At 42.4% G+C, this 134,624-nt stretch overlaps 1 protein-coding gene across 1 annotated transcript; it reads right to left on the minus strand.

Moving 5' to 3' along the window:
* Positions 1-61,659: 61,659 nt before the first annotated feature.
* On the minus strand, positions 61,660-120,463 carry GASK1B (golgi associated kinase 1B). The gene is made up of 4 exons (XM_077477118.1): positions 119,240-120,463; positions 93,260-93,474; positions 69,727-69,953; positions 61,660-62,115 (listed from the first exon to the last, which is right to left on the minus strand). The coding sequence occupies exons 1-4, from the start codon at positions 120,099-120,101 to the stop codon at positions 61,908-61,910; spliced, it is 1,512 nt and encodes a 503-aa protein (XP_077333244.1). The 5' UTR covers positions 120,102-120,463; the 3' UTR covers positions 61,660-61,907.
* Between the last annotated feature and the right edge of the window lie 14,161 nt (positions 120,464-134,624).

Below are 134,624 nucleotides of genomic sequence, written 5' to 3' on the forward strand. Positions count from 1 at the left end.
GGAAATTTGGAAAAAAAACTATATTTTCTTTTTTCTATTTGAAAAGAAATCCAATAAAATCAAATTTTGTCATAAATTTAAGCCAAAATGTATTCTGCTACATGTTTTTGGTAAAAGAAATTCCGTTAAGTGTATAATAATTGGTTTGTGTGATCACGGACATATGTACGCAAATGATCATGTACATATGTGTGCAGGTGATCACGTACATATGTGTGCAGATAATCATTGGGACATGTGATTTTAGTGGGACATATGTGGGGGACATGTTTTTATTATTAGGGACATGTGTTTTTATTATTTGGGGACATGTATGTTTTGGGGACATGTGTGTTTTGGGGACATATGTGGGGACTGTGTTTGTACTGTGTGGTGTGTTGTGTGTTTACACTACACTGATGATCAGTGAGTAAAAAGCTGTAAAAAGCAGCCCATACTCACTGATCATCAGCCGGCTGCAGCGTTCTGCTCTCCTCTCCTCAGCGGTGACTTCCGTGTGAGGAGAGGAGAGCCGATTGCCTAGCAACCGGCTGTTTGTTTACATCACATGACGGCCGTGATTGGACACGGCCGTCATGTGATCAGGAGGGCCAATCACCGAGCCCTCCTGCCGATCTGAGATGTGCCGTGTCCGGGTGACACGAGCACATCGGGATCGCGCCGCTGCGCGGGCACGCGCGCGCGCGATCCCGCTACTCCTGAATGACGTTCCTGAACGTCCTATCAGGAGTAGACGGCTCCCACCCGGCCGTATATATGCATTGGCCGGGTGGGAAGTGGTTAAGGACCCTGAATTTATGTCCCAATTTATTGACAAGTACAGGGAGCTGAGGAAGCTGTGGGAGGTCAAACACAACAAACAAGTAAGGAAGGCAACGCTGGAGCAACTTCTGGCAGACTTGGACCCCAGAAGCAACCATGAAGTTTTTGGAAATTAAAATTGGGATCTTGAGGAATATGTACAGAAAGGAGCATAATAAGATCCAGGCATACCTTCTAGATGAGGTATTACTATTGATTTGTACAGGGGGAAAATTATATCTCTCTCTCTGGAGTCCGTACCTCTCTTAATACAAGAAAGGACTTTGCTTGCTTTGGAAACCGCAGCTTGGCATTGCATACTATTATTAACCTTATAATCTACCAAAATCCCCAGATCCTTCTCTGCTATGGATTACACCAGTTGTACCCTCCCTAGTATGTATGATGCATGCATATTCTTAGCCCTGAAGTGCATAACTTTACATTTAGCAACATTCAATTTAATTTGCCACATAGTTGCCCAATTAAACAGTGCATTGAGGTCAGCTTGTAAATTGGAGAAATCCTGTAAGGACCTTATTCCACTACATAGCTTGGTGTCATCTACAAAGACTGAAATTGTACTTTTAATCCCAGACCCAATATCATTTATAAAGATATTAAAAGTAAGGGTCCCAACACTGAACCTTGGAGTACACCACTGATAACAGACCATTTGGAGTATAAATCATTAACCACTACTCTCTGAATTCTGTCTTTTAGCCAGTTTTCTATCTATTTACAAATTGATCTTTCCAAGCCTGTAGACTTTACCTTACACATTAGCTGTATGTAGGGAACTGTGTCAAGCGCTTTTGCAAAATCCCAGTATACCACGTTCACAGCCACCCCTCTGTCCAAGGTTTTACTTGCTAACTTCTCATAAAAAGTAATCCGATTTGTTTGACTTCTGTCTTTTATGAATCTATGCTGTCTGTTGCATAAAACGGAAAATGTTATACTTACCTGACGGTAATTTTCCTTTCCTGATGCAAAGCATGACAGCATACACGAATGGGATAGGCTCAGCCTCCCGCCCAATTAGGACTGGTTATACTATATTTAAATAAGTCACCTCCCCCTAGGCAGTATTCTCGTAACTATACTCAAATGCAAAAGGGAGGGACCTGTATGCTGTCATGCTTTGCATCAGGAGAGGAAAATTACCATCAGTTAATTATAAAATTTGCCATTTTCTTGACACAAAGCATGACAGCATACACGAATGGGATGTAGCACACCCACAAAACCTATAAGGGAGGGCCATGCTGCAGTGTTTGAATCAACATATCATCAGATTGTGCTTCCACTGTTGCCTGATTGACTTTGCAATAGGCAAAAAAATAAAAAAAAATAATGGTTTGTAGTATATGAACCTGGTTGGTATCCTATGTAAGTCTTCTTCTGATACTTGCAGGCCGGAAGAGGCCACTGTCTCACGTCTAGAAAAGGACTACTTCCATGTATTTCTTCCACATAAAGTCCCTTACTCCAGCTTGCAGTGACGCTTGACATCTTAGCTTTAACATGTCGGAAGGGTGATGTCTTGACCCAGAAGCAAAGATGCAGACCTTCGTCTGGTGCTGGTGAAGAAGAAATCAGAGCCATTTTGTTTGATCATGGTAGCAATAAGGTAGTTTACTGCTTGATGCTTGGATCTCTGAAAGAGTTCTCAAAGACGTGATATCCTTAAGAAATAATACTTTGGTGTCACTGAACCTAGTCTTGTTCAGAAGAATGACCCTAGTTGCAGTCGGGAGCAAAGGATTCATCCTGAAAATCTGCAAGATTTTCCATGTTCTAGCATAGCTGAAGTTTTCCGACGGTTTCCCCCAGCTTCCACAAGGTTTCAAATGAAGGCGAGCTCACGCAATGAGCCTTTCCAACTTGGTCTCCCAGTTGCTAGATGTGATGATGTAATGTGGCTGAATTTTGGATACACTTGGCTCTGTTGTGCCAAGTCTGAGATCTCAGGAAGACTAAAATAGGAGGAACTTGGGCCAAAGACTGTACTTTGTGGACACCATGGCCTGTAAGACCACTAAATCATTGTCCTTATCCCAGCTGAATGACTACGGATCCTGGTTGAACTAGACGGACTTGTGTCCTTTTTTCAACCTGCCCAACCATGCACTATGATCCTGACGAGGAGCTTAGAGATCACGAGTCTGGCAGCTATACAGGTTAACCTGCTGCCCCAGCTGGATGTTAGTAGCTCATCCAGCTGGATGTTAGTAGTTGAGTTTACTGTCAGGTTGAGATTCATTGAACTGCTTGTTGATATGGGGCAACCATTCTCAACCAGGGTTCCGTGGACCCCTGGAATTCCTCCAGAGGTTGCTAGGGTTTCCTTGAGCTGTGGCTGATGAACTACCTTTTTGATGGTCCCTACAGAGTTCAAGGTTCAGCATCACTTCGCAAAGCCAGCGGCATGACACAAAATATATTTTTAGCTGTCTCTAAGATGGCATTCTGAGCAACCTTTTAAAGGGGAACATTCTTCCTATTGACCACCCTTAACATCCAAGGCTTCGTATTTTACCATATCTGACAGGAAGTTCTGAGACACTAGAATTCAGAGCGATGAGATAAGACAGGTTTTTACCATTGGCAACCTGAATAGGATATACCTCTGGTCATGACAACAGGAGATTACCTATAGCTGTCTGTTTGGAGCATACCTGAGGCCTCCCAGGCTGTGTTGCCCAAACGACTTCCCCACTTAGGAATCACTGTACCCCTGCTGTTAGACACTTCATCCTCCACTGGCCTATGTCATTGACTTGAGCTAGGAGGTCACCAAGGTGAATAGACTTTAATGATTGTTACGTCTGGAAGTTTATTAAAGTTGATATGCTTAACTATCCTTAGCCACCATCGATGGCACTAGTCTCATATGTGAGGGTAATCTTCCCTGGAATAGGAAGCAAATCTTTCATTACCTTAGAAGGCCAGTTTATGATGTTCTTAATCTTCTTGACCATTTGAGACCATGGGATACAAACAGATAGGATAGAGCTAGGACTTGCCCGCACGAATGGTGACAGTATTAGGACTTATGTGGAGGCAATTCTAGAGTATTCTCCTGAATGTCTAAAGTGTCATTATAATTAGATTAATTGGCCTTCCCTCTGAATAAGGGTTTTCCAGGACCTGGAGGATGTTGAGCCACCCGCATCTGTTGCCCACATGAAGAACCTGAATCCCTTGCTTCTGCAAGACAGACACTACTGGAAGCAATGTTCTGGAAAATGTGGAAAGGTCAATGGTTGCTGAACGAGCCCGAAGTGAAATTCTCAGAAGACTGGGCATAGCAAAGTGCACATTTACACATCAGCTATATCTAGAGAACAGTAGCGGTTTTATCCGATAGTTTTGAGTGATCGTTCTCAATGACTCCATATGACGTTGTGGATCTTGATCCTTTGTTACACATCCTGCCTGACTCTGCTTTCTGACTGACAACAATGGACCAATTGTTTCCATTGGACAAGATTTGGTAACATTTGAAGCCTTGATTGCTCTAAGGAACCACAGATATGACATAGGGCTTGACTAACCCCACAGAATAGTAAGAGGAACAGCCTGCTGCCTCCATAGTGGTTACACTGCCCCACTGGTCAGTCTAATGTCACTCATGGACCCAAACACCACCAAGGTGTATTACTGGCCAAGTTTGCCCTAAACTTGTCTGCTGAGAACCAAATAGCCTTGGCTACTGAAGTGCACTCCAACACAGGCCCTACCATAATCCTTAATGGTAGTATAAATCTTAATTTCCATTGCTCCATGTTTTTGCGAAGGCTATCGCATCATCTGCTGGCAGACTGGTACTTCTGGCTGGTCTGATGAAGATTACTTGGCTTGGCCAACTGCCTCTGCCGTAAGAGTTGGGCTTTACAGAGGGGATCTTGCCTCCTCTGCTATCATGAAAACACATCTGTCCAATCTGTTGAATGTTCTTTGTCCTGCTGTCTTTTGAGGCAGGAGGTACCCTTTAAACAGACTCAGCTGTTTGATTAGCTTAGTACCTGAGCCTTTAGCGACTAGACATCCACCCAGTCAGTTTGATTTGAGTGAACACATCTGCCGTTGTGTTTTACTGCCGCCTGATATGCAACTTGGCATAGCATCTTGGCGGGCACGTCAGCTCACCACACTCCCCATTCTGCTTAGGACGGTCCTTATGCTTTCTTTTAGCCTGCCCCTTCTGGTAGCACTTTGAATGTATAGCAGTTTTAGAGCCAAACAGGACCTGTCACTATTGGAAGAACAAGTTGCCACTTTCCTTTGGGGAGTGGTGCTGGTACTTAAGGGCTGGAGAGTTTTACAAACCATGCTGCCCATGCACTCTTTTGGAAGCACAAGTTGCCACTTTCCTTTGGGGAATGGTGCTGGTACTTAAAGGCTGGAGAGTTTTACAATCCATACTGCCCAAGCACTCTTTTTGTATATAAAAGAATACCTACCTGACCCTCACCTTATTGATCCTGGCTAGTCTCTGGGTAAAGGTTATGGCTCAAGATATGAGCTGCAGGTTTGTGGTCATAATAAAATACCTGGCAGCACTGGCTAGGACATAGCCTTAATATAATATCAGTGGCCATCCACACACCCAATTGTAGACATTGAAGCAGCAAAATGGATCTAAATGCTGTGAGCAAGGGTTAAACCCTTTGACAGAAGCAATTACAGATAGTAGTGTATTAAAATAACTACCTAAAGCACTGTTACCTAAGCAGAACATTGATTTTTTTTTTTTTTTTTTTTTTTACGTTTGCTTTTAGACATAACAAATAGGTTAATGCATAGCAATCATTAAACACATTGCACCTAAACGCAGACCCTACAATGCATAGCAGTGACATCCATACTGAAGCATCATTTTGTCATAAGCAGCGCAATGAAGGGTTAATATACCTGGCAGGATCACCTACACTAGGCAACTGCCTTGTAAAGGTTAAAAACAGCAAATCCAAGCATTAGAGCATTGCTACAGTGATCCAAACATCTGCAAAGCCAGGCACTGCTGAGTTAATAGAGAGAGACTCAACTTTGCAGCACATTAAGGCCGCGTACACACGCGCGGACTGTTCGCCCAACCTTGTCCGCTGAACAGTGTTTGGGCGGACAGTCCGCTCGTGTGTGGGGCTTCAGCGGACAGTTTCAGCGGACAGTTGGCCGAACAAGGTCTTACGGAAATTCCGAAAAACTGTCCGCTGAAACCTTGTTTCAGCGGACTGTTCGCTCGTGTGTAGGCTTGTTCGGCCAACTAAGTCTCGCGCATGCTCAGAAAGGATTTCCACGTCGGAAGGTTGCATTGCAGTGTATAGGACGTCGTATTTTTCGTCCCGTCGTACGTGCCGTTCACGTCATCGCGCACGGTTTCAGCAAACTGTTCGTCCGTCGTGTGTGGCCATGTCCGTCCATGCTAAGTTTGAGCGGACTGTTCGCTCAAACTGTTGGACGGACAAAGTTGGGCCAACAGTCCGCGCGTGTGTACGCGGCCTAATAGTTATACAGACAGACAAACAAAACCTCTGAAGCAAATGAAACAGACAGAACTATACACAGCAGTTTAACCTACTTTGGCAGCTTGTATATTAACAGCATAATGATTCAGGCACACCATGACAGCCCATGCAAAGATTACCTGTTCTGTGCAACACCCTTCCTTGACTGGCTCTAAGGGGGGATGGGAGAGGCTCCATACCTGACAGGTGGACACCAATCCAATTCCCAGGCAGCCACCTGGAGCTCCTGGCCACTGCTACAGTGGGCCAGAAGTTACCCCAATATCATCTCACTGCTCCCTGCTGACTGAAAGCCGCATCCAGCCACAGGAAACAGACAAGGAGCCATTTTGGAAGGGGCAGCCCTGACCACAGAAAAAAACTTCCAGCATCTTTTTAAGGGAAACCAACATATCCAAAGCCAAACTAACAACAAAATGTGTGTGTAGGGCCACAACTCACCAGGGAGGAGAGACTGGATCCGTCTCAACTAACCACAAGACAGAACTGTTTTACCTGCATCCAGAGACCAGTATCTGGACCTGGGGGGGGGCTCCCTCATATGGAAGATTTACAACCGAACAGAGGGGCTTCATCACAGGAAAGAGGAAAACATTTGCCCTATGCCAATCCAGTGGTACTATTCCATTCATTAAAGAGTCCCTAAAAATTAGAAACAATGGCTTTGAAATGACAGAGCTCAAGACTTTAAGGATTTGTGGGTGTATGCCATCTAGTCCTGGTGCTCTATCCAACTTTATTCTGTTTAAATATTTCTGGACCATATCACTCTTGAGTCATTGTGGATCATTTGGGGCTGTGTCAATACCATCCTCATTATAGTCTTGAGCTCCTCCATGCTCCTTTGTATATACAGAACTGAAGAATGTATTTAATAAATTTGCCTTCTCCATGTCCCCAGTCACCCACTCTAGATAATTATTTAAAGGGCCTACATGCTCATACCCCATACACACGATCAGAAATTCCGTCAGAAAAAACTTGGATGGTTTTTCTGATGCAATTCCGTTCAAGCTTGCCTTGCATACACACGGTCACACAAACGTTCTCTGAACTTTCAACCCTCAAGAACGCGGTGACGTACAACACTACGACAAGCCGAGAAAATGAAGTTCAATGCTTCCGAGGAATTTTGCACATTGGAATTTGTACAGACGATCGGAATTTCCAAACTGAACTTTTTCCAACCAAAAATTAGAGAACCTGCTCTCAATCTTTTGCTGGCTGGAATTCTGCCAGCAAAAGTCTGATGAAGCATACACGCGGTCGGATTTTCTGACCAAAAGCTCACACCCGACTTTTGCTGGCAGAATTTCTGATCGTGTGTATGGGGCTTCAGACCTGACCTTTTTACTATTAATATATTTGAAGATTTTTTTGGGGCTTGTCCTACTATCTTTTGCACTCTGTTATTCGGTTTGAATCGGCTGTTAAGATGGGTGCAGGTGTGTCATGCATTTCCATGATGCGGGCAGCCAGGCCACACATGTGTGTGCTGCAAGACAGATCTACTGTATAATGATCAGAACAGAAGTGAGGTCACTGCCAAATCTACCACCACCACCCCAAGACAGGTACCAGGACAAACAAAGGTTGATTTGCTAAAGCAAATAGACTGTGCACCAGAGCTTAGTAAATGAGGTTAAGCTTCACTTTGCAAAGAGTACTACTTTTGTTCCAAACTCTGGCAAGGCTAGAAGGGAGGAGGAGTTTTTACAGCCCCCTAACTGCAAGTGCAAAAAAAGCCTTACTGTAAGTAAATAGGAAGTGATACCCCAGACTTATGAACCAGTAAATGACTTTTATGCCTTTTACTGTAAATTAAATATGGAGAAGTTGTGTGTGTGTTGCTAGATAATCATGTAGAAAACAGGAAACAACTGATAAAAGATCGATCTCCATCCAAGGACTCTGATGATTACAGGCTGGTTCTATTTTTTTATCTGGAAATCTCACAGAAGCATTTCTGAAAAAAAATATGCATAAAAACATAAAAAAAAACTACTTTGAATTGAAGCCAATAAACTATGTCAGCTCTTAGTGTGCAGATGTGATTTGCACAGAAGGGAAAAAAAACCATGACAGAGGTCTACTAGTCTTATCCTTTCTCAGAGGTATGTATTACATAGAGATTATATTAACACAAAACAAACGGCTCTTTTATACTGTGTATCTGTGTATCTAAAACTAAAAACAAAAAGTTTTGGTTGGACTTGGGCTGTAAGAGAATTTAAAGGAAGCAGACGTTTCTTCTGAACCTGATAACTCATTTGTGCTAATGATAATAAACTTATGCTTGCTTACTTCCTTTAGGCCAAGTGGACATGGAAATACCTGGGCACACTACATCATGAAGGAAAATGGTTTATTAACAGTGAAATGGTCAAAGTGCACATAACATCCATAGTTCCTAAAAGTATCCAGAACAAAACATGCTGGAGGTCTCAGAACAGCTACATCCAGCTGCAGTAGTAAGACAGACTTTCACGGTCCGTTTCCATGCAGACAGGAATTACTGCAGTTGTTTTCCCACAGATACAGCTGCTATTGTTGGTTGTTCAGCCCAGCTGAGGATATGAAATAGCCAACAACACAAAGAGATTTTCATTACATTGCATTTTTGCTCCTCTGAAGTAAGGCATCCCTTAAAGGGCTATCACAGTTTATGTTATCTTACAGTGGTACAACCAAGGATAGTTTTCCATGGTCAGAAATGCCATGGATATGTGAGCAGTGCCATAGAGTTTTTGTATTTATATGTATACATAAATATAACCTATATTGGCATTTGTTGACTATTACAACTAATACACCAACCCACTGATATTCACCTATCCAGTAATCGCTATACTGCTCCTTCACAGCCAGAACAATATATCAGGTGTTTCCAGGTATAGAGTAGCATGTGACTTCCATGATTCAGTGCTCAGGTCATATGTTGAAGGGGTTGACATCACTACTCCCTCTAGGTTCTTACACTGGGGATTTTAGTGAAGGAAGCAACTGAGGAAATTTTGTTCAAGGGATTGCATGACAGGTAAGTAACAGAGGGTAAGGCTGCACACAGGAATATTTTATTTTAAGGTGTATAGTTGAATGGTTACCCACTTGATAGACTTCAGAGGGGACCTCACCTTGCCATAGTTCTTGGCTTTGCTACTTCTTACTTTGCATTGTTTTTAATTTTCTTGTTGAATTCTCAATAATATGTAAATAAGTCAAAATTCAACAAGGATGACAGCACCACCAAATAATAATAGTTTTAAAGGATAGGTGAAGTCGTACAATGAAACTCAGGACAGGAGACATAACATACAATCTTTAGGATGTATCCATTGTGCTGATGCTTCTTCTATTTGAAGAAATCATCCTCCATCGATGACTTCACCCCCACCCCCATCGCCCTAAACTTTCAGTGCAGCAGGGTTTAGAAGAATGAAGAGCTTGTCACAGGCTGTCATCAAGAGTGCCTGACTATGGCTGCCCTTTCCTTCCCTGATATTTAAATAAACTAGTACCACAGCATCTATGAATGAAACAGGATCTATGAATGGAGGGGGAGAACTGTGAATCATCTGCCCATCCTCCATTCATAGATCCTGTTTCATTCATAGAAGCTGTGATACTGGCTTCTATGAATGGTGTAGCTTGATGCAAAGGGTGGGCATAGTTGGGCACTATTGAGGTCTTGGTTCTATTAACTACTGCAACCCCCCTCCCCCCAGAAGATCAGAGTGGTGCGGGTGAGGATTCATGGACAGAGGATGATTTCTAATAACAGAAGAAGCATCAGTAGAAAAAACACATCCGACTGAGTTTATGTTATGCTTCTTGTGATGATTTTTCTCATTTTGTTTTGGCTGCACATAGGCTTTAACACTTAATATCACGACTATTAGGTGGTCTTCTTGATGGAAACATTAGAAGATGGGGCACAGTGGTGGGGAAATATTATGAGTCCAGTTTTGTAAAGATTTAGTTATATTTTTGGAAGAGGGGGGGCATCCATACTGTTATGTCAACTAGTAAGTCAGTAATGTGAGAGGAGACAGGGTGAGATGAGGAGTACAGAAATAGATTTGAGTGCCATTAGCATGGAGATGGTGTTGAAAGCCACGGTTAGGTTATCAAATGACCAGGGAGGAGATGTATATAGAGATTAGAAGAGGTCCAAGGACAGAACCTATGGGGACCCCTTTGGAAAGAGGAAGTAAAGAGGAGGAGATAGAGTTGTAGTTGACACTGAAGGAATGCTTCAAAAGGTAGCAAGAGAACCAGGAAAGCTCAACATCTTGGAGGCCAAAGGAAAGGAGTTTTTTTGAAGATAAAAGGATGGTCAACTGGCCATTGGTTTTAACAGTTAGTAAATCATTAGAGATTTTTAGCAGGGCAGTCTCTGTGGAGTGCTGTAAACGAAAGCCAGACTGTAAAGGGTCAGTAAGGTTGGTGTCAGTGAGGTAGCAGCTTAGATGGTTAAAGACTAGACATTCTTGTTTTGATGTAAATGGGAGCAAGGAGACGGGTCTTAGGTTGCTCAGGCTGGTGGGGTTTGATACCCTCCTATGTAGTAACAGGGTCGGAAGAAGAAAAGTATTAAATGTGATGGTAGACAAGGTATGTTTAGTGGGTAAATATCTGTACAGTGGAGATACCCCTATGGGGAAATATCTGTACAGTGGAGATACCCCTATAAATTGCTTAGAGTGGCTGTAAACCCTTACACATACCCAGTGAAGTAATTGGCCTCAGGTGATACAAAGAGATGAAAAAAAACATCCTGCATAAGTTGCACCTATCTGCAGCCCTCTCTACTCTACATCTATCCAAAGTAATGAATTTTAAAGCTTGTCTGAGAGCTCAGAAAAAGGGGGAAGAAAACTGAGGTTACACTGTGCAGAGCTCAGTGAGTGGAGCTCTGAGAGCTGATTGAAGATAAGAGACACACCCCCTCCATACAGAACACAGGAACAGAGCTGAGGCTGTCAATCAGCTATAGCTCCCTCCCCTGTCCCCATTTTTCTCTTGGTGTCAGTAAAACTTGTCAGAATGGATACAATACACTTTCTTAAAATTTTGGATGGCCTCTTCATCCTGGAGCACTCTACACTTGTAACTATAGACGTTGAGGCGTTATATAGTTCCATCCCGCATGCTTTGGGTTTGACTGCTATCCAACATATTTTGTCCCAACAGATGATGAATGGCCTTGCAGTGATTTCATCATGCAATCTTTGGACTTTATCCTCCATCATAATATTATTATTTATATTTTAATATTTTAATATTAATATTTTTTCCTTTGATGGCTCTCACTACCTCCAGGTGCAGGGTGTTGCGATGGGGACCTGCTGTGCCCCATCGTACTCCAATCTGTATCTGCGGGAGTGGGAGTGATCTTTGATGGCAGATGAACATATGACGATATACACCGACCACATTTGGATGTGGGCAAGATATATCGATGACGTGTTTTTAATTTGATAGAGATGTTATGAGCCTTTCTTGCAAGGCTGAACAAAAAACAATTCAACTTTACGTTCACAATGTCCCACCACTCTGATGAGGTGACATTTTTGGATGTCACGGTCCTCCGTGGGGAGGGCGGTGCTATCCAGACTCACCTCTTCAGAAAGTCGACAGCTGGAAACTCCATACTTCATGCATTGAGTTTTCATCCACGCCCCCTTATAACTTCAATACCTTTTAGCCAGTACCTACGTACTAGAAGAAATTGCTCCAATGAGAAAACTTTTCAAATCTAAGCAAACAAATTACAGATTTTGTCTGCTGGAGAGAGGCTACTCAAGAACTTCCCTTAAAAAAGCATATAAAAAATCTTTGGAAAAAACACGATATGAACTGTATTCCCAAAAGCAAAAAAGTGAGGGTCAAAATGAAAATGCCACTAGAATAATAATATATTCTAACCAACATAACAAAGTTTGCAATATAGTGCAAAAGTATTGGCACCTTCTGTCCATGGATCCTAACCTGGGCAGAATTGTGCCAACAAAACCACTTATCACTTTTAGACGCGCCACCTCAAGTAGGGATTGTATTGCCCAAAGCATATTCAAAGGTGAGAAGCGAGGCGACCCGTCTACAATTAAAGGCACTTATAAATGCGGGGGCTGCACGTTTTGCCAATACACACAAGTGGGACCTACATGTATGCTTCCAAATAGAAGGCCCTTTAAAGCGGCACATTTTGCGAACTGTAAGACCAAAGGGGTCATATATCTATTATTTTGTGACTGCGATTCATTTTATGTAGGGAAGACAAAAGTTGAATTATGATCTCGAATGTCCAAACACATTTGGAGCATGAAGAAAGCTATTCCAGACCTCCCCCTGGGAAGACATGTTCTATCATTGCACAATGGCATCTTTCCCAAGATCAGATTTTTGGTCCTGGACAGAGTGCATTCAAATACAAGAGGAGGGGACTGGAATAAAGTCATATTACAAAAAACTTAAATGGATCTTTTTCTTACAGGCCACAGTATTTCCAGGCCTAAATGAGGCAGTTAATTACAGACCCTTCCTTGAAGGGTTTGTGTCGGGAGGAATGGTAAAAGTAAATACCGTTATAGGTACACCTCCATATGTCCCTATGTAACTGCAAGATGTGCATGATTATTTATTTATTTTTTTCATTTTATTTGAAGGGTTTAGGTTGCCTGCATGTACCGTATATATATTGGAGCCCCAGATTTTCTCTTTCTCTTTTTTTTTGTTTCCCAGTAATTGTGATCATTTATTCATGAATAACAAAAACATTTTTCTTTCTCCTCTCTGTTTTTCATTATTGTTCTTTCTCATTTTGATTTTTCTAATGGTGGGGTGGTAGACCGGTTGATCCGTCTGTTGTGTGATCCCGGCACACGTGGGCCGTTCGGGACGGACCATTTATGGGTATGATGTTTTAATGCCTATCCATTTTTTCTTCGGCATTCCCCTGTGGCCCCCCATGCATCCGGTGAGCATATATCAACCCCCGCTTCCCAGGGTTGTTGGTATTCCCTTGTTTTCCCTCCATCCTTGCCTCACCGATCCTGGATATGCATGGTGGCACAGCTGTCCACTTCCCGTGCTGGCACTGCGTTGCTATGAGGCGATTGCCTGCTCATCGCACTTTTTTCCCCTCGCCGCTATTTGTTGACTCCCTAGGTGACCATACATGCGTGTCGGTGGGAACATGAAGCGTGACATCGCTCCTCCCTCATCTCCATTTTTGAGATGGGCAGGGGGCAGCACCGTGCGTTGTGCACCCGGGGGACCTAAGTGTCAGCAAGGTATGTGTGTGTGAGTGATTATTATCACTAACACCTGCTGTGAACGGGGAACTGGCTCTGTATGAGCCACTATAAATAGAAAGCTACACCCAGGCCTCAGTAGTGCTGTGTCTTATGGTGGGGCAACACACAGGCGGCACTTTGATCCAGGTAAATAGCATATATATATATTTTATTTGATAAATTGCGGCCGCCAACAGCAGATTTGTTGACCAAATATCCATCTGGTCTCATCTTTAGTAATCTGTTTGATCTGTCTATTACAGACGGGGTGATTTTGGACAATTGTATTCATCAATCGTTTTGGGTTTCTTTATATTTTTTTCCAATTGCTCAATGCGCCTCTGTATTGGAATACAGGTTCATATGTGCATTCATTAGCTGACTTTACCTATGTTAGGTGTTTTTCAAACATCCTACTGACCACCTCTTGTTCCATTCTGTGATGTCCTCATCTGCGCATACACGGCACCATTTTTGAGGTATATACTTTTATAAATACGTATTTATGATTTAAGTATATTATTTCTATTTTAAATAATTTTTAATGTACGCTATCCATTTATTGGCTTGCCTCTCTCTTTTTATGTGAGAACATTTGGAAAATTACTTAGATGTGGTACTTCAATAATGTGAAAACATATATAAGTAAATACATTTATTTCAAATATAATCCTCTCTCTTCATTCCCAGCCACCTGCTGCTGCGGTCCCGGTTCACACTCAGGGGATCTTCGGACCCATCCACTCCATCCAGCAGACAGGTCCTCTTCTTTTAATTTTCTGTATTTTAAGTGCAATCATTTATAACTTTGGTTTATCGGCCGTCTCCATATGACCGTTTTTTGAATCTGGCACTATATGTATTCATGTGAGTATACCACCTTCACATGCAGGCTTCCTATTGAAATTTTCTCTTGTTTCTTCTTTTTTCTGTATGTCCATTTTGCTGATTGAAAATATGTACTTCTTTTTACATTTTAGATTGCCACATCTATAATAACGTGCATAACTAATTATCCCTGAAGAAGGAGTACAGTAAGACTCCGTAATGCGTAGGCTACACCGAATGCACATGATTGAATAAAAAAAATTTCTATATGTTTTGAATGCGTTTGCTGTTTGTCCATGTTCAATGACATTACGCATTCTAAAGCAATTGGTATAAATACATTTCCAAGTACATGATTGCAATAAGTACAATAATATTTATTGTTTTTTTCTGTTTGTGTTTTTTTTTTTTATACATTGTTAAAATAAAAATACTTTATTATCAAATTGTATGTCTCACAGTTCATGTCTTTAAAGTCCTGCCCTTTTGAGGGGAAAATCTTTGATAGTTCCTTCACCCAGCGTGTGCCGTTACTGAGGGCTCCCTCACGCATGTGCGGGAGTGATGTCACGCGGCTCCGGTCGGTCACAGAGCCGGAGTCCGCGGCCCCCAGAAGGAAGAGGGGCGAAGATGGATGCAGCCTGCACAGGGGACAGTAATGGATTAGTTTGTAGGTAAGTGTCACATAATAGGCTAGTATGCATGCATACTAGCCCACTATGCTTTTAATTTGCAGGCTTTGCAGGGAGCAAAAGAGGAAGTAAAGCCCATCAGGGTTTCCTTCTTCTTAACTCTAGGCTGCCTTGCATTCTCTGCAGTATTGCACAGTCAGCCCAGGAGGGAAGTAAGTAGTGCATAGGAAAAAATAAATAAAAAACTGAGTGTTAGAGTATTAGAAAAGTAGATTTTGGCTTTAGTGGTTAGTAAAGGGTCTGATTAGTAAACTTCTTAACAGAACTTTAACTCCGTGTGGTAGGGAAGATCACACATATGTATTTCAATTGTGTATTTAGTTTTCCGTCTACATTTATCCTCAACCAATGAAAACATATATCTAATGGGTTGCTGGGATTTTAGTTGTTGTTTTGCAGCAATGTTTCTTTTGTTTGTCTGCTAATACTGTCTGATATAAAACAGTTCCACATGCATTCACATGCAGTCTTAGTCAACCATGATCAGCAAACCCTTGGAATAAATATATGAAGGAAATTACTTTCATTATATAACACATTCAGTATTGTTAAAATAATAGGCATAATTCTGTCATACTTTTCCACCTCTTATTATAAAATAATATCTATGTACTTTTGCTGCTGAAGTAGCGCACAAAAGTTAATGGATCATAGATCATTAGAAATCCATTATGACATCTTTACTAAATTACATTTTCTTTTTTTGCATTTAAGTTCACTGCCTCAAATAAGCAACAAACCAAAGATGTTATGAATAGAATACTAGAAATAATGCCATTTAGCACACTGCAAAATAGACATTTTGGTAAAACATACCAGTGTTCAATGTCAATTGTCAAGATGACGATTATTAATATCTTTGGGACTGTTCCTGGAAATGTACATTTTTAACAAAGAATGTTCTTTAAAATCATGTCAGTTAGAGGAAACTTGACATTCTGCCAAGTGAAATTTTTGAATATTTACTGGAATGCCAGCTCTGCCAAGACATTTACCTCATCCCTCTCCATTTGCCTCATCCCTCATGCCTTCTCCATGATAACACAATATCCCAAAAGGTCCTTCACTACTGTAGAAACCCTAAAGCTGCCTATATAAGGCCTACCCATGTTTGTACTTTTCATGTATCCATGGCATTGCCAGATTTTGTTGGGTGTTTGATGCATCTTCTGAAAGGCCATGATGTGCAGCTGACAACATAAAGGGTTTATGACAACTGCCTACACACTCTGATGTCAGTGAGTAGAATTAAATTCCACTTTCTGGTTTCTTTTTTAACACTCCCTTCTTGAAGCAGTTGCTTCTTACTAAAGAGTTGGTAGCCCACATATCTGAAAACCTCCAACCATGGCAATAATGGCTTATTTGCCTGGTCTGCCAGGAAGCCTCATTTTCTTTTTCAAAATCGTTGAAGGAAAGTAAACTAAAAGAAAAAAGTAAAGCATTTTCAAATTCAAAAGATGCAAAGCCCATGGATGGGATTGCAGACCAGGTTGGGCAAATTTATAATGGAGTGGACCTTTGATTTTTTGCTCATTTGAACTAGTGATGTATATTTTTGCACTAGAAACAAAGTATTACTAAAAACTGCCAGGGAAGTTTGACCAGGAAGGTGATTCAACTTTGTAGCAATTTCAAAGTTTTACAACTACACCTTGCATAACTACGGTGAGGGAAAAAAGTATTTGATACCCTTCTGATTTTGTGTTTGCTCACTGTCAAAGAAATGATCAGTCTATAATTTTTCTGGTAGGTTTATTTTAACCGTGAGAGACAGAATAAAACAAAAATATCCAGAAAAACGCATTTCAAAAAATCAAAAATGGATTTGCATTTTAATGCGTGAAATAGGTATTTGATCCCCTATCAATCAGCAAGATTTCTGGCTCCCAGGTGTCTTCTATACAGGTACCGAGCTGAGATTAGGAGCACTCTCTTAAAGGAAATGCTCCTAAAAGACACCTGTCCACAGAGTAATCAATCAGATTCCAATCTTTCCACCATGGCCAAGACCAAAGACCTGTCCAAGAATGCCAGGGACAAGATTGTAGACCTACACAAGGCTGGAATGGGCTACAAGACCATCAGCAAGCAGCTTGGTGAGAGGGAGACAACTGTTGGTGCGATTATTTGCAAATGGAAGAAACACAAAATAATGTCAATCTCCCTTGGTCTGGGGCTCCATGCAAGATCTCACCTTGTGGCGTTTCAACAATCATGACAACGGTGACGAATCAGCCCAGAACTACACAGGAAAATCTTGTCAATGATCTCAAGGCAGCTGGGACCTTAGTCACCAAGAAAATAATTGGTAACACACTATGCCGTGAAGGACTGAAATCCTGCAGCGCCCACAAGGTCCCCCTGTTCAAGAAAGCAAATGAACATCTGAATGATTCAGAGGAAAACTGGGTGAAAGTGTTGTGGTCACATGAGACCAAAATCTAGCTCTTTGGCATCAACTCAACTTGCCATGTTTGAAAGAGGATGAATGCTGCCTATGGGGACAGGATAACCTTAGCGCATCAAAGGGACGATAGACAGGGTCATGTACCTTCAAATCTTGGGTGAGAATCTCCTTCCCTCAGCAAGGGCATTGAAAATGGGTCATGGATGAGAATTCCAGTATGACAATGACCCACAACACAAGGCCAGGACAACAAATTAGTCGCTCAAGAAGAAGCACATTAAGGTCCTGGGGTGGCCTAGTCAGTCTCCAGACCTTAATCCAATAGAAAATATGTGGAAGGAGCTGAAGGTTTGAGTTACCAAACATCAGCCTCGAAACCCTAATTGGAGAGGATCTTCAAAGAGGAGTGGGACAAAATCCCTCCAGAGATGTGTGTAAACCTGGTGGCCAATTACAAGAAATGTCTGACCAACAATGATTGCCAATAAGGGTTTTGCCATCAAGTACTAAGTCATGATTTGCGAAGGGTCAAATACTTATTTCACTCATTAAAATGCAAAACCCATTTATAACAATTTAAATGCATTTTTCTGGATATTTTTGTTGTTATTCTGTCTCTCACTGTTAAAATAAACCTACCATTAAAATTATAGACTGATCATTTCTTTGTCAGTGAAAAAAAACGTACAAAATCAGCAGAGAATCAAATACTTTTTTCACTTACTGTATAATAGTGACTGAACCTACTTTTGTATGCTTTTAGGATGCATGGTGAGACCTCAGGCCTTTTAGATGCCATAGAAGGGGGGAAAGCTGGACCCAGATGTGGAACATACACTTTAATGTTCTTAGTAGGAAGGGGAGTTCATTAAATGGACATTTACTGGTATCCCTGCCCTTTACCCAGCAGCATATGCCTTGCCTGTCCAAATTCCACTGATAACAAGCATCCTGTCGATTTGTGGGGGTTGTTTTCTCTGGTTTTTTCTTTTTGTTTTTTTGTTTACAGATTTAGCCCATTTTTTTTTAAAGGGACCCTGTCATATAAGAAATACATGTGCCACAATCCCTAACCTTTTTCTGAAAAAGTAAGTAGTTAACTACATGCCATGAGGTTCCTTTGCCTTCACTATGTAATGAACCACTGACAGAGGTAGGGATGCAGGTTAAGAGTTGTGACTTTACAATCTGTATAGATTTTCCAGGTTAGTGACTCACTCAAGTAGTGAAGCCACTGGATTGGCAAGTCAATAAAATAAGTAGTATTTTCTGACGTCGACTGGGATAGCAGGGTATGCCTCTCCTGTAGACTACCATTGATTAATACTTTACTCAGTGCTCAGTTCCTTTTTATTTCAGTTTTGTATTCTCAGAATATGTAGCTAGCTTCTAACAATAATGTGTTATTCCTCCAATTACATATTGTAGGAATTCTGCTAATATATGGAAGAATATTTACAGGTTTTCAGAACATGCTTGTTTTTCAGCAACCACAAAATAAAAGAACATTTGCAACTTCAACTTCTTTTAATATAGGATAACGTGAATTACATTCCATATTCAGATTGGATTTCAGTGAATCTAATGCTCTGGTACTGGCTCAAAGGAATCCTTCCAAGGAGACATGTTTTGATTCGAGTCCAAGCAGCTGCATTTGCACAAAAATTGTTGTCCTTGGCTAGTCTTTAATTAATGGTTCTCAGTAAATGTTAAGTCCATGTACCATTTACTTGAATGTTGCATGGCTTGGCACCAGTTTTTCAAGTAAGCTGGAGTATGGTGATATTGATTGTTCTATTTGTAGACCCATCTTTTTTCAAACAAACTGATTTATTTAATTATATGTTTACAAAATGAAAAAGGCTAAATGATAAATTGTTATATTTGCAACTATAAATTGCACTTTTCATCAACACAAACAAAAACAAATTGTAGGGGAAAACCTATATTTCAGTTTTCCAAGGACATCAGAGGCTTAAAGCACCCACTTAGTGATCTTTGATTTAAAAGCAACGTATGGGCAAAGCTCTTTTGGCAATACTTCTGTAGGTCACAGGAGTGCAATTAATTCTGCACTCTACTGACCTAGTTTCTGCTGTCGGTGGGCCAAAGCCTACTGTTGGCTAACACTGCAGAGCCGATCTAGTCTCTGCATGGGTCCCAATAATATTGTCAGGATATGCCCAGGCAGCTGGCTCAGCCTCTCAGCATGCCACTGGGAGACTGAGCCAACCGATTCTGCCACCTCCACAGCCTGACACTCTAGTGAGCGCTGCAGAGGCAGACAACAGAGCGGTGACTAACAGTGCACAACAGGAATGCATAATTATACCCCTCCTTTTCCTCAGCTTTTACAAAGGAAAAGGGGTATAAGAAATAAGGCATTATTGTAAATAATGCAACAATGAATGTAACCCTGTGGCTAACAGAAGGCAGTATTCAAAAAGAACCTGAAAAACTTAATGTGAGTAAATCACCAGGACCAGATGGCTCACACCCGTGAATCTTAGCCATGTTATAGCCAGGCTATTATTTCTAATCTTTAAGGTCAACTTACTGGCGGAATGGTACCAGCTGATTGGTAAAAAGTTAATGTGGTACTAGTATTCAAATAGGGGCTGAGATATTTTATATACCTGGAAATTATAGACCAGTCAGCCTAACATCAAGAGTATGTGAATTATTGACGGGAATGATAAAGAACCATATCCAAGAATCTGTCCTGGGACCAATTCTGTTTAACGTGTTCATAAATGTTATTGAGGTTGATATAAATAGTTCAATTTCAGTATTTGCTGAATACAGGTCACAGAATTCAAGGAATCTAAAAATTGTTTCTAAAAAAACATTTCATACCTTATTAGTTCTTTCTTTGGTGCAGGAGTATACACAGGACTCTACAGGCAGCTTGTAACATGGATGTGCACATTTAGGGACACTTTTATGAAATACTGAATTGAAAGTACATTACGCCTTTATACCTTTAACTTTTATTTTTTTAAGTTATGCTATTTAAATTGGTACATGTAACAAAATGTAAGTAGGGTTATCCCAATTTGGCTGCGAAATGGATATACACTTTAAGGATCACATGAAGTGATCATGGTGTTTCTGTCCAGCAACAGTTCAAAAAGAGTAATGTTTAATATGTATATACAGGGCTCGAGTCCTGCGGGAACGCGTGGGAACGGCGTCCCTGCACTATTTTCACAGTGAGAACGCCGTTCCCTATGCAGAACTAGAGCCGCCCGATTGAGATGTATGCAGAGTAGCGCAGGAAGCGTTTGGCTGTAGTAAGTTCTCCCTCACTTCACACAGTGCTGTTCGCTCCCCGGCGGCCCCTCCTCTCTTCTCGTCTATGATCTATCCCAGATGATGTCACAAGCCAATGGGGATAGACGAGAAGAGAGGAGGGGCCATCGAGAAGCAAACAGCGCTGAGTAAAGTGAGGGAGAACTTACTACAGCCAAACGCTTCCTGCACTACTCTGCATACTGGCTAGTAAGATGATGATGTGCCCTATAATGTGCCCCCTGGTGTGCTATGTGCCCCCTGCCCTGATGTCCTATGTGCCCCACTGTGCCCCATTATGTGCCCTATGCCGTAATGTGCCCCCTGCCCTGATGTCCTATGTGCCCCACTGTGCCCCATTATGTGCCCTGTTGTGCCCCATGCAGTAATGTGCCCCCTGCCCTGATGTCCTATGTACCCCACTGTGCCCCATTATGTGCCCTGATGTGCCCCATGCTGTAATGTGCCCCCTGCCCTGATGTCCTATGTGCCCCATTATGTGCCCTGATGTGCCCCATGCTGTAATGTGGCCCCTGCCCTGATTTCCTATGTGCCCCATTATGTGCTCTGATGTGCCCCATGCCGTAATGTGCCCCCTGCCCTGATGTGCTATGTACCCCACTGTGCCCCATAATGTGCCCTGATGTGCCCCATGCCCTGAGCCCTGATGTGCCATGTGGCCTGATGTGCCCTGTGCCCTTATGTGCTATGTGCCCTGATGTGCTATGTGCCCTGATGTGCTATGTGCCCCATAATGTGCCATAATGTGCCCTGATGTGCTATGTGCCCCATAATGTGCCCTGATGTGCCATAATGTGCCCTGATGTGCTATGTGCCCCATAATGTGCCCTGATGTGCCATAATGTGCCCTGATGTGCTATGTGACCCATGATGTGCCATAATGTGCCCCCATGTGCCAACGTTTCTCTGTGCCCTGATGTGCCATGTGGCCTGATGTGCCCCGTGCCCTTATGTGCTATGTGCCCTGATGTGCTATGTGCCCCATAATATGCCCCAATGTGCTATGTGCCCCATAATGTGCCATAATGTTCCCTGATGTGCCCCATGCCCTGATGTGCCCTGTGCCCTGATGTACCATGTGGCCTGATGTGCCCCACACCCTTATGTGCTATGTGCCCTCATGTGCTATGTGCCCCATAATGTGCCATGATGTGCCATAATATGCCCTGATGTGCCATAATGTGCCAACGTTTCCCCCATACCCTGATGTGCCATGTGGCCTTATGTGCCCCATGCCCTGATAGGCCCCATGCCCTTATGTGCTATGTGGCCTGATGTGCTATGTGCCCCATAATGTGCCCTGATGTGCTATGTGCCCCAATGTGCCACATAATGTGCCCCGATGTGCCCTGATGTGCCCCATGCCCTGATGTGCTATGTGCCCCATGCCTTGATGTGCCCAGTGCCCTTATGTGCCCCATAATGTTCCCTGATGTGCCCCATAATGTGCCCTGATGTGCCCCATAATGTGCCCTGATGTATCATAATGTTCCCCGTGCCCTGATATGCCATGTGGCCTGATGTGTCCCATGCCCTGATATGCCCCGTGCCCTGATGTGCCCGTGCCTTGATGTGCCCCGATGTCCTATTTTTTTCATTTTTTTTGTGCGGGAGTGGATCTTGGGTGGGAGTTCCCACACCTTTTTCCCCAGGACTTGACCCCTGTGTATATACCACTAACAAATTCATCAAAAGTCTCTAGTTGTCATGGCTGCAATAGTTTTCTTTTGTTTTCAGGCTGTTTTACCTTTATTTTCACATAGTAATGCTGTGAACAAAACACTCCCTGTCCCTGAGTGACCATGATCACTCCACTGTGTTTATGGAAGCAGACATGGTTACCACCCAGGCTGGACGTCACATCTGTCAGTCTTTGTTCATCTACAACACAGGAGGAATGGGGAGCTTTGTACTTTACAGCTAGAAGTTAACATTGTGTCATGATTCCAGTTTGGCTTACAGGAAATGACAAGGATGCTGCATTTCTGTACTTGCTAATACTTGATAAAAAAGAAAACAAATGCAGACACCACATCTAAGGACTGGGTTGTTTTTGAGAAAACATACTCTGAACAGTAAAATAACTACTTTTTCTATTTAATATTATACTATTTGATTTCTCTTTTGTATTCCATGCTTGTCTTATAGAATGAACATAATACCATTACTAGGTCTGGATAGAGATACTTAACATCATCTGTTAAGAGAAGCTGCAGTGATTATTGTCCATTCTTGGCAACATGTAAGGTATTCAGAAGAGGCCGTCAATAACAGCTGTGTAATTCTGTAATGGCTGTGTGTGGGCATGCTGTGCAATTCCCTGTCTGCATATTAAAGATCTTGTAGCTGAACCATTGTTTGTCTGCTTTTGTAAAAGTGTGTCCTTATAAAGTTTAGGCTTCAAGGCAAATCCATGTCCATATTAGGAGATATGTAGCAGACACTTACATTATCTGGCGGGCACCTCCTGATTTGTGGAAGAGTGTGCCAGACTCCAGAAAGGAAAGGCACTTTATTGACTTAGGTTGCCTGCACCCAAATATTTTCCTACCACTGTTATAGAGCCAAGCAGTAAAAAGGTATAGGAGGCAAGGGGTCAAAGTTGGTGTCCACAGAATCCTATAAATGTTACATTTCTTTTTTGTGGGTACAGGTTCACTAAAAGGCTAAAGTTATGTAGCACCAAAAATGGTCTTCTGAGCTTCCACAAAAGATATCCATAGACGGATCTACATCACCCCTTCCTTGGTGATTGTTACATACCTAGAAAATATTAGAACACACTGAGTTTAACCCCTACAGTTATCAGTTCTGTTCATTGTAACATTTGTTTTGATTAACTATTGTGTTCTCCACATTGTGTCAGGGAAATTCATCTGTACCCTATGCACACAGCATATCTCCTGTGCTCCTAAGCACACATTTCGTCTAATGATATAATGCATCTCACCTATAGCTCTATTTCCCATATATCCCCAAGAAAACAGACATCACCATAGCTTACGTTCTCAGCAACATGCTCTTCTGCCTTCTGCCCAGCATGCCCTTTTTATTCCAAAATCACAAAAGCTATGACAAACAGGAAGTGATGGCTACAATAGCCAATTGCTTCCTCAATACAAAATTACATCACAGGAAATGACAAACAGTAAAGGGGAGGGCACTCACAGGAAGGGAAAGAGGGAGGGAAGTGCATATGCCCCATTTTAATCAGCATGGAGCCCGCTCAATACTGCTCTAAGTAAACAGTATCTAGTAAGATCATTCTACTTGTTCTTACGGCTTCAAACAATCTGAGGGGACATTGCTACTGCTGTTGTCAATATATGGTACGAGTACACCGACAAGGCAGATATCAATTTCCTAAAAACAGATATGTATCCAAAAGGGGATAGCGAAGTCTACAAGAGGGATATAATATGTTTCTCTTGTTATGCGGAGTTTGCTTCTCTAAAGTGCATAGCCAAGAAGCCCACACACAGAGAACACATCTCAAATCCCATGAGAAGGTTTTCATACTTACCGTTTTTACCACCGGTCTCGATTCAACCCTAGAGTGTTCCTCGATTAAATCAGACACAGGGAGACATATGACAATCTATAAAACACACATCCTAGCATAAATCATATATAATAACATTTCCACAACAACTGCATCCCAGTTCCCAGCTTGTCACAGCTCCAGATTCCTTTGGCACACTACAGCATGTCTATCCAAAAATAAGAACTTAGACTTTTTAGATATATATGCTTCAGTTATTAGTGTTTTTAAACTGTAATGTCTAATGGCAACTATACTGATTAAAACATTGGTAGTTGGAGAATGGATATTTACATTTGGCTGAATGCTCTAGGGCAGGGGTCTCAAACTGGTGGCCCTCCAGCTGCTGCCAAACTACAAGTCCCATGAGGCATTGCAAGGCTGACAGTTACAAGCATGAATCTCACAGGCAGAGGCATGATGGGACTTATAGTTTTGTAACAGCTGGAGGGCCGCCAGTTTGACACCTCTGCTCTAGGGCAAGAAAGTTTGTGAAAGATAGTTCCATAAATATGGTTAAAGTGGTTGTAAAGGGTGAAGCTTTTTTTGCCTTCATATATTTGGCTCTCACGGGTCAATCCCTCTTTATTGGCTGAGACACAGCCATTGGCTCCCACTGCTGTCAATCACAGACAATGAGGAGAGAGCAAGGGGCAGGACTGAGCCACGCTCTGTGTGTCCCATAGACATACAGAGGGTGCTTGGGAGTGAGCAGACTTAACTGGCAAAATTAACATGTAATCAGATTAAAGGGGGACTCAGAAGAACAAAAAATTGCTTTGCTAATGACAGACTGCATCATATACAGTATGTAATTATTGATTTTGCCACATTAAATGGAATGAAGCCACAACACATGCCCCTAATCTACATGCAGGGCACCGGATGCATGGATTTTAGTTGGGTTTTAATTTGCTTTTCAATTTGGATTTCAATTTGGCTCTAATTAGATTTAAAAAAGGGTGGGCCTAGGGCGCAAAAGGGGGGGGGGAGCGGTGTTGTGGCATTAGTTTTGTTACTTTGAGCACCAGCCGCTACTGCTTTCAATATTATTATCTGGTCTATACCAATCACAGTTGGCTAAAAACAAGCTCAACCCATGTTACCCATGTCAATAACATTACATGTTTCACTCATGCACAGTAAGCTCCAATGATGCTGCACAATACACCTAAAATTGCATTGAAAATGCCTTCATTGCCAGCTATGCTGGGATGGGAGATGGAGACTGCCCAAGAGATCTCTGCGGAATACTGGCATGACATGGTCTCCAATATGCATAAATGCACATGCTCTATCACTATCAAAGAGACTGTAGTCAAACTACATACCCGCTGATATTACTCTCCTGACAGGTTGCATAGAATTTACCCACTGGTTCCCGGCACATGCTTCAGAGGATGTCGAGACATATGTTCTCCTTCCTATGTTCTGGAGCTGCACAGTTTTGAGATCCTTGTGGCAATGAACATCCACGATGGTACTCCAGATAAAAGGAGTACCTGTGACCCTGACTTATCAGATGTGCATTTTATTTGCTGAACTACCTGAGGTCTCTCCTCCCCATCAAAAGTTAGCACATATGCTGTTTAGTGCCAACCAATGGGCAATTGCCCTAAACTGGCAACATCTTGTGCCATGTCCACAGTCTCTTGTGCCATGTATGCAGTCTCTGACGGTTGGGGCACCAAAATGCACCTTCGCCTAAGTAGAGAAAAATCCTTGTACTGGCCCTGGCGGAGGGAGGGGCAGGACGTCATTACTAGAGAGCCAGGTGTCAACTCTAAAAAAACAGTACTGGGGTGTGGTACAACCACTTGAAGCGAATAAGGAACAGGTAAATGAATCTTATGTATTGATATCAATAAAAGTTTTAGATTTATTATACAGTATTATCCCCAAGTGCTACCGGTAGTGTCAGTTTCAAATTTCTTTGGTATCTTCATTCAAACTGTAACAACTTACATTTAAGAGAACACAGAATAAAAAGTGTCAGTTGGGTATTCTGGTATAATAATCTAAGTACAATAATCTAAGTACCGAAAGGTTAAGTTTAAGTTTGCTATGGGGATGAAAGCAAACTGAAGTGGAAGATTGTGATTCTAGCAGGATGTTTAAACTCTTTTGTACTTTGACCTTTTGTATCTCCATGAATACACCAACCCAACTGTTGTATGAAGTGCCTTATCTGCTTAGTCAGTGCTGATAAAGCCATTTATGTAAACCTTCACATTCTACACTAGCTCACTATGCTGGAATAGAAAAGGGTCTTTACACAATGGGATGCAGTATTCCCTAAATATGAGAAATACCAGGGGAACATTCGCAAAATCTGAAAACTGGAACATTTCTAGGAATTATTAAAAACTCCCATTTTTGCTATATACCTCACAAAATGATTTAATGCATTAAAAGAAAATGTGTAACTGTCACCAGAAAACCCAAAACCAATAAAATGTGCATTTAATTACACACCATGAATAATGGTTAGTTAAACTGTACATGAAAAGCACATAAATTACCCAGTTTTAAATCTCTGTTTTATTCATTTTCTTGGTTAGCTCAATAATGATAATTGTCGCCCACAATAATGCTGGCTCCATACTACATTACATTATCTGATTTTAATTAGCATTGACTCTGGAGATGAACAAATGTTTGTAAAATCTGGAACTTTGACTTGGAGGAGGCAGATTTACAATGAACAGAGATTTGCAAAAAAAAAAAAAGATCTGCTAAAAATATAGCACAATTTTTTAGTCATTGTCAGTGTTTTTGACAGAAAATGAGACTTATGACTGTTTTGCTTAACCCTATGCACACATGTTTAATAAATAATTTTAACCCCTCAAGATTGCAAAAAACTACCAAAGCATTACACTATATATTTCCTGAAAGCAGACACCCTAGCAGTGGCAGCCCATCCATTAGGGGCCGATGCCCCCCCATCTACATGCAGGGTGCCAGACGCATGGATTTGGAGTTTTTTTTTAAGCACATGATTAGAGCAAGAGGCTCTAATAGGCTTCAAAAAAAGGTGGGCTAGGGGCACAGAGCACTGCGCCTGAAGCCCACCCAGTTGTGTGACAATAGCCAATGAATATTGGCTATTGTAACACTGATTCTACTCCCTAATAATCAGAAAGCGGGTCGTGAGACCTGTCACCAATTGGCTAAAAGGTATCTGATCGGATTGGCCGCTAGGAGGAGGAGGAGGGAGGAGACACAGCGAGGAAGCAGCTGGAGAGGACAGACCGGAGAGAAGCCAAGATGGGGTAAGTGTGGGCCTTGACTATTGACTGACTGACTGACCAGGGGGGTGCCAACGACAGGGGGGTCAGTGTTGGTTGCTGTCCAAGACCCGACCGACCAGTGTAGTGGGTGGATTGTTTGCCTCCATCCCCCGCAAAAAAAATACACCAGCCGCCACTTCACCCTTGTTGTGGAAATTGTATGAAGATGTATTTGAATATGTATTGTCACAGTGTCTCCCAGTGTTAGTTCTCCCACAACTCGCTCTAAAGTGCTGACTGGGGCCGAATGACGCTGGTTGAGATCCGTTAGGTAGTGGAAAACTTCCTGTTATTTGGAGAGAGTTGTTTGCAGAGTGGGGATATGCCCACCAGTGAACGGCCCACAGAACGATCATCTGGGGGAATGTGTTCGCTCTACAAACACATTATCAGTTTAGCGGATGGGTGCTTATGTCACCCCTGTATGCCTGATCAACATATTTGAGGTGCCATGACATGCACCTGCAGATAAGCTCCCATCAGCAGGAACAGTAGTCATTGTTTTGTATTGGTTGTTGTATAAATACATTTTTCATGTGTTGACATTCACATCCTGTGATACATCCTTATTTGGTCATATCCTGTGAGGTCACATCCTGTGTTGTCATGTCCTTATTTGGTCATATCCTGTGAGGTGACATCCTGTGTAGGAGGCGATTGGCTGTTGGAGGCAGGCCTTCCAGTTTGTGGGTTCCTATTTATGTGTGAATAAAAGAAGCAGCGAACTGCTCGGTGGCAGTGATGCTGAGATAAGGACGTAAGAATGTAGTAATGTCTGTTTACTGGGGAAAGGGGGAGACATGGCTTATTAGCGCAAGAGTATAGTGGGTTTATCCACGACAACCCTAGATAAAAAGATCTAGTAGTTATACGTTTTTAATGTTGCACAAAATTTCACTTAAAATAAACTTAAGTTAATTTTAGGGAACACAAATGCAATAAATTACCCTATTGTTAGGTAAAATATAAAATATGAGATTGTGCCGACTAAATAGATATCCAACATGTCAAGATTTGAAATTGCATTTGCCCTGAATAAAAGTAAAAAAAAAAATGTGTTCGCCCGTGAAATCCTGCAGATCCTCAGTTTAATGTTATGCAGGAGCTCTGATGCTAGAATTAGTGTACTCACTCCTGTGTGCACAGCGATATGTACCATTTGTATTGCAATTAACATTTTCCTGCATAGGCGTCCTCAACGCGTGCATTTACATTCGCACATGCATGTATGTGTAGGTGGGGGACCTAAAAAAAAATTTAGCGGAGGATTTTGTGTGCTTAGGGTTAAAATTTTTATTCTATAATATTTTTTTCCTTCACACAAAAAAGTCCCCTATGTGATGATTTTTTGGTGACAGATTCTCTTTTAATGATATATCTCAGCTATCCAGTGAATCTAATGCAGTAGAGATAGCACTGCATTGAATTCTTCCACAGCCATACAAATTGGGAAATTGAAACGGGACCCAGAAGTGACATTTTACACGTTACTTCCAGGTCAGCAAGAAGAAGGGGGTGGAGAGCAGGTGCCGGTTACATGGGGGGGGATTGGTCCTTACCGGGACGGGGGAGTGGTTTGCATAGCTGCCCGATTGCTTCCATCGGAGAGTTGGCATTCGGCTTGTCAGCTAAAAAAGGGTTAAAAGAGTGAAAGGTTTAAAGCCCAGCTCCGGGCATTTTTTTCAATATAGGCCCTTAGTAAGGGCCGGTTCACACTGCAGGCGATGCGAGGCGACACCGACTTGCCTCGCCGCGACCTGCCGCGACCTGCCGCGACCTCAGCGGCAACTTGCAGATGACTTCTGTATAGAAGTCAATGCAAGTCGCCCCGAGGTCGCCCGAAAGTAGTACAGGAACCTTTTTTCTGAGTCGGAGCGACTCGAGTCGCTCCTCTCAGAACGGTTCCATTGTACAGAACGGGGGCGACTTGTCAGATCGAGGCGAGGCAAGTCGTGTCGCCTCGCATCGCCCGCAGTGTGAACCGGCTCTTAGGGTAAAGAATTTTGTATGAGGAAGCCAATACATTCTGACAGGAAGACTCAACAAACTGCCATAGCGCTTACAGTGCCATGGCTGTTTATTGAAAACTACTAGCCCACAATCGCCAAGGCTGCCAGACCTTGTAGTTTGACAAAGAAAGGAAAGTGGTCAGCGGGACGTTAAATGAGGTCAATTACTATATAAAGTAAACATGTAGGATATAGAACAGTGTTGCTTTTATGGGTTCCAACAAAGAGACACCCCTGGCCATTCAGTGGTCTGGTGCACCAATTGTTGCCACTTGGCATATGAAGGGGAACCAGGGGTACAATTTTATATGCGTAGGGACAGCACTATTCCCTCCCTTCACTAATTCCCTGTTTATCATTTTTATTTTTTTTGTTCCCATTTAGGGGTGGAATCGCATGGGTGCCAAATTCTAAACTGTTATTAATATATTTTTATAGGGATGTAACCATTCAGCAGTCTGCAAAGCATGTTCCAATTGCATGTTTGCAATCCATGTAGACCCAATCGTGGCTTTATTATACTTTATATTTTCTCAACTTTCATGACTTACTCATACATATATATATATATTTGATACTTTATTTCAATCCACCATATCTGCGATGCGATTTTTGGCGCCCCTCCCTCTTCCATCTGTTCCCTTCCTCCCCGTTTGTGGTGAATGGAGGTGGTGGTTTGGGCGGGTGCTCCCTATCGCATCGGCGCCATGTCACCGCTCTGTGTGTGCGACACCGCAAGAGAAGGTTTTTCTTTCCAGCTAGGTTGACACTGGGGAGGTACATGAGCCTGTATGGGCAAATTTTTTCGCTCTGGCACGGATGCCTCCCTTCCTTTGCCACACCCACGCAACGCTGGGCAGGACACATTGTATCAGCTGGGAGCATTTAAATTCGCCTCACTTGGTGTTTGTCTTTCTGGCAACACCTCATATGCAAGCATTCACCTGTTGATTCTGGTTCCCCATTTCCTTGTGAACCAACAAGCTAAATCACCTATACTTTCAGCACTTTGTTCTTTCTTTTTGGTTCCTTCACTATTTCACTTTTCCACATCTTCCTTTCCTTTTTTTCTCTTTCCCATTTGGTGGTTTTTGAGTATATGTTTTTTCATCTATGCTTAGTTCTTCCCTTCATCTGACCTGGTGTGTGGGCTTTTCACACTCTATCAATACAATACTATACATTCAATATATATATTTCTGATCTCAATTCACAGAAGTTTTGGCTCACCATTACCCACAATAGCACATTTACCCTGGTGAATCTACAGTGCTCCCTGCTTGTCCACGTGTCTCTACCTCAGCTCCCATGCCAGACCTGTTTAACAGCTCTGATCATCTGTTCACATCTATGCAGCTGATGTGAGTACCTATAGAGATGTCCATCCTGCCCCTTACACATTATTTATTCCTATTACTCAGTTACAATATTATACCATATGGTTATTTCTTTATAGATCACCATTGCATCCACCCTTGAAGAGTTGGTATACCCCAATGAAACGCGTCGGGCTTACATAGATGCATGATGTCCATACAGATGATTTTATGTCTCTTATTTTGTTTTACGCTAGACTTTTTGACATCATTCAGCCCTTCCAGTGGCCCACGTTGTGCAGAACTTGTTTTTACTTTGTTATGCCTATTACCATGGTGTCAATATTTATGTGCAGTTTTCAAAATACCCTGCGTGTATGCGATTCTGTAAATGCATTTTTGTGGTATTCAATATGTTATACATGATTTCACATGGTATAATAAAATGTTCTTTGTCAAGACTGCTTCTTGGTATACATCTCTCACTCAAATTCCCCCTTTTTTTGTTGGAACCCATAAAAGCAACACTGTTCTATATCCTACATGTTTACTTTATATAGTAATTGTCATTTAAAGTCCTGCTGACCACCTTCCTTTCTTTGTCTAAAATTTGGGATGGAGGTCAATTACCTTTGGTGCCTTGGACCACATCCTTCTTTATCGACCTTGTAGTTTGAGGGACACGGCCAGGTGGGCGGATCCCTGCACTTATTTGAATTGTGGCAGCAGACACGGGAAGATTCATTACATGTTACACCCTGAATATGGATATAGCATGTAACATGTTATGAAATGTGAACTTATCCTTTAAACCCATTATATCGCAGCTTACCAAGTCTTATGCCGCGTACACACGAGCGGATTGTATGGCGTACTTAGTCCGTCATACAATCCGACAGACAGTCCGTCGTACTTTCCACTGAACGGACTTGACCACACACGGATGCACAAACAGTCCGTCGAAAGCTTGCGCGATGACGTGTACAGCACGTACGACGGGACTAGAAATAGGAAGTCCAAGACACAGCAAAGCACCCTTCCGCCGTGTAAATCCTTTCTGGGCATGCGCCATTCTTAGTCCGTCGAACTAGCATACTGACGACCGTACTGTCCGCTGAAACCAAAGTACGGCGGACAGAATTTCGAAAAAAACTAAATTCTTAGTACTCCGGACTGCACGCTGAAAAAGTCCACTGAAGCCCACACACGAGCGGATTGTCCGCTGAAATGTGTTTCGACGGACTAAGTACGCCATACAATCCGCTCGTGTGTAAGCGGCATTAGATGTGATGGCTGCATTTGTTTTCTTTTTTATGATTTTTTTCTTCTATTTTCATTTGGTGATCTGTTGTTTTTCAAAAGAACAAGCGATCTTGCAGATGTATCAGTTACAGTGCTGAAACAAACCATTTAACACTGGCGGGGTGATTACAATGATCAGTTTTATTTATTTATGTAACTGTTCGCTGAAGCTGCTTAAATGTTTTAGTTGGAGTTTGACTTCCATTTGTTTAATGGATTTAAATCTGCTAAGCCTTCTAACTATCTAACTAACAATCTAACTAACTGACTACGTTTTATACTACTTTAAATACAGAGCCGTTCCCTGCAGAATTTTTTCACAAGATTGTACATTTTATGAGCAGGGCCCTCCTATTACTTCTGTATTGAACTAAATTAGGCCATTTAAACTGTAAAGCGCTGCGTAAACTGTTGCCACTATATAAATCCTGTATAATAATAATAATACCCTCAGTCTTCTTTGAATGACACCCAACAAAAATTATCCCAGAGGACCAAGGTCATGCTAATAATGCAGGTAATGATGGCCCGATCCCCTAAGAGGGTATCACCATGGTGCACTTCATTCATAGTGTATTGAAACAAAGAGGATCTGAATCACCAGAGGACTTCCCTGAGCCAGAGAAGAGGCAAATAAAAGGAAGACTCAGCTTTGTATACTGTAGCCTGAGAGCAGAGTAATTACAGAAAGCTTTACTAACAAGTTCAGGTGTCCATAAACATGAACTGAAACTAAGTTGTACAGCAGGGGTGCTCAACCTTTTGAAGAGTGAGGGCCACTTGAGCAACTTGGTAACTGGTCGCTGGCCACAATGAGCAGGTGGATGAAAGGTCACAGCTACTCTATAGGCCAGTAATGGCTAACCTTGGCACCCAGATGTTTCCCATGATACCTCATGCATGCTGCAGTGTATTTGAGCATCATGGGAAATGTAGTTCCAAAACATCTGGGGTGCCAAGATTTGCCATCACTGCTATAGGCCCTCAGATCTGATATGCCCAGATGGAAGGGGACGAATCCCATTCTGTTTTTTCTTTTTTTTAGACAATCGGATTGGAGGTAGGCGGGCATAAACGGACAAAAGTCTGTTTAATCTGCTGCTCGGTAGAGGTAAATGGAGGGTCCGATTGGTTCGGGCCGATCATAGGAAAAAGGCCTAAAACTGATTTCACACTGATGCGTTGCGGTTTACCCACACCACGGGTGTAGGGCAGTGCACCTGTGGCTTTCTTGTGGGTTAGCTGCACTTTGCCATAATCTCTGCCTGTGGCAAGAGCCGGCGCTGTACAGGAAACATTGCCTAATGGGGATCTGCTCCGCAGCCATTTGCTTCCTCTACCAAGGGCTTCATTTACAACACTAATGCTGTGGAATGACGGTTCGGCGACCCGCGATCTGGGCGTGCCAACCCACCATCCCAGAGCAGAAGGTCACGGGCCACATCAGAGGGCTCCGCGGTCTACACGTGGCCGAGCCACTGGTTGGGCACCTCTGTTGTACAGATTATAGAATGCATTTCATATGTACAACTGTAAATCATGACATCTAGAGGTAAAAGTTATAATTAGGTCATATTCCTCTCATAGTAGAAAATAATAATTATTAAAAAAAAAAATGGGAAAACAGCAATGTAAATAATTTCATTACATCACATAATCCTTGGTCCATACAGGACATCTTCTAATTCTTGAATATGTCTAGGTGGTTCAGGTTGCTGGTCTCTAGTTTGGTTGTTATCAGTCGGAATAAAAAAATGTCCTTTGTCAAATAGAATTGTGAAAAGTCTTGCTTAACACGCACAAGACAACTGACATTCTATATGTGTTCTTCAGACAGTTCATAGGTTCATGTTGACTTGTCACTCTAATGCCATGTACACACGACTGGACTTTTTGACAGCAAAGGTCCGACGGAACGAATCCGTCAGACTTTGGTGTGCTTGTGTGTGGCCAAGTCCGTTCGTTCAGAAAGTCCATCGGAATTCCACCGAAAGTCCGTCGGGAAGACTGTTGGACCTAGTCCGTCAAAGTCCAGTCGTGTACTCGGCATAAGCCAGTAGTTCACTACCTTAGCAAGACCAGGACCTGGTAAAAGCTATTATACAAATCTGATGTGATCTGAGTTCTCAAACACATACGTAAGGTCCAGCTCTGTGTCTCTATTTTATATATGTTTAATTGGGGATGATACCAATGCGAACCTGAATAACATTTGCAAATGGCATTCCACCCCAGATTTCCAAAACAGTGAATATGCTGCCATAGCTTTGTTAAATTAAGTCAACAACACAATATACATACCTCTTAATTTTAATTGTAATAAAGAGGGATACATGAGTAAAAAAATAGATGAAAAGGGGGAGGGGAATACTGCACTGATACCCAAACTAAAAATGGAAAAGCAGCCAGCACAGCAAGAGACAAAATTGTGTTGAAATAATGAGAAAAGGTATGTGCAGCGCTAATTTGATTGGAAAGTACCTGTAATGCTACAAGATAAACTTCGGTGTCAACCAATCAATATAGATAAATATACAGTATATAATACAATAATATGATAAACATATTAAAAGTGTTATGAATAGTAAATAACCACAAAGAACCATACATTTATACATTTGCAAACATGTGATCTTGAGGGTTAATTGACCACACTCAAGAAATGAAAAAAGTGCAATAACAAAAGAAAAAAAAGTCCACTGGTCCGAACAAAGTGAAAAAACAAATGGTCGAATAAGTGAAATCCTAAAGGGGGGAAGATGAGTCCCAATGCCAACAGTAAGAATTACCACTGCAGAAGATTCAACCACCACCAACTGAGAGGAGGCTTACCAGAGCATCTGGACCCAGTTAGGCTTATGCCCAATGAGTCAACATAAGCAGGAGGTGTAAATACACGAAAAGGATGGAGCTTCCACACCACTTCATCCTGGCCACTAAAGGGATGATCCCTCTGTCCATTCCATGGCTCAATCATGAGACAACTGCATAGGACAGGTAACCACAAACCAAAGGATGGGCGGTGTCTTCTGTAAACAACTCAAACGGCATATCACTTTTTTTCAGCCCCCATTCATACCTCTGAATTTTATTGTGGACTTTCCTACATGCAACAATGCTCAGTTTCAAGAATGCTGCTGTTTTAAATTATGCTTGTTCACATCTGAACACTTAGTTGCTTGTAGCTTGATGTTTATCACGCTAACCTAATGTGTTGTGTACTCATGTCCTGATCGGTCTTCTGCATCTTCTGCAGTGGTAATTCTTACTGTTGACATTGGGACTTATGTCCCTCCTTTTGGTTCACTTATTAGAAAATTTGTTTTTTCACTTTGTTCAGACCTTAAGTGGACTATTTTTTTTTCTTTTGGTATTGCACTTTTTTAATTTCTTGAGCGTGGTCAATTAACCCTAAGATTACATGTTTGCAAATGCATGCATTTGTGGTTATTTACTATTCATAACACTGTGTATATGTTTATCATATTATTGTTTTATATATATTTATCTATATTGATTGGTTTACACTTTGTAGAATTACAGGTACTTCCCATTCAAATTAGCGCTGCACATAAAAATAAAATGCACAGTACACTGTTGCAAGAAGCGGGCATAGGCATATTGTTGAACATCTTCAAGCAGTATGTATACATTGCACATCCCAGGGTTGAGAACCACTGATCTAGAGGCTTTTACCTTTCGTAGGGTGGTAGTCCTAGGTTCAGCCATGGGCTACATTGTGACCTCTCAGCAGAGGGCTTTGGTCTTTCTTGATGTCACTTCCCCAGCTCCTCATGGTACATAGTAACAATTTAGCTGTGGCTTTTGGCTTCTGTAAGGTACAGTAGTGCCCTGCACTAACAGCAAGGAACAAAGAAAGGCATGGCCTGGCAGAAGGGATTTTATGGTCCAACACTGGGCCGCAACTCAAAGGTTGAGAACCACTGCCCAAGGCAGATTGGATAGTTTAGTTTGTCCCTGCTTCAATATATCAAGTTTCTTAGGCCTAACTAGAAATTCAGGATGGAAGTGTACTACTTTCACACCACATTTTCTATCAGTGTATGCCTGACTATCAGCTTCTTGATTTTTAACAGTTTTAGCAAGTGATGATTTCAGAGGCACAGCCTTCTGTGGGAGTTGGATGTCTGCAACATGTAGTTTAGTGTGCCTTTGTTTATACCATGCTTTGTCTATACCATGCTACCATGCTGATATTTGGTAGTTGCATGTCCGGTCGCTTTGAAGACATGGAAAAACGGCAAAAGTGTCAGGTAGTGTCTAATTGTCATTGTAATATCCCCAATATATATTGACCTAAATTTTTGAGGAAAAGCGATTTTTTAAATTTGATTGTATATGTTTTATAGAAAATTGCAGGTCTTTTTTTGTTTATAGCGCAAAAAATAAAAAAAAACACAGTGGTGATCAAACATCACCAAAAGAATTCTGTTTGTGGGAAAAAAAATACATACATTTTATTTGGGTACAGTGCTGCATGACCACCCAACTGTCAGTTAAAGTAACGCAGTGCCGTATTGCAAAAAATTACCTGGTCATGAAGAGGGGTGAATCTTTCGGAGGTCAAGTGGTTAATGTTCTAGCTAATCGACAGTCCAGAGTTCTGTCTCTGAAAGGACCAACAATATCAATAGCAAGCTTCTCCCAAGCACAATCAAAAATGGGGATGAGCCAAATATACTTGAGATCGGTTTGAAGTGGGTTAGTAGAACATGGGCATTTTCTAGACCAATAGGGGCTGGACATTGCCCAGGGGGACGTGAACCAAAACAAAAAAAAAATTCAGTGTGGTGAGAAGCAGCAATTTTAATAATGCTTTATGGCCAACATTAAAAATGCAAAAATTCCTTTATATAACATGACTGGAAGATGCCCTTAACTTGCCTGTGAAGTGGTGCATCTGTAAAATGTATACAACCTACTATAACAAAACTGGCATTTACAAAAAAAAATAAAGTGCTATTTAAATTGGCACCAAAAGCAGCTTTGCCTGCTTTACTTCTGTTTATATGCAAATGTCCAAAGATTTCATCTATACCATAACTTTATTTTAGATGAGGGCCTCATATAGTTGCTAAAGGGGGATTCCCACAAAAAAAAAAATGGTATATGGGTCTAAATTTTAGGAGAAAAAAAAAATCCATACCAGACCCACATACGAGCATGCAGCATGCAGTCTGGCTGGCCAGGAAAGGAGGGGGGGTGAGCATTTGCCCCCCGAATCATGCCAACCCATTTGCCTCAATATGGGAGGTACCTTTTCCTCTAGCTAAGCTAGTCAACCTGTTTGGACCAAACCTTGAGTGCATCTCTAATCATAAAATGGCACTAACTGGAATGGTGGAACATGTGTCACTGCAGATTTTTCATGACACTAACAAGTAACGCATAATTGAATGTCAGTTAGTACTTGGGCATCCATGCCTGGTCACAGTATTATTTACATAGTCTTTGCGTTGCTCTTACTATTCCTTGATGACTGTCCTGTGCAAGTTGTATAGGGCACGCAAGGTCTCTGGGTGTAGTAAACAATAAGATCCACTGACAATAAAGCTGCATACTAAGGATAGGTAATCAGGTAACTGTGACTAATGAGCATAGAAGATTATCTCATTCCAGTGTGCCAGTTTTTGCACATAGGTATGCCCAATGCATGCATTTACATGTGTATATGGAGGTGGGGGGACTTCGATTTTTTTTGGGGTGAGATCCAAGTGTTTGGGTGTAACTTACATTTTTTACACTTCTTTGAAACTATTTTTTTTACACTTTTTCCTGCACGGTTTAGGAGATATCCCTGTATTTGCATGTGCTGATGTCATCGGCACATGCACACTAAAGCAAACTGAAGCAATGGCATGTACATGCCGTTTCTTCAGTTTTACTGTGCCGTTACCAGCGGTTCCCGCATGCATGCACGGCCAATCACATCGCTAGAGCCGCGATACCCGGAAGTAACCCCAGGGAGAGATGTCGGCCCCTGGAGCAGTGAATGAGGGCCTCTGCGGGGGTTTCGATCTAAGGTAAGTAATTCATAATAAGCTAGTATGCTATGCAGACTAGCTCACTAGGTCTTTGTTTTTTTTAGGATTTTTTTTTAAGGGTTTACAACAACTTTAAAAAAGGGTGGGGAACTTCTTTCCCCATGTTTCTCAAAAGTAGGACAGCCTATTGAAATGAGGGAGCTGCCCTACTCATGATGTGCATACGCAAACATGCATGCACAGGTCTGAATGGAGCCTTAGACCAAGTGACATCATCACTCAGTTCCTGTGTGTCTTTATGCAATGCAGACTGATCATGGGAGAAGTTGTATAAATTTTAAAATGTCTTAATGGGTGGATGTGACATCATGTGAGTGTGGAGCAATGTGCATTCCTAGGCAGGCTGTATTTGCATGCAGACCACCCAAGATAGTGATGCTAAGCATCCATGATTAAGGCTGGGTTCACACTGCAGCATGCTCTGGCTCACAGCAGGAGTCCTGTGCATCCCCCATTCCCTGTTTCAGGTCCGATTTTAGCCCGAATTTTTGGCTTAATTCAGACCTGAAATGGACCAAAAGACACACAAGGCTCCTGTGCAATTTGCACCGGATCCACTGCAGAGATGTGTGAATCGTCTCCATAGAGAACCGGTCACAATCTCCTGCTATGTAAATTGGATGCGAAGAAAAATGCATCCAATTCGCAACAGTGTGAACCCAGCCTTAATGAAGTTAAATTCAATAAATGAACGGGCCATTTAAGGAAAAAACGAAAATGCTAACAGGACATGAAAAGATTGTGAAACAAAAGTACATGTGAAGAATTTCAGTGTATTTCTGTTTTAAACAGGAAATCCATTGCTTCCCAGCTTCTAACATTCCCAGGGGCACATTTTGAGACTTTATTCACGTCAACAGAGACAGAAAGCAGCTGTGGGTAGTGAATATTACCAATCTGTTTTAATACCTACTAATGATCTCTAACCACTATCTCCTTTAAACATATTAACTTTTAGGACCTTTTTAGTCAACACAATGATCTGTTTGACTATTTCACTAATAGCCTAAACGATGAAGGCGGCCACAAATGTTTCCATTTTAATTGGATACAGATTGTAAACCCTAGGAACATATTGTTCTTTTTACCATTTAATCCTGCAGTGAAAGAAAATATTACACATCTTTATTTATTTATTTTTAAATACATTTAAATATATTATATTTTGTATAATGGACTAGCAGAAAATGAGTGAGCCTATTTATATATGCACATATATATATTGTACGATGTCAAAAGAGGCTAGAATATTTAGCTCCTTGTCAGGCACGTGCTCTCATTATCTGCAGTAGTGTATCTGTGGTTTATTGTGCCATTCACATCTGTTGTCACTTTTTACGGAAAGCATGAGATGTTACTGTGCTACAAAATTCTACTGGCCTGAAAATAACAACTTTTGTTGAAAAAAAGGCAGATTCTATATACTATGGCAAGGATATGCAATTAGCGGACCTCCAGCTGTTGCAAAACTACAAGCCCCATCATGCTTCAGCCTCAGAGTCTTGCTATGCCTCATGAGACTTGTAGTTCTGCAACAGCTGGAGGTCCGCTAATTGCATATCCCTGTACTATGGGTTGTGACATCAGCTGAGCTGTACTGAATTGTGCTGGAAAAAAATCCCATTAATGTAGCTAGCCAGCTTGGAAATAAATATATATATATACAATTTATATTGAATCTGGGATCTGAGGATGAGGATTAGTGATGATAAAATTGTATATTGCCTGTTTGTAATATTTAAGAACTTTAATAGAGTGATTGGATAGTTAGTTACAGCATATTACAGAATATGTTACTTAAACCAAGACAAGAATTGCCAAATTGACAAATGTACTTGCCATTATGCCATTTAGTACCCACGCTTTATTTTTGGTGATGGGTTGCATTGATTTAAGTGTCTGGTGGCTGAGAATTTAAAAAAAAAAATTTTATTAGCTGTGCCAATAGAAAAGAAAAATCAATAGAAGCTAATTTTACATGCTTTTCATGATAGACGGTGAAATAAAAAGATGGCAACAGCGTCCATGCACCGATACTGTTAGATGTAATAGGAAAAAGAGAAGGACGTTTCTAAAAGGCCCAGTTAGTACGATCACAAAATGTAATTCTCCATTGTCTTGCAGATATTGTCATCTGGCACTTATGATTGTGTTAAATAATATGTCCCCTGCTGGGTGCTATGGTTCCTCCAACTAGCCACTACGTCACTACAGGGGCACAGCAGTGACGGTGAAGTCAGCAGGATGTACCATATCATCCAGCAGAGGACACATTATCCAACACACCAACAAGTGTCATATAGCAGTGGTATCTCTGCAAAACAAGGGGAAATAGATTCACTGCCCGCTGGAAAGGTAAGGATTTCATTTTTTTTTTTTTTTTTTTTGAGGGGCCATATTTTGTGATCCTATTGCAGTTGTGGAGGATATGTTATCACTGAAAACTGGTGGCGATTAAAACCCCAGCATATTATTTAATTCACAACTTCTTTTTATTTTTGGTTACATTTTAGAATTACAGCGGTTAAGAATTATGAAAAGGTTTATGCTGTATACTGTTTACCAGAATAAAAAAAAAGACTGCATATTTATTTATTCATCAAATCTGAAAATCTACAAAACAATTACCAACATGGTAAAAAAGCCGATTTTACATTGTTACCATATGTAACACCTGGGTTTACAGTGTGATTCAGGAACACAATCTCTTACAGGTAAGGATTAAACACAATGTTACTTGGTATTAACCTTTGATAGGTCACTTCTTTAGCATTGACAAAACTTCAAGTGCTATGCAGATATAACATTTTTTATATTTAAAAAAACTATATTTAAATATACGTTCTGTGCATTTTTTTCTTTTAGTTCCATTGTAAACATATTAAATGATCCACAATAATAATTTAAAAGGCAATTATGTTGCAAAGACCATCAGAGGAAAAAAAATAAAAATTTAAATGCAGTGCTGAATTAGTAGAGAACACTTATCATTAATAATGCTGTTGATGCATTCAATTTTTCTGACCATACATAATTAGGAATACATGAGAATAAACTAAAGAGAAAATGGACAAGAAAGAGGATCAAATGCTGAAAAAATTAGGAAAAAGACCAAATATCAAATACATAGTAACAGGATCTCCATGGTCATACCAGTGACTGGGGTTCAAGAAAACAAGGGGCCAAACCATGACCCCTTGCTAATAGTTTCTTGGTGCTTTCCTGTCCACTATTCATGATTTGATAATCAACTCTATGAATGTGTTTGAACAGAGAAAACTGGAAGATTTGTATTTATTTTTGTTATTTAAATGTTAAAATAAATGTCTTACTGATTGCTTAAAATAATTCACATCTGTGCCACTAAATAACACCCATTTTTTTGTACATATTTTCTGATAAAACAGTAAAAGGCCACACGCCTATTGTATAATCAAAGCTGAGATCCAGGCAGATATTAAAAAAAAATAACGCAGTTAGGTTTTCATTTAAAAAAATAAATAAATGTATGTTTTACTAGCACCTAAATATGTCTAAATATTATATAAACAAAAAATGTAGCGCTTTTAGCGCCACATTTTTTGTTTGTATAGGATTTAGGACTTTGTTGGTTTGTATGTTGGCAGCTCCGTGTTTGCACCATTTTAAAGTCTTTTTTTCTTTTTGATGTCTAAATATTAGCTTTCTGTAATGCTCTGTACTGTAGTGCTCAAGCTTGAAAAACAAGAACCAGAACTAGGAGCTCAGTTGTGACAGTATTCACGCTGGCAAGATTGAGAATTGTTATAATTCATTACTGTACTGGTGAGCTTTCATTGTCTAATTATTGATCAATAGTGATGGACGAACTTCCGACGGGACGTTTCGCGAACGCGAAACGCGAACGGACACAAACGTTCGCGAAAACGACCGTTCGCCGCGGGCTCCATTGACTTCAATGGGAGGCGAATTTCGCAAACCTTTAGGTCGAATTTGCGGCCACGGGGTAATTATTAGGGGGTAGCACGTAGTCCCACCACCTGGACAATAGCATAATACATGTATGAGGTGAATTTGGGATCGATAACTACAAGCATTTTTTTTTTATTTGGGAAATTGTTCTGACAATTCAGGACTATGGAGCTAATGAAGGCAATGGAGGAGAGGGAAGGTCAGGGACCAGGGTAGGCAAACAAGAGGGTGCAGGAGATACAGAGCACTGACAGCAGCACCGTAATACAGAGCACTGACATCAGCACCGTGACATACAGCGCTGACAGCAGCTCCGTGACATACAGCGCTGACAGCAGCTCCGTGACATACAGCGCTGACAGCAGCTCCGTGACATACAGCGCTGACAGCAGCTCCGTGACATACAGCGCTGACAGCAGCTCCGTGACATACAGCGCTGACAGCAGCACCGTGACATACAGCGCTGACAGCAGCTCCGTGACATACAGCGCTGACAGCAGCTCCGTGACATACAGCGCTGACAGCAGCTCCGTGACATACAGCACTGACAGCAGCTCCGTGACATACAGCGCTGACAGCAGCTCCGTGACATACAGCGCTGACAGCAGCACCGTGACATACAGCGCTGACAGCAGCTCCGTGACATACAGCGCTGACAGCAGCTCCGTGACATACAGCGCTGACAGCAGCTCCGTGACATACAGCGCTGACAGCAGCTCCGTGACATACAGCGCTGACAGCAGCTCCGTGACATACAGCGCTGACAGCAGCACCGTGACATACAGCGCTGACAGCAGCTCCGTGACATACAGCGCTGACAGCAGCTCCGTGACATACAGCGCTGACAGCAGCTCCGTGACATACAGCACTGACAGCAGCTCCGTGACATACAGCGCTGACAGCAGCTCCGTGACATACAGCGCTGACAGCAGCACCGTGACATACAGCGCTGACAGCAGCTCCGTGACATACAGCGCTGACAGCAGCTCCGTGACATACAGCGCTGACAGCAGCTCCGTGACATACAGCGCTGACAGCAGCTCCGTGACATACAGCGCTGACAGCAGCTCCGTGACATACAGCGCTGACAGCAGCTCCGTGACATACAGCGCTGACAGCAGCTCCGTGACATACAGCGCTGACAGCAGCACCGTGACATACAGCGCTGACAGCAGCTCCGTGACATACAGCGCTGACAGCAGCTCCGTGACATACAGCGCTGACAGCAGCACCGTGACATACAGCGCTGACAGCAGCTCCGTGACATACAGCGCTGACAGCAGCTCCGTGACATACAGCGCTGACAGCAGCTCCGTGACATACAGCGCTGACAGCAGCTCCGTGACATACAGCGCTGACAGCAGCTCCGTGACATACAGCGCTGACAGCAGCTCCGTGACATACAGCGCTGACAGCAGCTCCGTGACATACAGCGCTGACAGCAGCTCCGTGACATACAGCGCTGACAGCAGCTCCGTGACATACAGCGCTGACAGCAGCTCCGTGACATACAGCGCTGACAGCAGCTCCGTGACATACAGCGCTGACAGCAGCTCCGTGACATACAGCGCTGACAGCAGCTCCGTGACATACAGCGCTGACAGCAGCTCCGTGACATACAGCGCTGACAGCAGCACCGTAAGCAGCCCCAGGAGGAAGTCAGCACAGCACAGGGATGGTGTGATCCCCTCATAATAAGAACCCCCAGGAGGAAGTCAGCACAGCACAGGGATGGTGGGAGCCCCTCATAATAAGAACACCCAGGAGGAAGTCAGCACAGCACAGGGATGGTGGGAACCCCTCATAATAAGCAGCCCCAGTAGAAATATGACACCGCTCAACCTCTTCAAAGAGGAGGGTAGGGGCATATAGTACGGTGTGCTTTTTTGGGTCAGGGAAGTGAGCCAAATGAATTAAGAAGGTCTGTGTGCTTGATTCCAAAAATTGTTTATAGACATATACATGGTCTACTGATCACATGTGTTGAATTCCTCCGAGATCCATGCCTCATTCATTTTTAGAAATGTGAGGTAGTTAACACTGTGGTGAGCTAGGCGAGTACGCTTATCGGTCACAATCCCCCCTGCTGCGCTGAACGTCCTTTCGGACAGGACACTGGATGAGGGGCAAGCCAACAGTTCGATTGCAAATTGGGCAAGCTCTGGCCAGAGGTCAAGCCTGCCCACCCAGTAGTCTAGGGGTTCATCACTCCTCAGAGCGTCCACATCGGCCGTTAACCCAATGTAGTCGGACACCTGACGGTCTAGGCGTTCCCTGATGCTGGATCCGGATGACACCTGTCGATGGGTCGGCTGAAAGAATGACCTCATATCCGAAGTCACCAACACATCTTCAAACCGGCCTCTTCTTGCAGGCGCTGTTGGATTGGTACCCGCAAATCCTTCTCTGGGAGTGGGAATTGCTCCTCTGCCAGCGCACGCAAAAGCAGAATGCAGCATTTCTCGAAGCAAGGCCTGGAAGTGCTGCATTCTGACAGCCCTCTGCGACGGCGGTAACATTTCCGCCATTTTGTGTTTGTACCGGGGGTCTAAGTACGTTGCCACCCAGTACTGGTCCTTGACCCTCATGCTTTTTATACGGGGGTCCCTATTAAAACACTGGAGCATGAAGGCCCCCATTTGCACTAAAGTGGAAGCGGTGTGGTGGCCTGGCTCCTGCTCATCATCCAGGATAATGTCGTCCTCTTCATTCTCCTCTCCCCATCCTCGCACAACAGGGATCCCAGAAAGGTTTAAAGCATGCTCTTCTTGCTCCTGCTCATCCGCCCCGGCACCATCCTCCTCTGACTCCTCATCAGACTCCTGTTGTTGACTTGTCTCAGATAGAGTAGCCCCCCCTGGGAATTCATCCAGCATTGCGACTTCCTCATCTTCCCGCTCCTGCTCCTCCACAGCCTGATCAATGACACGACGCAATGCACGCTCCAGAAAGAAGGCATAAGGTACCATGTCACTGATGGCGCCATGGCTGCGACTGACCAGTTTGGTGATCTCCTCAAATGGCCGCAGAAGTCTGCATGTGTCGCGCATGAGCAGCCACTGGCGCGGTGAAAAAAAACCCAGCTCCCCAGAACCGTTTCTTTCGCAGAGTTCATACAGGTAGACGTTAACTGCACGTTTCTGCTGGAGCAGCCTATCAAGCATATAGAAGGTTGAGTTCCATCGCGTCGGGCAATCGCAAATAAGACGTCTGACCGGCAGATGGTGTCGCCGCTGAATGTCAGCAAGGCGAGCCATGGCCGTGTAAGATCTTCTGAAATGGGCCGAGATTTTCCTTGCCTGCCGCAAGATGTCCTGGACCCCAGGGTATTTGACAAGGAATCGCTGCACGACCAAGTTTAAGACGTGTGCCATGCACGGCACGTGCGTGATTTTGCCCTGTTTCAATGCGCTAAGCAGATTGGCACCGTTGTCACACACCACTTTACCAACTGTCAAATTGAGCGGTGTTAGCCACTCATCTGCCTGTGAACGCAAAGCTGAAAGGAGTGCCGGGCCAGTGTGGCTCTTTGCTTCCAGGCACAACAGACGCAGCACGGCATGGCAACGTCTCACCTGGCATGTGGAATAGGTTCTGGGGAGCTTGGGCGGTGCAGTGGAAGAGACGCTAGCAGCGGAAAAGGAGGAGGCAGCTGAGGAGGAGAGGGAGGAGGATGGAGTAGGAGGAGGAGAAGAAGAGTCAGGCCTGCATGCAATCCGTGGCGGTAAAACCAAATCTACACGGGTGCCACGGGTTACATGCTTGACGGCCGTCAGAAGGTTCACCCAGTGGGCAGTAAAACTGATATACCTTCCCTGCCCGTGTTTGCTAGACCACGTGTCTGTGGTCAGATGTATCTTGGCACCGACACTGTGTGCCAGAGATACATTCACTTGCCGCTGAACATGGCCATATAGCTCTGGGATGCCCTTCTCTGAGAAATACTTCCTTCCTGGGACCTTCCATTGTGGTGTTCCAATGGCCACAAATTTGCGAAAGGCCTCCGAGTCCACCAGTTTATATGGCAGTAGTTGGCGGGCTATGAGTTCTGACAAGCCAGCCGCCAACCGTTGGGCAAGAGGGTTATCCGGCGTCATCATTTTTTTACGCTCAAACATTAGGCCCACGGAAGCCTGCCTTTTTGCAGAAAAATGTGAGCTTGGCGTGATGGAAGGTGGAGTGGAGGACAATTGTGAGGAGAGAGGAGAAGGAGAAGTAGAAGACGAGGCTGGACGGTGAGAGCCTGCAGTGTGGCTTTGTGTGTTCCGTTGCTCCCACTGGGCTCGGTGATGGCTGCTCATGTGCCTTCTTAAGGCGGTCGTCCCTAGGTGAGTATTGGGCTTACCGCGACTAACGCGTTGACTGCAAAGATTGCAGATGGCAACGCTATTGTCAGCAGCGGACACGTTAAAAAAAGCCCACACTGCGGAGCCATGTGCCGGTGTCCTGGGAGCGCCAGATGTGACCGTACATGGTCGATGACTCGCTCCTGATACATTTGCAGTCTGCTTTGTCCCTGCTGTGCAATGTAAGTCATTGCTGCTTCTCCTCCCTATCTGCTGGTCCATATCTCCCTCTGAACTCCCCTCCTCTTCCTCTCTTGTGGGCACCCACGTGACATCACTAGACACGTCATCATCAACGTCACCTTCCCCACCGCTATAAGTAGAGTAGGCAGCAACACCGGGGACCAACCTCCTCCTTGGGCTGATCTGGGTACTGGCGTCAGACTGCTGAGTAGCGCTTGTTGCTACCTCCTCTTCCTGATCCAATACCAAGAGTGGCTGCGCATCAGAAATGTCCTCTTGATATGGATCGGAAAATAATTCCAGTGACTCAAGCGGAAGGTATGTGGTGGTGGTGGTGGTGGTCGTGTTGTTGGTGGTAGTGTCTTTGGGGGTGCACATAGCAGAGAGTGAAGAAGAGGGTGCAGATCGAGAGGATGAGGAGGGTGCAGAAGAGTAAGGCTGAGCGAGCCACTCAACCAAGTCTGGTGCATCCTTTAAAGTAATTGAACGCACCTTCTGCAACTTCCCACTTTGGCTCAAGCCTGTTGCTCCTGCCCTACCCCTACCACCCCTGCGGAAGGGCCTGCCTCTTCCTCTGCATGTCATTTTTTAAATGACCCTGTGACAAAACTCTTAGTCCCTATACCGCTGAAGGACTGCTGCAGTATAGGTGAGCGGTCAGCAGTGGTGCACGTCAACCCTATCTATTGTGGACCTATAGCGGTCCTTACAGAACAGCAGACTGTACCGCACTCAAGCCTATGTACCGTAGCACCCTATACCAAGTTACCAGTCCTTATAAGAACTTTTGTGGACCAAGCAGGTTGTGTATTAGTGTTTAGCAGACTGTACGTCAGTCCCTATACCGCTGAAGGACTGCTGCAGTATAGGGCAGCGGTCAGCAGTGGTGCACGTCAACCCTATCTATTGTGGACCGATAGCGGTCCTTACAGAACAGCAGACTGTACCGCACTCAAGCCTATGTACCGTAGCACCCTATACCAAGTTACCAGTCCTTATAAGAACTTTTGTGGACCAAGCAGGTTGTGTATTAGTGTTTAGCAGACTGTACGTCAGTCCCTATACCGCTGAAGGACTGCTGCAGTATAGGGCAGCGGTCAGCAGTGGTGCACGTCAACCCTATCTATTGTGGACCGATAGCGGTCCTTACAGAACAGCAGACTGTACCGCACTCAAGCCTATGTACCGTAGCACCCTATACCAAGTTACCAGTCCTTATAAGAACTTTTGTGGAACAAGCAGGTTGTGTGTTAGTGATTAGCAGACTGTACGTCAGTCCCTATACCAATGAAGGACTGCTGCAGTATAGGGCAGCGGTCAGCAGTAGTGCACGGCAACCCTATGTATTGTGGACCGATAGCGGTCCTTACAGAACAGCAGACTGTACCGCACTCAAGCCTATGTACCGTAGCACCCTATACCAAGTTACCAGTCCTTATAAGAACTTTTGTGGACCAAGCAGGTTGTGTATTAGTGTTTAGCAGACTGTACGTCAGTCCCTATACCGCTGAAGGACTGCTGCAGTATAGGGCAGCGGTCAGCAGTGGTGCACGTCAACCCTATGTATTGTGGACCGATAGCGGTCCTTACAGAACAGCAGACTGTAACGCACTCAGGCCTATGTACCGTAGCACCCTATACCAAGTTACCAGTCCTTATAAGAACTTTTGTGGACCAAGCAGGTTGTGTGTTAGTGATTAGCAGACTGTACGTCAGTCCCTATACCAATGAAGGACTGCTGCAGTATAGGGCAGCGGTCAGCAGTAGTGCACGGCAACCCTATGTATTGTGGACCGATAGCGGTCCTTACAGAACAGCAGACTGTAACGCACTCAGGCCTATGTACCGTAGCACCCTATACCAAGTTACCAGTCCTTATAAAAACTTTTGTGGACCAAGCAGGTTGTGTGTTAGTGTTTAGCAGACTGTGCGTCAGTCCCTATACCGCTGAAGGACTGCTGCAGTATAGGGCAGCGGTCAGCAGTGGTGCACGTCAACCCTATCTATTGTGGACCGATAGCGGTCCTTACAGAACAGCAGACTGTACCGCACTCAAGCCTATGTACCGTAGCACCCTATACCAAGTTACCAGTCCTTATAAGAACTTTTGTGGACCAAGCAGGTTGTGTATTAGTGTTTAGCAGACTGTACGTCAGTCCCTATACCGCTGAAGGACTGCTGCAGTATAGGGCAGCGGTCAGCAGTGGTGCACGTCAACCCTATGTATTGTGGACCGATAGCGGTCCTTACAGAACAGCAGACTGTAACGCACTCAGGCCTATGTACCGTAGCACCCTATACCAAGTTACCAGTCCTTATAAGAACTTTTGTGGACCAAGCAGGTTGTGTGTTAGTGATTAGCAGACTGTACGTCAGTCCCTATACCAATGAAGGACTGCTGCAGTATAGGGCAGCGGTCAGCAGTAGTGCACGGCAACCCTATGTATTGTGGACCGATAGCGGTCCTTACAGAACAGCAGACTGTAACGCACTCAGGCCTATGTACCGTAGCACCCTATACCAAGTTACCAGTCCTTATAAAAACTTTTGTGGACCAAGCAGGTTGTGTGTTAGTGTTTAGCAGACTGTGCGTCAGTCCCTATACCGCTGAAGGACTGCTGCAGTATAGGGCAGCGGTCAGCAGTGGTGCACGTCAACCCTATCTATTGTGGACCGATAGCGGTCCTTACAGAACAGCAGACTGTACCGCACTCAAGCCTATGTACCGTAGCACCCTATACCAAGTTACCAGTCCTTATAAGAACTTTTGTGGACCAAGCAGGTTGTGTATTAGTGTTTAGCAGACTGTACGTCAGTCCCTATACCGCTGAAGGACTGCTGCAGTATAGGGCAGCGGTCAGCAGTGGTGCACGTCAACCCTATGTATTGTGGACCGATAGCGGTCCTTACAGAACAGCAGACTGTAACGCACTCAGGCCTATGTACCGTAGCACCCTATACCAAGTTACCAGTCCTTATAAGAACTTTTGTGGACCAAGCAGGTTGTGTGTTAGTGATTAGCAGACTGTACGTCAGTCCCTATACCAATGAAGGACTGCTGCAGTATAGGGCAGCGGTCAGCAGTAGTGCACGGCAACCCTATGTATTGTGGACCGATAGCGGTCCTTACAGAACAGCAGACTGTAACGCACTCAGGCCTATGTACCGTAGCACCCTATACCAAGTTACCAGTCCTTATAAAAACTTTTGTGGACCAAGCAGGTTGTGTGTTAGTGTTTAGCAGACTGTGCGTCAGTCCCTATACCGCTGAAGGACTGCTGCAGTATAGGGCAGCGGTCAGCAGTGGTGCACGTCAACCCTATCTATTGTGGACCGATAGCGGTCCTTACAGAACAGCAGACTGTACCGCACTCAAGCCTATGTACCGTAGCACCCTATACCAAGTTACCAGTCCTTATAAGAACTTTTGTGGACCAAGCAGGTTGTGTATTAGTGTTTAGCAGACTGTACGTCAGTCCCTATACCGCTGAAGGACTGCTGCAGTATAGGGCAGCGGTCAGCAGTGGTGCACGTCAACCCTATCTATTGTGGACCGATAGCGGTCCTTACAGAACAGCAGACTGTACCGCACTCAAGCCTATGTACCGTAGCACCCTATACCAAGTTACCAGTCCTTATAAGAACTTTTGTGGAACAAGCAGGTTGTGTGTTAGTGATTAGCAGACTGTACGTCAGTCCCTATACCAATGAAGGACTGCTGCAGTATAGGGCAGCGGTCAGCAGTAGTGCACGGCAACCCTATGTATTGTGGACCGATAGCGGTCCTTACAGAACAGCAGACTGTACCGCACTCAAGCCTATGTACCGTAGCACCCTATACCAAGTTACCAGTCCTTATAAGAACTTTTGTGGACCAAGCAGGTTGTGTATTAGTGTTTAGCAGACTGTACGTCAGTCCCTATACCGCTGAAGGACTGCTGCAGTATAGGGCAGCGGTCAGCAGTGGTGCACGTCAACCCTATGTATTGTGGACCGATAGCGGTCCTTACAGAACAGCAGACTGTAACGCACTCAGGCCTATGTACCGTAGCACCCTATACCAAGTTACCAGTCCTTATAAGAACTTTTGTGGACCAAGCAGGTTGTGTGTTAGTGATTAGCAGACTGTACGTCAGTCCCTATACCAATGAAGGACTGCTGCAGTATAGGGCAGCGGTCAGCAGTAGTGCACGGCAACCCTATGTATTGTGGACCGATAGCGGTCCTTACAGAACAGCAGACTGTAACGCACTCAGGCCTATGTACCGTAGCACCCTATACCAAGTTACCAGTCCTTATAAAAACTTTTGTGGACCAAGCAGGTTGTGTGTTAGTGTTTAGCAGACTGTGCGTCAGTCCCTATACCGCTGAAGGACTGCTGCAGTATAGGGCAGCGGTCAGCAGTGGTGCACGTCAACCCTATCTATTGTGGACCGATAGCGGTCCTTACAGAACAGCAGACTGTACCGCACTCAAGCCTATGTACCGTAGCACCCTATACCAAGTTACCAGTCCTTATAAGAACTTTTGTGGACCAAGCAGGTTGTGTATTAGTGTTTAGCAGACTGTACGTCAGTCCCTATACCGCTGAAGGACTGCTGCAGTATAGGGCAGCGGTCAGCAGTGGTGCACGTCAACCCTATCTATTGTGGACCGATAGCGGTCCTTACAGAACAGCAGACTGTACCGCACTCAAGCCTATGTACCGTAGCACCCTATACCAAGTTACCAGTCCTTATAAGAACTTTTGTGGAACAAGCAGGTTGTGTGTTAGTGATTAGCAGACTGTACGTCAGTCCCTATACCAATGAAGGACTGCTGCAGTATAGGGCAGCGGTCAGCAGTAGTGCACGGCAACCCTATGTATTGTGGACCGATAGCGGTCCTTACAGAACAGCAGACTGTACCGCACTCAAGCCTATGTACCGTAGCACCCTATACCAAGTTACCAGTCCTTATAAGAACTTTTGTGGACCAAGCAGGTTGTGTATTAGTGTTTAGCAGACTGTACGTCAGTCCCTATACCGCTGAAGGACTGCTGCAGTATAGGGCAGCGGTCAGCAGTGGTGCACGTCAACCCTATGTATTGTGGACCGATAGCGGTCCTTACAGAACAGCAGACTGTAACGCACTCAGGCCTATGTACCGTAGCACCCTATACCAAGTTACCAGTCCTTATAAGAACTTTTGTGGACCAAGCAGGTTGTGTGTTAGTGATTAGCAGACTGTACGTCAGTCCCTATACCAATGAAGGACTGCTGCAGTATAGGGCAGCGGTCAGCAGTAGTGCACGGCAACCCTATGTATTGTGGACCGATAGCGGTCCTTACAGAACAGCAGACTGTAACGCACTCAGGCCTATGTACCGTAGCACCCTATACCAAGTTACCAGTCCTTATAAAAACTTTTGTGGACCAAGCAGGTTGTGTGTTAGTGTTTAGCAGACTGTGCGTCAGTCCCTATACCGCTGAAGGACTGCTGCAGTATAGGGCAGCGGTCAGCAGTGGTGCACGTCAACCCTATCTATTGTGGACCGATAGCGGTCCTTACAGAACAGCAGACTGTACCGCACTCAAGCCTATGTACCGTAGCACCCTATACCAAGTTACCAGTCCTTATAAGAACTTTTGTGGACCAAGCAGGTTGTGTATTAGTGTTTAGCAGACTGTACGTCAGTCCCTATACCGCTGAAGGACTGCTGCAGTATAGGGCAGCGGTCAGCAGTGGTGCACGTCAACCCTATGTATTGTGGACCGATAGCGGTCCTTACAGAACAGCAGACTGTAACGCACTCAGGCCTATGTACCGTAGCACCCTATACCAAGTTACCAGTCCTTATAAGAACTTTTGTGGACCAAGCAGGTTGTGTGTTAGTGATTAGCAGACTGTACGTCAGTCCCTATACCAATGAAGGACTGCTGCAGTATAGGGCAGCGGTCAGCAGTAGTGCACGGCAACCCTATGTATTGTGGACCGATAGCGGTCCTTACAGAACAGCAGACTGTAACGCACTCAGGCCTATGTACCGTAGCACCCTATACCAAGTTACCAGTCCTTATAAAAACTTTTGTGGACCAAGCAGGTTGTGTGTTAGTGTTTAGCAGACTGTGCGTCAGTCCCTATACCGCTGAAGGACTGCTGCAGTATAGGGCAGCGGTCAGCAGTGGTGCACGTCAACCCTATCTATTGTGGACCGATAGCGGTCCTTACAGAACAGCAGACTGTACCGCACTCAAGCCTATGTACCGTAGCACCCTATACCAAGTTACCAGTCCTTATAAGAACTTTTGTGGACCAAGCAGGTTGTGTATTAGTGTTTAGCAGACTGTACGTCAGTCCCTATACCGCTGAAGGACTGCTGCAGTATAGGGCAGCGGTCAGCAGTGGTGCACGTCAACCCTATGTATTGTGGACCGATAGCGGTCCTTACAGAACAGCAGACTGTAACGCACTCAGGCCTATGTACCGTAGCACCCTATACCAAGTTACCAGTCCTTATAAGAACTTTTGTGGACCAAGCAGGTTGTGTGTTAGTGATTAGCAGACTGTACGTCAGTCCCTATACCAATGAAGGACTGCTGCAGTATAGGGCAGCGGTCAGCAGTAGTGCACGGCAACCCTATGTATTGTGGACCGATAGCGGTCCTTACAGAACAGCAGACTGTAACGCACTCAGGCCTATGTACCGTAGCACCCTATACCAAGTTACCAGTCCTTATAAAAACTTTTGTGGACCAAGCAGGTTGTGTGTTAGTGTTTAGCAGACTGTGCGTCAGTCCCTATACCGCTGAAGGACTGCTGCAGTATAGGGCAGCGGTCAGCAGTGGTGCACGTCAACCCTATCTATTGTGGACCGATAGCGGTCCTTACAGAACAGCAGACTGTACCGCACTCAAGCCTATGTACCGTAGCACCCTATACCAAGTTACCAGTCCTTATAAGAACTTTTGTGGACCAAGCAGGTTGTGTATTAGTGTTTAGCAGACTGTACGTCAGTCCCTATACCGCTGAAGGACTGCTGCAGTATAGGGCAGCGGTCAGCAGTGGTGCACGTCAACCCTATCTATTGTGGACCGATAGCGGTCCTTACAGAACAGCAGACTGTACCGCACTCAAGCCTATGTACCGTAGCACCCTATACCAAGTTACCAGTCCTTATAAGAACTTTTGTGGAACAAGCAGGTTGTGTGTTAGTGATTAGCAGACTGTACGTCAGTCCCTATACCAATGAAGGACTGCTGCAGTATAGGGCAGCGGTCAGCAGTAGTGCACGGCAACCCTATGTATTGTGGACCGATAGCGGTCCTTACAGAACAGCAGACTGTACCGCACTCAAGCCTATGTACCGTAGCACCCTATACCAAGTTACCAGTCCTTATAAGAACTTTTGTGGACCAAGCAGGTTGTGTATTAGTGTTTAGCAGACTGTACGTCAGTCCCTATACCGCTGAAGGACTGCTGCAGTATAGGGCAGCGGTCAGCAGTGGTGCACGTCAACCCTATGTATTGTGGACCGATAGCGGTCCTTACAGAACAGCAGACTGTAACGCACTCAGGCCTATGTACCGTAGCACCCTATACCAAGTTACCAGTCCTTATAAGAACTTTTGTGGACCAAGCAGGTTGTGTGTTAGTGATTAGCAGACTGTACGTCAGTCCCTATACCAATGAAGGACTGCTGCAGTATAGGGCAGCGGTCAGCAGTAGTGCACGGCAACCCTATGTATTGTGGACCGATAGCGGTCCTTACAGAACAGCAGACTGTAACGCACTCAGGCCTATGTACCGTAGCACCCTATACCAAGTTACCAGTCCTTATAAAAACTTTTGTGGACCAAGCAGGTTGTGTGTTAGTGTTTAGCAGACTGTGCGTCAGTCCCTATACCGCTGAAGGACTGCTGCAGTATAGGGCAGCGGTCAGCAGTGGTGCACGTCAACCCTATCTATTGTGGACCGATAGCGGTCCTTACAGAACAGCAGACTGTACCGCACTCAAGCCTATGTACCGTAGCACCCTATACCAAGTTACCAGTCCTTATAAGAACTTTTGTGGACCAAGCAGGTTGTGTATTAGTGTTTAGCAGACTGTACGTCAGTCCCTATACCGCTGAAGGACTGCTGCAGTATAGGGCAGCGGTCAGCAGTGGTGCACGTCAACCCTATCTATTGTGGACCGATAGCGGTCCTTACAGAACAGCAGACTGTACCGCACTCAAGCCTATGTACCGTAGCACCCTATACCAAGTTACCAGTCCTTATAAGAACTTTTGTGGAACAAGCAGGTTGTGTGTTAGTGATTAGCAGACTGTACGTCAGTCCCTATACCAATGAAGGACTGCTGCAGTATAGGGCAGCGGTCAGCAGTAGTGCACGGCAACCCTATGTATTGTGGACCGATAGCGGTCCTTACAGAACAGCAGACTGTACCGCACTCAAGCCTATGTACCGTAGCACCCTATACCAAGTTACCAGTCCTTATAAGAACTTTTGTGGACCAAGCAGGTTGTGTATTAGTGTTTAGCAGACTGTACGTCAGTCCCTATACCGCTGAAGGACTGCTGCAGTATAGGGCAGCGGTCAGCAGTGGTGCACGTCAACCCTATGTATTGTGGACCGATAGCGGTCCTTACAGAACAGCAGACTGTAACGCACTCAGGCCTATGTACCGTAGCACCCTATACCAAGTTACCAGTCCTTATAAGAACTTTTGTGGACCAAGCAGGTTGTGTGTTAGTGATTAGCAGACTGTACGTCAGTCCCTATACCAATGAAGGACTGCTGCAGTATAGGGCAGCGGTCAGCAGTAGTGCACGGCAACCCTATGTATTGTGGACCGATAGCGGTCCTTACAGAACAGCAGACTGTAACGCACTCAGGCCTATGTACCGTAGCACCCTATACCAAGTTACCAGTCCTTATAAAAACTTTTGTGGACCAAGCAGGTTGTGTGTTAGTGTTTAGCAGACTGTGCGTCAGTCCCTATACCGCTGAAGGACTGCTGCAGTATAGGGCAGCGGTCAGCAGTGGTGCACGTCAACCCTATCTATTGTGGACCGATAGCGGTCCTTACAGAACAGCAGACTGTACCGCACTCAAGCCTATGTACCGTAGCACCCTATACCAAGTTACCAGTCCTTATAAGAACTTTTGTGGACCAAGCAGGTTGTGTATTAGTGTTTAGCAGACTGTACGTCAGTCCCTATACCGCTGAAGGACTGCTGCAGTATAGGGCAGCGGTCAGCAGTGGTGCACGTCAACCCTATGTATTGTGGACCGATAGCGGTCCTTACAGAACAGCAGACTGTAACGCACTCAGGCCTATGTACCGTAGCACCCTATACCAAGTTACCAGTCCTTATAAGAACTTTTGTGGACCAAGCAGGTTGTGTGTTAGTGATTAGCAGACTGTACGTCAGTCCCTATACCAATGAAGGACTGCTGCAGTATAGGGCAGCGGTCAGCAGTAGTGCACGGCAACCCTATGTATTGTGGACCGATAGCGGTCCTTACAGAACAGCAGACTGTAACGCACTCAGGCCTATGTACCGTAGCACCCTATACCAAGTTACCAGTCCTTATAAAAACTTTTGTGGACCAAGCAGGTTGTGTGTTAGTGTTTAGCAGACTGTGCGTCAGTCCCTATACCGCTGAAGGACTGCTGCAGTATAGGGCAGCGGTCAGCAGTGGTGCACGTCAACCCTATCTATTGTGGACCGATAGCGGTCCTTACAGAACAGCAGACTGTACCGCACTCAAGCCTATGTACCGTAGCACCCTATACCAAGTTACCAGTCCTTATAAGAACTTTTGTGGACCAAGCAGGTTGTGTATTAGTGTTTAGCAGACTGTACGTCAGTCCCTATACCGCTGAAGGACTGCTGCAGTATAGGGCAGCGGTCAGCAGTGGTGCACGTCAACCCTATCTATTGTGGACCGATAGCGGTCCTTACAGAACAGCAGACTGTACCGCACTCAAGCCTATGTACCGTAGCACCCTATACCAAGTTACCAGTCCTTATAAGAACTTTTGTGGACCAAGCAGGTTGTGTATTAGTGTTTAGCAGACTGTACGTCAGTCCCTATACCGCTGAAGGACTGCTGCAGTATAGGGCAGCGGTCAGCAGTGGTGCACGTCAACCCTATCTATTGTGGACCGATAGCGGTCCTTACAGAACAGCAGACTGTACCGCACTCAAGCCTATGTACCGTAGCACCCTATACCAAGTTACCAGTCCTTATAAGAACTTTTGTGGAACAAGCAGGTTGTGTGTTAGTGATTAGCAGACTGTACGTCAGTCCCTATACCAATGAAGGACTGCTGCAGTATAGGGCAGCGGTCAGCAGTAGTGCACGGCAACCCTATGTATTGTGGACCGATAGCGGTCCTTACAGAACAGCAGACTGTACCGCACTCAAGCCTATGTACCGTAGCACCCTATACCAAGTTACCAGTCCTTATAAGAACTTTTGTGGACCAAGCAGGTTGTGTGTTAGTGATTAGCAGACTGTACGTCAGTCCCTATACCAATGAAGGACTGCTGCAGTATAGGGCAGCGGTCAGCAGTAGTGCACGGCAACCCTATGTATTGTGGACCGATAGCGGTCCTTACAGAACAGCAGACTGTACCGCACCCAAGCCTATGTACCGTAGCACCCTAGACAGACCAAGTTACCAGTCCTGATAAAGAGCTTTGTGGAACAAGTGAGTTGTGAATGATTAGCAGACTGCAGCAGAAGGGCAGCAGTCAAGTATAATATTCTTTCTATATTTGGAAGAAAGAATATTATACGTGTACAAGCCTATTACCGTACCACTGATACCAGTCCTGAAAAGAACCTTTGTGGAACTAATAGTAACAGCAAGTCTTTAAAATTATCCTCACTGCCTGACACACTGCTTCCTGCCTGTCCCTATACAAATTGGCAAAAAAGAGTAGGCTGGAACGATTAGCTGGAACAGCTCTTTTGTGGACCTGATAGTAACAGCTAATGATGATGATGATGATGATGATGAAGAAAGACTAATCTGGCTGAGCTGTCCCTAAAATAGCAGCATACAGCGCTCTGTCCCTTTATCTAAACTGACAAAAGAAACTCAGGCTGCTGACCTAACACCTATACCAGTCCTGAAAAGAACTTTTGTGTACCAAATAGCTAGCGTTTTCTCTGTCCCTACTCCACACAGGATCCTTTCCCTACAGTGACAGAAGAAAGAATGTAAAATGGCCACCGGATCGGGTGTATTTATAGGTTAGGGGGAATGTCCAAGTGTCCATGAGCTGTCATGTCTCAATTGGTTGTCCTGTAACACATGATAAACGTGTCACGAAAGGTTAAAGTTCTTGTATACATTAAACACGTAAGTCCGCCGGGGCGAACGACGGAAAAAGGCGTTCGAACCCGCGGACGGCGAAAGTCGGAAATTCGCCGCGAAACGACCGCCGGGCGAACCGTTCGGCCATCACTATTGATCAAAGCTGTACTGCTGAAATGGAGGTTAATGACATTACTGTTCTGTCTCACAGGGGTGCCTCGATTCCAAGAATGGATGCAAAGAATCACAGATCCTTTGGCAGGTAGAGTATTTTACATATATGTATTTCAACTGTACATTTAGCTGCTTGCTTGGAATTCAGCTTTCATTTATACCTTTACTTTATCCATAGTGATAAGTAAATAATTAAATAGAAAAATAATAAGTTCACTGTATAAAAAGCAAAATATGTATCCTGGAATTGCCTTCCCTGAGGTTTCCCACCACCAGATCTAAGCTTTGTCACATGATAAGTTAACATTAAGTTGAAATGTACAAAAGAGTTTATGTAAATTGGTCAGCAAGGTGGGAAAGGGTCGGAAGGTAAATGCAGGAAGCTTATTATGCCGCCTATAAAATGAACCTACTTTGTGCAAAATACAGATTCATTTTAAAATTCAAATAAATTATATTTACCATTTAGCCTGTTACAGAAGAAAAAAAAAATGTATTTCCCTTAATTAAACCTCATTTGTCCTTCAGGTGTTGCCCTCATCACTTTATGTCACATTCCAAAGCTAACAAAAAATGTTTACCCCAATACATTTTATAATATTGTCAGTCTAAAGGACCAACACTAATCCTACATAAAAAAATAAAGCTGCAAGGAAATGTAATAACAAGGAGAAAAGGTAAGATAAAAACTGGAGCAAAATTAAAACGGATGCATTGTCCAAAGCAACCGTTCATCTGCATTAGCATTCATTCTCTCTAACCTGTATAATAAAAAAAAAAAAAAAAGAATCATTGATTGATATGGGCAACACCTCTAATCTTGCTCTAGTTTCTTTTAACCATCTCCAAAGTTTTTTTGGTCCTGTATGAAAGAAAGATAATATGAAACCATGCCTCTAATATCAGTTCAAAATATACTGCTTGCTGTTACAAGAAATGTATTAAAACCTTTGTATTGTATAATGTGTTAATTAAAGTGATCATGGTAATAATAATAAAGATTTACTTTTATATTGTCTGCTAAATATACGATTGGTGTGCGGGTTTTAATACTGGAAATAAAGTAGCAAATATTGTTTAATAACTAGTATCAGTGTACTGCATATTAATATATTGTATAAATATATGTATTAATAAAAAAATACAGTAGAAACGATCCTTTCATTTTAAAGGCTGCCTCCATTATTTTGACAAATTTGATTATAAAAGATGAGAATGTGAAATCTAAATCAATTTTAGAACTTATTTAGTTCCATCACATTTACATATAAACTTAACTGTATTTCTGAGAAAGGTTTAGCAGGTAACAGAAGAACAATCTAGTCTAGTATATGAAATAAAATAAAAAAATGCAAAAATTCATAACCATACAAAGTGAAGGAACACCTTCATCAATCAGTTAGCAAAAGACTTCTGAATAGCCGGATTTGGCTATTACAATTTGCATATTATCACTGGTCACTGTATTATTGATGGAGTCAAACAAACTCTACGAGAAAGTTCTTCGTCTGGCTCCCAGTGTTTATTATTATTGAGAGCCAATAGCATATTCATATTCCCTTTACTTACTGAGGCTTCTTTTCCTAGGCATATTGCTTAGGTAAGCTGTGTCTTTAATTCCTCCAAGGAAAAAACAAAGTAACCCATGCATGATGTGGTTTCTCCTGCCAGCAGGGAGGAACCATTATGTTCAGTGGAGGAAACCAATTTGGCTTGTTGAATACCTTCAGCAAGCACCAAGAATGCAGCATTTTAACAAATGGAAAGGTAAGGGTTGCTACAAAATACATCTACTGCGTGGCAGTCTAAACCGGTCCCATATCTACTTACTATTTGATGCAAAAGCTGTATAAAATTTAAAAAAATCTTTACCTCCCATGAATAAGCCAAATCCTCCTTCGTCCTTAGTAAGCCCAAAATATTTAAAAACACAAAACTGACTTTTGAGGTGCCCCAAGAAAGCCACAGGGCACAACAATGTAAAATAAGGGGAATATCGTACACCCCTGCACACATTTATTCTTACAAAAATATTAAAATGGAGCACTACAAATCATGCCATAAATCAGACAAAAATATATAAAAAAAAATTCTGCATAGTGAGATCCTCTTAGATAATCATACATCAACAATGTCTACAACTGGTAAACAAATTCTACCACGTGGAGCAATCAATTCCACTTGGCATGTATTATGCTTAATTATGATAATATCATGTCCCTCTACATGTTTTGCACAGCTTGTTCCTTGCTTTCTCAAGAGGAAAAGACCCAAAGAGGCCAGATAACTGGGACAAGATCTTTTTTTTATAATTAGGATAATAGTTGCCAAGTGAAATTGATTGCTCCCACATGACATCGTTGATGTATGGTACCTGACCATGCATGAAAAATAATGTGTGTATATTTGTCTGATTTGTTGTACAATTTGTAGTGGTCCACGTTAATATTTTGTAAGAATAAATTTGTGCAGGGGTGTATATTCCCCCTTATTTAACTTTGTGGTACACTGTGGCTTCATTGGGGCATCTCAAAAGTCAGTTTTGTGGTCTATAAAAATGTTGGGGTTCATGCTTTTACTATCAGGATGTGGTGCTCCACAGTGTGCCTGGAACCTCCCAATCCTAAATGGTTCACTCCTGAGTAAGCTCCCATCCTCCTTCATCTCACATGCTCCACCTCTCATGCTCGACCTGTCAGACACTGCATCTCACGGAGGGTTTTAGCAACAGAGGCAGTGCTGCCAATCCAGAAAGCAGTGGGCAGGGCTAGGTGTGACCAGCTGCTGGTTAACAAGTCACATATTGGTGAAACAGCAGTGAGAATGCTGATAGCCACACCCCCCACAGCATTTTTATTCCAATGTAGTGCAAGCAGGCACAGTCACAGTAGTGTTGTCGCACCATTACAAGAAGCTGCAGGAGGTGGAATTTACTGGCAGGATCAACAAGTATTGTTAAGACTTTGCAAAGGAACTAAGTGAAAACTGAACATGCAGATGCACTTACAGTCAAGTGCTGCAGGAAATGGGAGACCATAGTTCTACTTTAAGTGCCTCTGGCGCAATGCGCATTGTAAATTACTATATATTTTTAAAAACATAAAAATAAGAAACTGGAATCTACATTATATATTCCAAAGCCATGATTTCAAGGAAAACGTACTTTTCCATAAACCACCATTTCATCATTTTAGCACCAAAATACAGATTATAGAATACTAATTAATTCTATAATGATGCTTCATATAAACTGAAACATACACCAATGTCAGTGGATAAATACTCACATCAATCTTTAGGACCAGTTTATCTCACCAACATTCTTTTATGCAGTCCAAACATGAAGGACATTCAATTGTTGACCGTAAATTTAGTAATGATAGTGCAATACACTATTACTCCACACTTACTATTAGAAGACTATACTTCCCATTATAAATTGGCTTTACACATATGTTTGAGTTTTGTGCCGTTTAAAGTAAATGTGGCGTAACAATTCTACTTTCACTTGCTTAGTTCTTTGAGGTGATTCGTAAATTTAATCATTCATTGGTATGACCTTAATTCCGTGGGCATTGATGTAAGTCAGCAGGATTTTAGCCCTTCTTTCTATTACATCAATAAGTTTTTCAATGCCTTGTCGTCCTCTTTGACTTTCCCAGAAAACCTTGTCCAGAAAAAACGACTGAAGGAGTCTTTCACGGAGTTTCTGACTTTTTAACACAGAAACTGCAGATTCAGGGAACCTGGAGAAAATGGTTAAACAAAAAGTTTAGTATATTAATGTTTTTATTAAACATTCTAAACATTGCTTTTTTTTAAAATAGACATAATAAAATGCATATGGGAATATCTTTCTTTGTGATATAAAAATGTCCCTTTAAGGACTAAGGCCTTATGTTTAGGGCTCTTGATCTGTTTATTAAACTGTATGTCAAGAAAAATCTTTTTTTTCTAACTTTTGGGTAGAGCAGGGAATGGTTAGGGCCCCTGCCAGGTTTTTACTCATATCCAGGCCTTTGTTAGAGAGATTTTCCTTCACCTGGCATTGTTTTATCAGAAAGGAAATGAGTGGGGGACTCACCAACAGTGAAACCAACTGAACTTAAAAAGCTTTTCTTTAGTAAGTAGTAAGTAGTAAAAGGTCAGAATTTGGATTTTTGCTTGAAGAGGTAAGGTTATATTGTCTAATGCATGTGGAAATTGAATGCCAACCCCCTTTATAACCCCTCTTACCTCACATCTTGCCAGCTGTAGCAAACTGTTCAAATAGAGAACAATAACAAATAAGGGGATGGAACTGTGGTACTCAATGTTAATCAATGGAGTGGAATGGAAGGAAAAGGGTTTTACAGTGAGTAAATTCTATTTCTCTATCCTTCACTGAGGGAAACACCTTGATGATAACCAAGCAATGTAGGGACATCCAAAAGCAGTCTGAGAGACAGGGGCCTAATGATAAAAGCCCCCTTTATTGGAGTGGGCTTTAATGGACAAAGGAAGCACTTTATCATGCCTAGGCCTGCACAAAAACCTGTACAATTTACTGATAAATTAGGGACCTCAAAGCCAAAGAACCTTTTGGAAGACCTTCTGGAATAATAAACAGGGAATCCATTTGCCTAAAAAAAAAAAAAAAACAGGAGCAGAGAGGCAAAACTCAACAGTCCTTACCAGACCATAGAGAGAAATCTCTCTGGCATGAACTGGACCTGAACAAAACAAAAGTAACACACTATGCTCTTTAAACTGAAAAGCAGAGACCTCCATGCAAAAAGGAGGTCCTTGTTTCCAAAAAAAACTTGTGTTTGTATAAAGCCCTTTTACAGGACATTGCTGATAACTTAGAGACCCATCTTGCCATAAGAAAGGTTATCTCATTCAAGGAAATGTCTGGAGTAGGAAAATCTTATCCTGAAAAGTATCCGGGAAAAAGCCCAAGCACAACTAACAATGTGATGGAACCAGAGATGACATCTTGATATTCAAGATCCATCGAAAGTCATCCAAGGCCTGCTGTATTAGTGACACATTGGATTCCAAAGTCAGAGAGGTCTGTTCATGAAGCAGTTTACAATATAGTGATCCGATGACAGGAAGACATATAGCATGAAGAAGACCCAGAACTATTTGGTGAATACTCTTGGGGTCAAGGTAAGGCAAGGAAGAACCACAAATTGGTAGTGTTTTTTTTTTCCCATAGCAAAGCTAGAAATAACTAGTGACCTAAAAAAGATGGGAAAATGACTGTTAATATGTTTTTCTCATGACCATGGATGCTAAGAAGTCTCAAGAATGAGGGAGGCAATTACTGACCAAATAGATTTCATTCAAAACCTTTCAGGACAAACAAAATTATTCAGTGTCTATAAATCTAAGACAGAGCAAAGGCCTCATTTGAGTTTTGGAACTGTAATCCTGCTTGATTAAAAACCTTGAAATCTGAAGGAAAGACAACAATAACTCAATGATTTCTGAGTGGCTAAAAGAAAGTCTAATCAACATTGCTGACGTGTCATGAAAGAACACAAAGAAAAAAACTGAGGTGGAGAAAGAAGCTGAAACTCTGTTTTGTAACCAGTGGTAACAACCTACTGCACCCAAACGTCAATTATGGAAACCTCCCAAACATCTGCAAAGGCCATCAGACATCCCGACACCTGTGATGGATCTGATGGGGGTGGATTTTTATGCTCAGGTGGATTTATTTGCAGGCTTTGAGTTTTTAGTCTGTCAAGAAGGCTTAGAAGTCTCAGAGCCCAGGGAAGTGAAAGAAGCCTGGTGGTTCTGAAAAGTGGAACCTGACTTGGAGAAAATAATGGAGCGTTTTAATGCAAGAGAAGGCACTGACCTGTGTTATTGATTCTAAACCTGGTGTAGCAGAGGTAGATGAGAAAATTAATCCCCGGTCACCTTTTAATGATTTTTTCTAATGCAGTGCCAAAAAAAAACTCTTCCATGAAAGGTAGTAATTTCAAATTCTTTACACACTATGCATGCAAATCTGGACAGATCAAAAAGTTACCCTTTGGGAGACATAAAATGGCTAGCATCCAGTGCTACATTGTACAAAAGATCAACTCACTCAAAAGTAGAGATGGGCCGAACACCCCCTTGTTCGGTTCGCACCAGAACATACCGAACAGGGAAAAACAGGCAGAACACACAACACTGTTAAAGTCTATGGGACACAAACATGAATAATCAAAAGTGCTAATTTTAAAGACTTATATGCAAGTTATTGCATATAAAAATGTTTGGGGACCCGGGTCCTGCCCCAAGGGACATGTATTAATGCAATTTTTATTTTTTTTCAAATGGCCATCTTTTTGAGAGTAGTGATTTTTCTAATGCTTAAAGCGAAACAATAAAAATGAAATATTCCTTTAAATATAATGCCGGGGGGGGGGGGGTGTCTATAGTATGCCTGTAAACTAGCACAGTTTCCGAGCACGCAACCTGGCAGGCTACAGGAAAATGGTTGTGAAAGAGCGCCCCCCCCCCCCCTCCTGAACCATACCAGGCCACATGCCTTAAACATGGGGAGGGTGTTTTGGGGTAGCCGTCGGCAGAGCGATGGAAGAAGATGAATGGACATTGTGGGACATTTTTAATAAAGGACTTGTTCCAAGCTGTGTCTTGTTTTTTTAACATTTTGACACATTTTTTGTGAAATGGTATGGGTACAATGTACCCATTACCATTTCACACGGGGGGGTGGAATCTGGGGGTCCCCTTGTTAAAGGGGGCTTCCAGATTTCGATAACCTCCTTGCCCGCAGACCCCCACAACCACTGGGCAAGGGTTATGGGGATGAGGCCGTTTGCTACCCCAAAGCACCCTCCCCATGTTGATGGCAGGAGGGGGGGTGCTCTATCATTCCCCCTCTTTTCCTGCGGCCAGGTTTTTTGGGGAACCCCTACGCCATTTAAAAAAAATTGGTGCCAGGTTCCCCTTAATTTCCATATCAGACCCGAAGGGCCTGGTATGGATTTTAGGGGGGCCCCAACACAATTTTTTTAATTTTGGTTTGGGGTTTCCCTTAATATTCATACCAGACCCAATGGGCCTGGTAATGGACTGGGGGGTGGGATCCCATGCTCTTTTTTTCAATGAGTTTTATCTATATTGCCGAGACCGGAAAATTCATTACAGCCGCAAGCAGTTTTAAATGACAATTTTTCTTTTAGAAATGTAATTTTCTGTGGTACTGTTCTAAACATGGGAAACTGCGCTACTTTACAAGCATACTAAAGACACCCCCCAGGCACGATATTTAAAGGAATATTTCATTTTTATTGTTTCACTTTAAGCATTAAGCAAAAAATCACTGCTCACGAAAAAAACAGCTGTTTTTAAAAGAAAATTTGCATTGATGACCCCTGGGGCAGGACCCAGGTCCACAAACACTTTTTATGACAATAACTTGCATATAAGCTTTTAAAATGAACACTTTTGATTTTTCATGTTAGTGTCCCATAGACTTTAACAGTATTTTCGAATTTTCGCAGTACATCCGAACAACGAAAGTTCGGCCCGAACTTATGCTCGAGCCAAACTGTTTGCTCATCCCTACTCAACAGTCATCAGACAAAGCAAATGACAAGCTGAGTGTCAACACTAGCTGTCACCAGGTCGCTGTTTTGTAATTTAGACCACTCAGCCAAAGTCTGGGAAATTAGTGCAGAGGGGAACATGGGTCAAAGGTCAGATGCCACCAATGAATAAATTGATTGAGACATTGCTTCCAACTTTTTGTCATAATGGTCCTTGAAAAACAGAGTGCCTTCTATAAGAAAACCTTTAGTGGAACCTTTAAGTCTATGAAAACCAAGCCCAAGCATTGTGGTAGGGGAAGGAATGGTGGAACTCTCAAAATTCCAAAGTGGAACAAATAACTTTTGACTAAAATTCAGCTGTTGGGGACTTCTCCTCTAGGGAAGAGAAGGACATCTCATCCAACAGAAATCCTGACAGATCCATGATCACTGACAGAAATTGGAATATTAGGCATTTCTGCAGCAGATTCCACCGGGGAAGGTGCTGGTGGGCATTTTAAGCTTCTGTGATCAGGAAAGCTATAAATCCAACAAAACAAAAGAAAATACCTCCATTTGAAGAAAGGAATTGGAATGAGCACCTGACCTGAGGAAGAAGAAGGGTAGATAAGAAATGATCACCAATGACGATTCCAAATGTGATTTGTAAGTAGCAAAAAGGCACAATTTTTCCCTTCATGTTTCTAAAGTGAATCTGCGTATATAATATACAGCTAATAATTTGCGGTCATAAAAAACTCAAAGCACATTGTGCTGAAATTGAGCCATATTAGAGCTTGTAAATGAGGCATGTGTTTTTTCTATTAGCAAGCACACAGATCATCTCCAAAACATTTAAAAACATCCAGTACAGGTTTCAGCAATGGAATTCCAGTGAGTGCATAAACACTGTGCCAAATGTGGTTGACAGCACCAGGTGGCTAGGCTTAAAACACTAGGTGAACCTAACATAATTTAAAAACACTGTGATGCAAGGATGCTAGAAATTGCACACACACTAGGCCCTTACCATGCAGTGCAATAAAGTTTTGGCCAGAGCAAATGTCAAATAGTGGGTTGAGCATAACAGTGCTTGGCTGCAAACACATACACACAGACCCAGGACAAAATAAAAATGAGGACATACAGCACATACAGAAAATACTGCCCAACTTGTTAAGCTCAAGGAGAAGTAAAGGCAAGACAAGGATAATAATTTTTGTCCTCCATACACAGTGTCCAGCCAGCTACATCTGCTATAGTAAAAAGAAAAAAAAAAGAAAAAAAAAAAATTACCAAACACAGCCAAGACTTCCATTAGTAACTCACAACAGGTGAATCTACAGAGAATGGAAATGGGGGAACTCTGCCATAGCTCTGTTCCAGATAACTCAACAAGGAATCCCCTGACCCGAAAAACAGAGCCCTGAGTCACTGGGACACAGCCTGGATGTCACTTCTGACTGCAGGAGTGCTGCAGGAAGAACACCAGTATGAATATTGGTAAAACCTGCATTTGTTGGCTAATTGGAGAGACTTTGAGGATTTTGAATATTCTGGATGAATCTACCATTAGCTGCTGAAAGCAGAAATATTTCAATTGAAGCAAAAAATCTAACAGAGGATAGTGACATCTCATGTGAAAACGAATCAAGTAAGTGGTGAGGTGGGAAAGGTTATAACTAGGGATGCACCGAAATTTCGGCCGCCGAAACATATCGGCCGAAAATGCCCTTTTCGGCATTTTACCGAAAGGAAAAAACGGCCGATAATTGAGCCGAAAATGGGGCGGGGCCTGGGCGGAACTCCGCCCCCGCCCCGCCCCTGGTGCCTCCCATGATGGGGGTGAATAGCGCAGGACTGATGCAGCCAGCGATGCCCCTCTGCAGTGAAGAGAGCCGTCTGGTTGAATAGAGCGCCGGGAACATCACAGCTTTAATTTCAATAGCTGTGTGTTCCCCGTTGCGCGCCGTCACACACAGCCCCTCCCCCTTGTCCGGGGAACTTTGATAGACAGATCACCCGTCCAGATTGGATGGGTGATCTGTCTATCAAAGTGCCTGGACAAGGGGGAGGGGCTGTGTGTGACGGCGCGCGACGGGGAACACACAGCTATTGAAATTAAAGCTGTGATGTTCCCGGCGCTCTATTCAACCAGACGGCTCTCTTCACTGCAGAGGGGCATCGCTGGCTGCATCACAGGGGGCAACACACACTGGCTGCATCACAGGGGGCAACACACACTGGCTGCATCACAGGGGGCAACACACACTGGCTGCATCACAGGGGGCAACACACACTGGCTGCATCACAGGGGGCAACACTGGCTGCACTTATCTCTTATCAGGTCGCCAGTCTCTGACCACCTCCTGTACCGTGTCGCCAGTCTCTGACCACCTCCTGTACCGTGTCGCCAGTCTCTGACCACCTCCTGTACCGTGTCGCCAGTCTCTGACCACCTCCTGTACCATGTCCCCAGCCTCTGACCACCGCCTGTACCGTGTCCCCAGCCTCTGACCACCTCCTGTACCGTGTCCCCAGCCTCTGACCACCTCCTGTACCGTGTCCCCAGCCTCTGACCACCTCCTGTACCGTGTCCCCAGCCTCTGACCACCTCCTGTACCGTGTCCCCAGCCTCTGACCACCTCCTGTACCGTGTCCCCAGCCTCTGACCACCTCCTGTACCATGTCCCCAGCCTCTGACCACCTCCTGTACCATGTCCCCAGCCTCTGACCACCTCCTGTACCGTGTCCCCAGCCTCTGACCACCTCCTGTACCGTGTCCCCAGCCTCTGACCACCTCCTGTACCATGTCCCCAGCCTCTGACCACCTCCTGTACCGTGTCCCCAGCCTCTGACCACCTCCTGTACCATGTCCCCAGCCTCTGACCACCTCCTGTACCATGTCCCCAGCCTCTGACCACCTCCTGTACCATGTCCCCAGCCTCTGACCACCTCCTGTACCATGTCCCCAGCCTCTGACCACCTCCTGTACCATGTCCCCAGCCTCTGACCACCTCCTGTACCATGTCCCCAGCCTCTGACCACCTCCTGTACCATGTCCCCAGCCTCTGACCACCTCCTGTACCATGTTCCCAGCCTCTGACCACCTCCTGTACCATGTCTCCAGCATCTGACCACCTTCTGTACCATGTCTCCAGCCTCTGACCACCTCCTGTACCATGTCCCCAGCCTCTGACCACCTCCTGTACCATGTCCCCAGCCTCTGACCACCTCCTGTACCATGTCCCCAGCCTCTGACCACCTCCTGTACCATGTCCCCAGCCTCTGACCACCTCCTGTACCATGTCCCCAGTCTCTGACCACCTCCTGTACCATGTCCCCAGTCTCTGACCATCTCCTGTATAAAAATATTTTTTGAAAACAGTCATTTTCGGTATCGGTGCTGTTTTGGTATCGGTTTCGGTTTTCGGCCTAGTGTATTTTTGAGTTTCGGTATCGGTTTTCGGCACCAAAAAACCCATTCGGTGCATCCCTAGTTATAACATATAGGGGGCCGGCTTTTAGTTATTACATATTATATATATATATATATATATATATATATATACACATACATATACATACATACTGTTTAGTTAATGCAGCTGTCAATCAAAGCTGGCAGAACAGAGTATCTATCACACCCTGAGAGACAGGTGTATCTTGGCAGGAAAGTGCGAAATAAATTCAGTAGTGAAGGTAGAGGTTTGCAACTAAGGAAAAAGGGTCAAGGGAACAAACTGGGGACAAGAAGATGAGCGAATTATTAAAGATAATAAATGAACAGTTTTCATTATCTATGCATGAGATGCTTACTCTTTAATTCCTTCAAGTATCTTGAAATTCAAATTATCTTCACTCCTGTCAAAATATCCTTTATTTTTAATGAAGACCAAGTGCCGAGGGTCTTGTTTCCTTTGTACGATGTGTGTTAGGTCAACGTTCTGGGGGTCATCACACTTTAAATGTAGGCCTTGTTGGACACAGGTATCTTCTTTTCGAGGTCTGAAGCCACAGCAGTTTTTGTCAAAACGAGTGTAAACCTGAAAGGCAGTTAAGAGTTTAAGAGATTAAGAAAAAATAACTAAAATGTACTGTATACCAATAGCTGGGCTCGGAACTAGCTGAGTCCAGTTCTCATGAATGGGGACGGGCCGAAAAACACCCCCCCGGTTTGGTTCGCACCAGAACATGCAAACAGGCAAAAAATTTGTGCGAACATGCTAACCCTATTAAACTCTATGGGAAACGAACATGAAAAATCAAAAGTGTTCAAAGTGCTTATATGTAAGCTATTGCCATAAAGGGTATATGGGGACCTGAGTACTGCCCCAGGGGACATGTATCAATGCAAAAAAAAAGTTTTTAAAACATCAGTTTTTTCAGGAGCAATGATTTAAATAATGCTTAAAGTGAAACAATAAAACATTAAATATTCCTTTAAATATTGTGCCGGGGGGGGGGGGGGGGTGGTCCCCTTAGTCTGCCTGTAAAGTGGAGCCTCTGTCTGATGTGTTTTACAGTGCCACAGCAATAGGACATTTCTAAAGGAAAACATTTAATTTAAAATTGCTTGTGGCTGTAATGTGTTGCCAGCTGCCGGCAATATAGATAAATATCAATGAAAAAAATTGGCGTGGGTCGCCCCCCCCCCCTCCCCAGTCCATACCAGGCCCTTCGGGTCTGGCATGGATTTTAAGGGGAACTCCACACCAAAATAAAATAAAAAATAAAAAAACTGTTTGGGGTCCCACCTAAAATCCATAACAGGCTCTTCAGGTCTGGTATGGTTTTTAAGGTGAACTCCACACCAAAATGTAAAAAAAAATTGGCTTGGGGGTCCCCCAAAATCCATACTGGACCCTTATCCAAGCAAGCAGCCTGGCAGGCCAGGATGGGGGGAGCGAGAGCCCCCCTCCTGAACCATACCAGGCTGCCCCCCTCAATATGGGGAGGGTGCTTTGGGGTCCCTCCAAAGCACCTTGTCCCCATGTTGATGGGGACAAGGGCCTTGTCCCCACAACCCTGGCCATTGGTTGTGGGGGTCTGCAGGCGGGAATTCTCATCGGAATATGGAAGCCCCATTTAAGAAGGGGGCCCCCAGATCCCACCCCCCATGTGAATGGGTATGGGGCATTTGGCCAATCATGGCTCTCACAGCAGAGCGTGCTGCGAATTGGCCAAAGCATGCAGGTCAGGTGCATGCTTTGGCCAATCATCAGACGTCAATGCACTGCGATCTCACAGTGCATTATGGTGCGTTCCATGGCGCTCAAATTTGCCACGATTGCCCTATAATGTTCATATTCGCCGAATGGGCGAACACCTTACTTATCCTTACTCATGAATATACAATGGAGAAGTCTAGCCTCTCAGCTTCCCAGCACCCTCAAAACAAGTATAGCTAAACAGGATTTTATCCTGCTGGAAGTTCCAGAAAAGAGCATATAAAAAGGCGAGCTGCAATTGTTTTCATATTTTTAAGCTTTGCTATGTGAATGAGAACATGTAACAAATGTAAAGTAGGTGTTATCTAACTTTGGCTACACAAGTAGAAATACAATTTAAAAGTCACTTTTATTTTAAGTATGTAAGCCATTTAAATACAAAATAACCTTACAATCTGCTAAAGAAACACAGTAAAAGCATCATCATATACTGCAAATGCAGCTGAACACAGAGATACTATGAATTCGTTTTGAGAGAATGAATCAGATTTAGACTTAGACTACCACATTCCCACATTAAACTATGTGTCGGGAAAGTGACTGATGCACATCCTGGGCTCCACCCTGGTATAGCTATGTTTAGCTTGGAGAACATAAAAGTATGATGCTACTGCTAAATATAGGGTTTTAAGCCAGGGAGAACAAGGCTATTTCCTAAATGATGAGGCAGTCTACCGCAACCACAAACATTCCCTCATCCTCTGTCTGAAGCCCTATAACAAACAACAACCAGGTTCCATCTATTTGAAGAATCTTTGGGATATTTTGCCAGCAGTTGCTGCATTTAACACTATCAATGTGACCATACAATGGCAGATCTCTTACTTGACTGGACAAAAGATCTCTGCCCATGTTTGTTTTAATCTCTGCACCACGGTATCCTGCTATTCATTTTTCTTGAGTTGATGCAAGGTAACTTTTATTACATGCACAATGAGGGTTCTCGTTTCTATTAAAAAAATATATTTATATATTAGAAAATATGTTTATTCTGATACCATACCATATTAATTACCATATTGATACCATACCATATTCTCTCAACTTCTTTTTAATCAACTGCATTGCTTGCCAATATTGGGCATTGTAGGATCATTTTCAAGATAGACTTCAGAGGGTGGCTGTTCATTCAAGCATGATGCACCCACTCCCAGGACACACTAGCGCCAGAGCAATTTATTAATTTGGCGAATGGGAAAGGTATTAGGTAACCACTAGACATAAGAGAATTGCCCAGTCTGCCTAAAAAGGATGGATTCGATGGCCCTTGGTTGACTTAATATCTTTGCTGTTGATTTAAATAGGTTGTCTTGATTTAAACAAGGCATCATTGATTACTTTTACTTGACACATGTATCATATAAAAAAGGGCAGCATGAAATTATTCTTATAGAACCGCTGAGGACCACATTTCTGTAGTAGCTATATATGAATGCATGTTAAAGTGTTATGTGCCCAGCCTGTGTGAAGACGCATTCCCTAGGTGGGGCATATAAACGACAAGTTAGAATTACATGAAATGGGCAGAATGCCTCAAGAGGATCAATGCTTGTTTAATGGTAGCCAGCCTTCTACCCTGCTCTGAAACACGCATACTAAGGGAGGGAAGCACAGCTCTATAAATTAATCATGCTTCTATTGCCCTGGTGCCCGAGAAGCAGCCTGTGGGCTGGCCTGATGTGTTCTCGACTGTAATCAGTGACAGGGGATATGGAAGACTATAGCACTGGAACTGCCAGGTGTCACTACAGGTGGCACTACACCCAGGAGCTCAGTTTTTGGACTTGCTTCTGCTACAAAACTCTTCACAGTAGCACTCTGTATGCAGAACACTGTAAACACAACGTGGAACAAAGCTTGTAATTAGGATTGGATTTTTGGGGGATTTGCCACTGTGGGAGGGTTGCCCAATGCCAGCTGTCACTGTGATGGAACTGGTTAATAAATGGGTGACCCATGGCTCAATCTGCACAGCATTCTTGAAATCCACAGATCTGGTTATATACTATGTGTGGCTGCTCTTTTCCTCTCTGAAATGAACTCCTATCTTTCGCTGGCCAGAGCAGTGCTACTCAACAATACTTATTCTTTTAATTTTGGGATGAGCTCTGCAAGATGAAGGCTCCTGATTGGACAGTGCTATTGTCAATCATATACCATTGTCACATAGAGCACATCCCGCAGTGGAGGAAGAGTTATTGGTGAATAGCGCTGCACCAGCTAGTGAGAGAGGAGAGTGGTAAAGCCCAGACAATAACAATGCTTGACCCTGCATGGCAGATATAAAGTAGTCCCTAAATCTCTGAAATAAAGCTCAAAATAATTCTCATATAGGATGCTTCTACATATATTAACCTCTTCAGCCCAGGAAGATTTTACCCCCTTCCTGACCAGAGCACCTTTTGCGATTCGGCACTGTGTTGCTTTAACTGAAAATTGCGTGGTAGTGCAATGATGCACCCAAACAAAATTGACATCCTTTTTTTCCCACAAATAGAGCTTTCTTTTGGTTGTATTTGATCACTTCTGCAGTTTTTATTTTTTGTGCTATAAACATAAAAAGAGCAACAATTTTGAAAAAAAGCTATATTTTTTACTTTTTGCTATAATAAATATTCCCCAAACATTTATAAAAAAAAACATTTTTTTTCCTCAGTTTAGGCCGATATGTATTCTTCTACATATTTTTGGTAAAAAAAAAAAAAATCGCAATAAGTGTATATTGATTTGTTTGCACAAAAGTTATAGCATCTACAAAATAGGAGATAGTTTTATGGCATTTTTATTATTCTTTTTTTTTATTAGTAATGGCGGCGATCTGCGATTTTTACCTTGACTGTGACATTATGGCGGACACTTTTGACACTATTTTGGGACTATTGTCATTTATGCACTGATTACTGTATAAATGACACTGGCAGGGAAGGGGTTAACCACTAGTTGGGCGATCAAGGGGTTAAGTGTGTCCCAGGGAGTGATTCTAACCATGGGGGGATAGACTTTAACTCACATGACAGCGATTGCATGACAGCGAGCAGTGATCTCTGTCATGTCACAAGGCATAACAGGGAAATGACTTGTTTACATAGGCACTTCCCCATTCTGTGGCTCCGTGACACAATCACCTGGGGACGGGCGGACATCGAGTCCACCGGTCCTGCGGGCATGGTCACAAGCCCCGCCAATTAAAGGGGACGTACAGGTACGCCCATTTGCCCATCTCTGCTATTGTGCCGAAGTATATCAGCGTGCAGCGGTCGGCAAGTGGTTAAAGTCCCCATGAATCAAAACTAATTTAAGGTCATAACCAGTATGTCAGGTGTTCTGGATGACATTTGTGTTTTATCTGTAACAAACACAATGTTACATAGTTAGGTTGAAAAAAAAAAGATACAAGTACATCAAGTTTAGCCAATAAAATCTGCAGTAACTGAACCCTATACCCCAAATTGATAATCAGGAAGACAAGAAACCCTCATAAACAAGCTCCAATTTGCTCCAGTAAGGTAAAAAAATCCTCCCTGATTTCCTAATGTAATTGAAAATTCCCTTAATCAACAATCTAGAATCTAGAGGGAAAATCTTTCAATGGGGACACTAGTTCTGGAGCGCTTCATCTTGCACATGCGCAGTGTCAGAATACTGCATGATCTCATGAGATCTTTCAGCTTAGGTACTGGATTTCTGGGGTTACACCACTAGTGCTTTCAGGGGAACCAGGAAGCCAATGGAAAAATGTTAGTAAATCTCAGGGTCAATTCACACCAGGTGCAGTGGGACTGCACCAGGTGGCTATTCTAGTACAGTCCCACCGTACCCTCACCACAAGACAAGGCAAGATGCCTCGTCTCTGATGTGGCTGTTTCACACCACTGTGTTGTGGTGGTGTGCAGACACTGTGTGGTGAAGTAGTGTGTGCAGTATGTTTTTCCAGTACAGCGCAGGTCAACACACGCCAGCAGATAGAACTCTATGAAATGTTATTCCACTTAATAGCTTGGTGTCATCTTTAAAAACTGAAGTTGGACCTTTCATCTCAACTCAATATCACTTATGGTTATTTATAAATATGTCATAATGACCGAACTGACCCAACACTGAACCTTGGGGTATACCACCTTTTTTATTGTATTTTATTTTATTTGTTATTGATTTGTTTGCCTTTGGATACAGCAGACAAATAAGAACTGCTGTCAACTTCTACTCCTCGGTAATTCCTGTTCTGGTGACAATCTTGTTATTGGGACAAGATTTGTTGCGAAATCTCCAAAAGGAAAACAGTAATAAAAACACTCTTTTGACTTCCTTTAAAACTGGAATATAACAATTCGCAAATTAAAATCTGTGTTCCCTCTAGATTTCTGCCAGTCTCAGAGAATATGTTCATCTCAATGAGAGCTGGAGGAAATCACAGAAAGCTTTGTGAGTTTACACAGACATACTGTAGATTGCTGACTTTTTGGGAAATTAAAGTAATGCTAACAATATCATTATCCTCCAATAATAATTCATATATCCACTGCTTAATGTCCCTGTAATCGATTTTTCATGAAATTCATGTCATATGTAGTCCTCCATGCACTACAAATCCCACTGTCCATAGTTCCTAATCTATCTCAAGAATAAGCAAGAGAGGGCTGCTGTAGTTGTACATGCAGTGGGTCCATCTAGAACAAATATAGCTACCCTCTAATAAAAAGTTAGACCACAGAAGTAAAAAGAAAGATTTGGAGGAGAGCAATAGAAGGTATTTTTTAAGCTAAAAATACATACTTTGTTTTTGTTTTTAAAGTGGAAGTAAACCCATGGATTTAAACAGTTAAAAAAAAGGCATGCTGGGAATGCTAACTGCACATTGGCTGTGCTCTCAGCCAAACTATCAAACCATCCAATGGCTGGTGTCATAACGAATCACATGTGCAGCACCATAGCAGTTGAAGATTAAACAGAGGCCAAGATGGCAGCTTCCTTGGCTGAAAACGATAGGGGAGTTTAGTTTAAACTTCACTTTAAGTCAGAGTTTAGCGTTACATTACTTTACATACATATTATACATACATGTGAATGTACAATGTATATGTAAAGCGCTGCGTAAATTGACGGCGCTATATAAGTACCTGAAATAAATAAATAAAATACATGCTATACAAGACTTATATAAAGAAAATACTGTAGCTATCACATCACTTTTTGGTTGTACAGATAACCTAGAAACACCTCACTCTAGCTTGCAAGGAAAATTAAAGTGACCCTGTCATGATGTGTTTTCAAAACAGTCATACCTACAAAATAGTAGAGGGAAAACTTACCTTTCCCATTGTCTGTTCTGCCAGAATCCAGGTGGATGATACTCCCAGGAGTGTCAGCTTTCCTGGCAATCTCAGAGGAGGATTTCTATTGAACAGAGAGGAATTCTGGCAGCAAGAGAGGTAAGAATGACCTCCCTTATTTTGCAGGATCCAGTTTTTATTTCATTTCTGGGATTGCTTTGAAGTAAAATATATAAATGTTCTTGGAAGTGTTACATGGCTGAAGCAAAGTTTGAGATCATTTAATATGCCAGCTGCAAGATTTTATCTGGCCCTCTGATGTAAGAAGGGACTCTGATAGATACCCTGATGTAACTTTGATTGGGATGCTAATGTAAGAGGGAACTAGGGTCTCAAGTTTATTTGTAGTTTCTTTATTTTGTTTAAGGCCCCATGCACACTAGACATTTTTACAGCTGCTGTTTTTGGCTTTAGGTCTTTTTTTTTTCCCCAGCATGTTATCCTATGTGTCCATGCACACATAGGCTGTTATCAGCATTTTTTAGCAGGGGCGTTTCCTGGCTGGAAAAAATCCCCAAAACTAGTGGGCTTGAAGAGTAGTTTTTCAGCTGTAAAAAGTCTCTGATGCCCCGTACACACAAGCGGATTTTCCGTTGGAAAAAACTTGAATGGTTTTTCCGACAGAATTCCGCTCAAGCTTGGCTTGCATACACACGGTCACACAAACGTTCTCTGAAATTTCGACCGCCAAGAATGCAGTGACGTACAACACTACGACGAGCCAAGAAAATGAAGTTCAATGCTTCCAAGCATGTGTCGAATTGTTTCCGAGCATGCGTAGGAATTTTTGTACATCGGCATTTGTACAGACAATTGGAATTTCCGATCTGAACTTTTTCCGACCGAAAAATAGAGAACTTGCTTTCAATCTTTTGCTGAATGGAATTCTGCCAGTAAAAGTCAGATGGAGCATACACAGTCGGAATTTCTGACCAAAAGCTCGCATACGACTTTTGCTGGCAGAATTTCTGATCGTGTGTATGGGGCTTAACTCTGAAAAATGCTGAAAAAACTGAATAACCCCCAAAAAACGTAACTATTCAGTGTTTATTAGCGTTTTTGAGTCAAAAGCTTTTGTTGAAGTAAAAAAAAAAAAGTGAAAAACACTGAAAATCGATACTGCAAAAATGCTAAAAAAATCATTCCACAACTACAGCTTTCTACAGCTAAGGCTACTGGGGTTTTTATAACGTCCGGTGTACACGAGGCCTTACTGAAGTTGTTTACTGCTGTTCTGAATCATATCATATTAATCCATAAAATTGTTTGTTTTTTTGGACAGATAATATTTGTAAAATATACAAATTGGCCCTTGTACTGAAATGTTTGGAGACCCCTGTACTAATGTAATGGTGTTTGCACATATAGTACAATATCAGCTTATAATATTAAAGATACTTGTTTGAATAAATAGCACGGGACAAAACACCTGTAACCAAAGATTCTGATGTTAAGCCAAACAAAGAACAGCTACTTGATGCTGGCATCATTTTAACAGTGTTTGAAAACTTCTATTTACAACTATATAATGATCTGCTAAAGAAGCATACCAGACCCTGGAAGAGAAGTTTTCTTTAACTACAACATGCACAAAGAATTTAGGACCATAAGTTTACGTGTGATGACATTTACTAGGCTATAATTAGATAGTAATAACTCAATAGTTAATAAATCACTGCTCTTTTTGCTTCTGTGTTTGGGTCATTTATTAACTCATATCAGTTGCAAGTTTCTACTGAATTTCAACCATAAAAAGGACGCCTTGTTCTGAATGGGTTTCCTAATGCTTGCACACATTCGCTTCTCATCACACCTAGGGAATGTGGCAGGAGGGTGAGGAATGCTGTTACTATTGACAGAAGTTACTCAATACAAACGCTGAGGCCTCACAACTACTTGTGTGAGGACAAAGTGCACAGGAAGGTTCTCTGAAGTCAAAATAAGATTTGTATAGGATAAAATACTTCATCTTTCTACAGTCTTATCAGCACAGGTTTACTGTAGAAATAATGTGCTGACACATTATCTTCAAAATAAAAAGGTAAGCCAGAACATGTTTAAACATAACCTCTTTGGTAGACATTTCATTTTTGCTGTAATACAATCTGAGTTCCAGTTAGAAAAGTCACAATGTAAAAATACACTGTTTGGTGGATGGTTTTTAATGTGCATTATGCAGAAATGTTCAGTGTAAAGATTTTTACGAATATCCTAAATCTGAGTTGGTAAAAGTTGTGCAAAAGCAGGGGCAGTGAAGGTAGCAAACAATAATGGACCAATTCCGTCAGCAAAGCTCAGAAATGCTTTTCTCCTCAACCACCAATGTACCAATAAAAGATACTTCCATGAAGCATTTATTATGCAAGAGGAAGCATTTATTATACAAGAGACTCTTATGCTATTTGGTTACCTACACACTGTGCGATATTAGTGTATACACCGTGAGTTCTTTCTAATCAGGTGTTGTGGGGGCCCTACCTCCTTACATTCAAAGGAGTTTCACTGCCTAATTGGGGATGCCCATCAAGCCATTTAATGACCAGTCAACATACACAAAATTTACACCTCTTGATGAACAATGACTCTTACGTTTGTTCCTTAAAATTTGGTAATAGTAAATAATAATAAATAGCTATTACCAGTAGTGACAGAAAAATGTCTTATAATCGCCTTTTGCATTTTTAACACAGTTTACACAGAATTATCTCTTAGTAAATTTGAAGCTCTGCATTTCCAGAATATTCCCTTCCAAAATAAAAGCTGAAGTATTTGTCTGGTTTCCAGGACACTAGTTCTAAATATTAGGCAAATACACCAAAAGTAGAAACTGAAGGGACTTGTTAGGTGCTGCAGATAACCCTAGTAAACGGACATATGAACCTTTATATTAAAATTACAAATCTTTTATTTTATCCAAAATATCCATAAAATAGATCATGGAATTAAAAACAGTGCTATTCTCTGCTACCCAAACCACACCTCTCATCAATATATATATATATATATATATATATATATATATATATATATATATTGCTTCATAAGAGGTTGGATGGCTTTATATTGTACAGAGAGGTGCCCAGACGTTCCAGCACGATTCACAATTAAGTGCTGCTTCAGGAGACCCTAATTTAATATTTATAAATATTATAAATGGATCTGAGAGTAAGCTGAATGTCCTGATTGGGAATAATCCAGGTACCCCCAAGGGCTATGATGGCAAAGAGATAAAGAATTGTAAAAGGCAAAGGAGCCCCCCTCTAGTAACCACCAACATAATCTTGAATAAATGTATTGTATGTAAAGGAGCAGTTCCTCAGATAGCTGTCCACATTATCAAAACTGTACGGTGATAGCAGAGAACCACTCACTCCCAAGGGGAGGCATGAAAATAGGTATAGTGTAGTGAATAAGAGTGAATGGAACACACAGTTACCAAACCACTTCATATTCCAGAATAAGGATAAACAAACAAAGCACATAAAGGCCCTCATGCTTAAAGCTTATTACACACTATACAATTTTCAATTCTTTTTCCTTTTGATTCACCAAAACCATATAATATGCGGTCAAACTTAAACACTTTCAATCCCTAGAGCAACTTCTCCCAACCATCCAAGAGCAGTTTGGTGACAAACAATGCCTTTGTATGCAATCAAGTCATGTGAGGATTCAATCAAGCAGGCCCTTGCACTACATGGTTTCTAAAGGAAAAAAAATCTAAAAAAAAATTGTATAGTGTATATAGCCCTTAAGGTAACTGGCTACCATACACCAGGTTTTGCGCTCTCCAGTTTTAGTAAATCAACCCCATAGAGTGGAATTTATCAAAACAAGAGCAGACAGAATTTGGAGTAGTTGTGCATGGCAACAAATCAGCTTCTATCTTTTATCTTTAATGCTTAACTGCACAAGTTGAGGATGGAAGCTAATTAGTTGCAATGCACAGCTGTTTCATATTATGCCTGCTCTATTTTTTTTATAAATTTACTCCAGAGTGCCTTCACTGGTGTATACATTAATAAAGTCTTCAAAAGAAATAATATTTTTGATAAATGAATTGACTTGTAATAATAAAAATTAAACAGGCCAGATGCATGTTACTGAGATGCTCAGTATTAATATTGATCATGGAACATTCTAAAAAGATTCCTTCACATTTGAAGCATCAATATAAAGCCGTGGCCAAAAGTTTTGAGAATGACACAAATATTAATCTTCACAAAGTCTGCTGCTTCAGTGTTTTTAGATCTTTTTGTCAGATGTTACAATGGTATATCCAAGTATAATTACAAGCATTTCATAAGTGTCAAAGTCTTTTATTGACAATTACATTCAGTTTATGCAAAGGGTCAATATTTTTTAAGGCCTCTGCAATTTGTTCCGGCATGCTGTCAATTAATTTCTGGGCCACATCCTGACTGATGGCAGCCCATTCCTGCATAATCAATGTTTGGAGTTTGTCAGCATTTGTGGGGTTTTTTTGTTCACCCGCCTCTTGAGGATTGACCACAAGTTCTCAATGGGATTAAGGTATGGGAAGTTTCCTGGCCATAAACCAAAAATGTTGATGTTTTGTTCCTCAAGCCACTTAGTTATCACTTTTGTTTTATGGAAAGGTGCTCCATCATGCTGGAAAAGGCATTGTTTGTCACCAAACTGCTCTTGGATGGTTGGGAGAAGTTGCTCTAGGGAGGATGTTTTTGTACCATTCTTTATTCATGGCTGTGTTCTTAGGCAAAATTTTGAGTGAGCCCACTCCCTTGGCTGAGAAGCAACCCCACACATGAATCGTCTTAGGATGCTTTACTGTTGGCATGACAAAGGGCTGATGGTAGTGCTCACCTTTTCTTCTTCAGACAAGGTTATTCTACCGGGTTCCCCAAACCAGAAAGGGGATTCATCAGAGAAAATAGCTTTATCCCAGTCCCCAGCATTCCAAACCCTGTACCTTTTGCAGAATATCAGTCTGTCCCTGATGTTTTTCCTGGACATAAGTGTCTTCTTTGCTGCCCTTCTTGACACCAGGCCATCCTTCATAAGTCTTTGCCTCACTTTGCATGCAGATGCACTTACACCTGCCTTCTGCCTTTCCTGAGCAAGCTCTGCACTGGTGGTGCCCCCCTCCTGCAGTTGAATCAACTGTAGGAGATGGTCCTGGCGCTTGCTAGACTTTCTTGGGTGCCCTGTAGCCTTCTTCAAAAATGCAGTGGAAATGTTTTTTTAAGGGATTAGGTTAATTTTCATGGCAAAGAGGGACTTTGCATTTAATTGCAATTCATCTGATCACTCTTCATGACATTCTGCAGTATATGCAAATTGCCATCATAAAAACTCAGACAGCAGGCTTTGTGAAAATTAATATATCTATCATTCTCAAAACTTTTGGCCACAGCTGTAATGCAGCGTTTTTGTGAGGCTGCTGCAATGTGCTGTGGTCTGGCTAAACTAATCTGAGGAATATGTACTTCGGGGTAAAGGTAAATGGAAATTGCCTACTGAGTTCCAACCAGAGGACTATGCCTTAATAACCTTAATTAGGCTGAAACAGTGGGGATAAAAAAAATAGAATTTGTAGTTTTGCACTATGGAGGTATTTGTGAAATGCATTGCATGCTCTAAGTGAAACTATGGTGGTATAAGAATCATAAGAAGAGAATACAAGGACAGGAAACTTTATCTGGACAACTGGCACAAACATCAATATTGCCTTGGCATGGTTGGTGATAGGATTACATGAATAGAGACTACTGAAAAATGAAAGGCAAAAGAGGTAAATTGCAGCACCTGAAGTACAGAGGCCAAGAGGCTAGAACTAGAGGCTGGTAAACTAGAATTTAACTTTGGATGGACTCTTATTTTATTATGAGTGGGTCTTTAAACAGAGGATTTTGTCGCAAAAGGCTTTTAAATATGTCTAACAATAATAAAGTATGGTTCCTTTTTTTTTTTCTTTGTTAATTTTTTTTTAAAGTGACACGTTTGCATACAAAAAGGTTTTGAACAATTAAGAGCAGCGTGCTTGCAGGTAACATATTTCCACCAAGCAGTTATAATATTTTCTCTACAAAATAATACATGTCTTTGGTGCACTAAATTCTAGACAAATTCAAGACTGCCAATCCACATCTGGAATAATAAATAAAAAAATACTAAATCCTATGGTGTTTAGGAAGCACATGATGACTGCAAATCCTCCAGATTCATAAACAGATTGCACAGATAATATCTTGGAGGCTTTATAAAGTAATGTGTTGAAAGAAATCAGATTTTGTTGTTCTGTGTAACTCTGACCCTGGATTAGAAGGCTAACTATCTCATATATTTTCCCACTCATTCCACCAACTTGTTGATAGGGTCTACAAGATGAAAAGCAGACACCTATTAATAAGCTGTCATGTATTTTGAAGTGTGACACACACCAAACTATTTCTAAATGACTTGTACTATGTTTGGGGTCAATATAATCCTCACATGACTTTATATTACATTCCAGACATAACACAGTCACAAAAGGAGAGTTATGTATGTAATGATCACAAAAGGAGCCATTAAACCCATAAGCCATCCTATTTTTATCTCTGGGATTCTTTCTCAGCAAACATATTATACTTCACACAAATATTCAACAGAGTGTAGGCTGGATCTATGATAAAATGAAGTTTATCTTTACTAGTTCACTTGCAGCTTGTTCCAGGCTCATCCAGTCACATCCAGTCACAGGTCACAGGTGCAAGTTCCTCCAGGATCCATCACTCCCTTTCAGCCCTTGTACACACGGTCGGACATTCTGACAACCAAATCTGTTGGATTTTGTCCGACAGATTTTGTTCGACGGATTTTGTCCGAAACTGTTGCATACACACGGTCGGACAAAGTTGTCGTAAAATCCGATTGTACATAACGTGATGACGTTATTTCGTTACGACGAGACTATGTTCTGGCTAGTAGCCAATAGCTTTGGTCTAGGAATTTGATCTGAGCATGCGTGGCACTTTGTCCGTCGGAGTAGGCTACACATGATCGGAGTATGTCCGATCGGAGCATTTTGTCGTAAAATTTTACGAACAAGTTGGAAAACTTAGTCCGTCGGATACTCCGATGGAAACAGTACGATGGAGACCACACACAGTCGGATTATCCGACAAAGCGGTCCGATAGGACCCATTCCGTCGGAATCTCAGACCGTGTGTACAAGGGCTCAGACTCATGTAAGACATATGAGGCCACACTCTGTTTTCCTTTGTTCTTTGGAATAAAAACAATTTTATCGTTCAAGTTCCAGCAGTGTTCATTCTGGAACCCATATCATATAATTGTTTCAAACTCAAAGGAGAACATAATGCATGTCCTAGTATGTGTTACAGAAGTTTATCATTTTAGGATAAATATATATATATATATATATATATATATATATATATATATATATATATATATATATTTATTTTTTTTCTTAGTGGGCAGACACAGAGCTGGAGGACAGCAGAAACTGGAGGTGAGTGGAGACCAGAGAGGGGGTGCAACAGAGGCGAAAAGAGCAGGAAAAGGGGAGTTAGAGTGTAAGGAAAGAGAGGGAAGTAGGTGCAGAAGAGAAGTAATAAAAATTGAGGATAGCAAAAATTATAAATTAAACAGATACCAGAGAACAACTCCATTAGATTAGAAAAACAGCGTAAGCTAGAGAGTAGAGAGTGGTCATACAGGAATAGAAGTAGGATAGTGGACATTGCGTACAGAGGAGGAATAGGAAGTAGAGACCAAAAGGCATGTGTAGAGAAGGACAAAACTGGAGAATGAACAAAGAGTGCAGAGAAGAATTGGTTTTCTTTTCTAGAGTAAAGGTTCCAAAATATCATTGCTGGTGATCGGTGTGCACAGTAAAGATACACAAGTACACTAAATAAGTGTAGTTTTTTGTGTAGTGATTACTTCAGTACTTCACAATTTTCTCTGTCTATTAACACAATATTTTTAGGTTAGGAGGTCAAGCACAGAGAATAATAGAATTGGACTTTGTACTTGTGACAAGAACTGGTACAGTATTAGAAATAAGACAAAAATAATTAATGCTCTCCATTTGTAAGATAGCACATATTGGCCAGACCAAAAGAACTTTGGGTAAATGCATGTCAGAGCATATACACAAGATCTGCATTGGTTATAAGAACCAAAGCGTGCCTTTACATTTCAGATGCAAACATAATAGAAACCCTGCAGGACTCAAATTCTGGGGGATTGATAAAATCCACCAGATGTGGAGAGGGGCAAATCCGGTGGGAGAATTATCCAGATGTGAGGCCAAATGGATATTCCTTACTAATACATTGAGCCCCAATGGAATGAATGTAGAACTGGATTTTAATTGGTTCATACGTGACTTTTAATTGAGTGTCATTATATCTGTTTATCTATCTTTGTTGACTGTTTAAGCCTATTTATAGATCTCAGTTTTAGGTCAAAAAAATTACAAAATTATTGATTATTGTTTGTTTAATGTAAGTTTTTATTACATATGTTATGCTGTTATGTAGACAGGGATATAGCTGATTATAGACAGGGAAGATGAAAGATTGGATACTAGGTTTTTGTCCATTTTGTAGATTAATACATCAACCTTTGTATCCATTTGCTCCCTTGTCTGTATACAGATCTGGTTGAGCCACATTACATGCAGTGAGGTTTAATATCATGGAAAAAATGAATGGACAATTTGAATTGTGTATGAATTGTTTGTGTATTACAATGAGACATCACCTGTCGAGTAGTTTGTCAGGATGTAATTTTAATAATTGTTATTGATGTTAATCCTTAATTTTAATCCCAGCGCAGTGACTATGTAGATTTTGATCTCTACATATTTTTCGATCGGCGGCACCAATGTGATTGTTGCGGCTCTATGTGCATGAATGCGTGCTCATGATTGATGTTTAACTGATCGTGGTGATGACCAATACCAGCGAGTCTAGTAGGATCATCCAGGGTTAACCCCCGGCTGAGCCGGCCTATAAACAGAATCAGCCGTGTAGCGTTGCCACGCCCTCTGACGAAACGCGCTAGACGTGACCACAAGGCTGAACTAGACTGTTCGTAGCTTGCATTTCAACCCAGGAATCAGAGCAACAAGGATAACCAGGGAGCGGTAGCATATATACGCAGGCTGAATAGTATTCCTTGTGACATTTTAATGCAGATTTTTGTCTTTCTGCTTGTAAGCATATTTTAACATGGGGGATAAACTTTTAAAACAAGATTACGGTATGTAGTTTGTTCCCACTCTTTTTCGTGGTTTTTAAAAACTCAGATTGGAGGAGGATCCCGTGTATGGTATGACTATATGCAAAACAATGCGATTGGTGATTTAAGGTACATTGGTGTTAGAGCTGTGGTGAGTTCATTACCTTAGGCAAGTGTGAATCTACACTTCTTTTAGCCGATGATGTAGAAAGCAATTTTCTGTTAATTATGAATACCCAATCATATGCAGGTGTTATAACTGAACAGAAAATTGCTTTTTAAATGATTAGATAACTGAAGTGCAAATTTAAATAATATATTGGGTAGAAACCATCCTCATTATGGTATTGTATTGTAATCAGCCACATAAATATAGATGGATGGTAAAATAATAATGGAAAAACATCAGTACTGGTCATAGAATACATTTCCTGTTACTATTATTTTTAAGTTTATTCTCTCAGATATAAAACATCTTTAACTTTATTTAGATGTCTTTGGGGTACATACTGTATCAAATTAAAGACCCCAAAACAAATTCAATGGTTAATGAACCAAAAACGTTTAAGTTACTAATATTTATATTTCATATCAGTGCGATGCATCTAGCATTAGCATATCCATTAATTAGCATTGGGGTTTTTGGGTCTTTTTTTCCTGCAGGAACTGAACATTCTGCTGTGTAAAATAGAATAATGCAGATTGGTATGAATGAGCTCTTTTTACTAGGATTGCAGCTGTTTCCTCCTTTTCAGTTTGTCATTGCTCTCATAAATTCTGTGAGTATTGCTACTGGTTGTAAGATGCTGTTGGTAGGTTGTTTGGGCTGATTTATAAATGTACCAAACTAAACTCAGGATGACTCAAAGATCACATCTTCCCTGATAGCCTACCATCAATCATAGTTCTGGAAGGGTTGTTTAGTGCTATGTGGCAAAATCCTTACTTGTACTTCTTAATTAAAGAATTATTCAGCAAGCAAGAAATGGAACTCATGTATATTAGTAAGTGGGTGTTTAGTAAAAATGGTAACAAAGAAGTAACAACTCACTTATAAAAAAAAAAACTATTGCAGTTAGTGGTGTATTTAGGTTTTGCGCTGCCCTAGGCCTGACTAAACTCATGCATACCTAAATAAAATATGGCCCACCCCTTCCTGTCAAGGTCACACCCCTTCCTGTTTAAGACCGACCCTATCTGTAAACCACATTTCTTCCTATTTAGGCCTGATGAGTTTACTTCCTCTTTGATTCCCTGCAAAGGTAAAGCATAATGGAATACTATGCATGGCATAGTAGTCCATTATGTGTCACTTACCTGACACAGGAGCCAGCGAAGTCACCCCTGTCCCTTGTAGTCCGCCGCATCCATCTTCTCGGTGGGTCTCGCTGCTCCGCCGCTGTCATTCGGCGAAGCCGTGATGACGTCACTCCCGCACATGCACACGGGAGCCGCCACTCACGGCATATCGCCGCTGACAGCAGCACACTCAGTGCGCCTGCGTGCCGCTGTCTGCGGTGCCTGTCTTTTGGCAAATATCTCCTAAACAGTGTAGGTTTAGGAGATATTTCTTGGACCTACAGGTAAGCCTTAATCTAGGCTTACCTGTAGGTCAAAGTTGGTTGTAAGGGTTTACAACCACTTTAAGAGTGCAGCAGGGGCGGATCCAGAGTCTAGTCTCAGGAGGGGCACTGCCAGAAAATAAGGCTGCTTTCACACTGGGGTGGGCGGGCGACGGCGGTAAAGGCCGCTAACGGGACGGTTTTATCTCATTTATTTCTACTGAGACACACAGCCACTATATCCCAATATAACATGTTGGTGCGGGTCCTTGAATAAACCCTGCATGCATTCTGGGATCCGCAAGCATGACATACTGGGATATAGCGGCTGTGTGTCTCAGTATAAATAAATGGGATGCATGTAACACTTTATGCATCCCCAAGCCAGTAAAAGACAGCCCTGCATGTCAGACGCATGTCTGCCTGTGTGAATGAAGCATAAAGATACAGATTTCTGTCATTCTATATCATCATTATCATCATGATAATCACACAATACAGGTGCTGTGGCTCAACGCACCTGTGCTGTGTGATTCTCATGATGATAATGATGATTGGTAATTGTAATATGACACATGGAGGGGGTTAATGTACTCACTGATGTATTACTGACCAGTGGCAATTAATTAACCCCTTTGTGCTGCATTAGTGGCACTAGTGGCAGTGTTTATAAACCCCTTCATGCTGTAGCATAAAAGGGGTTAATTAACATTGATGGTGCCACTGTCATTAATGCAGCACAAAGGGGTTGATTGTCACTGATCACAAATACATGAGTGAGTACATTAACCCCCTCAATGTGCCATATTACAATTACCAGTGTAAATTATTTCACCCCCCTCACCCCCAAAGCATTCACCACTTCACCTGTAAGACAAGGTGTTAACTAATTAACATAGCAATGCCTGCCGTAGCTAATTAACATAACAATGCCGCTCGTAGCTCATTAACATAACAATGCCCACCGTAGCTCATTAACACAACACTGCCTTAGCTAAGTAAGTGATCACTCACTTGCAGTGCACTGAGCTGGCTACAGTCCATCTTGTCTTCAATCCTGCGCGCCTCTGAATCGTGACGTCACACCAGCCGGGACTAGGAAGCTCCTGTCGGGTAGAGATCACTCCGCCTGACAGGGAAGTGAAGTGACACTCGTGCCGCTCTGCTGCAACTCTGCCAGCATGTAGCAGCAGCCCGTGTCCAGGGGCGGACTGACCATTGGGCTACTCGGGCACTGCCCGAGGGCCCCATGCCATTAGGGGGCCCCATCAGGGTTGCCAGCCTCAGTAAAACCAGGGACAGTATGTAAAAAAATGGTGTATTTTTTACATCTGTCTTTGAAATGTCCCTTACCGACATCCTTTTGGTCTAAAAATCCTGAGATTATAGCTGCCCCACCTCTCCAGTACCTTCTCAGCCAATAGAAACATGTCTGTGTGTACTGTGTGAATGTATACTGTGTGTGTGTTTGTGTATACTGTGTGGCCCCATAATCTGTGATTGCCCGGGGGCCCCATATTCTCCTATTGCCCTGGGGCCCCATGAGTTGTCAGTCCGCCCCTGCCCGTGTCACATCAATTACAGACCCCCATAGTGACCCACTGGCCCCCTCTAAATAAACTGATGGAAGCCAGGGGAAGCAGCAATAAAGTCCCAGCTGCATTTAGATGCCTCATGCAAATCTGGTGAGGTGGCGGAGGGAGAAAGCCTTGGAGTAAGTTCTATTTTCTGGGAGGGGGCAATTGTCCCGTTGCCCCCCCCTGGATCCGCCCCTGGAGTGCAGCCTCATTAGTGTCCAATAGTACAGTCTTCTCAGTGCCCATCAGTGCAGCCTATCAGTGCCCATCAGTACAGTTCCATCACTGCAGCCCCATCAGTGCCCATATCAGTGCATGCCTCATCAGTGCAGCTCATCAGTGGCCATCAGTGCAGCCTCATCGTATTAGTACCCATCAGTGCAGCCTATCAATGCTCATCAGTACAGCCTTATCAGTGCCCATCAGTGCAACCTCATCAGTACCCATCAGAGTTACCTCATCATCGCCCATGAGTGCAGCCTCATCAGCGCCCATCAGTACAGTCTTATCAGTGCCTATCAGTGCAGCATATTGGTGCCCATCAGTACAGTCCCATCAGCGCAGCCCCATCAGTGCCCATATCAGTGCTGCCTTATCAGTGCAGCACAGCTTTATCAGTGCCCAACAGTGTAGCTCATCAGTGGCCATCAGTGCAGCCTCATCAGGGGCAACCAGTGCAGCCTATTAGTGTCCATCAGTGCCTCCTATGAGTGCTCATCAGTACAGTCTTATCAGTGCCCATCAATGCAGTCTCATCGGCACCCATCAGTGCAGACTCCTCAGCACCTATCAATGCAGCCTCATCAGCGTCCATCAGTGTGGTCTCATCAGGGGAACCAGTGCAGCCTATTAGTGCCCATCAGTGCGGCCCATTAGTGCAGACTTATCAGTGCCCATCAGTTCAGCCTTAACAGTGCCCATCAGTGCAGCCTCATCAACGCAGCCCCATCAGTGCCCATATCAGTGTTGCCTTATCAATGCAGCCTCATCAGTGCCCAACATTGCAGCTCATCAGTGCCAATCGGTGCATCCTCATCAGTGCCCATCAGTGTGGCCTCATCAGGGGCAACCATTGCAGCCTATTAGTGCCCACATCAGTGCAGCCTATAAGTGCCCAGTGCATCCTATTAATGCACATCAGTACAGTCTTATCAGTGCCAATCAGTGCATCCTCATCAGTGCCCATCAGTGTGGCCTCATCAGCAGCAACCAATGCAGCCTATTAGTGCCCATATCAGTGCACATATCAGTGCAGCTCATCAGTGCCCATATCAGTGTCTATATGAGTGCACCTATCAGTGCCCATATCAGTGTCTATATGAGTGAACCTATCAGTGCCCATATCAGTGCAGCTCATCAGTGGCTATCAGTATATTAATTTCCATGTTGAGCACTTGGTACACGCACATTAGTAATAGTAACATAATCGTGCTCCTCTCTTTCTCTCTTCCTCCTATCGCCCAGGGAGAAGATTCAGTGAAGAAGAAAGCCGTTTGGAGGAGGGTGGGTGGAGCACTGTGCTCCTCCTCTGCCAGTGAAATTACATGCAGCTGGTCTGGCCAATCACCGGCTGCTTCTGGGGGTGCCAGTTGTTGTCGCTGCTGGCTCCCCCTCCCCCCCAGCCGGCCAAACACGCTCCATATACTGCGACAAAATTTACACGTGTTGCACTACAACAAGCAGGCCGACGAGGGCTGTATTTGTGCTGGAGGCGGCCACGGGAACCAGGACTTGGTAAGAGGGGACAGGATTTTTTTCCCACAAATAGAGCTTTCTTTTGGTGGTATTTAATTACAGCTGGGAGTTTTATTTTTTGCTAAACAAACAAAAAAAGATGCAAAAAAAAAAATCATGTTTAATAGTTTGTTATAAAATTTTGCAAACAGGTCATTTTTCTCCTTCATTGAAGTGTGCTGATGAGGCAACACTGATAGGCTGCACTGGTGGGCACTGATAGGCATAGTTAATGTGGCACTAATAGGCACAGATAAGGTGGCACCGATAGGCACAGATAAGGCAGTACTGATGGGCACAGATAAGGCGGCACTGATGGGCAAAGATGGGCACGGATGGGTGGCACGGATGGGTGGCACTAAGGGGCACTGATAGGTACCACTGATAGATGGGACTTATGGGCACTGATAGGTGGCACTGATAGGTGGCTCTGATAGGTGGCACTGCTGGGCACTGATGGGCGGCACTGCTGGGCACTGATGGGCACTGGTAGATGACACTGATGGGCACGGATATGTGGCACTGGGGTGCAGCACCGTTGTTGAGGCAGATTGTGGGCACTGTGGGTGGCACTGCTGGGTGGCACTGCTGGGTGGCACTGTGGGCACTGGGGTGGCACTGACAGGGGGCACTTATGTTCTATTAAGGTGGCACTGGCAGGGGGCAGGTGGGCACTGGCAGGGCTGGCCGTGATCGGGACTGATGTCCCGATCACGGCCGCCGGTGATCGGCTCTTTTTTTTTTCTCCTTGCGCTGTCAGCGCGAGGAGGAATAATAGCCGATTGCCGGCTCCGTTGCATCACATGATCAGCTGTCATTGGCTGACAGCTGATCACGTGATAAGGGGTCGGGATCGACCCCTTGCTCGGATCAGTGAGACTCGCCGATCACAGAGCGCGCCGCGCGTGCCCCTCAGGGGGCGCGCAGGCCGCTCGTGCACGGGACGACGTCAATAGACGTAGTCCCGGCAAAGGAGGTCCGCGCTGTAGCCGTCATTCGGCTATAGCGTGGATCTCAAGTGGTTAAAAACATTTTCATTGCAACTGGAACACCTCTTAAGGAAGCCTGGACAATTTCTCCAGGAACCTGGAACTAACCTAAGGAGTTAGGAGCCAGGAAAATACAGTTGTCGTCCTAGTGACCAGTATTACTCATCCGATTTTATTAACACACAGTAAAGTATATGTGAATAAATTTGTCAATTGGGAAGTATTGGGCCTGACGATGGTGATTATAGAGCAAGGGTAACAAACCTCAGTACTTTAGTCAGGTGAAACTACAAATTCAAAGCCTATAGCACTGGAGGTCTTGACTGTGGCAGTCTTGCAATGCCTCATTGGACATGTAGTTCAACAACAGCTTGGTTGCCAAGGTTTTCTACCCCTGTTATGGAGTAAAAAGCACTGGTCCATCTAATGAGGGGTGCGGTGTAAAGATCTGCCTGCTCCCAGGACACACTAAAATGTATTGGGCCTGACACTGAAGATTAGTAGTAAGGAGTAGTAAGTAGTAAGGAGTATAAAGCACTGGTCGACCTATAGGAGTAATGAGAACAATACTAACTATTGCAGCATATCAGATAAGCAAGAATAAAACATTAATCACTTAAGGACTAGAAGGATTTGCCCCTTGCATTGCTTTAACTGACAATTGCGCAGTCGTGCAACGTTGTACCTTAAACTTTTTCCCCCCCCACAAATAGAGCTTTCTTTTGGTGGTATTTGATCACCTCTGCGGTTTTTATTTTTTGCGCTATAAACAAAAAAGAGCGACAATTTTGAGAAAAAAAACAATAATTTTAACTTTTTGCTATAATAAATATCCCAAAATTTTAAATAAATTCCATAATTTCTTCATCAGTTTAGGCCAATATATATTCTTCTACATATTTTTGGTAAAAACAAATTGCAATAAGTGTATACTGATTGGTTTGCACAAAAGTTATAGTGTCTACAAAGTAGAGAATAGATTTATGGCATTTTTATTATATATATTTTTTTTTTTTTTTACGAGTAATGGCGACGATCTACGATTTTTAGAGGGACTGAGACATTGCAGTGGATAGATCAGATACTTTTGACACATTTTTGGGACCATTGACATTTATACAGCGATCAGTGCTATAAACATGCACTGAATACTGTGTAAATGTCACTGGTGGATATCGCGCCCGCTGGCCTCGTGCATTGGGTCCCCCACTGTGCAGTGGCGTGCACACCTGCTATGGCTCTTAAAGGAGCCGACATACAGGTACCATTCACAGAAACGTGCCGACCTGCCACCGTATAGTGACGGCGGCTGGTCGGCAAGTGGTTAAGCACCAGACCTGATGCTGAAAAATAAAGAGTATGAAGTATAGGTCCTAAAGTGCAGTGTGCTGATCAGTCTGTTCCCAAGACACACAGAGGCATGCTCCTGATATGAATTGTCAGATGTTTTTCCTCCCCTAGTGGTGGCTGAAGAAATGCCAGTCAACAAGACTGCAAATAAAGACTTCAGTGACCACATCATTAGACAGCGGTTTATAGTTGCCATCGTGACCAGGCAACCAGGGTTTATGCAGCACCATTTTAAAGTATTCTTAATAACGTTTGATAGATTATTATTACTTTAGCAACGTGTTCATAAAATATCTCTACATATACATTTTTTTTTTTAAATAGGCTGACAAGTTTCCTTACTTGTAGAAGAAAATCAAAAAGTGCCATTTTGGACCACTCATGGTGATGGACGTCTGGACAGCCAAGGTCTGCTTTTGGAGCTTTTCCATTTAACCAACACTTATGGGAAAGGATTTTTTGGTAAGTTTTCCACTTAAGCTTGACAGATGACTTTGTGATGTTATCAGTAGGAGACAAGAAGGAATCCCACAGTATAACTGGACATGGCAGGACATCTGAAAAAAAATAAAAAATAAAACATAAAGCAAATTTTACTATGTTTATTTAAAACTAGGTAAATGGGACTCCAGATACTGTAAATAGCAATAATTCACATTTAATCTGTTATTCTGTGTCTACAAAGAAAAAAAAACCCATCAGATTGCTTGCTATGCGTAGTGCATCTATCTCCCCCATTGATTTCTCTAGTTTTTAAAAATGAACATTCTTGTAAAGTTGGCCGGTTATTTTATCATCACTATTTAGAATCTGTTCGCTCCATGTGCAGTGACCTGTGTTATTCTGTACAGCTCAATGAAAACTCACTGAATGCACATAGAAAATCATTGACATGCTGCATTTTTTTTGCACTTCTCCTCAACTCATGTAAGCATATCTCACTATGTAGAGCTAAATAAAATTAGATTTTGTAACATTTCAATAAAAAATAAAAACAGGCAAATAGTGCCTTGCAACAAGGCAAGGCACTGTGCCTTACAACAGTTACATATTGGATATCAGCCAAAAATTGCTTGCTTTAGATTGAGAGCTGGTGAGAAAAAGCCTATGTAGTTAGTGATCTTATTCTTTATATAGTGTAACTATACCCAAAAGTTTCTGTGAACAAATCATATACTTAGATAAGGACAAGACCCTATCTGATGAGTAAAAAGGATAGCATACAGGAGCAAACTCTAAGAACCCAAAGAATAAGACTATACTGCCTACTGCTGAACTATGGGCAGAAACATTTAAGCCTTTTCTTTTTTCACCCATTCATTGTGATTGTAATGCTGTAGCTACTGCCAAATCACTCCTTGTACCCTACATAATGAGAGCCTTCAGTCCTTTATATCAAGTTTGCATGACCAATGGCTGCTGTGCTCACTCCTTTTCTGGCCACCAATCATGTAACATATTGCTGTTGTTATACTTTAACCAATACAGATACTCATTGTTTAACGACTTACCCGTTTAACGACCACTCAGACTTACGACCAGCTCTCCAGATCTAAATGACCCGCTATACATCATTGTATTGTACAGTACATTTTTTTTTGTTTGTGTTCTGTACTTATGCAAATTAAAACAACATCATTGAGCTGGAGTTTTGTGCTTAGACCTTTTTTTTTCACAATACAGTACAGTACAGTAGTTAAGAATTCTTAAAATAGTGATTACTTGTGGCTCCTCATTTAACCAATTAGTTTAAAGTGGAATTCCACCCAAAAGTGAAACTTCCACTTTAAGCACACCTTGTCCCCTTACATGCCCCATTTGGCATGTCATATCTTTTTTTTTGGGGGTAACTTATTTTTAGTGGGACTTCCTGTCCCACTTCCTTCTTCCTCTTCTTGGCTGCCTAGGAGACTCCTCCTCTCGCCTTAGGCAAACCCCTCCCTGCCAGTAATCTTCTGGGACAGGTCACAGGTCCCAGAAGACTGACTGGCCAATAGCAGAGCACAGCACAGCTCGCGCATGGCCATGAAGCCGTAAGCTGCCACAGCCGGGTGCCCGCAGTTGATATGATGGCACTGCGGAGAGGAGAGGGAGAGGAGCGAGGTTCCGGGCGCCCACATCGCTGGGCTGTGGGGCAGGTAAGTGTTTGTTTAATAATAGTCAGCACACAAGCATTTACCCTTGCAATGTCGGGGCAGCCCCACCACAAGGGATACATTTTTCTATCCCTGGAGTTCAGCTTTATAGATTATTTTTTAATGCAAAATAAGCTACTTTTTTTAAAATATTATATTTTATTAGTATATCAGGACTTGTAACGTTACAATTTCAAGGATTTGTAAAGGGAAATACACATCATTACAGTAATATGTTTACACCCACTGAGCAATACATGTGCCAAAAATGCATTTACATTCTTTACATAGGGAGTTGTTTATCCATTTCCAAAAACAAACTGTGCCAACCATGCATTAGGACCTTTTATTGCGTTTTCGGCAATTAGGAGTAGATATTGGAGATGTATCTGTACATGTGATTGTGGTGTCATCCTAATCCACCAAATGAAACATGCTGTTATGACTTGATTACATTAATTGCATAATATTAGCTATCTACCAAAAATTCATATATAACAGTCCTGAAGTATGTTTTATGCTAAAACACTGTTTTTCATGAAAAGATCTGATACTTAGCTTGTGATTTATAATGTAAATGGCAAGTCTTTAATCACTACCTTGACATCCAGCATATTTCCTTCTGGAATACGCCCTCATCACCCTCATCCTGTCTGGGAATTCAGCTGAGCATACTGCCATAGTGAACTATGTAATCTGAGAACTAACTTTGCACATTAAAGTGATGTGTAGTAAGATATCTTCAAAGGAGAGATGTCTTTGTTGTAGGATAGGATAAAATACCATTACATTGTTTTAACATAAATAACTAACAAGTATTCAAGCTCCCTAAGACATGTTACTAACATGAAAAGCTCAACAGACATTTACAACAGATCGTATTGTAGAAGCTTATTCATTAGGATAACATCCAAGACCTCATATAAAACAAACATTTCCACTTGTCACAATGACACATGCCAGGAAAAAGTTGATTCTCATATGTATTCACTTTGAGCATTCTCTTCCATGGTGAACAGTTTTCCCTGCCTTTAATTTAAACCTAATTACAGATCAGTAATTTGTTATTTAGTGGTTTCTATGATCTTTTGATTGGTGGCTTCTTGAGTTCTATAAAATAAATGCAGCTTTCTTATACTAGCAGATGAAGATGATCAGAAGCCGCACTGACTGGCTCTTGGAAATGTTTCAAGGACTATGACTTGGCTTTGGAGTGCAAATCCTGCACAGCAACATTAGAAGGTCTATGGCCTTTTGTAGAACCACCCCTGCAATTTAGATGCATTGCCGCCAGTGCTCAATAAGTGGTTAAAGATAAATTTCTCAGTTGTTTGTGTGTAAGTACAACATCTGGGGAGATTTCAAGTGTCAAAATGTATAATGTTTGCAAATGTCTAATCAATGACTTGAACAAAGTTTGGTTTATTTTAAAAGGTTAAGATGGAGTACAGGTTCACTTTCATCTAACAATGTGCTTGCACTAATATTATGTGTAGCGGCGGCTCCTGAAGAGCAGGCGCTATGCGTTTTTCTAAAGTTAAAGTTGCCTAAACTGCAGTTTGGTTTGGGTACAATTATCTAAATTGGGCATCAGCATCAGTCTGACTGGACTGTGAGATGTTCAGCCTGGCCACAGATGGCACTGTCTCTTCTGGCAGGCATGGAACTATGGTCTGGTCAGGGGCTTAAATTACTCTCTCTCAGAGCCTGCCCAGTGGGAGTGCTTTCTGGGAAAGGGTATTTAAGATGCGGAGGTCATGTGGTGGGGGGTTCCGGTCCAGAATGATGTGCTGACTTCATGGTCCTGGTCCTCCTGACCAGCCCCCAGGAAGGCTATGGCCTGAGGTGCGGATCCACCTTACTTTAGTGTCTCGGGGCTGCCTAGCCTTAGGCAAGGAAACTAAGGAAGGATTCTGAGGTGGTTGGGTGCCGTCTCCGGTTCGGGAGAGACCCAGTGTACTTCCAGCATTCTAGGGGAGGACTCTTCAGAAGAACTCCATGTACTGGTTGGTTTTCTTAGCAAGCGCCTGGAAGGGCTGAAGTAACCAAGAGAATCCGGTCTTGTGGATATCGGGGGGCATGTAAGGACAAGTCTGATCATTGAAGGAGAGCATGCTGAGTTCCCGGCATAGCTACAGTGCCTTAAAAAAAGTATTCATACCCCTTGAAATGTTCCACATTTTGGCATGGTACAACCAAAAACATAAATGTATTTTATTGGGATTGTATGTGATAGACCAACACAAAGAGGCACATAATTGTAAAGTAGAAGGAAAATGATAAATGGATTTCAATTTTTTTTACAAATAAACATCTGAAAAGTATGGCGTACATTTGTATCCAGCCCCCTTTACTCTGATACCCCTAACTAACATCTAGTAAAACCAATTGCCTTCAGAAGTCACCTAATTAGTAAATAGAGTCCACCTGTGTGTACTTTAATCTCAGTATAAATACAGCTGTTCTGTGAAGCCCTCAGAGGTTTGTTAGAGTACCTTAGTGAACAAACAGAATCATGAAGGCCAAGGAACACACCAGACAGGTCAGGGATAAAGTAGTGGAGAAGTTTAAAGCAAGGTTAGGTTATAAACAATAACCCAAGCTTTGAACATCTCATGGAGCACTGTTCAATCCATCATCCGAAAGTGGAAAAACCTACCAAACCTACCAAAACATGGCCATTCACCTAAACTGACAGGCTGGGTAAGGAGAGCATTAATCAGAGAAGCAGCCAAGAGGCCCATGGTAACTCTGGAGGATCTGCAGAGATCCAAAGCTCAGGCAGGAGAATCTGTCAACAGCACAACTATTAGTTGTTAACTCAACAAATCTGGCCTTTATGTAAGAATGGCAAGTAGAAAGCCATTGTTGAAAGAAAGCCATAAGAAGAAGTTCTGTTTGCAGTTTCTTAGAAGCCATGTGGGGGACACTGCAAACATGGAAGAAGGTGCCCTGGTCAGATCAGACAAACAATTTAACTTTTTGGCCTAAAAGTAAAACCCTATGTGTGGTGAAAAACGAACACAGCACTTCATCCTAAACACACCATCCCCCCTGTGAAACATAGTGGTGGCAGCATCATGTTGTGGGGATGCTTTTCTTCAGCAGGGACAGGGAAGCTGGTCAGAGATTATGGGAAAATAAATAGGGCCAAATATAGGGCAATCGGTCGGACATTCAGACAACAAAATCTGTCGGATTTTGTCTGACGGATTTTGTCCGAAACTTGTGTTGCATACACACGGTCGGACAAAGTTGTCGGAAAATCCGATCGTACGTAACGTGACAACGCTATTTCGTTACAACGGGACTACGTTCAGGCTAGTAGCCAATAGCTTTGGTCTAGGAATTTGATCTGAGCATGCCTGGCACTTTTTCTGAAATCAGAATTCTCTACACACAAGCGGACAATGTCCAATCGGATCACGTTTTCGGAAAGTTTTATAGCCCAGCTCTAAAATTTTGTCCGGCGGATATTCTGACGGAAACAGTCCGATGGAGCCCGCAGACAGTCGGATTATCCGAAAACACGGTCCGATCGGACATTTTGCGTCGGAATGTCCGACCGTGTGTACAAGGGCTTAGAGTCTGCAAAAGACCTGAGACTGGGGCAGAGGTTCACCTTCTAGTAGAACAACGACCTTAAACATACAGCCAGAGCTACAATGGAATGATTTAAATCAAAGCATATTCATGTGTTAGAATGGCCCAGTCAAGGCCTAAATCCAATTGAGAATCTGTGGCAAGACTTGAAAATTCCTGTTCCCAGACGCTCTCCATCCAATCTGACAGAGCTTGAGCTATTTTGAAAGGAAGAATGGGCAAAAATTTCACATTCTGAGATGTGCAAAGCTGGTAGAGACAAGACCAAAAAGACTTGCAGCTATAATTGCAGCAAAAGGTGGTTCTACAAAGTATTGACTTGGGGGGCTGAATATAAATGCACACCACACTTTTCAGATATTTATTTGTAAAAAAAATTGAATCATTTATCACTTACCTTCACAATTACGTGCCACTTTGTGTGGGTCTATCACATAAAATCCCAATAAAATACATTTACTTTTTTGATTGCAACATGACAAAATGTGGAAAATATCATGGGGTATGAATACTTTTTCAAGACACTGTAGAGAACTGGAAGACTAATTGAAAAAAACATCATGGACTTTGTAGGCACCACATTGTTATTAAAATTCAAATATCTTTATAACATATTATAAAAGTTGACAATGCTAAAAAACGTTTTCCATTCACAATATAACAATTGTTGCCTAATTGCCACATAACATCATAACACACCATCTATTGCACCAACATTAGTAAACTGTCTAGTCATCAAAAAAACACTCTTATAGGCATGATTGGTAATGTAACCACAGACTTGGCGTTGAGTGGTTGGAGGTGTGCTGTAGCTCAGCTCTACTTACATGTGGTTACATGTGAGAACACTTCCACAGGAGCTTAGGCAGGTATTCTGCATGCATAAAAAAACAAGACAATAGATCTAGATCTACATGCATGCATAGAAAACAAGAGAATAGAGACAATAAATCTCACAGGCATTTATATCTAAAAACACACGCATATACATATAACATGCTGGTTATCGATCACCTTACATACAAAAGACTAGAGCACACAGCCCAAGTGTAGAAGAAGCACACCATAGCTACGGGGACACATGCAACACTAGTGTACTAGTATGCAAGTAGACAGATAATACATAAGCTAAGCGACTAAAACCGCCCATAGAAAGGGATGCACTCACAGCCAGGTGTATCCACACCTATATATGTGTGGGAGAGCTATTTATTGTAAAAAAAAGGGGGGGGGGAAACTTACATAATTTTAATCATAGTAAGGGTGAAATACAATGATTAATACTATTATTAAAATGATGTAAGTTTTCTCCTCCATTTTTGGGGACCAGTGACACCAATACAGTGATCAATGCTATAAAAATGCATTGATTACTGTATAAATGGCTCTGGTAGGGAAGGAGTTAACACTAGGGGCGATCAAAGGCTCTAATGTTCCCTAGGGAGGTGCTTACCAACTGTGTGGGGCAGTGTCACACTGAAGGAAAAGAGAGATACCTTATTCAGCTTAGCTGAATCACAAGATCTCTCCTTCCCTTCCTGACAGATTCACCGTTTTCCTTATTTACACAGGCTGATCTGTCTCACCTGTGAACAATCAGAAGGTCACGGCTGCTGGACCCGCCGATTGGCTCTCGCTGCGTCCAATCAAAGTGGGAGCCGCATGCTGACATCTAAACCTAAACCTAAACCACCTGTATGAAAGCACGTAAATGTACGTGGGGCGGTCCGGAAGCGGTTAAGCATCAGCATTAGTTACATGTACAAGATGGCTCGCTTCTGGTTCTGCCAGTGTGTGATGACACCATGTGGCTATATCACTGACATGTTTCATCAACTAAACGGGACTTTCGCAAAGGTAGGAGGCCCGTAATATGCTTGCCAGTACTTTGAGGATTTGGGCTTGCACTAATAGCTGGAAAACAAAAATTTGGCAGACCAGAAATGATTGACCGGTAGTTTTGGTGCTGCCTTCTCTTGATTCCCCTTTTTTGATGCAGGGACTAAAGCTGATTCCAGCACAGGTTGACTAAATAGTTTTCGTAATGACAAAGTATGTTTTTGAAGGTGCTGATCTACTGTTAATCAATAAGCTGATAGGGTAAAGCATTAGGATTATGCGCACATGCTGAGGGTTCATTTTAACGGGAAGGAAAAATGAAGTGTTCAGGTTAGGTGTTACAAGTTTTGTTCCAGTATTATTAAGAATGCCTGTCTACTCTACAGCCATCATAGTGTCAAGTTTATATTTTCTAGAGAATGAGAAAGAACTGATTAATACTTACCTTAATCCAAGGTTACTTGGCCTTCCTCCCCACTAGTCCCTATTGTGATGACTAGTCTGCCTAGGCTACTCTTCTTACCAGTGCCCGACAGGTCACCACCTCTCTGACTCATACTGGCTACAGAGATATTGGAAAAGATCCTACAGGATGACCACTATAACTGCTGAAAAGTGTTTTTTCCTCTTTTTAATGTTTTGTTTTTGCCAAAATGCACAACTAACTTTGTTTGCAATTTGTAAAAAGTGATACACCAATAAAACATGGAAATTATTACCTTTCCATATTTAAAAGCAAATGTGTTAACAGCAATAATGTGACAAGGAATTTGCACAATAGTATCAAAAGGGAACAGACAGATTTTAAGCCTGAGTCACTTTCCTGAGGAAACCGATTGGAGATAGCGAAATGCAGACCTGCTAGATACACACACGCAACCTAAACCTAATCACTTCTTGTGCTACCAAAACAAACAAAAAAATCTTTTACATTAAACTATGCTGCTTCCACTGAACAAGCAGGTCCACAAATACATAATGCTATGGAATATTCTCATTTCAGCAGTAGCTTGGTTTGGCCTTCTGTAACTTTGTATTTAGAACAGGTAGTCCATTAAGGTTTTCAGCTATCCAGCCTATGGGATATCAAGGGATAATAAATCAAAGACAACTAGATTCATTCAAATGACTTCTACGGTTCTTCAACTCGATTTCCCTGACATTATTGTCGCCTGTCGATCTGGTCATTTTTGAATTTATTTTAACAGACTAAGCTACTCAGCAAAAGTGGACGTTAGAGTGGTTTTATATTGATTGGTTCTATCCAAAGAGCCTGCCCTTGGTATATATTTTTTTGTTTCTTGTTTATGGCAAGTTTTTACAGTCCCCTTTGTATAGTTTCCATTTCATTTTTAAGCTGGTTAACATTGGTAGGATCCAATGCTATTAGGTTTTCAAAAACTGTTTTGTTTCCCCGATTGTTATTCTTTAACCATGCAGTTTGGGTATTTGGTTGCAGATTATTCTTCAACCATACAGTTTGCGCATGTGCTTGCTTCTAAGCCCCTGTACACGGTCGGAAATTCAGATGGAAAAGGTCTGATCGGACCATGTTGTTGCATAATCCGACCGTGTGTGGGCTACATCGGACTTTTTCAGTCGGAATGTCCGACCAACAAAGTTTGAGAGCTGGATATAAAATTTTCCCACAACATGATCCGATCGGACTTTGTCTGATCGTTTGCAAAGAATTCCAATCGGACAAAGTGCCACGCATGCTCAGATCAAATTACGGGACCAAAGCTATTGGCTACTAGCCGCAACGTAGTCCCGTCGCAATGAACGAATGTCACCACTTTCGGAATGATTGGATTTTCCGACAACTTTGTCCGACTGTGTGTATGCAACACCAGTTTAGGACAAAATCCGTCTGAAAAAATCTGACGGATTTTGTTGACAGGAATGTTCGACCATGTGTACAAGGGCTTAGTCTTAAGCTGGTACATCTGCATTAACAGTTAGGTGTATTTGCACAAGGATTTTTAATCCCGCGGCCATGTGGTATGAGATTCCTCTTTTTGCATCTTGAGAGATAAAAGATGTCGCTGTTCATCTGTGTTTCCTTTGTGATCAGGTTAAAGTGTTACTAAAGCCACAACAGTAAAATCAGTTTGTATATGCAGTAAAGCATGCATGTTATACTCACTATGGAACTGAGGCCGCGTACACACGGGCGGATTGTCTGCCCAACTTAGTCCGCTGAAACGTGTTTCAGCGGACAATCCGCTCGTGTGTGGGCTTCAGCTGACTTTTTCAGCGGACAGTCTGGCGGACTAAGTCTTTCGGAATTTCCGTAATTTTGTCTGTCCAAACTTGGTTTCAGCGGACCGTCCGCTCGTGTGTAGGCAAGTTGGACGGACTAAGTATGGCGCATGCTCAGAAAGGATTTGCAGTGTATTGGACGTCGAATTTCTAGTCCCGTCGTACGTGCCGTACACGTCATCGCGCAAGCTTTCGGCAGACTGTCTGCTCATCATCGTGTGTGGTCAAGTCCGTTCATTCAAAAGTAGGACGGATTGTCTGTCGGATTGTCTGACGAACTTAGTTGGGCAGACAATCCGCCCGTGTGTACGCGGCCTTAAGGGGTTAATCCTCTGCATTGTGTAAAAGGGCTGTTTGATCCTGTCTTCTCTGATCCTCCACTTTTTACACATTCCCCCAATCCATCTCCTGATAATACAGAGCCTAGGGGGCAAGTTGCACATGCTCAGTTTGGTTTGTATTGCTAGAGAGTTTTTTTTTCCTGAGAGAGTGCATGTGATCAGCACTGTCCAGACAGAGGGTCAGGGGTCCTGCATTCTGATAGGACAGGGTAGAATGAAAACTCCTCCTACAAGCTTTAACCAGACGCTGATTGAAGTCATAAGACTGCTATATATTACTGGTGAGAAAAGGTATTTAGCAGTTTATATTTACTAAAATAATTACATTTCTATGTTCTGTGGGAGAGCACATATCGTAAATGCAGGGTCCTGTGTTTAGTAACACTTTAACTGCTTCTTCATGTGACTATAAGCAGTATGTTCCATTATGCTTGAGGCTCCATGCACACTAGCATTTTTCATAAGCTCAAAAAAAAGCTAGAAAAAAAAACGCTAAATGAAAAATACTGATAATAGCATTTTTGTGCCAGTTTCTAGTAAGATTTTAGGCTCCGCGCTTTAGGCTCCATGCTAAATAGTATTATCATATGTGCTCATGCATACTACTTTAAGCTTTTAGCATTTTTTTGAGCTTCAGCATCTAGGAGCATAAAAACAAAAATTTGTAGAATTTTTTGGAGCAATTTTTCAGCAGAAAAAAAATGCTGAATGCTCCTAAACTTTTTTCATGTACTGCAAAAATGCTAATAAAATGCCAATGCTCCTAAAAACTTCTATCACTAAGAGGTGATTATAGCCGTATTAGTGCACTTGTTCCAAAAACAATTGACAGTGACATATTTTTTTTTCTCTTTTTTCATTACCCCATCCCACTGGACATAGGAATTAATGTGGCAGCACAGGGATGGACCTTATTCAGTCCTGCCACATACATGTGTTGCTATTTTCTTGTTAGCAGCATGCTCAGTCAAGCCTAGCACTGTTACTGCACTGTCACCGACAGCTCCCAATCACAGAAGAATGATTGGGAGTTGGTTGGACAGGTTCCTGATGATGTAGTCACTGGTTGCGGTGACAGTCAATCAGGAATGACATGATCAGAAAGTTCATGAAAATCCTTAGGTTTTAAGGTCAAACAATGCCTTTGACATTAAGGTGGGGTGCCCCCTAAAAAAATGTTTTTAAAAGTCAGCAGCTACAAATACTGCAGCTGCTGACTTTTAATAATCTGACACTTACCTGTCCCAGGGTCCATCGATGCGGGGGAACAAAGCCCACCCTCGTTCCCCGCTCTGCTGGTGGTGCCAGCATTCTTACTGTGGCCATCCGGCTGTGACTTCACAGCCGGGCACCCACTGCGCATGCGCGAACGGCACCACGAGCCATGATATGCCGCACAGTCATCTGGGACACAGATGATTGTGCGGTGCCGAGGGGAAGTGATGTCACCAGCCCGGGCAATGAAGGAGGCAAACTACGAGGGACCCCCTAGCAACAGGCATTTAGAGGTGAGTAAAAAAATATTTTTTCAAATTTTTTTTTTTTGTTTAATTTTTTATGAATTTTTAGCAATTTTTTTTTGGTTTCAACACCACTTTAAGAGATCAATAATCACAGGGGTGTTAAACTGTGGCCCTCCAGCTGTTACAGAACCATGCGTCCCATCATGCCTCTGCCTTTGGGACTCATGCTTGTAACTGTCAGCCTTGCAATGCCTCATGGTACTTGCAGTTTGGTAACAGCTGGAGGGCCGCAGTTTAACACCTGTCCCTTAGACCATCAAGTAGATTTGTGCTTATAGTTTCAAATCTCTAGAATACATTAGTGTGCTAAAATCCCAGGACAATCACAGTAAAAACACGCAAACAGAATCACTGGACACCTGTCACCCAAAAGAAGAACATGACGATTCTATTTGCGTGATTTTACCGCAATTTTCACCCCCATACACATAAACATCTATTTTCACCTCCTCAAACACTTGTCTACCTAATAAAAAAAGAAAAGAAAAAAAAACATGCAGAGGTGATCAAATACCACTAAAAGAAAGCTCTATTTGTGGGGAAAAAAGAACATACATTTTGTTTGGGTACAAAGTCACACGACGTGCATTTGTCAGTTAAAGCGGCGCAGTGATGTATTGCAAAAATGGGCCTGGTCAGGAAGGGGGTAAATTCTTCCGGAGCTGAAGTGGTTAAGCCAGCAAATAGATGATCAAGCACAGTGGTGTAGTGGTTAGCACTTTCACCCTAGCAGCAAAAAGGGTTGCTGGTTTGAATCCCGACCACAGACACCATCTGCCTAGAGTTTGCTCCCTGTGCCTGTGTGGGTTTCCTTCCACACTCTAAAGCGGTGTTTCTCAACTCCAGTCCTCAAGGCGCCCCAACAGGTCATGTTTTCAGGATTTTCCTCAGATGAAGCGGCTGTGGTAATTACTAAGGCAGCGAAACTGATCAAATCACCTGTGCAAAATAACGGGAAGCCTGAAAACATGACCTGTTGGGGCGCCTTGAGGACTGGAGTTGAGAAACACTGCTCTAAAGACATGATGGTAGGTTAATCAGATCCTGTCTAAAAAAATTGGCCCTAGTATATGTATGAATGTGTGCTAGGGACCTTAGGTTGTAAGCTCCTTGAGGCTAGGGACTAATGTGAATGTAAAATGTATATGTAAAGCACTGCGTAAATTGACAGTGCTATATAAGTACCTGAAATAATAATACTTCTCTACCCATGAGGTAGCAATTTATTCTCAGACATGGTCTATATGGCCATTCAGCTAAACGTGGGGATGGAAAGATTTAGTAAGAGCTGGGTTGGGCAGTAAACTTTGTGTATACTGCATGTCCATTTTTACATTATTATCCCTATTTGCACTTGTACTTTAACTTTCTGGGAACAGAATGTGTATTGTGTGTGCTGGTCAACGCAACAACCTGAACAAATAAGAGTACATTCCAGAACAAACAGCCAGATGGCTAGCATTTCTCTGACCACAGACAAATTTACATTTACACATCTACGTAAATGACCCAGAGGACAAAAACTTCAGGAAAAAGGAGTTACAAATTAGCAGTTGCAATCCTGAAAAACTCAATCAGAGCATGTTATTAGAACTAAAGCTGGCCATACAAGGATAGAAAATCGAATGAAAAATTGAGTAGCTGGACACTTTTTTGTATTGTTAGTGTGCTTATTGCAACAGAATATTTTTGTTTTCAAGATCAAAAATAAATGAACAAACATGTTAGATTTTTTTTTTTTTTTTGAACAAACAATTTTCTAACTATGTATAGGTAAATCTTTAAGAAAAAAAAATTTTAATTGAAATGTGCATAGGCAGTAGGGGTAGTAGTAGTAAATGATCAGAAAAATACAATCTTTAATGTTAAAAATGACTGGAAAAATGTTGAAATTACCCAAAAATAATAAAAGGGAAACACAAACAGTTTAAACATGTATACAGATATCAAAAAAAAATAATTGCAGAGATTCCCTGTGTGATTTTGTGCATTTTAAACAGATGCTAAAACTTATAGTAATAATGTCAGCATTTCTATCTCCATTATTGTGGTTATTGTTCTATCAACCTGATGTTAAAGAATATGTTACCCCAACATTTCATATCCCTGATATGTGTCTCTCGTACCATATACCTGTATTAAAAAGTATCCCGTTCTCTTTGCATTGCTTCTTTTGTGTGACACGCCTGGTGATCCGGCTGGTTCCCCTGCTTTTCCTATTTCAAACTGACCATGCTAGGCATGACAGTACATCCATCCCAATTTGGCCAGTTTTCTGGCTGTGCTTGGAGAACAGCCTGCCTGTTCTCCAATGATCAGACTCGTGCTGACACAGTATTTACACACACACATATATTTTGCCATTCATCTCCATTTTAAACTGAATGGGTTGGCTTACAAGAGAAGGGTTCACATATACTTAAATTACAGTGGAGTTATAAGCCAGTGTTGTTTTTTTAGGGATTAGGTTAAAGGTTAGGTTTATGCGTTAAGCTATGGTTAATGTTTATAGGTTACGTTCAAGTGAAGGGTGATTGATTAATTTTTGTGGGTGATAAATTACTTTTTTGAGTGTATACACACAATTTAATTTCTGTTTTAGTTCTAGATGGGTCAGGGTATCATATGAGCCCCTGTTGCATTTTATTTCTATCTGGGGCTCTCTTTAGATTAAAATTTTGTTCCTCTTATTTTTGAATAATTCCCAGTTCCAGTCCTTCTGACCTCAGTTTTGGAAAACTGGAACTAAGGGTAAATCTCCACCACCAATACAAATGTAAATGCATTTTTTGAGTACAGCAGGGGTAAGCAAAAACGCAAACCAGCTTTATATTGCTGTTTATGTCCCTGTAAGCCCACGTACACACGGTCGGAGATTTTGCCAACCAAATCCATCGGATTTTGCCCGTCGGATTTAGTCCGACGGATTGTGTCCAAAACTGTTGCATACACACGGTCGGGCCAAGTTGGCGAAAAATCAGATCTTTCAGAACGTGATGACGTAATTTCGTTACGATGGGACTACATTCCGGCTAGTAGCCAATAGCTTTGATGTAGGAATTTGATCTGAGCATGCGTGGCACTTGGTCCGATGAAAATGCTCTACACATGATCGGATTAGGTCCGTCCGGCCCAGTTGGTCGGGAAATATTTCCAACATGTTGGAAAATTGGGTCGGACAGAGATTCGGACAGAATCAGTCCGATGCATACCACACACAGTCTGATTATCTGACGACACGGTCCGATACGACTCATTCCGACAGATTCTCCGACCGTGTGTACAAGGGCTTACATTTTTCCCTCACTTGATGTCTGGTTAAACTGTTGTCACCAAGAGAGACATGGATAGAAAATCTCTCAAGCTGAGCCCTGAATGGCATTCAAAACACATTGGTACTAATAATTATCCCACTTTATAAAACGTTTTTGCTCACTTATTTCCACTTTAATGCGCAATAGTGGAATAGTAGATTAAACAATCTAATGTCAAAACCCCCTTGTCAAAAACAACTAAGCCAATTTTGAAAAGCCAAACAAAACATGTAGGTATGAAAGACCAACCATCTTTGATGACATAATTCTGGCTATTTGCCGTAATTGTGTACAATCATCACAATGAATCCAAGGAGATAATTTTTTTAATGCCACAGCAGGGCAGTCATATATATTATGAATAAACAGACAATAAGTATTTTTTTCATTTTGGACCATACATATACAATAACTGAAATGTGGCTTTTTCAAGATTTTGTCCAAAACTACAGCTGCAACTCAGACACTTGATGACGTAAAACATAGTTTCCATAGATATTGTAGGTAATACAACAGCTCAGCAAGAGAAACATTGAATTACGTGTGCATCCCTTTTTCTAGCTATGATACTCTGGGAAACAAGAGGCCAACGGAAATAAAAACACTAGACTATCACCATGGAGAAAAATCCTGCATACAATGGTACAGAATCAACGTATGGTACAATGCCATTGTTAACTCTGTGCTGTAACAGCATTAAGGACACAAGGGTCTGTAATATACCAGGAAAGATCCATTCAACTGAAACAACTCTTGATGCTTTTGGAGGATAACACTTTGGGGTCCACAATGTCATTTATATTCATTAATAGATACAGGATTTATTTATATGAGCACTATGCAGTGGCCATAGATGAGTTCATTACCAAAGACCGTATTTATATTTTAAATGGAAAAATTACCTTAATAAAAAATGACCCTAATAAAATACTGTTCCTTCCTGTTTCCACTGATATGTAGATTTTGCAGTTAAGTTCTGCAAAATTATTTTTACCACTCTTATAAGAGGGGCAAAGCCCCTATCCAAATGGTTGAAGAAAATTAGGAAATGAACACCAGTCTTCGCATTGCCCAGATACTAACTGATAAAGTGGAACTGAAGTAGAAAAATATGCATTCTTTTAATAGTAGACTGGCTGTGGTATACCATGAAGATGCCAAATGCCAAGATAATGCAACTCCAGCACATATAAATGGAAGTTATCTTAATGGCCGCCCAATGGCCAAAGAACAAAGATGTCCATTCAGGGGAAGAATCCAAGAGCGGGAGTGAGTAGTCAACACTGTTGGGGACAAGGGGGGAGACTGCCACACATAGCCAGTCTCCCTGAAGAAAGCAGTGTTCTTAAGTCTTAATCCTTACCTGAGAGATCTCCTGAGAGTCAGCCAGGTGGGCTGGGGAAAGTCATACAGCTGGACTGGTGAGGAAAGTTAACCTGGAGGGCTAGTGAAAAGGGCAGCTGCAGTCACGTGAGTTGGAAGTGCCTGAAGAGGTGGTGCTGGGATCAGTGGCCACAGAGGAAGATTTACAAGTTGTTTCACTACACTGTGCTACACAAAAAAGGGGCTACGAGTTCCTGCCTGTAAAGGGCCATTGCTACTCTGACTGGGAGCCTGTCAGATAAACCAAAGTGATTCAGCTGGAGCAAGCAAGTGCTGTGCAGGAGGAAAGTGAAGGAGACTGTATATAGACTGTATATAAGAAGATGTCCCTGAAGTTAAACTGAAAGTTTTGCTGAAGTCAAGTGGGCATACTATAACCTCTCATCCCATTCAAGTTATTAACCCTCAGTAAATAAGAAAAACAATGTCTCTGACTCTGAGTGCTTGTGAAAATGTGGTGTGCCTGGCTGTTGAGGAGTGGGGGATCCAAGTTCATCAACAGTCCCTAAAGAGGTGTGCTACACATTTTAAAGTATATGATGGGTGTGTGAGCCCCGCTCAATGTGTTCACAAGACACATAGACCAGTGGCTCTGCCCCACCTCCCACTCTCTCCTCATTGGCTCACCGGCTGTGATTGACTCAAAAAAAGTAATCAATGCAATGGGTCATTTAAGACACATCGGCAGCATTGCCTTAACATCGCAAACCAGTGGCTGCAATATAACGCAGATGCTGGTGTGAACAAGTCTTTAATCATATCAGAAATTCAGAGCTGTTGTTTGTCCTGTGCAGGTATCATGTGGTATATTGAGCAGTCTAATTAGCCCTCGTATTTCTTAGGTATATTCTTCTACAAAATAATCAGTGTATGTTGTCTGAAAGATGAGCAGATTGGGTGGAGGGGAGGGGGTTAAGTAGTTTAGCAAAAGACAGCTGGGCAGGACTGATACCACTCAGTTCACCAAAATTCTGTGTGTCAGTTCACAACAAGATGTTGGAGCTGAGTGCATTTCTGGCAGATTACCAGGTATTTGTATTCTTTAAAAGGATTAAGCACATGGAGATGTTCATGCATTGCAGAGATGGGCCGCATATGTTTTATTTTTCTCTGGCATGTATTAAAAAGTCACCCAACAAAGCCCCCAGGTAAGCTCAAGAAGATGCCTTCTTTAACAGGACCCAAGGTGCCAAATCTTGCATATTGACGTTACGTAGGACAATACAAAGATGATCATCCCATCATCCCCCAAATCCAAGCAATAGTAAAGTGCCCAAAGGCCAGGTGAACAATTGGCACAACAACCATGGAGGGGATAACTCAAAAACACCTACCAGCTAAGCATCCAAGGTAAAGAGGATTCAGAACATCGGAGTACGGGGGCGGCAGTAAACATATTTACAAACAGTGATAACTTTTTTCTAAATACATCCCAACATTATGTATAGTATGTGTGAACATAGAGCAGGGCCCTCTGATCCCTCCTGTATTGATTTGTATTGTAAGTGTACTGTCTGCGCTCATGTTGTAAAGCGCTGCACAGACTGTTGGCGCTATATAAATTCTGTATAATAATAATACTAATTAAAAAAATATATAAATGCTAGTACTACTAACAATAAAAATATAAAAAAAAGTGACATAGTAAGTGAGTGAGTGACTTGTACCTAAAATATTCAATTGTAATGTTCAGTCATACACATCAGAGACTATGGATGTTTGTTTTGTAAGAAAATACACTTCTAGAAAAAAAGAATGTTCATGTATATTTGGCTTCATCTTATGGTCACTCTAACCCATTCAATAGGAAAAGGGAGGAAGATAGGATTACACTTATCAGTCTTATACATTCCTCTTCCTTGATATAACCAATACATGAGCTTAGGAGAAGGCATCAATATCGTAACATGCATGCTCGAAATTCCTTTAAAACAGAAGTGATTTATATAATTCAAAAGCTATGAAAACCCCTCTGTGTATAAAGTAATTATATGAATGTTTTTTCATGATAAAACGTAAAGAATTTGTTTTAACATGTTAAGGCATCACATTCTCAAAGTGATTATTTTCTTATATAATGTATGTATTGAAATGAGTGGTTTGAAGTAGCAGTTCCTATGGCCCTCAGTCTCACATAAGTTGGCCATACACCTGGAGAATTTAGTTTGAACATTTGCGTGCAAATTTTGAAAAATCGTTCATCAGACCAATGGATCTTCCCATCATTGAGTCAACTCATTTCATTCGGAAGCCCCTAAAATGTTGTCCAAACCTGCTTTTTAATGGATCCCAGACATATTAAATAGGTTTCTTTTGTGCCTAGATTATGTGTATTATAATATATCATATTCACAGTTAGATTTTTGTTCCTTCGAGAAAAAAAATACCATCTTGCTCCTTCAAATTTCCTCATCACTAATATCGAAATCCATCACCACCAATCATACTTAAAAAATCAAGCAAACATTCAAAAAACAATTATTTTCAAATGAAATTCTAGTAGTGTATGACCAGCTTTAGTCTAAGCATAATCTGCTCCTCTCCTATTATGTGTGTCTCAATGGGAGGTCTCAGCAACATCAATTGGAAATTTTTTGTTTTACTCCCACCTTCTTCACTGTTTCTATGGGGTCTCCTGTATTCTGCCACTTCAGCTCCGCAGGTATTTACGTAATTTGCCTTGGCGCCTGTGCTCGCTAGGGCTCCTGGAAGATGTGTGTCATTCTTTCCCTTGAGTCAGTGGGCAGCGCCAAGGGCTCTCATTGATGCAATGTGTGCTTACTGCACATGCGAGAGAATCAGCAGTGCTGGTTATTCAGCAGCAATGTAAACCCGGAAGTTTATGCTTGTGGGAATGCCCGGGCATATAAAGTAAGTTTTTAATAAAATACTAACAAAAGCAGTGCTAGTTACCAGCCTAACGAATGCAATATTAGCATAATATTATAGTAACAGATGGATTAAAAAAAATAAAAAATCATATATGTGGTTGGAACACTTTAATGCCATCAATATATTCCTAGAAAGATTTAGGTATGAGAAGATTCAATGTTTTGTTCTGTCTTTAGCCAAGCAAGGTAATAATGGCAGATAGCAACAGTAGTGCTGTTACCATTAACTCTCGATTACATTTTTAGACTTTTTTTTTATGTATGGAACTGGCATATCTAATGTATTATGGGGCATTTGTACCATACATCTTGTCACTGGTTATTTTATGAACCAAAATGTTACTGTATATTGTTTATTAATAATATGTTGCAGCATTCAATTTATGCTAGAATGGTGGTCAATTCCCTTGAAAATATATCCTTGGGAAAGGAGCAGCTTACATCAGGATGTATCCTATAAGGATATAAGGTAATGCTGATCCTTTTTTATCCTATTGTTCTCTCCAGATTGAATAGAAAAAAGCTAGCCCTGCACGCACAGCTCTATAGAGGACTTCCTCAACATCCATCATCCTGTAGATCTAAATGCCACTTGGAAAAACAACCATTCAGGGCTAACATAACAGAACAGCAGGAGATAAATATTGATAGTAAAACTGTGCTCTAAATTTACACCAGGTTGTTATTCATATAAAAGAACTTTGGTCCTTCAAACCCTGTGAAAAACCTGTAATGTTTGAAAGGTTTCTTTTTATCCTGTGTGTTATCTGCCAATATCAAATATTTATGACCAGTGGTGGCCCGTCCATATGGGGCACAGGGGCATCGTCCCCTAATCCATGTGCCCAGCCCCTAATCTACATGCAGGGTGCCGGACACATGGATTTCAATGGGGGTTTCTTTTATTTTTCTTATTTTTGGAAGCACAGGATTAGAGCCTGAAGCTCCAATTGGCTTTTAAAAAAGGGAGGGCTCAGGGAGCAGAGCCTTGATCCTACCCAGTTGTGTGACAATAGCAAATTGGCTATTGTCTTCCTGATTTTCCTCCCAGCCAGAGGAGGAGCGACCGTATTGGCCTCCGAGGAGGAAACAGCCGAGGGGGAGGAGACACAGAGGAAGCCGCCGTAAAGCCGCTGAGGAGGAAGGAGCCAAAGATGCCCACGACCTAGATGGGGGTAAGTGAAGTGCAGGGCTGGTGGGCAGACGACCAAGTGATGGGGAGGGGGGTGAAGGTTTCGACCGACTGACCGAACGGCGGGGGGATCGACCGACCAAACAGTGTGTTTGTGTGTGTGGGGGGGGAGGGCAGGGGGGGTTGGTTGGGGGTGGCACCAGCCTCCACTGTTTATGACTTTGATTATAAAATATTTGAAATTCATGCAAATCAGGATTCACTGATAAGGTTATCATGAATCAATAATTATGCAAAATTGTTCATTTTATTACTATATACAAAATAATGTATCTGCAGCGTTAGTAAATAGGGGTGTTTTTCTTACAGTATAACTAAAGGCAAAGGCTTTTTTTGTAGTTTTGGATAAAGTGAAGTGGCATTAGAACCCCTGTCAGGTTTGTATTGTTGTCTGTGCTCCTGTTGGGAAGATTCACCCTCTCTATTTGTTCTATTTACTGTTATAATCAAAAGTGAAAGAAAATCCAAAATGTTGTGTTGTCACCAGAATATCTTCCAATGGGGACAATAGTTCTGGTGACCTATTTTTTGGCATTGGGACAGGGAGTGAAGGGGAAATCCCCCTTTGCTAAGGGTTATAACCCTCCCTTATACTATCCAAAATGAAGAAAAAAAAAGGTTTTGCTTTTTTACTTGAACTTGAAGTGCAATAGCCCATAGGCTGCATTCCAAATTTATTATCCTTAAACCACTCTATAGTCTAGTACAATATGGATTCTGATTGGCTGCTGTGAGTTACTCCACTTACAAATAAGAATAGTCTACTGAATAAAACCATTTTAGCAGATCTCATGATGCATTTAAATATTCTTTGACAATTGCTCCTTCTACTTACGGTATTGTAATTCCAGATTTTTGCTCCTTGTGTAGACAAAACATGTTAAATGCACTGCATAAACCTTAAAGTGTTACTAAACCCACAACAGTAAAATCAGTCTGTATACGCTTTAAAGCATGCTTGTTATACTCACTGTTGAACATAAGGGGATAGCCTCTGCATTGTTTGAAACGGCTGTTGGATTCTGTCTTCTCTGATTCTCCCCTTATTCCACTGTCCCCAAACTATCTCCTGATAGTACAGAACCCTTGGATCACTCTGGTGTGTATTGCTAGGGAGTTTTTTTTTTTTTGGGAGGGTGCATGTGATCGGCACAGGGCCAACCAGCACTTTCCAGAGGGTCATGGGTCATGCAGCCTAATGGACAGTCAGAAGAGAACAAAAAAAACGCATCCTACAAGTTTTAACTAGACACTGATAGAAGTCACAAGACTGCTATATACTGCTGATGGGAAATGTTTTTTAGCAGATTACATTTACTAAAATAATTGCATTTCCATGTTCTGTGTACTGTAAGAGAACAGATATAGTGAATGCAGGGTTCTGGGTTTAGTAACACTTTAAATAGGAACTTTGTCTATAGACATAGGTTAAGCAAACAATTAGGATTATTTGGGGAAATTTGTCAACAGGTCATTCTCATATGCCATAGAACACAAATGATTTTTCTTTCAAGTGGTTGTAAACCTCCGACATGAAATATAAACAAAGCATATCCCTCTATAGTACAAGTATATGTACTTTTTTCAATTAAGAGCACTAAGTGTAATTTCTGTCTGCTGCTTCACTCCTTTGCTATCAGCATAAATTACTTTCCTGGTGCCAAGATAGAGCTGCACGAATATGGGAAAAATGAGAATCACAATTTTTTTGCTTAGAATAAAGATCACGATTCTAATGGTGTAATATAGTTTTTCATATTATACAACAAAATTGCGCTAACTTTACAGGTTTTTTTTTTTATTCATTAAAGTATATTTTTTTCCCAAAAAATTGCATTTGAAAGACAGCTGCACAAATACAGTGTGACGTAAAATATTGCAACAACCACCATTTTATTCTCTAGGGTCTCTGCTAAATATAGATATAGATATCTATCTCTCTCTATCTGTAGATATCTATATCTATCTATCTCTCTCTATCTGTAGATATCTATCTATCTCTCTCTATCTGTAGATATCTATCTATCTCTCTCTATCTGTAGATATCTATCAATCTGTAGATATCTATCTCTCTCTATCTGTAGTATCTATCTATCTATCTATCTATCTATCTATCTATCTATCTATCTATCTATCTATCTATCTCTCTCTCTCTATCTGTAGATATCTATCTCTCTCTCTCTCTCTCTCTCTCTCTATCTTTAGATATCTATCTATCTCTCTCTCTCTCTATCTGTAGATATCTATCTATCTATCTATCTATCTATCTATCTATCTATCTATCTATCTATCTATCTATCTGTAGATATCTATCTCTCTCTCTCTATCTGTAGATATCTATCTATCTATCTATCTATCTATCTATCTGTAGATATCTATCTCTCTCTCTCTCTATCTATCTGTAGATATCTATCTCTCTCTCTCTCTCTATCTATCTGTAGATATCTATCTATCTATCTCTCTCTCTCTCTCTATCTGTAGATATCTATCTATCTATCTCTCTCTCTATCTGTAGATATCTATCTATCTATCTATCTGTAGATATCTATCTATCTATCTGTAGATATCTATCTATCTATCTGTAGATATCTATATCTATATATCTATATCTATATCTCTATATCTATATCTCTATATCTATATCTATATCTATATGTTTGGGGGTTCGAAGTAATTTTCTAGTAAAATATAATGATTTTAACTTGAAACCAACAAGTGTCAGAAAAAAGTTTAGTCTTTAAGTGGTTATTCTTCCCTCATTTACAGACTGAAGTTCATTCATTTGATCTAAAGAACAAAACGTTACAAAGTTTATAGTTAGCTCAGCAGCAGGAATGTTGTGAAACTTGGCAGACTGCCTGTTTACAGCTGTCGGCTTGAGCAGAGAATTCTGCATAGAATCTGGAAAATGCTTTGTTAAGATCACGAGGGGGAAAGAATCACATTCTCTTAATGATTAATCGTGAAGAAAAAGTTGACCGGGAGGGAGCTCCAGCTGATTGACAGCTTCAGCTCTGTTCCTGTATGCTGCATGAGGAGGGGGGGGGGGGGGGTGTCCTTATCTTACAATCAGCTCTCAGAGCTCTCCTCACTGAGCTCTGCACAGTATAAGTTCAGCTCTTCATCCCCTGTTTTCTGACATCTCAGACAAGCTTTATACATTTTGGACAGATGTAAAGAAGAGAAGACTGCAGATAAACATGTACAATTTATGCAATGGTATCTGTTTCATCTCTGTGTATCACCTGAGGCCAGTCACTTCACTGGGTAGAAGTAATGGTTTACAACCACTTTAATATGTAACTGGAGTAAAAAAAAATGCACAGTCACATACCCATATTATGGTCGCTAATGCTGACCACAAACTAAGATTTGTTAAATCTGCAAAATTTACCAATAATGATGAAGTGTTAGGTCCTATCCTAATCCATTCACTATCCAAATAGAAGCACTGTCACAATAAATAGTCATTGGTAAATTCTACTGGAAAAGCAGATCATATGTGGCAGGTGACCATGTTAAGGGTCATATATCACAGTTCAAAAATGTAGAAAAGTATACTTTGTGTACAAAATATTTCCATTGTTCATGTCTCTAAGCAATAAAAAAACAAAACATGTCATACTTGCCTGCTCTGTGTAGTGGTTTTGCAAAAAGCAGTCCTGATCCTCCTCTTATTGGGTCCCTCACCAATGCTGCTGGCCCCTCCCTCTTACCTAGTGCCCCCGGATAAAGCAGCTTGCTCCCGAGCTGCGGCTCTGCGTGCCCATTCACACACAGAGCTGCAGTTCAGCCCGCCCCCTCTCTCTCCTGATTGGCTTAGTGACTGTGATTGACAGCAGCGGGAGTCAGTGGGAGACAATAAGGAGGCAGAGTCACCGGAGAGCCAAGGCACTTTTGCACATCCCTGGATCTAGATGGGCTAATGTAAGTATTAGGGGGGCGCTAAACAGAGAAGTTTTTTTTACCTTCATGCATAGAATGCATGAAGGTTTAAAGAATTGAGCCTTTAGAACCACTTTCAGATTCATTAATTGCTTTTATAACTACAGAAAATTGATAAAAAATCTGTTCACAAAGGGTAGATTCCTCTGGAAATTTGCTCAGTGTGGAATCTATCTGCTGATCCCCACTGAGCAGGTGAATGGCTGGTCTGTGTCCCCTCTGCTTATGCAAAGCGGACACATACACAGCCGGCTCTCCTCTATGGGTGGCGGGATGTAAAAGGACCACCTGTTCCTTTACACCCGACTGCCATACAATCCAATTCCCTAGACGGATGGGGAACAGATCCTCATCCGTCTGTTTTTAGCAGATTGGATTGGATGTCAGCAGGTGTAAACGGATGCATGTCTGTTTACATCCACCGCTCCATAGAGGACAATGGAGGGTTCGATTGGGTCTCATATTGACAGCCAAGTCCCATAATTGCCCAGGACGCAGGGGGTACAGGGCTGCAGAGGTGATGCACAGGTCTTGAACAAGCAAGTTCAAAGCTTTTTGGCTCCCAAGCTAAACAATAATGTATTCAATTATCCAGTTTTGTAAATGGAAAATGACAGCGTTACTCTTTTAAATACAACTCTAAATTTTTAATCTAAAATCAGGCATTCATGTATACAGGAGCTTTAGAGCAGAGGAAGGTAGGAAGATTAGTAGGGAAATGTTTAGGAGGGCCCATGCCATATCAGTTTTAGTAAATGTTGCTGATCTAACAAATCAAATCTAAGACTAGCCATACATGAGTCTTCTTTTTTTTTCGTTCAACCAACACGATGTAGATGGGGGAATAGATAAAAGAGGGGAAAGGGGAATAGTGGGACTTTATATGAAGCACAACACCAAAACCAGATGAATCAGTTGGTAGATACTATTTAATATTTAGTGGTACACATGGATGCATGTGGGACAGTAAATAGCATGTAGCAAATACCATAATTATATAGTAATATAATAAATACATAGAAATGTACACACACATATAAGTGTTGGAAATTTATACATATACATAAATGTTCCTATATAGTAAATAGTAAATATGTTTAAATGTAGCCCAAACTTGCATATAAACATAATTGATTGCACACATGATAATATAAAATTGATTGAATGTTCTTCAAGGTTGTGGCATAGTAAACGACACATCCTATAACTTACACAGCAGGCTTAGGAAAAAACTCTGAGGAATTACAGTTGCCAAAATGCATAGTCAAACTTTGATTAGAAGAGCCTGCTGGGCTTTGTGGTACCAACATAGCCAGTCTTACCTTGTGCAGGCCACATATTACACGAGAAATAATAATAAAGTCCCAATTAAGAACTAATTACCGCTGATATTCATTCAGGAAAGAAATTAAAGCAAATTAGCAGCATCGTGAAGGTTTGAGAAATAAAATTATATAGTTACTCTGGACATTTTTATACTAATACAAGTATTTTGAAAAACTTTGAAAATACTATACAGTTTAACCAATTCTTAACCCCCCCCCCCCCCCCAAAAAAAAACCCTACCAAAGTATATCTAACTGTAATATTCCAGTAAGATACCTTTCTTTTAGTGTTTATACGCTCATTTGCTTGCAAATAATAAAACTATCTGAAAGGCGAGACACTTGTTGTCCTTAGAAACTATTTTCCAACTGCTATTTTCCTAATGGCAGTTAGAAAGTTAAAGCAAGAATTGTATTGGCTATTGTGGGTGACACATTTTTTGGTATAGGATTGCCATAGGGTGAAATGATAAAGAGTAGAGGACAGCAAGAAGACAAGACAGGTGGCCATTGTACATGTATTTCAGGAAACCAAATCTATCCCACAATAGAACAATAGATCCTCTCACCTTGCACAAACTCAAAATTTCGGCTTACAGCTGGCAATGAACGGTTAAGCCTCAGTATCCGATCCAAGTGGAAAGCAAACACTTCACTCATGTCCAGGGGTCGTTTAACAAGACCACACTCTCCCTGGCAGGCTGATGAAACAGGCTTTTTCTTGGACGGCATTTCAAACAGGATGAGATGTGCATGGCTTGAAGGCACCTGTGTAATCTTTTGTATCCTGGAATCTGCTAGGAACCGCATTGCCCTTATGTCAGCTGGACTAAACCAAGGTGGTGCTCTGTCACTGTATATTCTAATGTTACTCTGATGCTTGTTAGTCTCCCCCTTAGCGTCACCTACAAGAGTTAACCCCAGGTCCCTGGATTTGTGGGTGGGGGTTCCCCTTTTTTGATTCCCTTCCCCAAGTTTGTCCTCCATTTTGTGAATATCATGAAAGACACTGTGCCCCAGTTCATTCTTTCCCAATGATGGCGATTTCCTCCTCTTCTTTGGTTTCACAGTCCCCCTGATATTGGCCGGTTTGCTTCTCTTGGACCTCAAAGTGATGTAGACAACATTAGGCTGCAGTGTTGGAGAGCTGTTTACAGCGCCCCCATCTGGCTGTGAATTTTCCACATAAAAAGTATTCTGTTCCAAAAAGTTCCTTGGTTGCTCAGTGGTAGACACTTTCTGAGTAGGCTTCTGTGGTAGAACACTTACCATCTGACTTACTATAAAAATCCCATACAGAATACATACAGTGCAGAGCAGTAGTAGACTCCTCTTGCTCTTGGGACGTCTCCCACCACACGTTCGACAGATCCAGGCACAAAGTAACCGAATCAATGAGCTCCTGAGGGTTCCTGTCCGAGCTGAGGTCATCTCTCCAGGCAATCTACATAGTGACAGCTGCTAGGAAGCTGTGATCTCCTGTTGGGATCTTGCATGCTTCTTAGGAAGAAAATAAATAGTTTGTTTAAGAAATGGAAGGAGCTTGTTCGCAGCCTGAGAATGGGAATGTGCTGCTGGATCTCACAGAGACTCTGACACTCCACTGCAGAGAGCCTTTTATCAGCTACCACTAGGGAAGTGATTTCTTTCACTGAATGAATGGAGACAACTGTGTAAACAAAGCGAGGCGGAGATCTCCAGTCCAAATGTCAGGGGCTGCCTTCCTAAGAATTGTTCATGTGAGAAAGAGAAGAGAAAAAAAAATGCAGCATATTTTTGTCATACCAGGAAACGTCTGTTTGCCCGGACAGAGAACTCTTTAGTACGGCTTCATTCTCTCATATTAGAAACATTTTAATATAAAACTGCTAGGCGAACTCTGCCCTGAGCAATGACAGCTTAATTTGTGTGAGTGGCTATTATATAATACCTCAGGAATTCCAGGGAGAATTAGAAACAGTCTCTCTATAAAACCTAAATGGAAATAACGTTTAAGAGCACCACACCCTATTTCCTAAGCACACATTTAGCAAACTCTTTCAGTTACCTTAATACTTAAAATGCATTGTAGCAGTCAGTATATAAAACGTTTGCATCATTTCTGTGCCTCATTTGACAACGTGTCATTGTATTTTCCCCAGTACGTGTGGAAAACGCCTTCCAGATATTACAGATTTTATATATATATATATATATATATATATATATATATATATATATATATATATATATATATATATATACACACATACATACACACATATATATATATATATATATATATATATATATATATATATATATATATATATATATATACATACATACATACATACATACATACATACACACATACATTATATATATATATATATATATATATATATATATATATATATATATATATATATATATATATATATATATATTAATTAGATATAGCATTCCAGATATTCTGCTGGACAAACACCATTCGATTTTCATTTGAACATTTGTTCTAAATTTCTTGCGCTCTCTGGGTGAAATTTTGTTTGATAGTCCTTGAAATTTCATCCAGACCTGCTATTTGAGTGTAAGCCTAGACATATTAACCTCTTCAGCTCTGGAAGGTTTACCCCCCCACACCTTCATGACCAGGCTATTTTTTTTATGATATGAAAAGCGTTACGTTAACTGACAATTGCGCGGTCGAGCGATGCTGTACCTAAACAAAATTGATGTCCTTTTTCCCCACAAATAGAACTTTCTTTTGGTGGTATTTCATCAGCTCTGCAGTTTTTTGTTTTTGAGCTTTAACCAGTTCCCGATCGACGCACGCCGTTGTACGTCGGGATAATGGCATGGGCAGGCATATTGGCGTACAGGTACGTCCTTATTTATATTCCGCCCTGCCATCGCATGCGCGCCGCTGGCGGCATGCTCGTGTGCCGGTCAGGACCCCCGTGAGTCCACGGATTCGATCGCCGCAGGGATGCCCGTGATCGTCTCACGGGGGGATGTGCCGTTGTAAACAGCATCTCCCCGTTCTGCCTAGCAACAAGTGACACTGATCTCTGCTCCATGTGATTGGAGCAGAGATCAGTGTTCACTAACACAAAGCCCAGCCCCCCACAGTTAGTAACACGCCCCTAGGAACACTTAACCCCTACACTGCCACCCCCTGGTTAACCCCTTCACTGCCAGTGTCATTTACACAGGAATCAATGCATTTGTATAGCATTGATTGCTGTATAAATGACAATGGTCCCAAAAATGTGTCAAAAATGTCCGATGTGTCCACCACAATGTCGCAGTCACAATAAAAAACGCTGATCGCCGACCATTACTAGTAAAAAAAAAAAATTATTAATAAAAATGTCATAAAACTATCCCCTATTTTGTAAACGCTATAACTTTTGCGCAAACCAAACAATAATCGCTTATTGTGATTTTTTTACCAAAAATATGTAGAAGAATATGTATCGGCCTAAACTGAGGGAAAAAAAAGTTTTTTTAAATATTGTTGGGGGATATTATAACAAAAAGTAAAAAATAATGCATTTTTTTCAAAATTGTCGCTCTATTTTTGTTTATAGCGCAAAAAATAAAAACCGCAGGGGTGATGAAATACCACCAAATGAAAGCTCTATTTGTGGGAAAAAAAGGATGTCAATTTTGTTTGGGAGCCACGTCGCACGACCGCGCAATTGTCAGTTAAAGTGACGCAGTGCCGAATCGCAAAAAGTGGTCTGGTCTTCAGCCAGCAAAATGGTCCGGTCTGAAAGTGATAAAACAAAAAAAAGACAGACAATTTTGAAAAAAAAAAAACAACTATATTTTTTTTACTTTCTGCTATAAAACACATCCAATTAAAAAAATAAAATCGAATTTCTTCATCAGTTTTGGCCAAATATGTAGTCTGCTACATGTTTTTGGTAAAAAAAAAAAAAAAAAAACCTCAATAAGCGTATATTGATTGGTTTGCACAAAAAAGTTATAGCGTCTACAAACTACGGGATAGATTTATGGCATTTTTGTTGGTGATTTTGGTGATTTTTAGCAGGACTGTGACATTGCGGCAGACGAATCTGACACTTTTTGGGAACCAGTGACCCCAATACAGTAATCAGTGGTAAAAAAAAATGCACCGTCACTGTACTAATAACACTGGCAGGGAAGGGGTTAACATCATGGGCGATCAAAGGGTAAAATGTGTTCCCTGGGAGTGCTTGCTAACTGTGTGGGGGGATGCTTTGACCGGGGGAAGGCAGAGGTCCCTGTTTCTGCTTAGCAGAAACACAAGATCTCCATCTTCCTCTCTGACAGAACGGCGATCTGCCTTGTTTACATAGGCATACCGCTGTCCTGCCTGCCTCGGGAATGATTGGCTCCCACTGTGTTCAATCACAGTGTGAGAGGTTCACCAGCAGGGAGGGTGCCCTAGACCCAGCAATCGAAATCACATACAGGTACGTGATTTTACGCTGAAGGGCTGCCCTACTGCAGTAAATGTATGTGGGGCAGTGCGGAAGCGGTAAAACACAGTTAGGTTTTCATTTTAAACATTTGGAAACTTGCACGTCAGAATGTTCATTAAAGCGGGGGTTCCACCCTAAAGTGGAACCTCCGCTGATCGGATCCCTCCCCCCCTCCGGTGTCACAATTGGCACCTTTCAGGGGGGAGGGCGGTGGAGATACCTGTCAAAGACAGGTATTTACACCCACTTCCGGGCATAGACTCCCGTGGGAGTCTACACCATTTCCTGTCCTGCCGTGCTGTCTGCTGGGACACACACGGGTCTCAGAGACAGCGCAGAGAATTCATATTGCGCTGCGCGACTCGAGCATGCGCAGTAGGGAACCGGGAAGTGAAGCCGATTCACTTCACTTCCTGATTCCCTCACCTAGAATGGTGGCGGCAGCAGCCGAGGGCCGAGCGATCGATCGGCCTCGGCTGCCGGCATCGCTGGAACCCGGGACAGGTGAGTGTCCATTTATTAAAAGTCAGCAGCTGTAGTATTTATAGCTGCTGGCTTTTAATTTTTTTTTTTTTGGTGGAATCCCTCTTTAAGTCAAATAGTCTAGCTGCTAGACCTGCTATTTGAATTAAATCCCAAACATATTAACCACTTACTGACTGCCCTATAGCAGTTTAATTGCTACAGGGCAGCAGTTGTGTGCAGGATCACACATATATATATATATATATATATATATATATATATATATATATATATATATATATATATATATATATAATCCCGCACTTCTGCCTGCAGGGGGTGTGTGCTGTGATAATTCACAGCAGAAGCTGATCTGCTAGTGTTGGGCACTTGAATGTCCACTGACACCCACCGATCGTTGGACAGAGACACAGAATGGAGTGCTGCCTATGTACACAAGTCAGAGTTCCGTTCTGACAGGGGATGGGATGGATGCTGTGTTCCTGCAAAGCAGAGACTTGAATCCATCTCTTCCCCAAGTAAATGCAGCACACATAGTAAACACAAACACTAGCTAGGCACACATTTAGCCCTTTGACCGCTCTAGATGTTTAACCCCTTTCCAGACAGTGTCATTAGTACAGTGCATATTTTAGCACTGATCACTGTATTAGTGTCACTGTTCCCCACAAAGTGTCAGTTACTGTCCAATTGTCTGCCGCAATATCGCAATCCCACTATAAGTCGCAGATCACCACCATTACCAGTATATAAACAAAAATTCCAATATATACCCCATAGTTTGTAGACCCTACAATGTTCATATAAACCAATCAATATACGCTTATTGTGATTTTTTTTTTTTTTTTTTACCAAAAACATGTAGCAGATACATATTGGCCTAAATTGATGAAGAAATTTGTTTATTTGTTTTTTTAATTGGATGTTGTTTTACAACATAAAGTAAACATTTTTTTATAGAACAAAAAAAAAAACGCAGTGTTGTTCAAATACCATCAAAAGAAAGCCTGATTTGTGGGAAAAAAGGACATTAATTTCATTTGGGTACAGTGTTGCATGACCGCGCAATTTTAAGTTAACGTAACGCAGTGCCATTTCGCAAAAAGTGGCCTCCAAGGGGGGTAAATCTTCCGGAGGTAAAGTGGAAAAAATAAACGTATAATCCAAACAGTTGTATGCAGACAGCTCTTTATTGCATAAGATATATACGATGTATGCTTCGGCAATAAGACAAACTAATGCCGCGTACACACGTATCAAACTATCCGGCAGACTTAGTCTGGCGGACTTTCCGCCGGACTTTCCGAACGAGCTACCTGCCCACACACGGTACTTTTGCGGCGGACTAGGTACAGCAGACTAAGTCCGCCGTACTTTTGAAATGAACGGATTCGCCCACACACGCGGAGGAAAGTCCGCTCATTTTGAGCGCGTCTCCAGGTAGCCGGGACCAGCGAAGGAGACGTTGCTGGCCCCGTCACCTGGTATGGACTTAAAGGGGAATCCCTACGCCAAAAAAACGGTGTGGGGGTCCCCCCAGGTCCATATCAAACCCTTATCCGAGCACGCTACCCGGCCGGCCAGGAAAGGGGGTGGGGATGAGCGAGCGCCCCCCCTTCTGAGCCGTACCAGGCCGCGTGCCCTCAACATGGGGGGTGCCTTGGGGAAGGGGGGCCATGCGCCTCCCCCACCCAAAAGCACCTTGTCCCCATGTTGATGAGGACAAGGGCCTCTTCCCGACAACCCTGGCCGTTGGTTGTCGGGGTCTGCGGTGGGGGGCTTATCGGAATCCGTGAGCCCCCTTTAATAAGGGGGCCCCCGGATCCCGGCCCCCACCCTATGTGAATGAGTATGGGGGCTCACGGATTCCGATAAGCCCCCCACCGCAGACCCCGACAACCAATGGCCAGGGTTGTCGGGAAGAGGCCCTTGTCCTCATCAACATGGGGACAAGGTGCTTTGGGGTGGGGGGGCCGCGCGCACCCCCCATGTTGAGGGCATGCGGCCTGGTACGGCTCAGGAGGGGGGGCGCTCGCTCGTCCCCACCCCGTTTCCTGGCCGGCCGGGTAGCGTGCTCAGATAAGGGTCTGATATGGACCTAGGGGGGACCCCCACGCCGATTTTTTGGCATAGGGATTCCCCTTTAAGTCCATACCAGGTGACGGGGCCAGCGACGCCTCCTTCGCTGGCCCCGGCTACCTGGAGCCGCATAGTAGGTGAGGTTGAAAAAAAGACACAAGTCTAACCTGTATGTGTGTTTTTATGTCAGTATTACATTGTATATCCTTGTATGTTGTGGTCGTTCAGGTACTTATCTAATAGTTTTTTGAAATTATCGATGCTCCCTTTGGAAGAAAATTCCACATCCTTAACACTCTTAGCCCTTGTACACACGGTCGGAGATTTTGAGGGAATGTGTCCTATCGGACCGTTTTGTCGGATATTCCGACTGTGTGTGGTCTCCATCGGACTGTTTCAGTCGGAATATCCGACGGACCAACTTTTCCAACTTGCTGGTAAAATTTTCTGACAAAATACTCCGATCGGACATACTCCGATCATGTGTAGCCTACTCCGACGGACAAAGTGCCACGCATGCTCAGATCAAATTCCTGGACCAAAGCTATTGGCTACTAGCCTGAACGTAGTCCCGTCGTAACGAAATAACGTCATCACGTTATGTACAATCGGATTTTCCGACAACTTAGTCCGACCGTGTGTATGCAACATCACTTCCGGACCTCTTCCGGAATTAATCCGTTGGAATTACTCCGACTGATTTGGTTGTCGGAATCTCCGACCGTGTGTACAAGGGCTTACAGTAAAGAACCCTCTACGCAGTTTAAGGTTAAACTGTTTCTCTTCTAATTTTAGTGAATGACCGCGTGTCTTTTTAAATTCCCTTTTGCGGAAAAGTTTTATCCCTATTGTGGGGTCACCAGTACGGTATTTGTACATTGAAATCATATCCCCCCTCAAGCGTCTCTTCTGCAGAGAGAATAAGTTCAGTGCTCGTAACCTTTCCTCATAACTATGGTCCTCCAGTCCTTTTATTAGCTTTGTTGCCCTTCTCTGGACTCTTTCCAGTTCCAGCAAATTCTTCCTGAGGACTGGTGCCCAGCACTGGACAGCATTGCCTGTTTGACCCGGACCATCCCTGACTACATTGTTCTCCTCGATTTGACCCTTGGCTTGTTTAAACGGACCTCTCCTGATCTGCTTTTATGGATTTGACCCTTGGCCTGCCTTACGGACTCTCTTGCTTGATTACACGGTTTTGACCCTTGGCCTGCCTTACGGAATTTCTTGCCTGATTCCACGGATTTGACCCCTGGCCTGCTTCACAGACTTGCTATCCATTTTGTGCCTGATCTCTTGCTACTTCCAGGATTGTTTACTACTTTGCACGGGACCCTCAGCCAGATCATGAACTTCAGTAACCCTCTGCTCAGCTCCTCCCTCTTCAGGAATTTACACCTGCTGGTGGCCAGTGCTTCTGCATGCCACCCACTCCCTGTACCACCTCCGGGGGGCGGGGTGTGCGTAGTTGCAAGGGTTAACCGCTCTTGGCATCTCTGCCTCGGTAAGTACTTGTTGTGACACTCCCCCCTTTTTACCCTCTCTATCCTTGCGATAAAGGGTATACCCTTGAATGTTTGCCAGCCAATCATTAGAGTTGCTGAACCAGGTCTGAAATTCCCACAAAATCCAAATCCTCCTCATACAACAGTAACTCTAGTTCACCCATCTTGTCCACCAGACTCCTGGCATTGGTGAACATGCCACATACTTTATACTGGTTGCATATTATCCTCTTAATGGGTGTTGCGAGACTGCAACTAGGACTTGCTAGTATCATTACCTTGGGTTTATGTGCTTTGGTCAACTTACCACTAATGCCCCCAATACTACCCTCTGGAATATGTTCCGCGCTGACTATTTCTACCTCTGGACCCTCACCCCCATCGCCTAGTTTAAAAACCCCTCTAACTTTTTGGCCATTTTCATTCCCAGCTGATGTGCACCCTCCTCATTTAGGTGCAGTCCATCCCTTCTATAGTACTGGTTATCGAGCCACTTGTTTACCTCCCTAATCTTCATCTGCCTTTCTGGTGTGGCTCGATGTACCACTAGTATTCCTGAGAATACTACCTTGGAGGTCTTTTTCCTCAATTTAGCTCCCAGGTCCCTAAAATCGTTCTTTAGGACACTCCATCTGCCTCTGACTTTGTTATTGGTGCGAATGAGCACCATGATAGCTGGGTCTTCCCTAGCCCCTCCCAGTAATCTGTTCACCAGATCCATTATGTGCCGAACCTGAGCTCCTGGTAGACAATATACAGTTCACCGCTTCAGGTCTCTGTTACAGATTGGCCTCTCTGTCCTTCTAAGAATTGAGTCCCCTACCACCAGAATCTGTCTTTCCTTTCCTTTCGCATCCCCCTCCACTCTCACTGGAGGAGTTCTTCCCCCGGCAGCTAGAAGAGTCCCTCAGCTCCAGCAGTGCTGGTGTCAGGAACCATGAAACAGACTGAGACAGAAGTACAATCAAATCACACTTGTTTATTAATAATAAAAATAAAAAGGTAAATAGGAAAAAGCGTAGTCAAGCATAGCCAGAGTCCAGTAGCCAGACCGGGTAGTCAGCCAGTCCAAAGTTTATAAACCAGATTGGGTAATCAGCCAGTCCAGAAGTCAGGGATCCAAGGAGAGCAACTGCAAGCAGGACAAGAAGCCAGGAGGGATGTCAGCAAGCCAGTCTTGAAACAAACAGCAGGAGATGGTTCCTTGTGATGTGACCAACATGAAGGCAATGGAAAAATGAGCTGGAAGGCTTTAAATAGGCAGGGAACAGCTGGTAAGTGTGGAGAGAGAAGAGAGCTGACAATTAGCCAACAGCTGAGTGGCCAGCCCAGAAGAGGAAGGGCTTAGCCAGCCCCAAGAGCTTGTCCCTGACTGGTTTCACCAATGTCACTCAATGGAGCGTACTTATTGGGATGCTCCAGCCCTGGATCGGCCCCCCTGGCAGCTCCCCCTCTACCCTTCCTGACTGTCACCCATCTACTCTTTACTAGTGCCTGCACCTCTTTATCTCCACCCGCCTCTGTGTTGGCACCTGCTGTGTATGTTCCTGGCTCTTCTTTAGTATGGAGGGAGTTCTCAGTGCTGCCAGTTGCTTCCCCAGATTCAGAAACTGGGCTTCCAGGGAAACAATGCGCTTACATTTTGTACAGCATTATTCACCCTCAATCGGATGATCAAGGAACGCATATATGCCACAAGATGTACACCGAGTTGCCTCTCCACGCCCGCCGGACATCGTACCTATTAAATTTAACCACTTAAGCCCCGGACCATTTTCCAGCTAAAGGACCAAGCCCCTTTTTGCGATTCGGCACTGCGCCACTCTAACTGACAATTGCACAGTCGTGCGACGTGGCTCCGAAACAAAATTGATGTCAATTTTTTATCACAAATAGAGCTTTCTTTTGGTGGTATTTGATCACCCCTGCGCTTTTTATTTTTTTGTTGTTGAAAAAAAAAACAAATTTTTTACATTTTCCTATAATAAATATCCCCCAAAAATATATAAAAAAACATTTTTTTCCTAATTTTAGGCCGATACGTATTCTTCTACATATATTTGGTAAAAAAAAAAAAAAATCGCAATAAGCGTTTATTAATTGGTTTGCACAAGAGTTATAGCGTCTACAAAATAGGGGATAGTTTTATGGCATTTTTATAAATTCTTTTTTTTTTGGCTGCGATCAGCGATTTTTATTGTGACTGCGACATTATGGCAGACACGTCAAAAATGTTGACACATTTTTGGGACCATTGGCATTAATACAGCAATCAGTGCAATTAAAAATGCACTGATTACTGTAAAAATGTCGCTGGCAGTGAAGGGGTTAACCATTGTGGGGCAGTGTAGGGGTTAAGTGTGTGGTTTTTTAATTGTAAGGGGGCGTGGCTTGGCGTCTGACGTCACTGATCTCTTTCACTATAAAAGGGAACAGACAATTAGTGACAGGCTCAGTAGAAAGCACAAGGAGAGGTTTTTTTACACTTACCTCTCCTCGTTCTTCAGCTCTGTGACCCGATTGCGGGCCTGCGGCGCGCTCGCGATCCACGGCTAGGCACTTGAAGGGCAACGTACAGGTACGTGCTTGTGCCCAGCCGTGCCATTCTGCCGACGTACATTGGCATGAGGCGGTCCTTAAGCGGTTAATGAGGATTGGGGATTATACCCTGTCCAAATTACCTAACAACTAGCTTCTTGACACTAATACTCAACAAGACAATACACCGGCACTCGCAGAACTACATGCACTTGCAGATCTACATGCACTCGCAATACACAAGTACACAATACACAAGTACTAACGATCCACACACAATACCCAAACACTCAGGTACTCACACTACACAGGTACTTTGACCCCTCTTATAACCTCCTGTTTTCAACCACTTAATCCAGTTCCACTTGGACAGAGTTCCAGCAGGCTCAAAATGAGTTTTACACAAGGTTATATAGGCCTCAAGCACCTGTGACCAATTAACCACTCCTCTTAATTAGTAGGCTGAAGGAAGCAAATAAAAAAGCTGTTTTAAAAGTGTCAGAAAATGATGTTAAAAAGCTACAAGGAAAAGCCCCAAAAATAACTTAAAAATGCAACCCAGCAATCACCAGCAGTCAAAATGCAAGGCTTGTTTACTCTCCACTCAAGGTCCCACTGTTTAGCTTCCAACCAGCAGTCTCCTGAACAAAAAGGGAAGTTTTCTAATGCCGCGTACACACGAGCGGACTGTATGGCGTACTTAGTCCGTCATACAATCCGACGGACAGTCCGTCATACTTTCGACTGAACGGACTTGACCACACACGGATACCCAAACAGTCCGTCGAAAGCTTGCGCGATGACGTGTACAGCACGTACGACGGGACTAGAAATAGGAAGTCCAATACACAGCAAAGCACCCTTCCGCCGTGTAAATCCTTTCTGGGCATGCGCCATTCTTAGTCCTTCGAACTAGCCTACTGACGAGCGGATTGTCCGCTGAAACCAAAGTACGACGGACAGAATTTCGAAAAATCTGAAATACTTAGTACACCAGACTGCACGCTGAAAAAGTCAGCTGAAGCCCACACACGAGCGGACTGTCCGCTGAAATGTGTTTCGACGGACTAAGTACGCCATACAGTCCGCCCGTGTGTACGCGTCATAAGGAACTTCTTTTAGTGTATGTCTTAATCCTACATCAAGGTAATATGGCCAGAGGATGTCTGCACAGGTCTAAGATTGCCCACAGATATTGATTCATTTCTATTTTTATTATCTAACATCTGTGGCCTAGTTTTTTGTAATTTGTATTCAATTAATTGAGTTGAATCCTTGCCCTACCATTTTCCAGAACAGCCTTTGTATCATGGGAATAGACTATTTTATTTAGAAGAACAAAAATATCAGATAAACATTATACTAATTTCTTTGGGCAAAAATAGGCAAAAAAGCAGAACAAAATGTAACTATACATACAAGCAAAATGCTTAGAAGGCAAAAAATAAAATAGAAAGAGTGATTGTACAGGCACAAAATGCTGCCTCAGTGGATAGCACATCTGTCTTGCAGCAGATGTGTTACACTCTGTTCTCTCCAGCGGTTAATTTATACTATTGCACCATATGCCTGGAGGTTTGTAAATATTTGACTACTGCTCTGCCTGTACTAAAAACTGGCAATGGGTGACCATGGCTTTCTTTCACTGCATAATTCCTGAACCTTAATTTTTTTTATCATTTGAAAGTTTCAAAGATACCATCATTTTCTACTGTAGCTTCCTCAGCACTTTCAAATGCTAAAGCCTCACATACTATTTGTCTCAGAGGAGGAAATTAGTATCTATGAAGGCTTTACCCACCAGTTATGAAATGAAAAGTGCTGCTATCTGCATTAGCCTCCAATGATAGCATTTCTTACATGTTTACCTCTCAAAATCCCCCCCCCAACACCCTTATAGCTTGGGAGTAGGGATGAGGCTGATGTTCGAGTCGAAAGTAATTTTCGACACGAACATCTAATGTTCACCTGTTTGTCGAATAGCGAACAATTTGGGGTGTTCGTGGCAAATCCGAAAGCCGCAGAACACCCTTTAAAAGTCTATGGGAGAAATCAAAAGTGCTCATTTTAAAGGCTTATATGCAAGTTATTGTCATTAAAAGTGTTTGGGGACCTGGATTCTGCCCCAGGGGACATGTATCAATGCAAAAAAAGTTTTTAAAAATGGCCGTTTTTTTCAGGAGCAGTGATTTTAATAATGCTTAAAGTGAAACAATAAAAGTGAAATATTCCTTTAAATTTCATACCTGGGGGGTGTCTATGGTATGCCAGTGGTAAAGTGAAGATAGGTCGGTCGCATTTTTGTTTTCTTTTTTGGCCCGTCGGTGGAGCAAGAGAAGAAGACTCTATGGGACAGTTTTATTTTTTTTATTTTTTAATAAAGGACTTGTCCCCAAGCCGTGTCATGTCATTTTTACACTTTTTTTGTGAAATGGTAGGGGTACATTTGTTATGTACCCCATTACCATTTCACACAAGGGGGCTTCCAGATTCCAATAAGCCCCCCGCCCACAGACCCCCACAACTAGCGGGCAAGGGTTGTGGGGATGAGGCCCTTGTCCCCATTGACATGGGGACAAGGTGTTTTGAGGGGTACACCAAAGCACCCTCCCCATATTGAGGGCATGTGGCCTGGAACTGTTCGGGGGGGCATTCTCTCATCCCCCTCTTTTCCTGTGGCCTGCCAGGTTGCGTGCACGGATAAGGGTCTGGTATGGATTGTTGGGTGTCCCCACGCCATTTTTTTTACATTTTGGTGCGGGATTCCCCTTAAAATGCATACCAGACCTGAAGAGTCTGGTATGGATTTTGAGGGGGGCCCCCCATGCCATTTTTTTTTAATTGGCACGGGGTTCCCCTTACTATCCATACCAGACCTGAAGGGACTGGTATATAATTTGGGGGGGACCCCCACGCAATTTTCTTTTTACATTAATATTCATACCAGACCCGGTAATTGACTGTGGGGGAATCCCATGGCATTTTTTTCAATGGCTTTTATGTGTATTGCTGGGACCGACAATTCATTATAGCCGCGAGTACTTTTAAATCACTTTTTTGCATTGATACATGTCCCCTGGGGCAGGACCCAGGTCCCCAAACACTTTTTATGACAATACCATGCATATAAGCCTTTAAAATTATCACTTTTGATTTTTCATGTTCATGTCACATAGACTTTAATGGTGTTCAAACAAGTTTTTTTCCTGTTCGCATGTTCTGCTGCAAACTGACCCGGGGGTGTTCAGCTCATCCCTACTTGTGAGCAGGTCTTTACAACTATGTAGAGTTTATGGGCAGGGTCATATGAGCCAGTTCATGTGGGGGTACCCTTTGCACGGAGCAGGCTCCTCAATGCTTGGGACCAGACAGAGACTGTGGTCATGTGAAGAATTAAACATTAAGGAAGTTCCCCGACTTAGAGATGAGCTTTTACTGTGGGCAGCAATAATGCAAAGTTCCTCTGAAAAGCAACTTGTTCCATGTCACTACGCACTGTAACTTGATGTAAGTTTGCACTCAAAGGGATGTGCAGAGTCTGTGCCTACTGCACCAGTCGAGCATAAATTTGTTACCTCACTCCCAGTGAAAAAATGAGGTCCTGATGAGCACACTCTCACTTGAAGTGTTACTAAAACCACAACAGTAAAGTCAATCTGTATATGCAATAAAGCATGCTTGCTATACTCGCTGTGGAACCCAAGGGGTTAATCATGCACACTGTGTAAAAAGGCTGTTTGATCCTGTGTTTTCTGAACCTCCCTCCCCTTTTACACAGTCCCCAATCTATCTGCTGTTAGAACAGCACCTTTGGGGCAAGCTGCACATGCTCATTTTGGTGTGTATTGCTAGAGAGTGATTTATTTTCTTGGGAGGGTGCATGTGATCAGCACAGGGCCTATCAGCACTGTCCAGACAGATGGTCAGGGGTCCTGAAGCCTCATAGGACAATCAGAGTAGAAACTCTTCCTACAACCTTTAACCAGACACTGATAGAAGTCACAAGACTGCTCTAACTGCTGATGAGAAAAGGTATTGTAGCAAGGTCTTTGGCCTTTTCCAGTCTAATGAGAACTTTCCAGGCCAAAAATAGCTGACATCCTTCTGTATGTTGTGAGGCATAGTAGGTGCAAGGTAGACAAAGTTATTGGGCGCCAGACGCTTCTTGGATGTAAAAGAGGTTTTATTTCTCTTATCAGTCCTTTTTGTATTTTTGGGGGAAGGAGGGTTAGAGCCATGACACCCTTATGTAGCTGTAAATTCAATTAGCAGACTCAGAGACATCAATAGGAGGACAACCGTGCAGGGAAAGGCCCCAGCAAAGTGGCGCATCTGCACATGCAGAAAATGTTGTCTCCCATGGCAATAGTCCTGAAAGTTCCCAACTCAAATGCAACAGTTCCTTCCGCTTCACTACAACTGCCTCTTGTAGTTCTTCAACACTGAGCTCCCTGTCTCTCACTAGACCCTCTGATTCACTGACTCAGTATACCTTGAGCTCCTCCAGTCTTTATGGTGGTATCCCCCACATACATCACCCCCCGTTCCTCGCTGGGTCCCTAGCTTGACACACAAGGCTGCTCCGCAAGTGTCACCTCCACTGGTTGGGTCCTTGACTTGATCACCGCCTGAAGTTTCCTGATTCTCCACCGCAGTCATTCGGTGAGAATGTTGCTCAAGAAAACCCCTGCCCATTGGCTGAGATACCCCACATACCCATAACTTGGGTTGCCCTTCTCATGTCTAGTACCACCAAGTACCTGGTCACCCAGTGGTAGAAAAGAAAACTGCAACAAGGCCAAACTTAGGGAGAAATCAATAGCTCTCTATCAACCAGGATAACTACACCTGGCAAGTAAATTTGTCAGGAGCTCCCTGTCTAAACTACA

Source organism: Lithobates pipiens, unplaced genomic scaffold (genome assembly GCF_037356315.1).
Source record: "Lithobates pipiens isolate NorthernLeopardFrog02 unplaced genomic scaffold, aLitPip1_a1.2 Scaffold_13, whole genome shotgun sequence".
Classification (NCBI taxonomy): Eukaryota; Metazoa; Chordata; class Amphibia; order Anura; family Ranidae; genus Lithobates; species Lithobates pipiens.

Excerpts from the sequence above, each read along its gene's own strand:
- GASK1B (XM_077477118.1), bottom strand. The coding sequence starts at position 120,101 with ATGACCTCAGCTCGGACAGGAACCCTCAGGAGCTCATTGATTCGGTTA. Across the intron at positions 93,475-119,239 it reads AAATTTTGAGTTTGTGCAAG|ATGTCCTGCCATGTCCAGTT; the intron begins GTGAGAGGATCT and ends ATTTTTTTTCAG. Across the intron at positions 62,116-69,726 it reads ATACTTGAAGGAATTAAAGA|GTTCCCTGAATCTGCAGTTT; the intron begins GTAAGCATCTCA and ends CATTTTCTCCAG.